This window comes from Pongo pygmaeus, chromosome 12, assembly GCF_028885625.2.
Source record: "Pongo pygmaeus isolate AG05252 chromosome 12, NHGRI_mPonPyg2-v2.0_pri, whole genome shotgun sequence".
NCBI classification, from domain to species: domain Eukaryota; kingdom Metazoa; phylum Chordata; class Mammalia; order Primates; family Hominidae; genus Pongo; species Pongo pygmaeus.
This window is the reverse complement of record NC_072385.2, coordinates 64,955,005-65,099,183: the sequence shown is the minus strand read 5'-3', so window position 1 is coordinate 65,099,183 and position 144,179 is coordinate 64,955,005. Positions and strand designations below refer to the sequence as shown.

At 36.6% G+C, this 144,179-nt stretch overlaps 3 protein-coding genes and 1 pseudogene across 10 annotated transcripts; 2 read left to right on the top strand and 2 right to left on the bottom strand.

Annotated features, from left to right (window-relative positions):
* Nucleotides 1–10,161: 10,161 nt before the first annotated feature.
* On the bottom strand, nt 10,162–11,398 carry LOC129030710 (tRNA (guanine-N(7)-)-methyltransferase non-catalytic subunit WDR4-like; annotated as a pseudogene).
* A 13,131-nt stretch (nt 11,399–24,529) lies between these two features.
* On the bottom strand, nt 24,530–28,021 carry FBXO48 (F-box protein 48). 6 transcript variants are annotated; one of them, XM_054475534.2, is made up of 4 exons: nt 27,804–28,020; nt 26,733–27,068; nt 25,421–25,759; nt 24,530–24,948 (listed from the first exon to the last, which is right to left on the bottom strand). In XM_054475534.2, the coding sequence occupies exons 3-4, from the start codon at nt 25,724–25,726 to the stop codon at nt 24,787–24,789; spliced, it is 468 nt and encodes a 155-aa protein (XP_054331509.1). In that variant the 5' UTR covers nt 25,727–25,759; nt 26,733–27,068; nt 27,804–28,020; the 3' UTR covers nt 24,530–24,786. The 6 variants fall into 6 exon arrangements, with proteins under 6 accessions (XP_054331509.1, XP_054331510.1, XP_054331508.1 ...); XM_054475535.2 differs by having other exon boundaries at nt 26,733–27,065; XM_054475533.2 differs by having other exon boundaries at nt 27,808–28,020.
* Nucleotides 28,022–28,167: 146 nt separating this feature from the next.
* Nucleotides 28,168–137,912, top strand: APLF (aprataxin and PNKP like factor). 3 transcript variants are annotated; one of them, XM_054475525.2, is made up of 10 exons: nt 28,168–28,427; nt 50,641–50,712; nt 63,151–63,323; nt 73,487–73,634; nt 73,955–74,087; nt 87,573–87,754; nt 95,667–96,022; nt 103,139–103,264; nt 125,281–125,327; nt 135,759–137,912. In XM_054475525.2, exons 1-10 carry the CDS (start codon nt 28,332–28,334, stop codon nt 135,959–135,961), a joined length of 1,536 nt encoding a protein of 511 aa, XP_054331500.1. In that variant the 5' UTR covers nt 28,168–28,331; the 3' UTR covers nt 135,962–137,912. The 3 variants fall into 3 exon arrangements, with proteins under 3 accessions (XP_054331500.1, XP_063504719.1, XP_054331505.1); XM_063648649.1 differs by having other exon boundaries at nt 28,195–28,427; nt 103,119–103,264; nt 135,759–135,858; XM_054475530.2 differs by lacking the exon at nt 125,281–125,327 and having other exon boundaries at nt 28,195–28,427; nt 135,759–135,915.
* Nucleotides 82,731–83,150, top strand: LOC129030322 (small ribosomal subunit protein eS27). Its single transcript, XM_054475538.2, has one exon. It carries the CDS (start codon nt 82,784–82,786, stop codon nt 83,036–83,038), a length of 255 nt encoding a protein of 84 aa, XP_054331513.1. The 5' UTR covers nt 82,731–82,783; the 3' UTR covers nt 83,039–83,150.
* Nucleotides 137,913–144,179: the final 6,267 nt, after the last annotated feature.

Genomic DNA, 144,179 nt, shown 5'->3' with positions numbered 1-144,179 from the left:
TTCGGATCTGTTACAGAAGGCACGTGAGAGTGAGAGGAAGATAATATTCCAACTCTGACATTCTTTAAGCTTGACAGCAAGGCTTACAATCAAGTCACTGGTGGGAGGGAAAGGGTTTCTTGTTTTCAGACCTGGAAATTCAGATGGTGGAGCTCATGTTAAGAAGATGCTCCAGCTGGGATGCCAGCTGATGAGGCCAGAAGAGGGTGGTGGTGACAGAAACCTGCCCCTCCTTGTTCTGGTGCTGTGGGAAAATCAGGGAGAGAGAATCAGGAGGGACAGAAAAAACCTTAGGCCAATCCAATAACAATGTGTCGTGCTCCAGCCTCTGAGCCATGCTGTGGAGAGTGGCAGGCTCGAAAACTTGGAGGCAGAGTGGCTTTCCCTGCTTACAGTTTGAGATTCTGGAGGAGATGAGGCTCCATGTCAATGTAGGGTGAACCAGCCCAGCCAAGACAGCTGCTGGGTGTGACGAGGAAGAGAGTAGCTCTGATTTAAACTCCAAGCCTCTTTGTTTCAGATTGAAAGGCAGAGGGTTTATCATTGCCCCTGCCATTGGGAGGAGTGGGTTGCCCCACAGCAGACATTGGAGGGAGACCGACTGGCTCTGTGGGACTACATGGACTTGGAAGAGATTTGGGTCAATAGCCAGGCAATAGCTAAGGGTAGGCCTGATTAGCATGAGATGCCAGTCCCTCCCATGCCCTGTCCCCCTCCCCCAACACTTATTGTTTTGGAGAGAAGAGGCCATGCGTGCATCACCTGTAAGGCAGGAGTAGATGCCAGCAGAAAGCCCAGGGACACCATCAGCCAATTATACTCCAGCAGACGTAACACCAGATACTGTGCTGCTTGGGATAGCAATGATGGAAAAAAAGATGTTACATGACTTCTCCTGGCACAAAATCACATGAGCATTTTCCTCAAAAATCTGATATTTAATCATTGTTATTGGATTGGCCTAAGGTTTGAAATGGATTGAATATTAAATATTTTTCCCCTGCTGAAACCCAAAGGTTGAGGTCTTGGGGGGAACACCTGCTCTCTTATATCAGTTGTAAAAAGAAACGACACTTTTCTGTATGTATACATGTTGTGTCAAAAAATAATCTCTTGGCTGGGTGTGGTGGCTCACATCTGTAATCCCAGCACTTTGGGGGGCCGAGGTGGGCAGATCACCTGAGGTCAGAAGTTCGAGACCAGCCTGACCAACGTGGTGAAATCCTGTCTCTACTAAAAAAAAAAAAAAAAAAGAAAAAAAAAATTAGCAGGGCATGGTGGTGCATGACTGTAATCCCAGCTACTTGGGAGGTTGCAGCAGGAGAATCAATCACTTGAACCCAGGAGATGGAGGTTGCAGTGAGCCGAGATCACGCCATTGCACTCCAGCCTGGGCAACAAGAGCAAAACTGTGTCAAAACAAACAAAACAAAAAAACCACGACCTCTCTCAGCATTCAGGATAACTAAATATTTAATTTTTCAATCTGTGTTCCATTTCGTTGGCAAAATAAAATTTGCTATGTTATATAAATGTGTGTGAGATTATGTGCTTGTGCCATAGTTCCATAAAAATAAGGCAAGTCTGGTTATGCCTTTTGTCAGGTGATTTTTCTTTCATCGAGCCTGTTTTATTCCTGTATGTCACTGCCTTGGCCTCTGGAGGCATTTGGGGTTTATGCATTTCTGCATTTAAGGAAAGCAAATACCTCATCAGGAACTCCTTGACATTGTGAAGGGAATAAGCAGGGAGGAGAGCAAAGAAAATTCACACACAAAACTCACCCAACAAAATGATTGTTAGTAATTTCAAAGAAAATGGACATGAATCCAGTAAAAAAAAAAAAATGCATAGAAGTAGGCTTGTAAAGAATGGGTCTGCCACATTCTGTGGCAGTTTGTAGGACAGAAAAACACCATATAGTTCCTCATAAAAGTAAGCCTGAGCTACATTAGGGGGGCTTCTTTATCTTTCCTTTCTCTTATTTTCCATCCTTGCTTCCTTCAATAAATGTGTGCCGGGTTCAGTGCTAGACACTGGGATCTCACAAGGAATGAGACAGGTGTGATGGCACCTCACAGTATTTAGTCACTAGGGAAGGAGAAAGAGAGAAAAGCCAGTAAAGACATACATAAAGTAAAATAATTTCAAAGTGCACTAAGTCCTCCCTACAAGGGAAACAGGATGTTGAAATGAGACATAACGGGAGCTTGGGAGGGCAGTCAGGGGAGGAGTCTGCTTTGGATATAGCAGGCAAGGAAAGTCTTGCTGAGGAACTGATATAGGAGCTGAGACTTGAATGTAGGTGATCAACTTGCCCAGTTTGATCAGGACTTTCTTGGTTTTAAAACGAAAAGTCCTGCATCCCCGGAGTCCCTTTAATCCCAGGCAAACCAGGATGGTTGGTCACCCTACTTGAAAGATGAGAAAGAACCAACATTACACAGAGTAGGGGAGCAAGTACCCCAGAAAGAGGGACTCTTATGTACAAAGGTTTAGGGGTGAGAGACAGCTTGGCATGGCCAAGGAACCAAAGGATTGGTGTAAGGGAGGAGGCTAAAGGAACATGCTGAGGCGGAAGAGACAGGTGGGGACCATGCCACATGTGGAGGCTCCAGTAAATATCTCTGGTTTTATTTGAGGTGCATTGAGAAACCATTGACAAGTTTCATGTAGGGAGTGACATGATCACATTGGATACTATTTGGAGAATAGATAGAAGGAATCAAGATTAGAAGCAATGTTGGGATGATATGGTAGTAGCCCAGGTGAGAAGTGAAATTGATGAGGTAGAATGCACAGAACTTGCGTGGATGTCTCACGGGTTTCTGGTTCAAGCAGCAGAATTCCTGGTTTGAAGCAATGGAGAAAATTGGAGGAAGAAGAGGTAGTTTCTGCCCAATCTCCACCCCTTCTATAGATGAGTTATACATCAGAGACCACAGGTTTTTAGAAGATGTAATTGTTTACAAAGAGACATTCATTCTAGTATTTCACATTGCTGCCTGCATAAGTAGGAAGCTTCAGGTCCTGGGAAGGGGTTGTCATTCCTCAGTCTCTGACATAGCCCAGTCACTTATTTTTGGAGAAAAACACTGAATATGATGAATGATTTGCTAAGCAGTCAGAAAGATAAATGCAGAGATGGCTAGAAGGAAAAAAGTATCCAATGTTCCATGTGTATACATTCACCACAGCTGTGTTACTTCTAGATCATAAACTCTGCCCAGCACTATAGCTTGAGAGTTAAAAAAAAGAATAAAATATTTTTTAAAGTACTCTGGGCAAAAGAGAACACATTTAAAAAGAAAAACGTGTGAATAAAAATTTAAGTTAAAAGAATAAAGTTAAAAGAATAAGTTAAAAGAATAAAAAAGGTAAAAGTAATAGATTTGGTTAAAAATAAAAAAAGACCAAAAGAGCTATAACTAAAAAGTTAAAGTAACAGATTAAGGTAGAAAATTATGGTAAAATTTAAAAAAAGATTAAAAGGATAAAATATACATTGTAAAGTCGAGAATAGACTGCATGAAAAATAAAAATGCTAGACCCATAAGATTTAGAAAGGTAAAATCACGACAAAGCTAAAATAAGCTGAAGGATAAACAGAGAGAACAAAAATAGAGAGGTGACAAAAGACTAAAGGAGGAATTGCATACAATCAAAATGTTAAAACTTGCTAAAATTTAACTCTAAATCCCCAAGCATTTATGGAATAAAGGTCTGGAAAAATAAGCTCCCGTTACTTAAGAAGAAATAAAGCTGACAAGCCACATGACTTACTAAGAGCAGCCTCTGAGCTTATGCAACCCTCATGGGTTGGGGGCTCCAGTCGGGTTTCTTGAGGGCAGTGCAGGGGGGCCTGAATTGCCAAGGTATGTGTATTAGTCTGTTCTCATGCTGCTGATAAAGACATACCTGAGACTGGGTAATTTATACAGGAAAATGCATGTAATGGACTTATAGTTCCACATGGTTGGGGAGGCCTCACAAACCTGGCGGAAGGCAAGGAGGAGCAAGTCACATCTTATGTGGATGGCGGCAGGTAAAAAGAGATCTTGTGCAGGGCAACTCCCATTTTTGAAACTATCAGCTCTCGTATGACCCATTCACTATCATGAGAACAGCATGGGAAAGACCTGCCCCGATAATTCAATCATCTGTCACTGGGTCCCTCCGACAACATGTGGGAATTATGGGAGCTATAAGATGAGATTTGGGTAGGGATACAGAGCCAAACCAGATCAGCGCGTGACCTCTCAAGTATCCCTTTAATGCCAACAGCAAGCCTGCTGGTCAACAGCAAGCAGAGCTCATATCTGCTATATCAACAGCAATTCCAAGGAAGGGAATTCCTCCAAAGGTTGTTGGCAGGATAGCTTCTGCATAGTAAGCACTCAGCTATTATTGTTATCTATGGACATTAATCTTCAGTATTGACTTTTGAATCAAAAATACATTGTACTTTGGGCAGGGTCAGGAAACTAGAATCCAAAAGTAAGTCATATTGAGGCAAAATTATACACCATACTTGGGCACATTTTACTTTCCATTTTGAGGTGCGGATACTGTGTGTGTGTGTGTGTGTGTGTGTGTGTGTGTACTAAAGCACATAATCCAGGAGATGAATTTCAAAATTTCCATGTGATAGGTTTATTTTTAAATGAAATGGAATTTTGGATGTGAATTTTGGTTACTTTGCCCAACTCCCCAAGGCCTCTGGCTCATTCTTTCTGCCTATGCGAGTTTTCAGAGGGAAAGAATAAAAACATAATCTTAGAAATGCTCTCATCCCCAGGTGAACTCCTTTTATAGTCTTTTCACACAAGAGACTAGAATTTATTCACAATGTTAGTAAAAGGGTGAGAAATTTCTTTACACCTAACCCAACCTCAGAGCTCATATCTGCTATGTCAACAGAATATACTCACACCCACAGCTTGGTTTCACAGAGCTACATAGTCAGTGGAAATGCCAGGCTGAAGCTTTGGAGAACAAATCCATATGAAATAATATCCCTGTGGCAAAACACAGACACAGAATAATGACTTGGGCCTTTGTGGATAAAATATGCAAAAGCTGAATTTAAGTGTTCTTAACTGGATCTTTGGAGGTTAAGATAGAAACCTAGGGGGTGGCCTGTTGGCCAGGCCATGTCTGGAGTGGGAAGAGAAGTCTCTTCATTGGAGTATTATGTTCCCTGATATCTTATATTTCTAGCAGAAGAGGCTTTTTGTCATTTTGGGGCTATACTCTATGTTCTCTTTGGGGAAACACCCTACTCCATTTTCAGTCTAACCCTCCCACCTGGTTTGGGCAGGACTAGTTTTAGTTCTGTCATTTGCAACTAAAAGGGTACAGACAAATTCTGACTTTTGAGGTTTTGCAATCAGCAAACAGGGCTACAATGGGGAACTAACTGCTTCCACTCAAGCGCTTTAATTGGGCTTTAATAGAAATATTGCGCCCTCTGCTGGCAGAGGATTAGCATTGACCAGATCTCAAGGACGGTGTGACAGAAAGCATTTTAGAGCCAGTCCTGGAGTCAAGGTCTTTCTCCTCCATATGCAAGCTGTTTTGCTTTGCTTAAGTAATGTTACTTCCATAAGTCTGCATTTTTGTATCTTAAAAATATTAATGTTAGAAACTACCTTTCAAGACTCTTTGATGAGTACGTAAATGGTCATGTGAAAGGTACTTAATCGTTGAAAGATACTATTATAAGACAGTTTTGGCAAAGAAAGCCAGCCTGTTTATCAAGTTTTTTCATGGTTCTAAAATATGATATTCAATGTTATTGGTTCTCTGGAGCTGAGAAAACATACCTACATTGTATCAACTTAAGAAACTTGTTATAGAATGTAGAGTACTAATATTAGTAAAGTTCTTAGAAGTTTTCAGGTGAGAAATGTATAACAAATCACATATGCCTAAAATTCCCTTATAAAATTTAATATACATTTCCAGCAGGAGTGTTAGATAAAATAGACCTTAATGGGTTTTCCTTTAACATGATTTTCTATATGTATGAGAGACAGAGAGACAGGAGAGAAGGAGGGAGAGAGAGAGAGAGACAGAGAGAGAGAGAGAGAGAGAATATTATAATGCAGTAATACTAGAATACTAGAAACATTCCCACTAAGGGAAGAAACAAGGTAAAAATGTCTGCCATCTCCATTTCTATTTAATATCATATTGGAGACATTAGTCAGTATACTAATTAAAAAATTGTGGCATAAGACTTGGAAAAGTAGTAAAACTCTCTCCATTTGCAGCTGATATGGCAGTATATCTGGAAAACCCAATAGAATAAATGATGACACTAAATGAACAAAAGACCTGAGTAAGTTAGCAGGCTACAAAATGAGTGTACAAAAATCGTGTGTGTGTGATTGTAAATTTGTGTGTATGTAAATAATAACTAGTTAGAAGATAAAAGAAGAAAAAATTCAATTTGCAATAACAACAAAAATATAAAATACTTGGAAATAAACTTAAGAGGTAATGTGTAAAATCCATATGAGGAAAAATTTAAAACATTCCTAAAAGACAAATGGAAATATTTCTTGGTCTTGGATAAGGTAACTTGACATCATAATGATATAAATTATCCCTAATTTAACACCACCCTAATAAAATTGCAATATGTAGTTTTCCTGGGACTACAGAAATTGATTCCAAAGTTCAAGTGGATAAATAAACATATATGCATAAATAGGAAAACCAGAAAAAAAGATCAATGAAGAGAGAGAACCTTATTAAATATCAATGCACAATAAATCTTTTATATAATTAAAAGTGTTGTATGAATGGATAGACAGATCTGGAACATAATGGGAAGTTCAGAAATAGAACCAACTGAAAAGAAAATTTTCATATAAATAAGGTGGCATCTCAAATTACAGACAGACTTATTAATAAATGGTGTTAGGGCAACTGAACAGTCATTTGAAAACAGATAGCTTTGGATCCTTAACATACATTATACTCCAGGAAAAACTCATATGGAAAGAATGAGCCATATAAGTACTTGAAGAAAACATAAGTGAATTTGTTTATAATCTTGTGGTGGGAAAAATTTTAAACCATGTGCATCATCCAGATATAATAGCAGAAAAAAAGCAATAATTTTGACATCAATAAAAAGGACTGGTCAAGCGTGGTTCCAGTACGTTGGGAGGCTGAGACAGGAGGATCTCTTGAGCCCAGAAGTTTGAGACCAGTCTGGGCAACATGGGGAGGCTGTCTACACACACACACACACACACACACACACACACACACAATTATTTGGGTATGGTGGTGCATCTCTGTAGTCCCAGTGACCTGGAAAGCTGAGGTGGGAGGATCACTTGAGCCTAGGAGGTCAAAGCTGCAAGGAGCCATGATTGTACCACTGCACTTCAGTCTGAGCAACAGAGCAAGACCCCAACTCTAAAAATATAAATAAAATAAAATGTAAAGAACCTTTGTAAAAAAAAAAAAAAGCACCACAAGCAAAGTCAAAAGACAAGTGACAAACTGGGAGAAATATAATTGCAACACATGTCATAGATAAAGAACTAAACTCCTCAATTTACAAAACACTCAAAAATTGAGAAACACAAAGATTCATACACACCAAAACCCACAAGTGCCCTTAAACATATAAACCTCATGTTTATGGCAGAGAAATTCGAATTAAATTTACAATGAGGAAGTTCTCCCAACTTTAGTGTATGTTTGGAAAAGCTCATAATAAATTACTGAGAAAAAATTAATATATTTCTCATTTTCAGATTGGCACACATTCAGAAGCTTGAAAACACATTTTTCTGTGATCAGCTGAGGGAAATTTCAATCTGAGCTGGGTATTAGATGATATGATTATTGGATGAAAGTTAAATTTCTTGGGTGTGATTATGGTTATGCAGGCACGTGTGCATTTCCTTAAGAAATACATGCTATGGCAGGGCGCGGTGGCTCACACCTGTAATCAAAGCATTTTGGGAGGCTGAGGCAGGCGGATTACGAAGTCAGGATATTGAGACCATCCTGGCCAATATGGTGAAACCCCGTCTTTACTAAAAATATAAAAATTAGCTGGGCGTGGTGGCATGTGCCTTAATCCCAGCTACTTGGGAGGCTGAGGCTGGAGAATCACTTTAATCATGGAGTCGGAGGATCGCGCCATTGCACTCCAGCCTGGTGACACAGCGAGACTCCATCTCAAAAGAAAAAAAAAAAGAAAGAAAGAAATACGTGCTATGTCATTTTGGGACAAAATGTCATGAAGTACGCAAACCTACTTTCAAATACATCAGCTCAACAAAAGTGTGTGTGTGGTTTTTTATTTATCTCTTTTCTTTCTTTTTTTTTTTTTTTACTGTGTCAATAAAAGTTTATTCACAGACATTGAAATTTGAATTTCATGATTTTCATGTCACGAAACATATTTTTAATTTGTTTTCAACGATTTTTAAAATGTAAAAACCATTCACAGGCCATATATCAGGCAGTGGGCAGGATTCAGCCCACAGGCCAGTTTGCCAACTCTATCTTAAGTGAAGATACCGACAAGTCTAATCTTCATTTCTCCTAAAACCAAGATTTTCAAAGCATATTATTAACAAGAGCATGCCCCGCTCCAGATGCCCCAGAATTGTGAAGGAGGTGAGGCTGCTGGTACAGGAGGACAATGGTCTGGCATGGCCCCTCTGTTCTGAAACCCCTGGTCCCCAGTACAGGGGAGTGGGCCTCAGCTTTGCAGACAGCACTGTTTCCAGATCACTGTTAAAAGGAAAACAAAGCACTTATGAAAAATGTGAAGCATTCCAGCTTTTAATACACAAAAGGATTCTAAGTTCCCAGCGAAAACCCACACCAAAATCATCACCAGAGGGCACATCTGTTCCCTTGTTGAGATTTAATCACTGAAGAGCAGGTGGAAGCCGTCCTGAACGAATTACCCGATGTACCTAGAAGCCTCTTCCCAAATCGAGCAGTGAGCACCTCACTCATAAACACTGCACGCACCCAAACGTTTTGCTTGATATATTTTGAGATTAGTTTCACATGTTGCTGCTAAACGTTTCCAGGGAGTTGCAAAAGTTAATCCTTATGGATCGGTGATTGAAATACAGTGATATCCCTGCTGCTCTGCAGTGTGCGCAGAGGTCAAATCAAAATAACAAACACACACGACGTCTTCGATCACCTTCCTGTAAAATCGGGTTTCTAGCCGGACCCATGTCTTCACAGTTCCTGAATCAAGTTCACCGTCTGTGCAAGCGCCGCCTGACAGAGCTCCCTGCGACACTGAGACGCGTTTGGGCACTTCCCACGTGGGAACCACTCGCCAAGGGCAGCTCCTGAGTACAAGGTTAGGTGCTGGGGCTGGGGCAGGCTGAAGCGTTCGTTCTAAGTTTCAACAGCCTCGTATGGCGAGCAGCTACTGCGGGGCAGCGCATCACCTGGACGGTGAGATGGTGGGAACAACAGGAAAGCGTCCACAGCGTCGGCGATAGATCCTCCTAGAGTAAGCGCGCCAGGCTCTAGAATAGCAGAAAACCGACAGCTACCACCGCTGCAGGTTCACACGCTGCCCTCAACGTGAAGGTAAAGTGCTTCCACTCCACCCATCTGGCTTCCCTTCAACCAGAAAGGAGCACAGGCACCAGGCAAGAGCCTGTGCCCAGCGACACAGAATGTTCTAGAGCCCAGGAGACAGTCCCGTTCTCTGAGCTGAGCTGGTCGCACCTGACGTCACCTTTTCCTTTTTTTTTTTTTTTTTTTTTTTTGAGACGGAGTCTGGCTCTGTCGCCCAGGCTGGAGTGCAGTGGCGCGATCTTGGCTCACTGCAAGCTCCGCCTCCCGGGTTCATGCCATTCTCCTGCCTCAGTCTCCCGAGCAGCTGGGACTACAGGCGCCTGCCACCACGCCTGGCTAATTTTTTGTATTTTTTTTAGTGGAGACAGGGTTTAACCGTGTTAGCCAGGATGGTCTCAATGTCCTGACCTCGTGATCTGCCCGCCTCGGCCTCCCAAAGTGCTGGGATTACAGGCGTGAGCCAAAACGCCCGGCCACCTTTTCCTTTTTGAAGGCAGATGCCAGGATGCAGGGGGAACAAGTGAAAACTACTTTTCCTGTTTCGAGGGTGTGGGGCACCACCGACAGCCAAGATCAGCAACCCCAGGCTGATTCCCCCGGCCTTATCTTCTTGGCCTGCCCATTGGCCCAGGTGGGGGACTCAACTGCGCTGCTGCTTCTTCAGCTGCTCCTGCAGTCTCTCCTCTTTCTTCTTCAGGTAGAAGGTTATGTTGTCAAAGGTGGCCTTGTAGAGACTGCTAAAGCTGGGGTTCACGCAGGCAGAGCCTTCCAGCATGGCCCAGTTCCCACAAAGAACACTGGAGACTTTCTTTAACATGGCACTTTCAGGAACAGACTGCCACTGGCCACCCACAGGCCTGCAGAGCACCAGGGGAGGGGGGCTTCCAGGCAGTCCTGGAACACCCACAGCCCCTGGGTTTCCTCAAAAGCTACATCCCACAATCGATGCTGGTATGACAGCTGCTGCCTGTACACCAACTTCTGTCTACGGGCGTGAAACTGGAAGATGTATCCCACAGCAATGCAGGAGCTCAGAAGCACCACCCGGTTCTCCTGGCACCAGAAGGCAATCCTGGACGCGGCAAACCTCTGGGGGACCTGGAGGTCCGCGGGCTCTTGGAGACTGTGGAGGTGACAGCAGTGCAGTTGGCGGCCGCTTCTGTACTCCCAGAGCCTCAGGGTGCAGTCCCCGGAGTAGGATGGAAGCAGCTCAGGCTGAGTGGGCAACAAGGAGATGTAGTTCACAAACTCTGTGTACCCGAGGCAGGAGGACTTAATGCTGCGGGGCATGGAGGCCCTGCTGACCTGGATCTTCTCGTCCCGGTCCGCAGTGAGGACGAAGTGGTCATCAGGATGCACAGCCATGTCTAATGGCATGGACAGAAAGGTGCCGCAGCTCCAGTCGGCCGCATCCGTGTGGCTCCAGCACCTAATAGGAGACGTCTCCAGACTTGTCAGCCACCAAGACCTTCTCTTTGGAGGCTATGAAGGTCAGATCCGTACACCTCCTTGTCATGGTCCTGACACTCAGATATTGCCAACGTTTTGTACAGAAAAGAATCAGACACTTACTGTCATCGGTTAAAGCAAAACAGCTACCAGACTTGGAGAAGGTGGACTGAGAATTGCACCGCTCCCCTGAACCAAGGGCGGCTCGTCCTCCTCTTTATTTTCTTGTGACTTGTTTTCAAGCACTGCAGTCATAGATGAAGAGGCTGTCATCGTCACTGCTTGCAGTGGAGGTGGTCTGGAACCGCCCCTGCACCACCAGCTTCTGCCCGCACAACACCAGCCCCGCAGAGTCTGCCATGTGCCTACCCGCCTCGCTGCCATGCATATTTCCCCACCCAGCACATTTTTAACTTATTTCAATAGTTTTGGAGGAACACGTGGGCTTTGTTACATGGATAAGTTCTTTAGTGGTAATTACTGAGATTTTGGAGCACCCAATCATCTGAGCAGTGTATGGTGAACCCAATGTGTAGCCTTTTATCCCTTGCCCCCACTTTCCCATTCCCCTCGGGTCCCCAAAGTCCATTATATTATTCTTTGAGTCTTCATAGCTTAGCTCCCCCTCATAAGAGAGAACATACAATGTTTGGTTTTCCATTCTTGAGTTATTTCACCTAGAATAATGGTCTCCAACTCTATCCAGGATCCAGGATGCTCTGAATGCCATTATTTTGTTCCTTTGTATGGCTGAGTAGTATTCCATTGTGTGGATATATATATATCATGTAATATATATATACCATGTAATATATATATACCCCAGTTTTTTATATATATTATATTCTATAGAATATATTTTATAATATATATTATTTATACATTTTATAATATATATTTATATATTTTTATATATTTATATTATTTATATATTTATATAATTCATATATAAACATATATAATATATTTCATAATATATAATATATGATATATAATATCATATTATATATCATATATTATATATATATCATATTATATATTATATATTATATATAATATATTATATATATTATATATTATATATATAATATATTATATATATTATATATAATTATATATATAATATAATATAATATATATCATATAATATAATATTATATTATATATAACATATAATATATAATATAATATATAATATATAATATATTATATATTATATTATATAATATATAATATATTATATATTATATTATATAATATATAATATAGAATATAATATAGAATATAATATATAATATATATTATATTATGATACATTATATATAATATATTCTATATTATATATAATATATACAATATATAGTATATTATATATTCTATATTATATATAATATATACAATATATAATATAATATAGAATATATATTCTATATTATATATAATATATACAATATATAATATAATATAGAATATATATTCTATATTATATATAATATCTAATATATATTCTATATTATATATAATATCTAATATACATTCTGTATTATATATAATATCTAATATACATTCTGTATTATATATAATATCTAATATACATTCTATATTATATATAATATCTAATATACATTCTATATTATATATTATATATAATATACATTCTATATTATATATTATATATTCTATATAATATACATTCTATATTATATATATTCTATATAATATACATTCTATATTATATAGAATATATATAGAATTCTATATAATATAGAATATATATTCTGTATTATATATCTCATATATAATCTATATTATATATCTCATATATAATATATAAATTATATATAAAATATATAATATACAATATCTGATATATTATATATCTTATATATAAGATATATAATATATAAAATATATATTATGTATAAAGATACATTATATTATATATAATATATAATATATATAAAATATATATATAAAATATATATTATATATAAATATATATATATAATCGATACATATTCTTTATCCACTCTTCTTGGTTGATGGACATTTAGGTTGTTTTTTTAAAATGTAGTATAAACCAGTAGTTCCTAACAAGAGGGACTTTCCCCCAGGAGACATTTGGCAATGTCTGGAGACATTTTTGGTTGCCAGTAGTTGGGAAGTGGTGCTACTGGCATCTAATGAATAGAGGCCAGGGATGCTGCTAAACATTCTACAATGTATACGACAGCACCCCTGCCCCTCCCCCAAACAAAGAATTATCCAGCCCAGAATGTTAATAGTGATAAAGTTTAGGGACCTGGTATAGACAGAGATAAAGCAAACATGGTTAAAGTTAACAATTGGCTAATCTAGGTGATGATGCCATATTCTATTCTTTGAAATTTTCTGTAAGAGTGAAAACTTTCAAAATAAAACATTTAGGGAGAAAGCACGTTTAAAAATATATAATAAAAGTCTAAGAGAGAAAAAAAAAGGTGAACTGATGAAAAAAGTAGGCCATACACGGGAAAACAATGGTAAAAGCAGTCCTTTTTATTTTCTTCACTAACCAATGAGAATAAAGACAGAAAATTGTGCTCAATCTACTTGTTAGGCAACAAAAAACACAACCACAGCAATAAGTGGGGAGATTTTCACATGTGATTTTTAGAAAGCTTCTTTTATGGTTTTACGTATTTTCTATCAGGCTTTCATTGTGTGACAAATGGACTGTATAATTTTGTCATATTAAAAGTAAGTCAAAATGAGCAAACTGGGAAACCAGCAGCTGAGTTTTTTTCCCCTACAAGGCACAGAAGACCTATAGCAGAAAACTAGGCCTCAGAAAATGATTATTAAAAATTTCTTTTGGGCCAGAACAGTGGTTCATGCTTGTAATCCCAGCACTTTGGGAGGTTGAGGTGAGAGGATTGCTTGAGCTCAGGAGTTCGAGGCCAGCCTGGGCAACATAGTGAGACCCAGTCTCTAAAAATAAATAACTAAATTAATTAATTAATTAAGAAAATTTTTTTTTCTTGACCAGTTAATGTTTATGATAATACAGTATGACTGGTGTGGTTTGTAAAACTGCAGTTTTATCTTGTTTTATTTCCATCCGGCCCTGACTGGGTAAGGACAAGGAGGTATTGGAAAATGCAAATGGGTTCATGAAAAAAGTCAGTTTTACTTGTGGTAGAACTCAATATAAGGATGTCAAGCTTTTATTAGAAACCCAACCCGCATGCCTTGTTTGTTTTATTACCTTCTTCTGTCTCAACTGTTCTTTATAGTTTTTACTCTTTCTTCCTTTTCCAGCATTATTTTATTGTGTAGAGTAATACTAGAATGGGTTGATTTTTTTTTTGTAATACATTCCACTGTATTTTCCATGCCCAGTAATTCTTATTCCTCTGCAGCTCTCTACCTGGAAAGACAGGCATCCAGTGCTTTGTGGGTCTGGTAGGTACAGCCGAGAATAAAGAAGTCAGAACTCAGTGTTGAATTTCAAAAGACTTTTTTCAAGCATAGAAGACTCAGAAGTCTTAACTGCTAGGCTTTCAACTGAGAAATGAAAATAAAATCCAAAGGTCCCCCCTGCAACTGACTAAAAGGACTCCCCTCTTGGCTAAGGAGATCCTAGAGAAATCTTAAAAGCTGAATTCCCAGCCATGATGGGTTGGGAGGTCAGACATGCCCTGTTATACTCCCTCCCTTGCTACTTGCCATTATGCTTCCATTCCTAAGTGTTAAACAGAAACAGGCCCTTTCCGAAGACTTGCCGGACTCCTCTTCCTTTTTGCAGTTTGACACAACAACTGACCATCATTCCTTCCTGATAAGAGGCCGCTAACCGTGGACTGGTTCTGGCCGGTTTACAGAAGCTGCACACAGGATGCTTCTGTGTCCTCTGTTTCAGCTTTTGACGTATACAGCCTAATTTTAATACATTTAAATGTTAAGTTTCCACCCTAAAGTGAACATAGGATGTAGGTAACATACATGTTAGCTTACTATGCATGAGTGCACTCCCCTTTTGTGAATATTCATAGCTCCTCCTATAGCCTCTTAAATGTATATACTTAGCTGACCCTTTCAGCCTAAATTCCTGTCTTACCCTTCCCTCCCTAGAAGTACCTGCTTCTGGTTTCTGCCAGAAGCTATCCTTCCCAGGCTGTGGGATGGCCAGCCTGCAGGCTGCAACCCTTTATAAGAAATAAAGCTCTCCTTTCCACATTCATGAACCTCGTGATTCTTCAGTTGGCACAACAAAATGATAGAGGCACTTGAGAAAGAAAAAGGTCTCTTTAATTCCAAATTATTCCCTTTAGAGAGTCTAGAACAGTGTTTATTAAATGAACTACCAGATATAGGAAGGAAGAAAAAGATAGGATATGAATGAAGTGCAGTACAGCATTCCCACCCCAAAAGGGATTGAGAAGTTTGCCAGTTGGCGTGAAGAAGAGAATCCAAGAAGAGTAAAGGAGGGTTACATGAGGCATCTCCAAGAGGTCCTACCTCCACCTTCCTCCAGTGTTGAAAGCCACAAACACGTTTGATGATTTCATGACAGAACGGACTTCTGCTGTATGTTCCACCTGGAAACGGTGGGACAAATAGGACATGCTATTTGTTTTAGGTATGTGCCAATCACAGTAGAGTGGAAATGGGGTGTGCAACAGAGTGTTTAGGCAGAGTGGGCCTGAGAGGAGATTGAGTTACCCTACAATATCACCACTTGGTCAACTCCTATTTTCTGTTTCGTGAGCAGTGTGGAATTGGGAGGGGAATGAGACACACTGTAAAATTTAATCTTGCCCATTAAAAGTACAGTCATCCCTTGGTATCTGTTGAAATTTGCAGATGCTCAAGTCCCTTGTATAAAATTGTGCAATATTAGCACACAACCTGTGCACATCTTTCCATATACTTTAAATCATTTCTAAATTACTTATAATACTAATGCAATGTAAATGCTATGTAGTTATTATATTGTATTGCTTTTTATATTATTTTTTATTGTTGTATTTCCATTTGTTTTTATTTTTCCTAATATTTTTGACCCGCGGTTGCATCTATGGATGCAGAACAGATGGGTTCAGAGGGGCAACCATACTCCAGTCATTTCCACGTTAACTCAGGCTCAGCACGTTACTCAGTCTTTCAGGGTTAGAGCTGCCAGAGAAAATACAAGACGCTCAGTTAAATTTAAATTTCAGATAAAAATGAATTTGTTTTAGTGTAAGTGTGTTCTTTGCAAACATTGGGGACATATACCAAAAAACAATTTGCTATTTATCTGAAACTCATGCATTTTATTTGCTAAATCTGGCAGCTCTACTTGGAGTTGCTCCCTCTTTTTTCCCTTCTTCCTTTTTCCTGACATCCATGCAGAAAGGCAGCTGAAGTAACAGCAAGGTATTGGGGCAAGACCCCAGGCCTGCATGCTTCCTTCCATTCCTAACAACCTTCCACTTTCCACTAATCCTCTACTCTCACTGCACTCTTGGTTATTGTAATTTGCAGTCAGTTTTCTTAGCACAATCAGGGATTGAGGTATAGGAGTCTTCCTTCAGCTGACTCTAGCCCACCTCAATTTGCACTGTGGCTACTGTTACTCTAAAGACTCTGCAGCAACCTCTATTTGGCTCCTGGTTTAGGCTCTCAATCCCACGGCTTCTGCTTTGCGGCTCCTTTGGTGTGTTCTCAGCTACTTCTACAGCTATCTCATGGGGTGGGGGAAACTCACTCAGATATCCCATGTCCCACTAAGCGGAGGGAAATTTAAGAGCTACCTTTCTCTCTCCGTCCCTTTTGGACATCCCATATGAACATATTGAACCTTTGTATTCTGTTTCAATCTCTAAATCCTTTTTTGTTTTTTTCTTTATGTGCTTCAATGTTGGCATTGTTCTATTGTTCTATTTTCCAGTACATAAATGCTTTTTCAGTGTTATAATCTGCTATTAAGCCTATGCATAAATTTCTGTTGTTGTATTTTTCAATTCTAGAATTTCCATTTAGTTCTCTAGTTTTCTGGTAAACATCTTCATATTAATCTGTTTTCTTCATCTTTTCATCCATCTGCCTGGATTTTAAAATCATAGCTATTTAAAAATTCTTGCCTGCAAACTCCAGTAACTAAATCCCTGTGACTTTGCTTCTATGTTCTTCCACCCCACCCAACCCGTGACTTCCAATCATTTAGTTCTGTCTTTTAGGATGCTTGATAATGTTGTAAGTGCAGACATTGTATATGAAAAACTGTAGAGGCTCCAGATGATGTCATCTTCCTCTAGAGTGAATTCACCTTATCCTCCATTAGGCAGTGAGGTTTGCTCACCTTAATCAAATCGGAGATTTACCTGAATTGAGGCTGGAGCCCGTTGTACAGAGCCCACCAAAGATTTCAACTGAGAACCTGAGTTGTTTACCTTCCCTTTACTGGGTCCTCAACTGTAATCATTGTGTCCTCAGTAGTGTGAGACTGGGCAAAAACTCCTTTGCTTCTAAGAGGCTCTCTGCTTAGCTTCTTAGCTTACAGTCCCTCAGAGCTTCAGAATTTGGTAAATGTCTTGAGGAGAAAACTAGCCATATGTCAGATAATGTCTATAAAGCACTTAGCATAGAGTCGGCCATAGAGGAGTACTCTAGAAATGGGTTGTTAAAAAAACAAACATTGGCTATATGGAAAAATGGGTCTTTTGGTGAAGAGACTTGGTGATTACCACCTCAACCAAATGGTCAGACTTAACCATCTTGTATAGTAGAACAATCAGACATTATGTGCTTCTTATGTGATGCAATGAGAAGTATATTTCATCACTTGCAGTATAATTACTATGTAGTATAATTGCCAAATATGTTTTACTGAATCTTTTTTTTTTTTTTTTTTTTGAGACAGGGTCTCACTCTGTCTTGCAGGCTAGAGTGCAGTGTTGCAATCACAGCTCACTGCAGCCTTTGCCTCCTGGGCTCAAGCAATCCTCCCACCTCAGCCTCTCAGGTAGCTGGTACTACAGGCGCCCACCACCATGCCCAGTCAATTTATTTTTAAAAATTTTTGTAGAAATGGCATCTTGCTACATTGCCTGGGCTGGTCTTAAACTCCTGGGCTCAAGTGATCCTCCCACCTTGGCCTCCAAAGTACTGGGATTATAGGTGTGAGTCACCATGCCTGCCCTCTGAATCAAATTATGAAGACAGAATCAGATAAATCAACTACAGAATATTCTATAAGATAACCAGTCTCAAGCCTGTAATCCCAGCACTTTGGGAGGCCGAGGTGGGCAGATTGTGAGGTCAGGAGTTTGAGACCAGCCTGGCCAACATGGTGAAACCCCGTCTCTACTAAAAATACAAAAATTAGTCAGGTGTGGTGGCGCGTGCCTGTAGTCCCAGCTACTTGGAAGGCTAAGGCAGGAGAATTGCTTGAACCTGGGAGGCGGAGGTTGCAGTGAGCTGAGATTGCACTACTGCACTCAAGCCTGGGTGACAGAACGAGACTCTGTCTCAAAAGAAAAAAAAATAGTCAATATCCTAAAAAATAAAACCAAAGCCAGGGGACACCTCTGGTTAAAACGGATTAAAGAGACAAAAAACTCAGATGCATGTATAAATATTTTCTTGCAGCCTAAATTGAAAAAAAAGAATCTATAAAAGATATTTTGGGGGCCACTGAGGAATCTAAATATGGATTGTAAACTACATGATATTATTGAATTAATGTAACAATTTTTAGATGTGATAATGATATTGCATGCAGGAGTGTATTCTTAGGAGATACATGCTGAAGTATTTAGGGGTGAAGTATCATCACGTCTGCAACTTCTTTTCAATGTTTCAGCAAAGATGAATAAATAAATAAAACAAACATAGAAACATGTTAACAACTTGTATTTCTAGGTGGATGGTGTACAAAATAGTGATTTGTCATATATTTTTACTTTTCTGTGGGTTTGAAATTTTTCAAATGAAAAACTTGGAGGGACATTCTTGGCTCTTTCATCTAAGTTATTCATTCTAAGTTTCTGAAGTCATTTGATAAACATTTATTGAGTACCTACTATGTATGACATATTCTTGTTAGTGCTGGGAAGTGGTGATGTAATAGATCGAAAAGATCATTCTCTTTCAGTTTCCTCATCCATAAAATGGATATAGAGTAAACATACACCGTGTAAGCACAATGCTTGGTACAAGAAGGCATTCAATTAATGTCGGCTGTTATAATTAATCAGCTTCGTCCATTGTTGATCTGATTTCATCAATTTGATGTTTTTGGTCTTAAACTCTAAATAAAAATGTGTGATCTTCCATCTTATGTATTCTTCCCAACCCATTTCCTTAAGTTGCTACTCATCTTACTTTCTTTAATATTACTAGGGCATTTGAAGTCTTGGAGAGAAGACACGATATAAAGTCAAAGCAAAGATGAAGTTAAAGTGGGCAGGGGTATGTTACATTTTTCTTTTCTTTTGACACAGGGCCTCACTCTGTCACCCAGGCTGGAGTACAGTGGTGCGATCACGACTCACTGCAGCCTCAGTCTCCCAAGCTCAAGCAATTCTCATACCTTAGCCTCCTGAGTAGCTTGGACTACAGGTATGCGCCACCACACCTGGCTGATTTTTAAAATTTTTAATACAGACAAGGTCTCACTATGTTGCCCAGGCTGGTCTCAAACTCCTGAGCTAAAGCAATCTGTCTGCCTCAGCCTCCCAAAGTGTTAGGATTACAGGTGTGAGCCATCGCACCCAGCCATAGTTTTAAAATTAGGTTTGTACATATGCAAGTATCCTCAGGTCGAAAGTTTATATTCACAGAGATTTTATTGATGATTATGTTCTGGTCTAAGATTGGGTTATAAACCAGAAGAAACTAAAAAAAAAGGTTTCTAAATTTATTTTTCTAAATACTAGATCTTAAACTGATTAAAAACACTCAAAATTCCTTAATACTCTTCCCCAAGAATCTTGCTTCTTGTACACAGGGTGCACACTTAACATGTTATTTTATCTATGAGTAAGAACATTCCTTCCTTCCATGCTGCTCCACCCACTCATGTTTTCAGATGCTAATGGCTTGGCCTGATAAATGCATGGTTCATTCTAAGCCCATACCATACATTTATCACTGAGTTCCAAAGGTTTCCTTTCAGTGTAGACCATGATCACAGCACATAATTTGTTAAATAAAGAATTATTTTAGTGCAATAGCACTAAAAAAATCGAAGCTAATATTCATTCACATAATTTGCAAAGCTAATACTTAAAACTGATGGGAGTGATTCAATAATTCAAAATAATAAGTGATATTTTTGAGGTTAAGTTTATTTTCAAGAGTTCAAAAAAATAAAACAAAACATTTGTATTTTCCTATTTCCCTCTTACAGGTTTGGAGAAGACTGGAACAATTATTCATATATTTGTATTACTATCAAGCATCCCACATACCTTAAGGATTGTATACTGCATTTTGATACAATCTTCTTCACTAACAATATAGTAAATTATTTTTATACATTCTGTGTAGGATTAAAATAAATAACTATAGAAATAATTTAACGAATCTTTACAGAGCACCTAGTGTGTGCCAGGTTTTGAAGACACAGAAATAAATAAAAAATGGTCCCTGCCATTAAGAAGTTCACAGTTTAAAGGGGCAAACACACAAATAAAATAGACAATTTAATGTCATACGACAGCTTTGAGAGAGGTCTATACAAAGAACTATAAGAACATTTAAAAAGTCACTTAATCCAGAACAATAGTAGTTATGGATTGTTTCTAGGCCAAGATGATAAGTTTTACAATAGATTTTTGCCAAGAAAAGAATCAATGGTGGGGATTACTCTGGGTATATCAAACAGCCTGTACAAACGCAGAGAGGCGAGACAATTTTTATGAAATAGTTTTGTAAGACTGAACAGAAAGATATAGGGTGGGACAGTGGTGAGAGAAGAGGCTGGGGAGGCAGGCCAGACCACATCATTAAAGGCCCTATGGGCTTTAGTGGGGAATTCTGATTTCTACCTGTATGCAGTCAAGAGTTTAAGTTAGGGGTGATGTGCTAAATCTGGGGTTTAGCAAAGATTATACTGCTAACAGTAAAAGGAAGGAACTGGAGGCACGAACACCAGTAACAGGTTATTTTAGAAATCCCAACTTCAAATAAGGACAAGAATTAAGTAATGAGGCAGAGATAAAGATGGAGAAGAGGTGAATTACTTAGATATTTGGATGATAAAATCAAGTAAGAATTGACTCGACTGGACTTGGAGAATGATGGAGAAAAGTAAAATATGGTGATTTTCTAACAGGACATGCCATTCACTGAGATAGGAACTGGAGGAAGAACTACTTTTATGAGATGGTAAGTTTTGATTCAGGTGTTTATACATAAACTATCTTTGGATATATCAAATATTATATATATATATATACTTATACTATCTTTGGATAAAAATCCAAAAGATAATAGCATATGTATTTCTGGAGCATCTCACGGAGATCTGATGTTGGGACACGGACATGGACGGCATTAGCACCAACAATGGTAGCTGACACAGGAGTCGTAGATGGGATCACCAAGGATGTTAGAGTACAGAGGCGAGATGACAACAGGTGGAACCTTGGGGGAACACTAACATGTAATAAGTAGATGAAGGAAAGTGAGTCTTTGGAGGAAACTGAGAAGACGGGTTAGAGTAGGGAAAGAAAAGTCCAAGAGACTATAGTTCCAACCCATGGAGGAGAGAGTTTTAAGAAGTACTTACGTGTGTCAGTGTGAGTGTTTATGTGTATCAAATATATTAACAAGTAGAACACATCCAATGGATTTAGACATTAAGTCACTTGTAATCTGGATATCAACAGTTTCAACCATATGGAGTGATGGCCATATTATAGCAGATTAAGACCGACTGGTGAGGAAGTCAGAGTGAAATCTAAGATGCTAATGCAAGCCACAAATAATACATATTTGAAAAATGGGCAAAGAAACCACATCAGGTGGGGGTCCCAGTATGACGGTGAAACTCAATTTGAATTAATTTAGGTAAGCAGATAAGGAATGGCTGGGACCAGGGTCTGGAATATAATCAGGCCTCTTTCCCTGCAATTGCTCTTTCCCCTGGTGGCTCCACATTCTCTTACTTAAGATCCGTTTTCTTTGTGTGGCAGGGAACAGTTTCATCAGCAAAGAGGAAACGGCTTCTTCCTTCCAACTTATGAAAAGGGGGGATTGGGTCACGTTTCCATCCTTGGACTAAACACGGAGGCTGGAAAAAACAGGATAATATAAAAAAAAAACAAAAAACCCAGCTGGGCGCGGTGGCTCATGCCTATAATCCCAGCACTTTGGGAGGCTGAGGTGGGTAGATCACAAGGTCAGGAGGCCAAGATGGTGAAACCCCGTTTCTACTAAAAATACAAAAATTAGCTGGGCATGGTGGTGGGCGCCCATAATCCCGGCTTCTCGGGAGGCTGAGACGGCTGAGATGGAGAGTTGCTTGAACCTGGGAGGTGGAGGTTGCAGTGGGCCAAGATCATGCCACTGCACTCCAGCCTGGGAGACAGAGTGAGACTTCATCTCAAAAAACAAAACAAAAACAAAAACAAAACCGCCCCCCACTCCAGCCAAAAAAAACCACACACGTGGTTGGAAGCAAGAAGGGTGAGTCTCCCTAATTAGGATAACTTCTATTAACAGATGATGATGATAGACTGCAAGGGGGCTGGACAAAAATAACCAACATCCATTACAAAAAAACAGCTAAAAATATATGTGTACATATACTATTGTACACAGACGCTATTCAGCAAAATGCTTATAGCTTTAATTTTTCCCATACTTGAAAATTTCCAAGTGCTTTCTTATCTTTTATGAAATAAAATTAGTAGGATACCTTTCTTTCTTCTTTTTTTTTTTTTGAGATGAAGTTTCACTCTTGTTGCCCAGGCTGGAGTGCAATGGCGTGATCTCGGCTCACTGCAACCTCTGCCTCCCAGGTTCAAGCGATTCTCCTGCCTCAGCCTCCCAATAGCTGGGATTACAGGCACCCGCCACCACGCCTGGCTAATTTTTGTATATTTAGTAGAGACAGAGTTTCACCATGTTGACCAGGCTGGTCTTGAACTTCTGACCTGAGGTGATCCACCCACCTTGGCCTCCCAAAGTGCTGGGATTACAGGTGTGAGCCATGGTGTACAGCCCCTTTCTTTTGTTAAGAGTAAATGGGCAGAAGAGAATGTTGTTGGGTCTAGAAATCATACTCTATGATCATCAGTGGAATTGGAGAGAAGACCTAGAAAGAGACAGGCTAGCAGTCTTCAAATGTCTGGCAATCATAGAGAGGAAGGACTGAATCAGCCTGGTTCTAGAGGGTGGAAGTGGGGCTAGAAGGCAAATGTTACAGAGAGGTGGTCTTCAGTTCAAGCCTAGACTACAACTGGACTGTTTTGTGACATGACAGAGATGCTATTAGTAGAAGTACAGGATTTGAACTTGGGCTGGCTGACTGACAGTGTTCCTATTGAGAAAATTACTGAATAGTCCTGGAGACTTGACTGCCTGATTTTCAAGGACTCTTCCAACTCTAAGAAGATAGTAGGAGACAATTAATTATCTACTGCTTGATTCAACATACGGAATTTGCATATAGTGGGGCATCTTTCTAATATTTGCCTATTTGTTAAATATTGGTTTCCTGGATTCTTATGTTTAATGCTATAGAGAACAGTTTTTAAGAAGAAAACCCCACACTAACTAAAGCAGTTTGTAGACACTTTTTTACTATGGTGGTAACCACAGATTCAGAAAAAACAATTTGTTACAGTGAGTAGTATATCATCTGTTTTTATGAAAAAAGAGAAACAAAAGTTTTTAAAAGTTAAAATAAAGGTTCCTTAAAAGTTATAAACTTTAACAAAGACAAATGTTAAGGATTCTTTAGAATAATAGTTTTCTTTTTAATATGGAGAAAACAAAAAGTAGCTGAAAGTCCTTTGTCTTGGTATCTAAGAATAGCACACTAGATGGTGCTATAAGGCTGTCAGAAAGAGAGTTTTACCAGGCTAGTGCGGCATTCTGATGGTAAAGCGTACTGGAAACTTTCCACTTACTTTCAGCTCCTGAGAGCCGTTCCAGGTTTATATAAAAGTAGTGGGAATCTCAATTGGACAAGCTTTAGCCCTGAGATGACATTAACTTAAAACTAAACCACAGGCTTAACACATTAAAAATAGTTTCACTATTTGACATTTCAATCTGATTCCACTGAAATAGAAATGTTAAAGTCATTAAAACGTCAATGTATTAATTTAAATGTATTGCTATTAATTTCACTTAGTCTTCCCATGAGCCTAGTTATAACTACCACTTAATGAATCTTTAAGTCAGTTTAAAGTGGCTTCCTGAAATTTTGAATTATCACTAAGCTGAGCATACAAATCACTCTTTCATTTAGTATTACGAATATATTAACACAAATACATGAAACATTGTATTTGGAAATCACTCTATCAGTATATTATTTCTTATAAAAATAACATTTCATGATTTTTCCACATTACAATAAAACCAGAAAAATTTTACTAAAGTGCAAAACAAAAATAAAGCTTTACTTTTATAATATTTCCATTTCACTTTCTTTTAAAAAGGTGAACAACAAAATGAATGAATAAAGATATTGCTTTTGCAACCTAGGAGTCATTTAAATTTTAAACTTTCAAAGACCTGAGATTTGTTTGTGATTTGTTTTTCCCATTATCTTTCCAGTTCTGCTTCTAGAATTTCCCCCCATGTATCTGCATCCATTGGGTACATGATTTTTTCTGGTAGGCTAATGGGAGAACAAATGTTGCTGTATCTGCCACTTAGCCATTCGTGTTTCACTTTACTCTTCTGGTAATTCCTCAGCAGTATTACCTGAAAGAGGTAAATCACCGTTAAAAAAGACTGTAGTAGGTGGTTGGCTAGTGAATATGTTTAAAGCAAGAGAAGCAGATTGACAGGGCTGATAAAAGAGTAAGTATTTACATTGATATATACATATATTAATAAATTTATGTGTCTGTGTATGTGTGTGTATGTATATGTGTATTTACACGGAGTGGGATAAGGTGAAGTGAAAAGAAGGAGCTAATTCCCTTCTGGTTAACACAGGAAAATTCCTGAATTTAGAATTTAAAAAATGCAAAAGGATAAATGAAAGATAGGGTGGAAACAGTGTGGTTAGCAGGAAAAGACTAATAACTTTAACTCACTTCCAAAAGTCAACACACTGTCTGTGTTATTTTGCATATGTAATTCTGTCTCCTCCAAGCAGAAGTTAGAATTGGCGCAAACCTGCTATCATAACACTGTCAATAACACTGCAGATTGCAAAGATTAAACTTACCCTCCAGGAATAACCACTTTCTAGATCGTCATCTATTTCTCTTCGGCACACAGCTCTTACAGTCATGCAGTGAGGTTTCCATAAAGAGTCACTGTTTCTTATTCTGTCATTCCAGCTCCTGCATGTCAATGAAGCCCTGCACAGACTCCGAATGTCCAGCTGACTGAAAATTTTAAAAGTGATTTCTGTAGGCAGCAGTTCAACAAAGTTGTTTTGACTCTCATTTTTTTCCTTCTCAGCATCCACAGAGTTCACTTCTGTGTGAGAAACTCTTGAATTATTGTTTCTCTTGGAGTTTTTATGCATAGCTTAATGTTTTAAGTTATCCTCATATGTAACCTAAAAGGCAAAATTTAAACATGCTCAGTCTCCAAATAGGAGTATAAATCCTACTTTAAGTCAGATGCTTTTTGGGTATAATTTAAGAACTCTTTCTTGACTTTAGCTTCTCAATCTGTAAAATGGGCCAATGCTGCCGCTCTCCTGAAAGTTCTTTCAAGGATTAATAGTGATAGTGCGTAAAACATCTAGTCTTACTACATCTGAATTGCACATGGGAGGCACCCAACATGTTAGTTTCACTCTCACCCAGGCTGGAGTGCAGCTGTGTCATAATAGCTCACTGCAGCCTCAAACTCCAGCCTCCAGCGATTCTCTTGACTCAGCATACCCCGCCCCCCTCTTTTTAAAAAAAAAGACAAAAAAAAAAAACAAAAACAAAAACAGAAAACCAAAAACTGTTTTATGGAGAAATGGTTCTTGCTATGTTGTCCAGGCTGGTCTTGAACTCTTGTCCTCAAGCAATCCTTCTGCCTCAGCCTCCCAGAGTGCTGGGATGACAGGTATGAGCCACCATACCTGGTACTTTTGTACCTTTGAAAATGTGTATGAGTCAATCCTATTAAACTCCTGAATACTTGTTGTACATGGGAACTGATGCCTCATCATTAATTTGCAATTTGTGACTTAATCATAAACTTGCTGGACTTCTAGTTGTTTATATAAGAATTTTATCTACTTGTATCTAATAGGTAGGTAGGTGCTTACATTTGACACAACTACTGTCTGAAATGGACAAGAAGATGAGATCTGGATTATGAAACAAAGTCTCAAATATTCAACTCAGTCATAAGAGTAGTGTTTTAGAAATGGCCCCTTGAAGCTATCCTACATGCATAATTACGAGCTAAGGATAATAGTCACTGAAGACATCAAGCAACAGTGACAACTGTAAACAATGTTTAGAACTCAGCTAGGTACAGTATGTGACTATTTGAAGTCCAGATTTAAAGCTCAGTTTCAGCTAATTTACCTAAGGTGAATGGTGTAGGCTTCCCAAATCAGTTGAAAGCATGACTGGGTACATCACCATCCTTGAGTTACTTTTGTATATAAAGACAGCTTGTATTCACTTAAAATCAGTTTATTCCATTTTGCACTTCCTTTTATAATGGGGGTTGGTTGTGCAAGAGGAGAGGTTTGAGATACAGCTAAATACTTCTTTCAACTCAGCTGAACACAAATCTCTTTTCTAGATGAGCTACTCAGCTATGTTTCCGGACTTGCCAAGACCACGGTGGCTCCAGTTCATGATCCAGATTAGCTGTGGTGGCTGGAACTGTAGTCTGTGTTCAACAGAGGTCTTCTTCTTGAGGGTTTGGGGAAGTAAGAAAGCAAACTGGTAAAAACGGGTGAGTCAAGAGCAAGTTTTTGCCATGCACATTGGCCCCTCCCACCACCAATACAAACCAAAGCCAAACCACAACGTTCTTGAAAAGAATCTCACATTAGGAAAACGTTACAGTGTATTTAAACGTTACAGTGTGTTTATCCACTTCTCCCAGGATCTTACTGGGAGAATAAAATGCTTCCCCTTGTGGAATTCCTGTAACGGGAATGAAGGCTTTTGAATTTCACAGCAGGGGATGCCTTGGCGAGGTTCTAAAATCCCCCTAGGAATCTTTCTTCTACGTCCAGGTTCGCCTGGATGCCTGGAAACGACCCCTCTTCTGCCCTTTCTCCTTTATGAACCGAGCTTTCCTGAATTCTCTCTCAAGTGAAGTAAAAGCTCGTCCCCCTTTCAACTATCACTCGGAGGGATAGATCGGCGGCAGCGCAGTCGGAGGGGCGGGGAACCCCACTCCGTCCAGATCCCGCGGGTCAGGGCTAATCACCCCACGTCCCTTCTGAGCCACCCTCCTTGTGTCCCGCGCGGGTTGCAGCTGCTGGAACCCAAGAACACGGGGCACTGACAAGTGACAACAACCGTCAGCGCTGACTGTCACTGCGGCTCCAGGCCGCGGAGGGAAGGCTGAGCTTGCGTCCGGGCCGCGTCCCCGGGAGCGTAGACACCTAAGCCAACGGGAACATAAGCCCCTTCTACCTACTAGGCCGCGGTGGCTTCTCCTCCCGCGATTTAAATCCTCCGGAATTCGAATCCTTCCCCATAGCTCTTCGCATCCCGCCCACCTGAGTCCCGCCCTGCTGCCTCGGAACTCGCGCAGGCGCCGAGGGGGGCGCGCAGTGCCTTTGGGGATTGGTAGTTTTTTCCAGGGCGTCTCAGCTCGGAAAAGGAAGTGAAGAAAGGCACCAGGACTACAAGGCCCGGCGTCCTCCAAGATGGGACGGAGGTGAAAAGGGTGGTGGGGAATAAGCCGGGGTTTTTAAACAATAGTTTTGAGGCGGCGTGACTGGGGAATCCCCGGTTGCGTCATTAGTAGGCGTGGAGGGGCGGGACTCGGGAAGCTGCGGCGGGGCGGGGCTCTGAGAGGACCGGCGCAGCCGCGGGGAGCCTTTGCGGCCCTCCCCCGGTGTTTTTCCCAAGGCTTGGGCTTGCCCCGCGCGTGTCTGTGGAAGGCGGAAACAGTGGAGGGGCCAGTCTCCCGGCGAAGGGGCCTAATCCTTGCCCGCCATGTCTGGGGGCTTCGAGCTGCAGCCGCAGGACGGCGGTCCCCGGGTGGCCCTGGCGCCCGGGGAGACGGTGATCGGCCGCGGGCCGCTGCTGGGAGTAAGTGTGGGTGGGGGGCTCAGCGGACCCCGAAAGCCGTGGAGGTCCGCGCCGGCTCCTGAAGACCGGCCCTAGTCCTGGCCGGTTTCCCCACCGCCCTGGTCCGCCGGTCCGGATTTTAGAAGTTTGGGGCCGCACGTTTTTCAGTTACCTTTAAGCAATTCACAAACATTTCTTTATGTTGCTTTTAAAACACTGACTGTATTACCATTATTATCTTATCCAGGAATTGGCAAACTAGAGTCTGGGGGCCAAATCCAGCCTATGTTTGTATGGCCCCATGAACTAAAAATGATTCTTAAATTCTAAAATGTAAAATGTAAACAAAAAACCTACTGATTTTTCAGGGGGAATAGTTGCTCCAAGGGTTGAGGGTATTGCGGCTTGTCTTGTAAAGCCGGAAATATTTACAGTAGTGTCTGATCCTTTACAGAAAAGTTTGCCAAACTGTGATATTACGCCTTCTAGGCTAATTTAAGTTTTGGTGTCTTTTGCAGAGCTGTGTGGACCTCATTTATTTATTTATATTATTTATTATTTCCAGTAAAATGAGTAGCTAACCCTTCATAAGTAATGTGTATAGCGTTCGTGTCATTGGTCTAAGGAGACATTACCTATACCAACATCTTTAACTGTCTCAAGACCTTATCAGTTAGGTATTTTTATTATCCTCATTGTTCAGATGAGAAAATTGAGCCATACATACATTATTTAAAGTCCGTACATAAGCTTTTGGACACATAATGCCACAAAGCTAAATATTCTGTACTTTCTTTGGTAGGTTTAGGAATGAGAACATTTGCATATTGCATTCCGGAATTCTATAGCTCTCTTAAATACATCTAGTTTTTAATTTTTTTCTTTAACATTCAACATTTCTTGTTTGGTGCTCACTGTGTAGAATATTTTGCAGATTCTAGCACTGTGTGGCATACAAAGATGAATGGAACATGGGTCCCTACCCTCTAGGAGTTTTCTCTTGGGACTGGGGAGACAGCTGTGTCAGTGAGCTAACACCAAGGAGTAAGGAGTGTGTACTCTTATCCTGGTTAACTTCCAGAGTCTAAATGGAACCATTGGTACTTGCCTTAGGTACCTTCTGGGAGCAGGGAAAGGAGTGGTAAAGATTGTATTATGGAAGCTGGTCCTAAAGGGGTGTGTGTGTGTGTGTGTGTGTTGTGTGTTGTGTACATGCACATGTGCATGTGGTAAGGTTATTGAGGAAGTAGATATTCAATTGCTGTTCATTTTTTTACTGGACAAGTGATTACTTAAATGTTTAACATCATTTCTATTTTTTTCATCGTTTATTGGCCTATGCAAACGCTGGAAGGAACTGTCTGGAGGCTTTATTTTTCTTTTAAATTCATAGGTTAGAAACTTAAGAGTATGTGCTTAATCTAGTAATCATATGTCTGGTGACTAACGAGTTTTGACTTGCTTAAGAAATTGTCACCAGTAGAGTCCTGTGGGTCTGGTTAAAAGATGAGTGAATTTTAGGGCCGTGGTTTAGAAACATGGCAACAGATTGCAGACCCTTTCATTATTTGTAGCTTGTTCTTTGTGTTGTCGACTTGCTAATGTGAGATGAGCCTATTTGGTATCTGTTTTTAAAAATGGTAAGGAGTGAAAGCTGGGCAATTACCTGGTCAAGATTTTGCTTTTCCTTTTGAAATAACATTCAGGGATGAGATTCTCTTGCCAAGGTTGGCATGTGTCGGAAGTGGTTATGAATGACATCCTAAGTGTGTTAAAGGAAAAATTTGGGGAACAAACAAATCGCCTTATAGTTTTTTCGATTTTGGAGCTGACAGATGCACTCGATTCTTCTCTGCAGTGGTTAAAACACAACATAAGGGCTCCTGTTTCCAACAACAGCAATTCCAGTGAGATTTATTTTTGTATTGTGAGAGAGCGAATACTGAGTTCTAAGTGGAAAACTCAGTAAGTTCATTGTAAATTGGTATCGGAAACGATTAATATAAATAAGGATGATTTTGAACTTTCTTAATTGGGCATGTTTTTCTGAGACAAGCTTCACAAACCTTGATGGCCACACAAACATAAAAGTTTATAATCTCACTGTGTAAAATAGTCTTGGTAGTAAAACAGTTTGACAATAAGAATGTTTTTGTATTTTTATGGTGGTAGGAAAACACAACAGAGAAACCTGTCACAGAGAACAAAGGACAATGAAATTTAATCTTTCCTGTTCCCTTTGCTTTCATGTGAGTCATCAGAGAACCCTAGGTCTTTGTTTACTAGATTTTGATTCTGCTCCATGATTGGCATCAGTTAGAAGGTTTTACAGCAGGATTAATCTTCAGAGAACTTGAGTTAAAACAGCCAATCCAAAAGATTACATATTGTGTGATTCCATTTATATAACATCATTGAAATTGCGAAATTGCAAAATTTCAAAAATGGAGAACAGATTAGTGGTTGCCAAAGGTTAAAAAATTAGGCAGGAGGGCAGAAGGGAATGGATATGGCTATAAAATAGCAACATGAGGGATATTTGTGGTGATAGAAATGTGCTTTGTCTGGACTGTGTCAGTATCAATATCTTAGGTTGATACATTGTACTATAGTTTTGTAAGATGTTACCATTGGGGGAAACTGGATAAATGGTACAAGAGATATTTCTATATTTTATCTTTCAACTACATGTGAATCTACCATTATCTTAAGAAATTTAATTTAAAAGGGTTTTACAGTACGACATGTCAAGCACTGTTAGGCCCAAGTATTTGCTTTATGGGTTTTAATTAAAGCTGTTACACTCTTAAATGAAATCTACTATTTCTGATTTCAGATTTTTCTTATTTTGTTTTGACAGCAGGGATTATATGACATATTTCTTTATGATCTATTTTCCTCCTAGGAAACAAGATAGCAAAAGATATCTAGTGATATTTTCTCAATGTAGATGTAATTAAATTGACTGCTTTGATTCAAAGGAGAAGGGTCCTCAGTTGGGGGAACAGGGAAGGTCATAGGCTTCAGTATAGACTCTTCAGGTGGCATCAGTTCACCACTTCTAAGAATGTTGTAAATGTTCTACAAAGTTTACACAAAGTAACCATCCCCTGACCTGGCAGCTCTATACTTTAACTGCTTGTTGCAGAATCCTGGCTGTCCTGGAATGCTGTTCCTACCTGCTCCAACATAGGTTTCTTCCCTTTCGTTTCTTTTATTTCTAGATTTGCCCTTCCCTCATTTTATTATTTAGCCTACAACCAGTGCTTAGCACATAGTAGGCCTTTAACACATGATTTCTTCCTTCCATTTCTGCATCTCAGCCTCTCATTCACTCTACCCTCAAAAAGAGCCTAATTGTGACTTAGATATGAAAAAGGGTTATCATTGAGTTTTGAAGTGAATTTAAATATAGTAAAGATGCAGTCCTACCAACTGCTAAATCTTAAGGAGTAGCATTCATAATGAATTAAGTTTTAACATTTTTCCTGTTTTGTTGATTGATAATTGGCTAAATTCAGGAAATAGTTGATAAATATATACTATGGTTGGATGAGAGGGAGTATAGGAGAAATAAAGGTGAATGAGAAACAAGTCTTTGCTCTCAAGAAACTTATAGTTTTGTAGGTTTGAGAGACAAATAAACAAGTATTAGTAACTAAACAAGGCTACAACCTCACGTGGGGACTGGAGCCAGGCTGACACTTGGAGTGAGCGAAGTGGGAGGGAAGAAGAAAAACAACACAGGGACAGTGATAAATGACAACAGTTCTGCCTCAGTGTTGGGAAGGCCACAAGGAGAGAGTCTGTATGCAATCCCTGCTACTTTCCCCTATTCCCACTTGGTAACAGTGTCATATTGTTTTTTTAAGAATAGTAAGAAATTTGAATTTTTAGATATAATTCCTGATTTTTAAAAGGTCACATTTTTATTAAAAGTTTTGGTTAAATACCATGAGTCTGTTGATGAAGAGTTAAATTCTATAAAATATTTCAAGAGATTTATTCTGAGCCAAATATGAGTGACCATGGCCCGTGACACAGCCCTCAGGAGGTCCTGAGAACATGTTCCCAAGGTGGTCAGAGTACAGCTTGGTTTTTATATATTTTAGGGAGGCATGAGACATCAATCAAATACATTTAAGAAATACATTGGTTTGGTTCAGAAAGGCAGGACAACCCAAAGCAGGGGCTTCCAGGCTATAGGTAAATGTAAACATTTTCTGGTTGACAATTGGTTGAGTTTATCTCAAGACCTGAGATCAAAGGAAATGTTCAGGTTAAGATAAAGGATTGTGGAGACCAAGTTTTATTTTGCAGAGCTCTCAGATAGCTGACTTCAGAGATAGCAGGTTGTAAAATGTTTCTTATCAGACCTGAAAGGGTGCCTGGCTCTTAATTGATTATCTCCTGGATCTGGAAAGGAAGGAAGGAAAACAAAGGGGAAAGGGAATTCTCTATAGAATGTGGGTTTTTCCCACAAGAGACTTTGCAGGACAATTCCAAGGTATGGCAAAGAAATATATTTTAAGGTAAAACATTTTGATTTTCTTCCTTGTTATGCCTGAGTCAGACTGGAAAGTAAGTCACGTTATACAGGGCTAAATAAAACTCATCTGATGAGAATTTATGGTTTGTAGGGCATGACTCCCCAGACCCCTTAGGAATTTGGGCAAGATAAAAAAAAAATAATAATCAGAGCTTAGTCCTCAAGCTAGACAGAATGATGTCACAGGGTACAGAGAGGTATAAGAAGGAACCTGAAGTTAAGAGGTGGGATCAGGGAAAGAAAGCTTCATGAACTTGGTAGCATGTTGAGTTTGACTGTGGTGTGTTGGGACAGTTAGAATTTTGGTAGGTGAAGAGTGGGTGGTATAAGGAAGGGCTTGTGTGGTTTAAGGCTCTAAGATATGGTGTGTTGGTTAATTGGGTAAGTGTTGACCAGGCTTGTGGGATGATCACATTATGTCAATGATCCCGTTTAACTTTTACAAACATTGTTTTTTAATATATTAGTTTTTAAAGTAGACTTTATTTTATGGAGTAGTTGTAGGTTCACAGCAAAACTGAGTGGAAAGTACAGAGAGTTCCCATATACTCTCTGCCCTCTTACATGTACAGCTTCCCCGACTATCAACATTCTACACAGTATGGTATGTTTGTTGCAATTGGTGAATCCACATTGACATGTCATTATCACCCAAAGTTCATAGTTTACATTGGGGTTAACTCTTGGTGTTGTACATCCGATGGGTTTTGACAAATGTATAATGACATGTAACTACCATTGCAGTATAACACAGAATTGTTCCACTGCCCTAAAATTTTCTGTGCTCTGCGTATTCATCCCCCAGAGGCTCCCCGGGACCCCTGGCAACTACTGGACTCTTTTACTTTCTCCATAGTTTTGCCTTTTTCAGAATGTCATAGAGTTGGAGTCATACAGTACATAACCTTTTCAGGTTTCACTTAGTAATATGTATTTAAGGTTCCTCCAAGTCTTTTCATGGCTTGATAGCTCATTTCTTTTTAGTGATGAATAATATTCCATTGTCGGCTTATCCATTCACCTACTAAAGGTCATCTTGGTTGCTTTCAAGTTTTAGTGATCGTGGATAATACAACTACAAACATTTGGGTGCAGATTTTTGTGTGAACATAGGTCTTCAACTCATTTAGGTAGATACTAAGGAGCACAGTTGCTGGATTGGATAGTAAAGTTGTATAGTAATGGTATGTTTAGTGTTGTAAGAAACTGCCAAACTGTCTTCCAGAGTGGCTGTACTATTTGCATTCCCACCAGCAATGAATGACAGTTCTTGTCAATGGACATCCTTATCAACATTTGGTGTTATCAGTGTTTTAAATTTTGATCATTCTAATGTGAGGTAAATCACTTTTCATATGTATGTTTTGAGTGGACAAAAATACAACAGTCAACACAGAAGACTCCTGTGATTGAATATGTGGTTATTTCTCCCTACCAACAAGCAAGCGGTCACTTTTGAAGCAGACATCAACTGCGTGTCCTCTAATTCAGTTTAATTCTGACACCATCTATCTGGAGATAGCATCAGCTCCCACAGGTTGAGGGCTCAGTTCCCAAGATTTCCCCCCACTTCTGATGGCAATTGCAAGCCCCAAGTTGTTTTACCTGTGCTTCTGAACCACTGGCTGTAAACTGGGGATCCCATGGCCCTTTCCTTGGGCTCTATTAATTTTCTAGAGCAGCTCCTAGAACTGGTTTGTTATAAGGGATATGACAAAGGATACAGATGAGGAGATGCATAGGGTAAGCTATGGGAAGGGATACTGGGCTTCCATGCTCTCACCAAGTGTACCACCCTCCAGAAACCTCTACATGTTCACCTGTTTGGAAGCTTTCCTAACCCTGTCCCCTTTGGGTTTTTATGGAGTCATCATTATTTAGTTATGATTGATTAAACCATTGGCCATTAGTGATCAGCTAACCTTTAGCGCCTCTCCTCTCCCTAGAGGAGGCTGGGGCTTGGGGCTGAAAGTCCCAATTCGCTAATTATACCTTGGTCTTTCCAGTGACTAGCTCCCACCCTGAAGCTATCTAAGGGCTGCTAGATGTCACTTAACTCATTAGCATACAAAAAGACATCACTTGGGAGATTCTGAGGATTTTAGTGGTTATGCCAGGCAACAGGAACAAAGATTATATTTTACAGTTATATATATCTTCCCCTGAATTAATGCCTTCATATTTTCATCCCCCATTTACTACTTACCATGAATATGCTATCTTCTCACATGTCTTCATACTTTTGTATGAGTTCCTTTCTTTGGTAATTTGATTTTGTAGGTAGTGTCTGGGTACCTGTATTTTTTTGAGGTGGAGTTTTGTTCTTCTTGCCCAGGCTGGAGTTCAATGGTGAGATCTTGGCTCACCACAACCTCCGCCTTCTGGGTTCAAGAGATTCTCCTGCCTCGGCCTCCTGAGTAGCTGGGATTATAGGCATGTGCCACCACAACCGGCTAATTTTGTATTTTTAGTAGAGACAGGGTTTCTCTATGTTGATCAGACTGGTCTCGAACTCCTGACCTTAGGTGATCTGCCTGCCTCAGCCTCCCAAAGTGTTAAGATTACAGGCGTGAGCCTCCGCGCCTGGGTGGTACCTGTGTTTTTAAAAGCTCTGAAGATGATTGTATTGCAAAGCCAGAGTTAAAAACTACTTCTAGACACACTAAGTAGAGTACTTGGCACAGAATAGGTCTTTAAGAAATGTCTGCTGAACCGAACTGAATAAGCAAAATAACTACTTAGACACATTAATTTTCCAAAGTCCCAAGTGGTGCTCTAAACCCACTTTTGTCTTCTTAAGCTCTCATGTCTTTATTTACTATGTTGCCTCTGTCATCATATATTAATGATGAGGATGATGTTCTCACACTTGTGCAGCATTCATTTTGTAAGCAGCATTGCAAGCCAAACAGGTTGGATGAGTTGAAATTTCAGTGACATCATGATAGTCAGCACAATTTCATCATATTGGCTAACAATTCACCAGCCTTGAATTAGAGCTCAAAAAGCATTGGATTGCTTTTTAAAATCTAAAGTGATGCATATTAATCAGTATTGTGAATTAGGTGTTTGTGAGGTTGCCTGATAACCTACCATTTACACCATTATTCTTATGGGAAAGCATATTCACAAGTTCCAAAGAACATTTCACATCAAATATATTAACACTTTAAAGAGAACTTGATTTCTGAATTGAAGTGTTTATGGAGAGTCTCTGGGCAAAATCAAGTCTATTTCTTCATAATTGCCCCTTCTTAACATCAGAAGTTGGACTTTGTACATTCCAAATACGATAATGTTAAACATCTTATATCAACTACTTTTGCTCTGTTGAGGAATAAGACCGACCTCTTATCAAATATTATGGCAGAGTCTCAGCATAGATGACTGAGCTCTGGAATGCATGCTGGACTTGGCACTGGGAAGATCTCTAGATAAGAAAATTTTATGATTTGTAGACTTCTTTATAGTAACCAGTCTGGATTCAGTTTGAGTCTTTTATATATATATATATATTTTACTTACCCTCTGCTCCACAAAAGTAGAAGGAAATAATCTAATGAAATTATGTCTAAAATAGATCCCATGCTTTTTTTTTTAGGTTTATGCATTTCACCATAATACTGGCTCAAATCCTATACTAGATGACTTTCTGTTTTTCTCTACCATGAAAATTTGAATTTGTCTATTTTTGTCTGTTGTTGATACAGCAAACTAGATAATCTTTTGGGAAAGCACTGTAAATTGTGAAGTATTGTGTAAAGTAATGTTTTTTGTATGTATTATGCTCTTTCCCAATTTTGCAAGATTATATACTCAATGTAGAAAATGTAGGACTTTTGCCTGTAATCCCAGCACTTTGGGAAGCCGAGGTAGGCGGATCACCTGAGGTCGGGAGTTCGAGACCAGCCTGATCAACATGGTGAAACCCTGTCTCTACCAAAAATACAAAAATTAGCCGGCTGTGGTGGTGCATGCCTGTAATCCCAGCTACTTGGGAGGTGGAGGCAGGAAAATCGTTTGAACCTGGGAGGCAGAGATTGCAGTGAGCTGAGATTGTGCCATTGCACTCCAGCCTGGGCAACAGAGTGAGACTCAAAAAAAAAAAAAAAAAAGTAGGAATTTCACCAAAATCAAGTAAGCAGGAAGACAAAATAAGCACTTCGAAGTCAATTACCAAGAGATAAGCACTGTAAACATTCAATGTAGTTCTTTCATGTATTTAATCTGTGTACATAGGAATATATTTTATTCAGTGTGTGTATTGTGCAATAGTTACCACTGATTTTTAATTAATATTATACTATAAATTTTGTTATTAATATTCTAAATAGTATTTTCAGTGCAACCTTCCAGTGGCTTACTGTCACACTTAAAACCCAAAGTCCTAATGGGTATGAGGTTTCCTTTTGGAGTGATGAATACGTCCTGGAAATAGAACTGATGGTTGCACAATTTTGTGAATACAGTTAACCCTGAACAACATGGGTTTTGAACTGCATAGGTCCACTTCTATGCAGATTCAACAAGTATATTGGAAAAGTTTTTGGGAGATTTGCGACAATTTGAAAAAACTCACAAACTCTGTATTTAAAAAACATTGAAAAATTAAAAAGATATGTCATGAATAAATAAAATATATGTAGATAGTAGTCTATTTTATCATTTACTACCATAAAATATACTCAAATCTATTATAAAAAGGTAAAATTTATCAAAACGTACACACACAAACACAGAGTGTACATAGTGCCATTTGCAGTTGAGAGATATGTAGACAAATGTAAAGCATAAAATTCACTGTAATACGTACTGTACTTCTGTAATAATTTCTAGCCACTTCTTGTTGCTGTTTTGGTGAGCTTTACTGTTGCAGGTATCTGCTTACGACAACATGTGATGTGAATCATCTCAGCATGAGCAGTTCAACTCTCCAGTAAATTGTATATCATAATAAAAACAGATCTCAGCTGGGTGTGGTAGCCCATGCCTGTAATCCTAGCACTTTGGGAGGCTGAGGTGGGAGGACTGCTTGAGCCTGAAGTTCAAGATCAGCCTGGACAACATAATGGGACTCCATCTCTACAAAAAGTAAATTAAAAAAAATTAGCTAGGCATGGTGGTACATGCCTGTAATCCCAGCTACTCAGAGGCTGAGGTGGGAACCTCACTTGAGCCTGGGAGATTGAGGCAGCAGTGAGCCATGACTGCACCATTATACTCCAGCCTGAGTGACAGAGTGAGACCCTGTCTGTATTAGTCTGTTCTGACACTGCTAATAAAAACATAACCAAAACTGGGTAATTTATGAAGGAAAGAGGCTTAATTGACTCACAGTTCCACATGGCTGGGGAGGCCTCATAATCATGGTGGAAGACGAATGAGAAGCAAAGTCAAACGTCTTACGTGGCATCAGGCAAGAGAGCTTGTGCAGGGGAACTCCCATTTATAAAACCATCAGATCTCGTGAGACTTATTTACTACCCTGAGAACAGTATGAGAGAAACCACCCCATGATTCAGTTATCTCCACCTGGTCCCACCCTTGACATGTGGGATTGTTACAATACAAGGTGAGATTTGAGAGGGGACACAGCCAAACTATACTATATCACTCTTTAAAAAAAAAAAGTGATCTCTCACGAGTCTTGTATTTTTTTATTGTGTTTAGTGCAATACCGTAAATCTTGATTAACACACCATGGGACCATGGGACCGATGTGAAATACCACTAGTGATGCTGGAAGTTCTCCCAAAAAGCAGAGAAAAATAATGGCAGAAAAAAAAAGAAAAGAAAAATTACAAGAAAAAGTTGAATTCCTTGATATATACAGTAGATTAAGGTCTGCAGCTGTGTTGCCTGCCATTTCAAAATAAATGAATACAGCATATGGACGATTGTAAAAAAAAGGAAAAGGAAATTCCTGAAGCTTTCACTGCAGCTATGCCAGCAGGTGGGAAAACCTTGTGCTTTTTGTAAAACGCCTTTTTATCTTGTATTAAAAATGCCATTTTTATGTGGATACAGGCTTGCTATAAGAAAAACATACCTATAGACTAATATGATTCAAGAAAAAGCAAAGCCATTATGTGACAACTTAAAGCAAAAGGAGGGTAAAAGATCTAAAGCTGGAGAATTTAATGCCAACAAAGAATGGTTTAATAATTTTAAAAAGATGTTTGGCTTTTAAAATGTCAAGGTAACAGAAAATGCAGTTTCTGCTGCCCAAGCAGCAGCAGATGAATTCCCAGATGTCATTAAGATAATCATTGAGGAGAAAGGATGTCTGTCTGAACAGGTTTTTTAATGTAGATCAAAGTGCCCTACTCTGGAAAAAAAATGCCACAAAGGACAGTTATTAATAAGGAAGAGAAGTGAGCACTGGGATTTAAGGCAGGAAAGGATAGGTGGTTCTACTGTTTTGTGCAAATGCAGTTGGGTTTATGATTAGTACTGCCCTTATCTACAAAGGTGCTAACCCCTGAGCCTTGGAGGGAAAAGATAACCACCAGCTGCCATTCTTTTGGTTGTACAAAGAGAAGGTCTAGACATGAAAATCCTTTTTCTGAATTGGTTCTATCAATGCTTTGTCCCTGAAGTCAGGAAGTAACTTGCCAGTAGGAGACTGCCTTTTAGAATTCTTTTGAACAATGCCTCTGGCCACCCGGAGCCCCATGAGTTCAGTAACAAAGGTGCTGAAGTAGTCTACTTTCCCCCAAACACAGCATCTCTGATTCAGCCACTAGATGAGGGGATCATAAGGACTTTTAAGGCTCATTATACACAGTACTCTATGGAAAAGATTGTCGGTGTTATGGAAAAGAACCTCCCTAGAGAGAACATCACAAGTCCCGAAGGATTACACCATTGAAGACACCATTGTTGTTACAGAAAAAGTCATGAAAGCCATCAAGCCTGAAGCAGTAAATTCCTGCTGAAGAAAACTGTCCAGATGATGTGCATGACTTCACAGGGTTTACGACAAAGCCAATCAAATAAATTATGAAAGAGATGTGGATATGGCCAAAAAGTCAGGAGTGAAGGATTTCAAGGTATAGATATTGGAGAAATTCAAGAGCTAATAAACACTAATTAACACAAGACAACTTGATGGAGATGAATGCTTCTGAACCAGTGCCAGCAATGAGGAAGACATGTAGAAGCAGCAGTGCCAGTTACCAAACCGACACTGAACACTCTGGCAGAAGGGTTACGTTTATTCAAGACTGCTTTTCTTTTACAACATGGACCTTTCTATGATACAGACCCTGAAACTAAACAAATGGTAGAATAGGATTGGAACTGTATAAAAACTTTTTTTTTAAAGAAATGGAAAGCAAAAAAGTTAGGCAAGTTATCATGTATTTTCATGAAGTTACACCAAGTATGTCTGCCTTTCTTGCCTTCCCTTCTACCTCCTTTACCTTTTACACCTTTGCAACCCTGAGATAGCATGAGCAGCTCCTCCTATTCCTCCTCCTCCTCCTCCTCAGCCTACTCAAGGTGAAGACAATGAAGATGAAGACCTATATGATGATCTACTTCCACTTAATGAATAGTACATATATTTTCTCTTCCTTATGATTTTCTTAATAACATTCTCTTTTCTCTAGCTTATTTTATTATAAGAATATACTGTAAAATACATATAACATGCAAAATATGTGTTAATCAATCATTTATAATTGATTAAGGCTTCCAGTCAACAGTAGGCTATTGGTTGTTAAGTTTTGGGGGAGTCAAGGTTGGTTCCCCTAACCCCCATATTGTTTAAGTTAAAGTATCCTGTAAGTTTATTGAATTTGTTTATCAGTTTTAAGTGTTCTTTTGGTGGAGTCTTTAGGTTTTTCTAGATGTAAGATCACATTATCTACAAGCAGGGATGATTCAACTTCCTCCTTTCCATTTAGATGCGGTTTCTTTTTGTTTCCTTTTTTTTTTTTTTTTTTGAGACGGAGTTTCACTCTGCCACCCAGGCTGGAGTGCGGTGGCATGATCTCGGCTCACTGCAACCTCCGTCTCCCGGGTTCAAGCAATTCTCTGCCTCAGCCTCCCAAGTAGCTGGGATTACAGGCGCCCACCACCACGCCCAGCTAATTTTTGTATTTTTCATGGAGATGAGGTTTCACCATCTTGGCGAGGCTGGTCTTGAACTCCTGACCTTGTGATCCACCCGCCTCGGCCTCCCAAAGTGCTGGGATTACAGGTGTGAGCTACCATGCCTGGCTGATTTTTTTTTTTCTTACTTTATTGCTCTGGCTAGGACTAATAGTACTATTTAATAAGAGTGGTAATAGTGGGGCATCCTTAGCTTGTTCCAATTCTTAGAAGAAAAGGTTTCATCTTTTCCCCTTTCTGTATGATGTTAGCTGTGGGTTTGTCATATATGCCCTTTATTGTGTTGAGGTATGTTTCTTCTATACCTGATTTGTTGAGTGTTTATCATGAAGGGATGCTGAATTATATCAAATATTTTTTCTGAATCTCTTGAGATCATATGGTTTTTGTCCTTAATTCTGTTGATGTGATATATCACATTTATTGATTTGTGTATGTTTGAACCATTGTTGCATCGCTGGGATAAATTTCCCTTGATCATGGTGTATAATCTTTTTAATGTGTTCTTGGATTCAGTTTGCTAGTATTTTTTTTGAGGATTTTTGAATCTATATGTTCATCAGGGATGTTGACTTGTAATTTTCTTTTTGTTTGTGTGTCCTTGTCTGGTTTTGGTTTCAGAGTAATACTGGCTTCATGTAATGAACTTGTAATAGTTCCTTTCCCTTTAATTTTTTGGAATAGGTTGAGGAGAATTGGTATTAGTCTTTTTTAAAAGTTTGGTAGAATTCAGCAGTGAAGCCTTTTAGTAATTCCTTTAAGTATTTATTGTAGGGCTTGTTGAGTGGTGATGGAATTCCCTTAGTTTTTGATTGTTTGGGAAAACTTCATTTCTAAGGGATAGCTTTACTGGGTATCATCCAGGCTGGCAGTTTTTGGTTTTTGTTTTGTTTTGTTTTTTCCTTTCAGCACTAAACATATCATGCCATTTTCTCAGCCTGTAAGGTTTCTGTTGAGAAATCTGCTGTTAGTCTAATGGGCATTCCCTTTTATGTGACTTGATGATTTTTTCTTGTTGTTTGTAGAATTTTTTCATTGTCTTTGACTTTTGAAAATTTGACTATAAGTGCCTTGGAGAGGAACTTTTTGGGCTGAATTTATTTGAGAACTTTTGCACTTCCTGCATCTGGATATCCTTCTGTCTCTCAAGGCTTGGGAGGTTTTCAGCTATTATTTCATTAAATAGGTTTTCTATGCCTTTTCCATATTTTCTTTTCCTGGAATTCTCAGAATGTGAATATTTGTTCGCTTAATGTTGTCCCATAAATGGAATTGGTTTTCTTCATTCTTTTAAATACTTTTTTCTTTTCTTTGGGTTATTTCAGAAGACTTGTCTTTAAGTTCGGAAATTCTTCTGCTTGATATAGTCTGGTGAAGGCTTCATTTTATTTTTTATTTTATTCTCTGAATTCCTCAGCTGTAAGATTTCTGTTTGGTTATTTTTTTATGATGTTTCTCTCTGTTGAATTTCTCATTTAGATAATGAATTATTTTTCTGATTTTGGTAAATTGGGTTATCTGCATTCTCTTCTATCTTGTTGACTTAAAGTTATTTTGAATTCTTTTTCTGGCATTTTATAAATTTCTTTTTTTTGTGGATCTGCTGTTGGAGAATTAATGTGTTCCTTTGGGGGTGTTATGTTTTTTTCATGTTTTTTATGTCCCTATATTGATATCTGCTCATCTAGTGGAATAGTTGCGTCTTCTAATTTTATGGAGTAGCTTTCACAGGGAAAGACCTATTCCTTTAGATGGGTCTTATGGTGTCTGACGGGTAGAGTACATTGGCTTAGGTTCTGAGTGAGCACAGTGGTATGGTCTCTGTGCAGTTTCCTTAGCTGTAACCCATATTAGTGATGTTTGCAAGTGCCTCAGTGGCCTAGGCTGTGGAAGTGTGTGGTGGTGGTGGTGGTGGTGTGACTTTGCCAGAGATGGGCTCGCCAGGCTGGTTGTTGGGCCAGGGGTATGCATGTACACATAGTGAGTCAGCTGGCTTGGAGCCTGGGTCACTGAGGGCAGGGCTGCTAGGCTGCTTCTCAGGCTGAGGGTACTGGTGTGCAGAGAGCTCAGGGACTGGCTCTCTGGACTGTTTATCAGACTTAGGGTGCAGACATGTTGTGGTTTGGCTGCTCAGGGTCTGGCTTACTGAGGAAAGAGCCACCAGGCTGTTTATCCAGCTAGGAGTGCAGGTGTGGGACAGTTTGGCTGGCTTGTGGAGTATGTCCGCCTAGGGTGGTTCCACCAGACTGTTTCCTCAGTTGGGGGTATGGACACACAATGATTAGGCCAGTTTGGTGGCATGCCCACTGGGGGTGGTCTGCTGTTTCTCTGGCTGGGGTGTGAGCTCACAATGGTTTGGCTAGCTTGGGGAAGTTCGTACCAGGGGTGGGCTGCTATGTTGTTTCTGCAGCTGGGGGTGCAGGCATGTGGTGGTTTGGCCAGCCTGGGGTTGACTTCCCCATTATGCAGTACCAGAGTCATGACTGTCCCTGGGCCCAGGCTCTCAGTAACTGGAGTCATTGCATTACAGTCCTTCATGTGGTCTTTATGGAATGATGGTAGAGCCTCAAAGCTAGAGAGACACAGTGGTACTGGCCCCCAGAGCAGGACACCCTCCAGCAGTGGCTCTGGTTTCAAGAAGGTGCTATGCTGTAGCAGCTTAGGTCATGCAAGGGTGGGGAGTGCATAACACGAGCTCCTACTGTGGAGTAATGTAGCTTTGTAAATTCCAGGTAGCTCTCCAAACGGCTCAAGGCTTGTAAGGACTGTGGGATTCTCCTGTAGTAAGGACTGCAAGTTTCTGTGGTTGGGGCCCTGTGCTTACCATTACCCCATAAGAAGTCCCTCCTGGCTCCCAGCCAGTCTCATTGGGGAGATGGGACAGCAGAGGCAGGGTGCCTTGTACCTCTTTTCATCCTGCTTTTGTGCTCCACAGGGATCTTGCCACTCTCTTGCTGCACTTCAGTGCTCTCCTTCAGACAATCCAGTTGAATTGTAGTTGTTGATTCTGTGTTTGGGTCCCTCTTTGGGGGACAAGGGCATGCATTGGGCACCTCTAGTCAGCCATCTTTCTGAGTTTATTCATACAAGATAATTTTTATAAAATTAAAGTATAAAGTATTATATAATTATCTTAACCTTTCCTGTGTAATATAGTTTATACTGAAAAACAAATTGTATTATAATATACATCCTGTGTACTATATTTGTACTATAATAATGTCCTGTGTAATACAGTTTATACCAAAAAACAATTTGTAATATAGTTTATACTGAAAAACGAACTATTTTCTGTTCTTATATGTACAGGAACCAAGTTACATGAGAACATTGAATTAATGCGATATATTATACCTGTCTATGATGTTCAGAAACTTCTCTAGAAAAGCATTTTACAAAAAATTAACTTGTGTTGTCTATATTATATGTAGACAAAAAATGAAATGAAAGGTACCACCCTATTCTATTTCAAGATCCAGTAGCTTTTCTGCTTTTACTTTATTCAGGGTTGTTTCTTTCGTTTTTAGAATTTTGAGAATTGCAGTCAAACAAACAGATCACAGACTTTGATACAAAATATCTAAGTATTTCTGCTCATCACATAAGAAAATCTCCATTTTGTTTGACTTCAATAAATACCGAAAATAAGTATTTGGTAACAAACAGATCATAAACAGTTCTTTTATGTTTTCATGTGTTTATCTTTTCTTCTGGTATAATCTTCATATCTTAAAACTAGAGAAGGGACCTGTATGTATATTATAGTAGATGAAGTATTCTATTAATATTTAAAACCAGAAAGTCAAATATAAGGGATCCACATGGTATCACTACAAAAGTGGTATAAGAATAGAGAGACCTGTTCACATTCAAGAAACAATATTAAGAATTCAGTTTAGGGCTGGGCATGGTGGCTCACACCTGTAAGCCCAGCACTTTGGGAGGCCGAGGTGGGTGGATCATTCAAGGTGAGGAATTCGAGACCAGCCTGACCAACACGTTGAAACCCTGTCTCTACTAAATGTAAAAAAAAATTAGCCGGGCATGGTGGCACATGCCTGTAATCCTAGCTACTCGGGAGGCTGAGGCAGGAGAATAGCTTGAACCTGGGAGGCAGAGTTTACAGTGAGCCTTGATTGTGCCATTGCACTGCAGCCTGGGCAACAGAGTGAAGCTTAGTCTGAAAAAAAAAAAAAAAAGCAGTTTAAGGCCAGGCACAGTGACTCATGCCTGTAATCCCAGCACCTTGGGAGGCCCAGGTGGGCAGATCACTTGGAGCCAGGAGTTTGAAACCACCCTGGCCAAAATGGCAAAATCCCGTCTCTAAAAAGAAATAAATATAACAATTGTTAGAGGAATGTGTATTAATCACAGTTGCTTTTGACTACAAGTAACAGAAATTTGACAAACAGCAATTTAATCAAATAAGGCATTGATTTTTCTTCTGTAATATGCCTGTGTGTGTGTGCGCGCGCACATTTTTTTCTTTCTCCTGAACACAGTTGAAAGTACATGCATGCATTATGGCAGTTCATCACTAAATATGTCAACATGTGTCACCTAAGAACAAGGACATTTCTATATAGCTATATTCTGTTATTATATTCTAGAAATGTGTAACTGTGCCATAAATTTTAATATCCCATACTCAGTTTTGTACATCATTTTCAATAATGTACTTTTTGCATTTTTTTTTTAAATCAGGATCCAGTTAAATTTTTTTAAATTTAATCTAGAATAGTTTTCTTGCCTTTTGTCTTTAATGATATCAGTGCTTCTGTGCGTCCAGGCCAGTTATTCCTAGAGTGTCCCACAATTTTTGTTTGTCTGATTGTTTGCACATAATTTGATTCACATTAAACATTTTTGGTGAAAATATTAAGTAGGTGATGTTTATTCAGAGTACCACATTAGGAAGCACATCTATCAGTTTGTCCTGCTGTGGTGATGTGGTAAGTGTAATCACCTTGGTAAGGTGGTATCTGCCAGATTTCGCAGTTAATCTACCATTTCCTTTGTCAGTAATCTGTGGAGTGATACTGAGACTTCATGAGTATTTATTCCCAACAGACGTTTTTCTTGTTGGGAAATAAACATCCTCTTATCTGTTCCTAACTTAATTTTTACATTGATAGTTAGAAAATAGTGATTTTTCTGGTTCTACCATTTTTTCTGCTTTAGCTGGCATTCTTTTATAAAGAAATACATCTCTCTCAGCCTTACCCTGTGATAATACTGGAATATAGAACATTGAATCACAAAATAATCCATGATTCATATGGAATCTTTTTTATTATCTCTTTTTTTTTTTTTTTTTTTTGAGACAGGGTCTTACCCTGTCGCCCAGGCTGGAGTGCAGTGGCGCGATCATGGCTTACTGCAACCTTGACCTCCTGGGCTCAAGCAATCTTCCTACCTCAGCCTCCCAAGTATTAATATTTGGGACTATAGGCACATGCCACCCTGTCCAACTAATTTTTTACTTTATGTAGATTTGTATGGAATCATGGATTATTTTGGGATTCAATTTGCTGTATTCCAGTATTATCACTATTTTGATGCTCGAATTGTTCTAAGTTTGGTCAGTGAGAGTTTTTTTGCACTGGTTTCTCTGTCCTTCTGATGTGCACCCATCAATTTTTGAGCTTTTCTTTGTCCTCTGGCACAAGAAGATATCCTAGGTCCACATTATACTTTTTGTGCTTCAGACCTGGAACATGACATTTCTCAAAAGAGCTCTGGTTTCTTTTAGTGGGGAATGGTATTTTGAAGCCAAAATCTATACTATTGGGTTTATTTTTTTCTTCCAAGTGTCCTTCTCCCTGAGAAGTGGTGCCTTTTCTGAGTTTGCTATACCTGGTTCCACATATTTTTATGCCGTCTTTTGGATTCTCTATTAGCTTGGCCTCTGCGATGTTGGATCTGAAATGTGTTTTTAGTATTTCCCACTAAAAGTGTGACTTAATTTTTTTGGGAGTGATATCTATGCTTCAGCACTCCTAGATTCCCACTCCCTCTCTCCTCTTTTTCTGTCATTTGCCACCTGATTTTCTCTGCTCCAGCATAGGTTCTGGGGCTTGATCTTCTGAAATTGGCATTTCTCATCTCTCTTACATGTAAGTTAAAGTTTTTAGTAATCTCCATCTCCTAGTTTTGCATTAGATATGGGATGGGATATGGGTAGTTTTATTTGCTCTATTTGTTGATTTCTTTGAAGAATGTGTGCTGTGATTAGAATTTAGGTGACTATAATTATTCTATAAAAATTGGAATTCTTCGATTTAACTATTTTTATGGCTTTCTAAGATGTGAAATATCTGACTTTCAGTTGAAGTTTTAATTTAAACTTGGTGACTCTTGGTAATCAGTAAGTAAACTTGGGCAAGCCTTCAGTATATTTTGAAGTAATTTATGCCATTTGTCCTACCCTAAATGGCCTCTAACCAGTGTATTCTTTTTGAGTCCTTGGGTTTCTTTGCTTTTTAGTAGCCTTTCTCTTTCCACTTGCAGACCAACATCAGTCATTTTCTCCTATTGTCAGTGTGCTGTCTACTAAATCCTATCCACTTTATGAATAGAGAATTAAGAATTTGGATGACATATCTTGTTAGACTTAGGTATGCCATTAGATAAGCAGGACCAAATGAAAGCCTGAGGGCCTGTTGGAGCTTAATTTAGGATCTGAATCTCCTCTGAATGTCTGTTTGGTTATTAAATAGCCATTTCTGCCTTATTTCCAGTTCTTTACTATGTTCTAGTTTGACAGTTAAACTGGGTAAATCATCTTAAAAACTGAGGTTTTGCTTTAGGTTTCATGTAATGATATTGAGGGATGCAATACAACGTTAAGAGCATGAATGGTTCTGGAATCTGATTCCGTAGGTTCAGATCCTGGCCCTACTACTTATTGGTTGTGTAACTGAGTAGTTGCTTAAACTCTCTGTACTTCCATTTTCTCATCTATGAAGTGAAGTATAATAATAGTATCTTCTTCACAGATTTTGTGAAGACTGAAAAAGATGATACATGACAAGTCTAGAATGGTGCTTTGGTGTTGATAATTGATTGTTATTACAGTTGATATATTAATTAATAAATAATAAAAATGTGTTGGATATTCACTCTGTATAAGGAGCAGTGATAGGCTGTTAAATAAAGCAGATCATCAGATCTTTAGGATAATCTGTTTGTCACTTGCTCCCCACACCTCTCCGTATATCAATCCTGAAATTAAAATGTTTTAATGATAATTTATTAAACCTTTACGCTTCCCATTGAGAAAGTGCAAATGGTTATTTTATCGTGTATTCACTATTTAGGGGTTTACTTTAAAAGGAACACTATAAATGTCTGAGTGATGTTAATTTCAAAGGTTGTTTATAGCATTCTTTTTGTATTCTATGAAGACACATAGCTTGTAATGAAATTACACTGTTGTGGAGTTGTGTGTCCACTAGAGGTCACATTATACTTTTATATTACTTAAAATGTCTTTTATCTTCGTAGTGTCAGTGAAGCCTACTTCAAAGAAAGACAGAGATAGGAAAAGTTCATTTATTGCTTCCTGAAAAACTACAGTTTAAAAAAGGAAAGAAGGAAATTTAAGATGGACTGTTAAAGGAACCATCTTTATATGCCATAGTTTTATATTTAATAGCTTATTACTCTGTTGGTTAGAAAATTGGTTTGTAGTATGGAAGTAACAATGAGATTTTGGTACCCAAGTCAGAAATAGGAACTGCTTACTCTCAGCCACAGAATAATGTGCGTTTTTTGAAATTACTTTTGAATGATTACATGTAGGTATAGTCATGTATAAATGTGTTCTACATTTATTATCTTTTTTTTTTTTTTTGAGGCAGGGTCTCACTGTGTCCCCCAGGCTGGCATGCAGTGGCATGATCATGGCTCACTGCAACCTTGACCTCCTGGGTTCAAGCAATCTTCCTACCTCAGCCTCCCAAGTATTAATATTTGGGACTATAGGCACATGCCACTCTGTCCAGCTAATTTTTTACTTTATGTAGAGATGGGGGTCTCACTGTGTTACCCAGGCTAGTCTTGAATTCCTGGGCTCAAGCAGTCTTCCCACTTCAGCCTCCCAAAGTGCTGGGATTGCAGCCACCGCACCCTGCCTATTACCTATTTTTATTAAAAGGAGTGTGGATTTGGAGTGCTGCCTACTTGGAGAGTGACCTACCCAAGTTACCTAAATTCTCTGGACTTTCAATTTCTATGTAAAGTGTTAATAATAGCTATGGCAATGTTATGTTGAATCACAGCATTTAAGCGAAAGTTCTGTGTAAATTATGCAATGAGTCATCAGATAACTGCTGTTGTTTTTAGCCTACTAAGGTACAATCTGGGAAAAAGAAAGGAATCTTTAAATTTTTAGCCTCTTTTTTTCTGAAACAATAGATTATTAGTTTGTACTTACTTCTTGGATAGCCATTGTGGCTAACAATAGATTGTGAAAAATTCATTCATGTGATACTCATTCCGATGCTTGATATTACTGTCTATATGTCACAGCCTTAAGTGTGGAACAGCTATCTGGTTAAAAAAATGAGTACTGACTCCTGGCAGTTTTACATTTTTTGTGGAACTAATAGGTTTAATTGAGTTTATGTGTTGGTATGGTCTATTTTTTACTGATAATTTTGGTCCTTATGCGGATAATGCCAACATTCAAGTGCTAAATATCCAGGTTACCAAGAGATGGGTCAGGTAGTTACCGTGTTAGTGAAGTTGGTGCTTAACATGTTTTCATTATCTATCAATCAACCACAAATAACAAAGGCAATCTTAACTATTGTGTTTACAGTGAAAAGAGAAAGCTTTGATTGGCACTGTCAGCATTTAAAATGCAAACAATTTTTGAACTTTGGTATGTGGAGATGATTGTGAGCATAAGTAGAACACTGTTGGCTCAAAACAGGAAGCAAATAGATATTTTTTAAAAATGCTAATTTCTTTCTCACTGAAAATGTTTGGTGTTCACTATTCCCCTTCTTGCCTTCCTGAACTCTTAACTGCTGCTGATGGCCCCAGAGTTTGCGTGCAGTTCTGCCTGATCTGGGTCTCTTTGACCCCAAAGCCGATAGTCAGACCCTTTTACACTTACCAGATCCTTGAGCATGGGATCTCTTCCTTGTAAAGCGTTTATCATCATGACATACTATATGTTTCTTGTATTTGAAATGTTTTCTGGTAAGTACATTTTATATAGAGACTTTTCCTATTTTATGAATTTTCATGGTAAGAATCCCCAGTAGATGTCTGTCATGAATGGAAACTATCATGCAAGGTTTTAGGATCCGTTAGATTCTAGGCTTGAGGCTCTGTTGTTGACTCTTCCATGACTTTGGGCAGGTTTTTTTAATCTCTGAGTTTCATTATTTGTTAAATGAGGACAATCATTTCAATATACAGTTGTCGAATGAATGATATATTTCATATCTAGTCTACTGATTTCAGAAACATCACCAAGGGTTTCGTTTGCCTTTTTGTTTTGTTGCTTTTTAAGGAGGTGGCTATTCTTAATCTTTTAATTTTTTTACTGTATAGATAACAGACAAGAGAGTATCCAGAAGACACGCCGTTCTTGAGGTGGCAGGTGGTCAGCTGCGAATCAAACCGGTAAATATGTTATTAATGATTCATTTTAACTTTTATCTCTTACCCTTTCAGTTCCCAAGCAGAGGTGCCTATTTTCTAAGGTTATGGGAATAGGGAATTAATGTCAGAATATATCCTTCTCATTGTCAGAAAATAATTAGGAGATAAAGATCTAAACTATGAGGAAAACTACATATTTTCTCGTAGGACAATGCCACATTTACATAATTAGAATTTCAATGAAAGATGACTGCCAGTTCATGTATATATTATGATTTGGTTTAAAATTGAATACTCCAAATAATATCTAATAAGAAAGCCCATAACTATTAATGGTTGGTTTTTTGAGCTGGGGTAGTGACCAAAGTAACTTAAATGTTATAGGGTTATATTTTAACCCATTCTGTATCACTCTGTGTAGAGTTGAATATTTCTAAAACTCAGACTTTGTTCAACTTCGAGGTTTGAAAAATAATTTTAATTTGAAAGTTTTTGTTGAGGGCTCGAATTTTAATTGCTTGCTTTATAGTTTACTGCTGCGAAATCACTGATGATATGCAGGGACAGCCAGTTTCTAAGAATATACAATGTGATTATTCCTTTTCATTTGCAGAGTCTATTGTGTAAGAGAATGAAATATGTACATGAGGGTCCATTTATTTTAGATTAGATCGTATGGTGGTAAAATTTCATGGAATTCATTAATTTATAACTTTTTAAAACCAATTTGTATTTTCATATTTTATATACAACTGCCTGTTAAATCATTAGTTCTTTCTTTTACACAGATAGTACTTGCTTTTATTATCCTATGTTTAACTGTTTCCAAATTTGGAAAGCATCTTTTTAATTTTAGTATCTGAAAATTTTTTGAATAAAAAATTGTTCAATGTAGTCACCTTATCTCAACCTTGAATAAATAATCTTTAAAAGAGTTTTCGTCTCATCTTCATTCTGCATTATCTTAGTGTCTTGAAAAAGTGTTAATATCTGGAGTCAACACTCCTTTAGGAGCCACTTTATTTACCATTAGGTATTCATCTCTGTATCTTCTCCAGCTATCTTATTCTTCTGAGATGACATACTGGATCATAAGGTCCTTGAGTATAGGAACTCTGACTAATCTTTGTATCCCTAGTGTTTAGCATAGTGCCTAAGACATAGTAGGTATTTAATTAATATTTGTTGAATGCATGGGTAAATGCTGTGGTGAGAACTATCTATGGCATATCTAGGAGTGGGAACATGATAGATTTTTACAAAAGTATGTTATTCTCTAGTGCCCAATTTCTAACACCCTGCCAATGAACTACCGTGGCCTAAAATAAGTTTTTTTGTTGTTACTAAAGCACATTAAAGGAAAGAATAGAGGGATCTTGAAATATAGAAATGATTATTTTTTATTTATATAGATTTAGGGAGTACAGTGCAGTTTTGTTACATGGTTATATTGTGAAATGGTGAAGTCTGGGCTTTTAGTGTAACCATCACCTGAATAGTGTACATCGTACCCATTAGGTAATTTCTCAACCCTGTCCCACCTCTCACACTACCACCCTTCTGAGTCTCCAGTATCTGCTATGCCACTGTGTCCATGTCAGCACATTTATTTTGTGAGCAAATTAACCAGTGGAATTGTGGACAACTCAATAGATACCAGGTTTTCTCTTTACACTCTTTATTTACTCAATGATAAGAAGAAACCCTTCTTATAACAAAATTGACATGGTATTAAATTTTTTTATATCAAAAATAGGTGATTAGAAAACCGTCATATTTACTAATGCATGAATATTTTAAACATTTACATTTTTTCTCAGTGTTAATCAAGGACATTTATATTTTAAAATGTTTTATAAATTGGCTTTAATAAAGGTGCTTAGTTGGAGTTGTGTCTATACTTGGCTGAAAATTATTCAGATATATTTTGTACTTTTGTGGCTATTCAAAAGAGTACTAATAAGGTCGGGCACGGTGGCTCACGCCTGTAATCCCAGCACTTTGGGAGGCTGGGATGGGTGGATCACGAGGTCAGGAGATCGAGACCATCCTGGCTAACACGGTGAAACCCCGTCTCTACTAAAAATACAAAAAATTAGCCGGGCACGGTGGCGTGCGCCTGTAGTCCCAGCTACTCTGGAGGCTGAGGCAGGAGAATGGCGTGAACCCGGGAGGCGGAGCTTGCAGTGAGCCGAGATTGCGCCACTGTACTCCAGCCTGGGCGACAGAACGAGACTCCGCCTCAAAAAACAGAAAAACAAAAGAGTACTAATAATGTAAAATAAATATGCCCAAATTAAAGGTGATTTTATTAGTTGAAAATCTTACCTTGAGTTAAATTTTATCCAGTATGTAGTGAGCCAAATTTCTATGTGGGATTTTAGCAGTGTTCAGTTATAAAAAGGCTCCTTTTTAAAATACTCTTCACTTTTACTGGGTCTTTAATTAGATGGTACGCAGATCATAAAACCACTATGTATGACATTAACAGGTGTCTTTTGAGCACAAAACTATAGTAGAAATAATACTAGAAGCTAGAGCAAAAATTCCTCATGACCACTAGATATAAAACTAAAATTTGGAATGATTTATTTAAGTTATATCTCTGTTTATGATCTTTTAAATATTATTTAGTGTAATTTTGTAGACATTCCCATAAATGTGATGTTTAGACATGGGAGGAAGGTAGATCTTTTTTATCCTTTTTCGCGTACCTTTTTGACAACTTAGAATGTCACAGCCTTCTGGAGAACGTCTGATCTTAAATACTCAGCAAATTCTAGAATGGGAATGAGAGCCCAGGTTCTTTGAACTCTGTAGCATTTTGTTGTTGTTGTTATGTTTCTGAAGTCAGGATTCTCTTGGCATTGGGTGTCTTTTCTTTAAAAAAATTTCTTCAAGTTACAACTAATTGATGATCTATCTTAACAAGAAGTTTTAGTGCCTTCAGTTGAATAATATTTTAGAACTGAAAGCAACCTTAGATTTGGACTTATGTATGTGGAAATTTGACTGGGTCAGGGCTAGCATTGCGTATCAGTGGGGAAGAGGAGTTTTTATCAGTAAATGGTACTGGGACAGTTATCTGTTTGGAAAAAAAAAATTAGATCCCTACTGCAGACCCAAAAATCTACTCCAGGTAGATTAAATGTGAGAGTCAAACTATAAAACTCTTAGAATATAATATAGGGAAAAACCCTTATGACTTTAGAGTAGGGAAGGGTTTTTAAACAGGATATAAAAAGCATGAACCATAAAAACAGTTGGTAAAAGCCAATGAAATTAAAATAAGAAACTTCATTTATCAAAAGACACTATAATGAAAATGATAACTACAACAGGGAGAAGATATTTGAAACACATGTAATTGGCACATGTAATTAGGCCATTCATGCATTGACATAAAGAAATACCTGAGACTGGGTAATTTATAAAGAAAAGAGATTTAGGCTGTGTGCAGTGGCTCACACCTGTAATCCCAACAATTTGGGAGGTGAAGGCGGGCAGATCACTTAAGGTCAGAAGTTCAAGACCAGCCTGGCCAACATGGTGAAACCCTGTCTCTACTTAAAATACAAAAATTAGCCAGGTGTGGCCAGGCACAGTGGCTCACGCCTGTAATCCCAGCACTTTGGGAGGCTGAGGTGGGTGGATCACGAGGTCAGGAGATCGAGACCATCCTGGCTAACATGGTGAAACCCCGTCTCTACTAAAAATACAAAAAATTAGCCGGGCGTGGTGGCGGGTGCCTGTAGTCCCAGCTACTCAGGAGGCTGACACAGGAGAATGGCATGAACCCGGGAGGTGGAGCTTGCAGTGAGCTGAGACCACGCCACTGCACTCTAGCCTGGGTGACAGAGCGAGACTCCGTCCCAAAAAAAAAAAAAAAATTAGCCAGGCATGGTGGTAGGTGCCTGTAATCTCAGTTACTTGGGAGGCCGAGGCAGGAGAATTGCTTGAACCCCAGGGGGACAGAGATAGCAGTGAGCTGAGTTCGCATCAATGTACTCCAGCCTAGGAGACAGAGTGAGACCCCGTCTCAAAAAAAAAAAAAAAAAAAAAAAGAAAAGAAAAAAGATTTAGTTGGCTCATGGGCAGGCTTTACAGGAAGCATGGTGCCATCATCTGCTAGGTTTTTGATGAAGCCTTAGGGAACTTTCAATCATGGCAGAAGGCAAAGGGGAAATAGGCACATCACATGTTGAAAGCAGGAGCAAGGGAGAGGGAGTGAGGGGAAGGTGCCACACACTTTTTTTTTCTTCAACTTTTAAGTTCAGGGATACACGTACACGGTGTGCAGGTTTATTACCTAGGTAAATGTGTGCCATGGTGGTTTATTGCACAGATCATTCCATTTTTCAGCTATTAAGCCCAGCATCCATTAGCTATTCTTCCTGATGTTCTCCGTCCTCCCACCCTCTACTCTTTAGTAGGCCCCGTTGTGTGTTATTTCCCACCCTGTATCCATGTGTTCTCATCATTCACCTCCCACTTATAAGTGAGAACATGCAGTGTTTGGTTTTCTGTTCCTGCATTAGTTTGCTGAGGATAATGGCTTCCAACTCCATCCATGTCCCTTCAAAGGACATGATCTTGTTCCTTTTTATGGCTGCAGAGTATTCCATGGTATATATATACCACATTTTCTTTTTCCAGTCTATCATTGATGGGCATTTAGGTTGACTCCATGTCTTTGCTAAGCCACACACTTTTAAATTACTAAGTCTCGCGAGAACTCATGCACTATTCGGAAAATAGCACCAAGCCATGAGGTATCCCCACCCCCATGATTAAAATACTTCCCACCAGGCCCCACCTCCAGCATTTGTGAATTACTATTCAACATGAGTTTCAGGTGGGGACAAATACCCAAACTATATCATTCTTCCCCTGACCTCTCCCAAATCTCATGTCCTTTTCACATTGCAAGATACAATCATGCCTTCCCAATAGTTCTCCAAAGTCTTAACTCATTCCAGCATTACCTGAGAAGTCCAAAGTCTCACCTGAGACAAGACAAGTCTCTTCTATTTATGAGCCTGTAAAATCAAAAGTTATTTACTTCTAAGAAACAATGGGGGTATAGGCATTGGGTAGACATCCGTGTTTCAAAACAAAGGGTCTGTAGGCCCAACACAAGTTCAAAACCCATCAGGGCAGTCAGTAAGTCTCAAAGCTCCAAAGTAATCTTTGACTCTGTGTCCATATCCTGGGCACACTGATGCAAAGGGTGGGCTCCCAAGACCTTTGGCAGCTCCACCCCTCTGGCTTTGGAGGGTACATCCTCTGAGGCTGCTTTCACAGGCTGGAGTTGGTAGATCTTGGTGGCCCTCTTCTCACAGCTCTACTAGTCAGTGTCCCAAGTGGGGACTCTGTGTGGGACCTCCCACCCCACATTTATTCTCTGCACTGCCCTAGTAGAAGTTCTCTTGTAAGGGATTTGCTGCTGCAGCAGGCTTCTGCCTGGATACCCAGGCTTTTCCATGCATCCTCTGAAATCTAGGTGGAGGCTGCCAAGAATCCACCACTCTTGCACTCTGTACACCCACAGGCTTAACACCGTGTGAGAGCTGTCAAGGCTTATGGCTTGTGTCCTCCAAAATGGCAGCTCAAGCTGTATGTGGGGTCCTTTGAGCCATGGCCAGAGCCAGAGCAGTGGGAATGTGGATAGCATTGTCCCAAGGCCATGCAGGGCAGCAGGGCTCTGGGACTATCCCATGAGATCATTCTTCTTTCTTAGGCCTCTGGGCCTGTGATAAGAGGGGCTGCCACGAAGGTCTCTGAAATGCATTTGAGGCCTTTTCTCCATTGTCTTGGATATTAGAACTTGTTTTTTTTTTTGTTTTTTGAGATGGAGTCTTGCTCTGTCACCCAAGCTGGAGTGTAGTGGCGTGATTTCAACTCACTGCAACCTCCACCTCCTGGGTTCAAGCAGTTCTCCTGCGTCAGCCTCCCAAGTAGCTGGGATTACAGGCGCGTGCCACCACGCCCAGCTAATTTTTTTTGTATTTTTAGTGGAGATGGGGTTTTGCCATGTTAGCCAGCCTGGTCTCAAGCTCCTGACCTCAAGTGATCCACCTGCCTCAGCCTCCCAAAGTCCTGGGATTACAGGTGTGAGCCACCGTACCCAGCCTGACTTTTTTTTTAGTTGTGCACATATCTCTCTAGCAAGTGGTTGCTTCACAGCCTGCTTGAATCCTTCTCCTGAAAAAGCTTTTTATTTCTCTGCCACATGGCTAGGCTACAAATTTATCAAGCTTTTGCACTCTGCTTCCTATTTGAATATGTGTTGCAACTTTAAGTCATTTCTTCACTTATGCATTTGAGTGCAGGTTGTTAGAAGCAGCCAGGCCACTTCTTGAACACCGCTGCTTAGAGGTTTCCTCTACCAGATTCCCTAAATCATCATTCTTTAGGTCAGACTTCCATAGATCCCTAGGATGTGAACCAAATGCAGCCAGGCTGTCTGCTAAGGCATAACATACTTGACCTTTGCTCTAGTTCCCAGTAAGTTCCTCATTTCCATCTGAGACCTCCTTAGCCTGGACGTCATTGTCCATATCACTATCAGCATTTTGGTCACAAATTTGCTGATCATTTGGTCATTTAACCAATCTCTAAGAAATTCCAAACTTTCTCTCATCTTCCTGTCTTCTTCTCAGCCTTCCAAACTTTTCTAACTGCTGCCTGTTAGGCAGTTCTGAAGTCACTTCCACACTTTTAGATATCTTCATAGCAATGTCCCAATTCCAGTACCGATTTTCTGTATTAGGCCATTCTTGTGTTGCTATAAAGAAATATCTGAGACTGGGTAATTTATAAAAAGAGGTTTAATTGGCTCACAGTTTTGCAGGCTTTACATGAAGCATGGTGCCCGCATCTGCTTGGTTTCTGGAGAGGCCTCAGGAAGCTTACAATCATGGAAAAAGGCAAAAGGGAAACCAGCACATCACATGTTGAAAGCAGGAGCAAGTGAGAGAGAATGGGAGGGTGATATGGTTTGGATTTGTGTCCCTGCCCAAATCTTGTGTTGAATTGTAATCTCAAGTGTTGGAGGCGTGGCCTGGTAGGAGGTGATTGGATCATGGTGATATTGGATTTCCCCCTTGCTGTTCTCATGATAGTGAGTTCTCATGACATCTGGTTGTTTAAAAGTTTGTAGCACCTCCCCCTTCTCTCTCTTTCTCCTGCTCCAGCAATATAGGATTTGCCTGCTTCCCCTTTGCCTTCCACCATGATTGAAAGTTTCCTGAGGCCTCCCCAGCCATGCTGTCTGTACAGGCTACAGAACTGTGGGTCAATTAAACCTTTTTTTTTTTTTTAATAAATTACCCAGTCTTAGGTGAAAACAGACTAATACAGTGTGGGAGGTGCCCACTCTGTATTAGTTAAATGACCAGATCTCATGAGAACTCATTATCTTTAAGATGGCCCCAAGCCATGAGGCATCTGCCCCTATGATCCAAGCACCTCCTGCCAGGCCCCAGTTCCAGCATTGTGGATTGCAATTCACCATGAGATTTGGGCAGTGACAAATATCCTAGCTATATCAGGAGTGCTATCTAAAACATATGACAGATGCCTTTAATCAACGAGAAAAAAATGAAAAATCCAGTAGAAAAATGGACCAAAGACTTCAGTTGCACGTTAGAAACCTGACTAGCTAATACCATGTTTATATTAATATAGTTTCAATGAAATGCCCATTATCTTGAAATAGATTGATGTATTTATTCAGCAGCTTATTGTAGCTGCAGTGTCTACAAGGTGCAATTTAAAGACATTTAGAGAATTTCTAACACTGATTTTAATTGTTAATGGAAGTTTAAAGATCTTGAAAATCAGAATGAGATGGACAAGTGACTTCTAGTTCATTGATTTTATCTTAATGTTTGTTAAATATCACTTATTCTCTGTTCCCTAATCAGTCACAAATTCTTGATCTACTAAAGCAAGTTATCTATACAAGTGTAATAAAATGTCAAGAGGGAAATTTTAGTTAAAAATCTTTGTAAAATTACGTAAATGAATACAGCAAATGTTTTGTTATGATGATCCCTTCTGTATACTGCATGCCCCAAATTATATTTAAGTGATTAAATGTTTTTCTGCTTTTCTTTAACTTGGAAATCCAAACTTACCACCATATAAAAAAATAGCTTTGACAAGGAGAGTTGAATGCAATTAGGGCAATTACTAATTTGTACTTTTAAATTGGATGACTTTCTGCCTTTTTTTCCCTCTAATATTTCTCCTACAAAAAATGCTGTAGCTCTCCAGCAGTTCTAGGAAATAGTGCATGAGGAGATGATGCTAGCTCATGAGGAGATGATGTTAGCTTTTTTATATTTCATTTAAATTTAATCTACAGCCTAGTATCAGCAGGGAGAAAAGACATTACAAAGGCAAACTGATGATGATGTTCTTTGTAAATGACTGTATCACCAGTGATTGGTTATGCCCTCAGGGTGAATTCATAGCTGTCAGTGCTTTTATTTTATTTTAATAAAATCTTACTCACTTGGGGTCTTGGATGATTGAGGCAGTAGCTCTATAAGTTGCAGTTTTTCTTTTTTGCCTTTTATTATTGACCCTCAAAATATACGTCTTTGGGTGGTTGTGTTTTTTTTATTGCAGAAAGTTCCCGAATTGAGATTGTTTTTCTTCTCATGAAGTTAAAATTGTACTTGTGAAATATCTGGAAAATCCTATAATAATAGCCTTTCCTCAACTTATTTTGTTAAAAAAAAAAAAGCTTTCCAAATTAAACAACAACAACAACAAAAAAAAAACACTGAAAATAAGGTGCTTTTTGGGGGTATACATCTACCATTCTTTAATATTTAATGATAACTCTAAGAGAAAGCTATAGGAAATTGATTTGTATTTTAGTTCCATTTTTTGCAGGGATAATGCATCCTTTGCACCACTTCTAAAGTTATAGCATGATCTATTGAAGTTTTAATTTATAATGTCATGAATTTGTTAAAAGGCACACACCAACAATGTCTCTCATGTAGGTAGTTGTATCTTTTAATCACGGTGAGGTTGGGTTTGCCAATATTTTGTCTGCCCTTGTTTGCTTTTAGAAGCAAAGTTAAACTTGTCTCATTGAAGCAGTTGGGAATCCTTAACCCTTTTGTGATATCAAGAAAAGTTTGAATATTCAGAAAAATCTTTAAATCCACTGGGGTCTGGTTTTGGGAGGGATTGAAAATATTTTTAATTATTGATTGTACTTTTGAAATATTACAGGTCCAATTCAATCTTCTTTCTCTAATAATTAAATACTCTCAAGCCAAGTACAATGGCTCACACTTGTAATCCCAGCACTTTGGGAAGCCAAGGCAGGTGGATCACTTGAGGCCAGGAGTTTGAGACTAGCCTGGCCAATGTGGTGAAACCCCATCTCTACTAAAAATACAAAAATTAGCCAGTTGTGATGGCGGGCGCCTGTAGTCCCAGCTACTCAGGGGGCTGTGACACGAGAATTGCTTGAACATGGAGGCAGAGGTTGTAGTGAGTAGAGATCATGCCACTGCACTCCAGCCTGGGTAACAGAGCAAGACTCTGTCTCAAAAAAAGAAAAAAAAATTGAATACTTTCAAACAGGCTGCACGTACATACACATAAACATACTTTAAAAAAATCTATTTGGTGTTTTTAGGTAATTGTCTCTTTTGGCCATATTTACAAATGTATTGCTATAAAGTATTTACAGTATTCTGTTATTTTTCAAAACTTTTATTTTTTATGTAATTATGCCATTGTTTTCATTCCTAATTTTTTGGTGTGTAGTCTTCCTTTTTGTTTATTAATATTATTAGGTTTTTGTATACTTTGTAACTTTTTAAAAGCTACTTTTTGGACTTCATGTACTTGTAGCATTTTAGTTGGAGTATATGTAATTTGACATTGATTTTTTAACTTATTCAGTGAGTAATATGAATTTAGGTTTACGTTAGAGGATCAAACATTAGACTTTAGTGTCATTTTTACTCCTCATTTTGAAATCTCCCGTATGAACAGTTTTAGGAAAAGGAAAAGATGATCATGGACCATACTCATGGGTTCACTTTCTTTGTGGCTGGATTTGCTGACTGCCAATATTTAACCAACTATAATTTAAATATTAAGTGCTTTCCACGGAAAACATACTCAAACAGAATATTGCGTTATCTTTGGGTTTGTGATGCTTTTGTAAAGAAATGTAGTTTCCTTAAGTATTTTACCTTTTCCACTCTTACAGTGTTATGCCTTTGTATTTAACATCCTAGCCTTTGTAAGTTTGGGACCATGTCAGTATTTAACGTTTAGAGACTCATCTGAAGTTTTAAAATGCTCATGAATAAGAACATAGTCTTAGCCTATAATCAGAAGCAAGCCTCACTTAAAGAATATTCAGAATTCAGACCAAAGCTATGTGGATTCCTGTTCTGACTCTTGCTTCTCCTGTTAGTTCAACATTCCTGACTCTGATGACCATGACATACTCAAGGAAAGGGAGCCTTTGCCCAAAATGATGAGGAATACAGGGCACGATTCCCAAGTTCAGCAGTGGACACAAGCTCAGAGCCTGTCGATTTGTCATGTGCTTGTTGCACTCAAAAGCTCAACCTGCCAAGAGCCAGAGGACAGCTTTGAGAGAGAGAAATTAGGAGTGGCTGTTAGCATGGTGAAAGATTTCTAAACATGTTTAAATTGTAACTTGAATTTAAAAATCAAACATTCACTACTCTTTTTAGGAATACAATATTGCATAAATCACACTGCATCTCCATTCTTATGCAATCTTGTATATAGTTTGACTAATAAAATAATGGCCGACCAAATTTGTGTCATCTCTGTTTTAAATTTCTACCTCTGCTCTTTATCTCCAAGTTTTATTTTACTGCTTTCTTGTAACACAGATTTAAAGGATAGAAATATGATGTATGGCCAGATTCTTTTGAAATTGAATGGTCAGAACTAGGTGGATTATATTCATTCTAGCTTCAAAGATCTGTCTTTGTTGTTGTTGTTATTGCTCAGCATATGTCCATTCCCAGGGTGGTAATTACTTTGCTGTGATGTCTCCAGAAAAAGTCTCATTTAAACTGATGAAATAGTTAGAAGGAAGGGTAATAGAGATAGGTGCTCTCTATAAGATTGTACTTAAAAAAAAAAAAAAAACCAAAGATCTGCATTATCTCGATTGCTTTGTCATATCCTAAAGCTTATTTATTTTAAAAACCCAGTGATATTATGACAAAAAGCCTATTTGACTTACGGAAATGGCCAATTTTAGCTTGAATCTAGTTAGAATTTTTAAGGCACCTCATAATAGGTCCTTTTTGTTTTTTGAAGCAACTCTTGTTATCTTTGCTAACATGGAAATAGTGGCAAACGTAATATAAAATAGTGGATATTGTAATAGTTCTAACTTTGAGATCTGTTTACTACTTTGATTTGAATGTGGATGATCTTCATAGTGGGAGTTTCATTTAAACAAATAAGACGGTTCCTCTTTCAGGAGGTAGAAAGAAAGCTGTGTTGTTTGCTTGAGAGATTTGATTAGAATCTTCCTTCCCATATGTCTTGGTTCATTTTGTGCTGCAATAACAGAATACCTGAGGCTGGGTAATTTATAATGAACAGACATTTATTTGGCTCACCGTTCTGGAAGCTGGGAAGTCTAAAATGCCGGAGCCGCATCTGGTGAGAGCCTTTTTGCTGCATCATAACGTGGTGGAAGGCATTACATGGAGAGAGAGCATGCATGAGAGAGTGAGCAAGAGAGGGCCAAACTTGCATTTATGACAGACCCACTCTCAGGATAGCAAAGTTGCTCCCGAGATAGTGAATCCACTCTTGTGATAATCTCATTAATCCATTCATGAGGACATTTCCCTTATGACCTACATGTTAAAGGTCCTACTTGTCAACACTGTTGCATTAGGGTTGGAGTTTCCAACACATGGACTTTGGGGGACACATTCAAACCATAGCATTGTAGTTTCTTATTTTTTAATTGTAATAAGAAAGTAGGAGAAAATAAATGGTAAAGAAACTAGCCATTGTCAAGAAATTAGTGCATTTTGGATATGGAAGTTGGGGGACTCACTATTTCCATACTAAGAATTATTTTTCATATTTCTTTTTGTGATGTCCAGTTGTCTCTATTAAGCAAAATAGAAGACTCTTTTAACCAGTTAGTTGATAACTTTGCTTTTTTCCTTTGAGTCCTGGAGAAATGGGAGGTATACCATAGTTTCTTTTCTCTTTTATATATGAATTATAATTATGGTACTTATAAGAGTTAGATTTACTAAACTTTTAAGTCTAAGTTTATGCTTAAATTGTTTTGATACCAAAATTGTGAATTCATATTTAATTGTATTTTTGTTGTAATTCTGAGTTACAACATTATTATATTGTATTATATTCTTTTTTAAATTATATTCTTTTTTAATTTGTTAGATACACACAAATCCGTGTTTTTATCAGTCTTCAGAGAAGAGTCAGCTCTTACCACTGAAGACAAATCTATGGTGCTATTTGAATCCTGGAGATAGTTTTTCTTTGTCAGCTGACAAACACATTTTCCGCGTTCTCTCTATACCCTCTGAAGTGGAAATGGAATGTACCTTAAGGTAAGTGCTTGATGAAATGAGAGTAAGAATGTTATTTTTAATCTAATTCCTCAACCATCACAAATCCTTCGGTAGGAACCAGTAGAAACCATTAAACTGGAGATAGAGTAGGTGTGTAATATGTGTGTACACGTGTGTGTGTGCATGCCTTTTCATGTGTGTGTGTTTTGTGCACATGCACATGTGTATCTGTTTCTAGAAAACATTTGACTTTGGAAACTTACTATGTGTTGATAGCAGTTGCTCCCATAGGTGCTGTCTTTTACCATTGTATTCAGAATGTATTTTCCATCTAACAGTATTCAATATAGTTAATTCGAAATTGACTACCTTTTCCTCATTTTTTTAGCTTTTTGAATTTTGTTAAGGTATTAACTTCTGACTTACACTTGTCTAACTCCTCTTTCTTATAAAAATAGCAGAAAATATAGAACAGAGAAACTGAGGAAATGAGGTATTAGAATAAATATACTGATGTCTGGCTTACAGTTAAAATTCATACACTAGTTTTTTTAGTCAGAAGATTATTTGGCTTCATTTCAGCTTTTAAATTATAGAATGGATAAACTAGACTTATAGAAGTAGATGGACAGAATTATGCGGAGTGTGTTCTCTGATAGCAATGGTATTAAGTCAGAAATCATTAACAATAAAATAGCTACACAAATATACAAATATTTTGAAATTAAATAACACATTTCTAAATTACCCTTGGGTCAAAGAGAAGTCATAGGGAAATTGGAAAACATTTTGAACAGAGTGATACTGAAAACAGCATAAAAATTTGTGAGATGCAGCTAAATTAGCCCTTAGTGGGAAGTTTATAGTCGAATGCCTGTATTAGAAGAGAAGAAATCTATAAAACCAGTGATCTGTGCTTCTACTTTAGGAGGATAGACAAAAAGCAAATTAATCCCAAAGAAAATAGAAAAAAAGAAAGTAAGAACTAGAAGTCAGTGAAATAGAAAATGGTCAAAATAAAATCAGTAAAGCTATGGGCTGGTTTGGTGAAAAGATTAATAAAATTGGTGAAACTGTAGTAAGACTTACTGAGAAAAAAGTGAGAAAACACAAATTATCAATATCAACAGTAGAAGAGGGGATATCATTACTGATACTACAGACCTTAGAAGAATAATGAGGAAATATTATGTAAAACTTTATGCCAATAAATTTGGCAGTTGAAATGAATGGGTACATTTCTTAAAAAACAAAACTGATGCAAGAAAAATAGAAATCTGATGAATTCTATATTCATTTTAAAAATTGAATTCATAATTTAAGTATATAAGGATCTTCACTAATGAATTCTATTAAACTTACAAGGAAGGAATAATGCCAATATTATTCTTTTTTCTCAAAAAATAGAAGAGGATATACTTCCCAACTCATTTTATGAAGCTGCTATAATTTAGAAACTAAAATCAGACAAGATTTTACAAAAAACCCTCAAAACTACAGACCAATATTCCTCATAATAAAGTATTTACAAATCAAATCCAGCAATATGTAAACAGGATAATACTCTATTACCAAGTGGGGCTTGTCCAAGGGATACAAGGTTAGTTTATCGTATAAAAATCAAAGCAATTCACCATAACAGACTAAAGAACTATCATTTTAATAGATGCTCAAAAATAATTTTGACAAAATTCAACACCTCTTCATGATTTTTAAAATTTTTGAGAAAACAAGGAAAAGAAGGAAACTTTTTTCCTACAAAAAACCTGTTAGTGAAATGTTGAAAGTTCTTCCCCTAAGATTGGGAATTCGACAAAGATAAAATATATCAGATTTGAAAGGAAGAAGTAAAACTGTGTTTATTTGCAGATGACATGATTTGTATTTAGAAAATCCTGAGGAATCTACCAAAAAGAAAAGCAAGTCACAAAACAGTGTCTGTTATATGATTACATTTATATTAAATTCTGTAATAAGTAAACTAATCTGTTAAATAGAAATGTAATCAATGGTTGTTTCCAAGGGGATTGACTAGTAAGAAGCTATAAAGGAGCTTTTTGTTTGGCTTTGTTTCAGCTTTTAAACAAATATGGACATATTCTGTGTCTTGTTAAGGGTGCAGATTATGTGGGTGTACGCATTTGTCAAAACTAATCAAATTTCACACTTCAGATATGTGCATTTCATATATAAATTATATCTAAAAATGCTTAAACGTAAGTGGAAAAAAATGTCAGGAAGTTGCTTTTTAGTTAAATGAAATTCATTAACCATTGCTTACTACTTTAAAGTACATGTCTTTTTCTCTTATCATACATATATGAAGCATGCTATTTTAAACTAGCTGTTGAAATGAGACATGTAAAGAACTGATTTTTTTGTTACAATAAACTTTCATAATAGAATTACATACTTTTTTCAAAAATTAGGAAAATGTGCATCCTCATGAAACACAATATGGTCATTGCCTGATAACTTATTTAAACTAGTATATGTCTAATTAAATTTCATTTATATTGATTCAAATTAGCTTATTCCCTTAGTGTGAAAGACCAGTGTCTTTAAGGCCAGCGTCACACTTTAAATATATCAGGTTATGGGATTAGTGAATTTTGAATTTTTTCGTATTGATGAAACTGAAAATAAACCCACTTTCACAGCACTGTACTTTTCTCAGGCTATTTAAACCTTGGGTTCTGTCATTTGCTAGAAGGGCTCACAGAACTCAGGAACAGTTTACTTACTAGATTACGGATTTATTACAAGTGCTGTATTATGGGATACAAATTAACAGCCAGATGAGGAGATACATAGGGTGAGGTCTGGAAGGGTCCTCAGCACAGGAGCTTCTGTTCCAGTGGAGTGTTGGGGTACACCACTCTCCCAGCACATGGACACGTTCTTGTTCACCAACCTGGAAGTCCTCTGAACTTTGTCTTTTGGGGTTTTTATGGAGGCTTCATTACAAAGGCATGATGGAGTAATCATTGGCCAATGTGATTAAGTCAATCTCCAGCCCCTCTTCCCTCCCTGGTGGTGAGGCTGGGAGTTCCTACCCTCTAATCATGATTGGTTTTCCTAACAACCAGCCCTTCATCTTTAGAGGCTTTCCAAAAGTCACCTCATTAACATACATTCAGGTGTGGTTGAAAGGGGCGTATTGTGAATAACAAAAGATGCTCCTTTCACCTGTTTCGGAGCTCTAGCCAAGAACAAGAAGTGAAGACCAAAATATGTATTTCTTACTATATCACACCATCACAGGCACATTCTTGTAGTTTCTGCCATTAGCTAGGTCTTGTAGCTTCTTAGTGAATATTTAGCTTCCTATTGAAGCAAGGACAGTACTTCTGTAGTCAGGTAATGATGAGTTAACCCTGGTTATTAGACTAGAAGCCATGAGGGGAGGTGGGGGCAGATCTTGAATTCGAGTATCATCATGAGCGATGTCTACCCAGGGGAGGCAGCTGCCTGATTTCCAGAGAGGGAGAGTCCACTGTCTGCTAGCAAGGGGAAGTGGACTATGTATTAGATAGGAAGCATTGAAATACACTTCTAGACGTTTCTTGATATCGTTGGGGTTTTCCCGTTTTTGAACTAGCTCTGTTGTGCAGGGTCAACCACATAAAAACACTGCTTACTGTTGTACAAGCTTTACATGTATGAACTTTTTATTCTCCATAATAATCTCTATGAGGACTAGGTATTGTTCATATCCCTATATGACAGATGAAGAAACTGGGACACAGAAGGTTTAAGACTTGCCCAAGGTCACAGCTTAATACATGGCAGAGGTGGGATCCTAACTCAAGCCAGCTGTTTCCAGAGTTGATGCTCTTACTAACTACCCCCTGCTGTATAAGAATGTTTACTATAGCACTCATTTGAATTGTGAAAACACCTGCAGAAAGGCTAAGTAAATTTGGTTTAGTCCTATAATTATATGAAAGAGAATGAACTAAGAGAGAGCTCAGGTTAAAACATGGATAAATCTCCCCACCATAATGTTGAGGGAAAAAACCCAAAAAGGTTATAAACATATAAAACATACATAATTTCTATAAAATAATGGATGCATACATACAAATAATAAAAGTATAAAGACATGCATGGGAATAATAGACATCAAATTCAGGCTAATGTTTATTTTTGGAGAAGGAATGGGAGGGAAAGGAGCAAGATTGAGGCTGGGCATGGAGAGGGCTTGAATTGTATTTGTAATTAATCTGGAGCAAATATGAGAAAATGTTTCTATCGGGGTGGTAGATACACAAGTATTTATATTCATAGATATGTAGATAGACTACATATATTCTCTGTATATTTTTGCACGTTGAAATATTTAAGACATTAAAAAAGAATAGAAAAAAGCTTATATGCTTTGTAGAAGTTGTTAGGACTCCTTTGCCATAATTCTTTTCTTCCAACCAGTGTGAATTTAAGAAAGGGATCTGAACCACAAACCAGCCATAGAAAAGCTTGTCATTTCTTTAGGTTCCTTTTACTCACATTAAGATGTTTTTTATATAGTATTTAGATTCTGTATAATTAGTCCTACTCATTACCTACTTTGAAGGAACATTTAAGTCTATACATGTCAGTTCTAGTTTGTTCATTTTTCACTTTTCTCTACATATGTATCTATGAAATTATTCTGCCAGGAGTACCAAAACTCATGCCTTTTTGAGAAGTCAAAGAGAAAACCAAATAAGAAAAAGAATACTTGGTTTTATATTTTAGTAAATTAAATTATAGCACATTTCACTTAGAAGCACTAATATTAATTCTTTCTCCCCAATAGTGGGTGCCTAGTAAGTGTTGGTTTTTTGAATGCATTAATGAAATATCTGAGGATATTAAATTGAGTGATAATGTGATAAGTATAACATTTTGTTTTCATAGCTGAATTTCATTGCTGATGAGGAAGTATGACATTTTCACTGTAGGGAGATTATTTATTTTAAGACACTTATGAGGAAAGTAAAGTAAATCCTTTGTTATACTGCATTACTTTTTTTTCAAATTGGTGAAAATCTAAGTACGTAGATTCCATATAAATAACTACTAATTTTAATCACTAATATTGAAGAAACAATAAAATGGTGATGAAAATGTCATGATAGTATGATAATATGCAAGTTTCAAATTCATTTATAATTATTTAAAATGTGTTTTTAGATCTAGCTCATTCATAATAGTAGCATATTTTATGTTAAAGATATGAAAATACATAACATATTTAAGCAAAATTTGGAATATATTTGAAAGACTTAAGAATAACTTAATTGCCAAAACAATCTTAGAAAAGAAGAAAAGAGTTGAAGGGTTCACACTTCTTGATTTCAAAACCTACTATGAAGCTACAGTAATCAGGACAGTCCTGGTGTAAAGAAAGACATATAGATCAAGGAAATAGAATTGAGGGTCCAGAAGTAAACCCCTACATTTAGGGTCAGTTGGTTTTTGACAAAGGTGTCAAGACAATTAAATGGGGGAAAGAATAGTCTTTTCAACAAATGATGCTCAGAAAATTGAATATCCACATGAAAAAGAATGAAGTTAGTCTCTTGCTGTACACCATAAAAAATTAACTTAAAATGGATCAGAGGTCTAAATATAAGCACTAAAACTATAAAACTCTTAGAAAAAAACAGGTATAAATCTTTGTGACCTTGCATTAGGCAATGGTTATAACACCAGAAACACAAGCAAACAAAGAAAAAGTAGATAAATTGGACTTCATTACACTTAAAAGTTCTGTGCTTCTAAGGACACAGTTAAGAAAGTGAAAAGCTTCAGTGCCATCCCCATCAAGCTACCAATGACTTTCTTCACAGAATTGGAAAAAACTACTTTAAAGTTCATATGGAACCAAAAAAGAGCCCATATTGTCAAGACAATACTAAACCAAAAGAACAAAGCTGGAGGCATCACGCTACATGACTTCAAACTATACTACAAGGCTACGGTAACCAAAACAGCATGGTACTGGTACCAAAACAGACATATAGACCAATGGAACAGAACAGAGCCCTCAGAAATAACACCACACATCTACAACCATCTGATCTTTGACAAACCTGAGAAAAACAAGCAATGGGGAAAGGATTCCCTATTTAATAAATGGTGCTGGGAAAACTGGCTAGCCATATGTAGAAAGCTGAAACTGGATCCCTTCCTTACACCTTATACAAAAATTAATTCGAGATGGATTAAAGACTTAAATGTTAGACCTAAAACCATAAAAACCCTAGAAGAAAACCTAGGCAATACCATTCAGGACATAGGCATAGGCAAGGACTTCATGTCTAAAATACCAAAAGCAATGGCAACAAAAGCCAAAATTGACAAATGGGATCTAATTAAACTAAAGAGCTTCTGCACAGCAAAAGAAACTACCATCAGAGTGAACAGGCAACCTACAGAATGGGAGAAAATTTTTGCAATCTGCTCATCTGACAAAGGGCTAATATCCAGAATCTACAAAGAACTCAATCAAATTTATTAGAAAAAAACAACCCCATCAACAAGTGGGTGAAAGATATGAACAGACACTTCTCAAAAGAAGACATTTATGCAGCCAACAGATGCATGAAAAAATGCTCATCATCACTGGTCATCAGAGAAATGCAAATCAAAACCGCAATGAGATACCATCTCACACCAGTTAGAATGGCGATCATTAAAAAGTCAGGAAACAACAGGTGCTAGAGAGGGTGTAGAGAAACAGGAACACTTTTATGCTGTTGGTGGGACTGTAAACTTGTTCAACCATTGTGGGAGATAGTGTGGCGATTCCTCAAGGATCTAGAACTAGAAATACCATTTGACCCAGCCATCCCATTACTAGGTATATACCCAAAGGAATATAACTCGTGCTGCTATAAACACACATGCACACGTATGTTTACTGCAGCACTATTCACAATAGGAAAGACTTGGAACCAACCCAAATGTCCATCAATGATAGACTGGATTAAGAAAATGTGGCACATATACACCATAGAATACTATGCAGCCATAAAAAATGATAAGTTCATGTCCTACGTAGGGACATGGATAGAGCTGGAAACCATCATTCTCAGCAAACTATCGCAAGGACAAAAAACCAAACACGGCATGTTCTCACTCATAGGTGGGAATTGAACAATGAGGACACTTGGACACAGGAAGGGGAACATCACACACCGGGGCCTGTTGTGGGATGGGGGGAGAGGGGAGGGATAGCATTAGGAGATACATCTAATGTAAATGACGAGTTAATGGGTGCAGCACACCAACATGGCACATGTATACATATGTAACAAACCAGCATGTTGTGCACATGTACCCTAGAACTTAAAGTATAATAAAAAAAAAAATACAAAAAAAAAGAAAGTGAAAAGACAACCACAGAATGAGAAAATATTTGTAAATCACATATAACAGACTTATATTCAGAATATCTCAAGAATTCTCAACAATGCAAAGGCAAACAACCCAATTTTAAAATGCATAACTGAGTTGAATAGACATTTTTCCGAAGAAGGTATACAGGTGGTCAGTAGAACATGAAAAAATGTTCAACATCACTAGTCACAGGGAAATGCAAATTAAAACCGCAATGAGATACCACTCTACCTCTACTAGGAAAGCTATCATCAAAAATATAGTAAGTGTTGGTGAGGTTGTAAAGAAACTGAACTATTGTACATTGTGGTGGGATTATAAAATGGTATAGCCTCTTTGGAACATATTCTGGCAGTTCCTCAAAAGTTTAAACATGGAATTACTATGTGGCTCAGCATTTCCACTCCTATGTATATACCCAAAAGAATTGAAAACCTATGTCCACATGAAAACTTGTACATAGATGTTCACAGCAGCATTATTCATAATAGCCAAAAAGTGGGAATAACTCAGCTGTCCAGCAACTGTTGAATAGATAAACAAGTATTGTATAGTCATACAGTAGAATATTATTTGGCCATAAAGAGGAATGAAATATTTACATATGCTACAACACAGATGAATCTTGAAACATTATGCTAAGTGAAAAAGCTAGACATGAAAGACCACATACTGTATTTCATTTATATGAAATATGTAGAAAATGTGATCTATGGAGACAGAAGGTAGATTAATGGTTGCCAGGAGCAGGAGGAAGAGGCAATAGGAAGAGACTGCTAATGCATATGGAATTTCTTTTTGAGGTGTTGAATATGTTCTAAAATTAGATATTGGTGATAGTTGCACAACTCTGTTAACATACTAATAACCACTGGATAATACACTTTAACAGGATGAATCTTATGGCTATATGGATTATTTTTCAATAAAGCGATTATAAAAAAGAATAACTCAATTACCTTTACTAGACTACATTTAACTTTCCCAGTTTTAATTTTTTATTTAAAATATTCTGTAATGATGCTTTATAAATCCTGTGATAGTTGATTACTCATAGACGTATTTGAAGATAAAATAAAAATATCACAGTGACAGTGTTTGATATTTAAATAAATGTGTAATAGAATAATTTGTACTTGTACTTTTTTGAATGAAATGTTAAATAGAATTTTGTTCTGAGATTTTTTTTGTTATTACATTTATTGTGGGTAACTATTAATAAAAATTACATATGGACTATAGAGTGTATATGAATTCATCTCAGACTTATGCCACAATAGAAAATAAACTAGAAATGGAATTGTTACTTAATTCCTAATACTATAAATTGTGAAAAACCATCACACTACTCTTGAATGTTTCTTAATATTTTTCGTGTTAAATATTAAGAAAACTTGAAAAAAATTATAATTTGGAAGTATATCTGTAACCTATGAGTAAAACAGGTCTGGGTATTGTAGTGGAGTGAACTTTCATAGCTAGGACAATCAGACATTTCCAAGATATGTCTCCAGCACCTGGCACAGTGTCTGACACACAGTAGAAGTTTTAAAAATATTGATTGAATGAACAAAAAATGTGATGCTGCATAGTAACTTACTCTAAGTAAATTTTCTCTTTTGGCTGATTCTTGCCATTGACATTGAAGGCTGCCTTTGAAGGAGATTATTCCCTGTATAAGAAATACTAAAACGAACAAATAAAACAAGCAGTTAATTAGACTTTTCTCAGCTAGACACACTTCTAAAATCTTATATCTTTAGTTTTTAAAAATTCACGTTTAATGAGGACAATTTACATACAGTAGAATTCATCCCTTTTAAATGTGCAATTCAATGCACTAAAAATGATAATATAGTCATTTAACATACTGCTAGAGTGAGATATAGAACATTTCCATTTCCCCACATGTTCTCTCCTGGCTCTTTGTAGTCTGTCCCTTCACTCCACCCCCAATCCTTGGCAACCATTAATATGATTTCTGTCCCTGTAACTTTACCTTTCAGGATGTCATATAAATGGAGTAATACAATATGCCTTTTGTGTCTGGCTTCTTTCACTTAGCAAAATGCCTTTGGGATTCATCTATATTCTTGCACACATCAGTAGTTCAGTCCTTGTTATTTCTGAGTAGTATTTCATCTATAGTTTCAAATTTTCAAAAAGACAAATTTGTTGGATCATGTCTATGCATACGTAAGTATTAATAACCCAACAACTTTGGATGACCTTACTGTATATTGCAGGAATATGAGGTAATTGGTTCTGCTGGCATGTCCCACATGTGACCATGGGTGTTCCTGTTCCAGAACATTTAGCTTGCAGCTATACTACAAGTTTGGGGATATTTCATAAGTAGTTATTTAATACTTCCCTGAACTTCAGTAGCAGTTATGTGTCAACTTAAACTCAGGATTTTATTTATTTTTTCTCCAAATGTCTAACTAGCTTAGCTGATGCCCTTGCAGTTTACATTATCTCTCTAGCGGCTGGGTGGTGATCTTAACTTTTGTGGACCATCTGGACAAATATTAAATAAAGAGCTCTTAAGCCTTGAGAGAGATGGCTGCCACACATCTCAAAAATAACTGTGGTTTCTAGGCCCATGATTTGGAAAGATTGATGTATTTTATGGCAATACAGCAGGTGGGAAATAACATATTCTAGTCTATATATTTTATTCTAGTATACTATAATCTGCTTTTTTTGTTTTTGCTAAGTCTGAGAAAAAGGACATAACTTAGATGTAGTTCTAAGGCAGCAGAAGTGTGTTAAATTTAAGATTAAAGACAAGTTTCTATTTTATCTTATAGAAACAGTCAAATGCTTGATGAAGATAATAAATTGAATGAAACACCAAAATCCCCCGTGATTAATTTACCTCATGAGACTACTGGTGCCTCACTACTGGAAGGAAGCACAGAAATAGCCAAGACCCGGATGACTCCCACAAATAGTGTGGTGAGGAATTTGATATCTCATCCATTTATAACATGTTCTTCAAATTATTATGAAGGCAGAAAAGACAACTGAAATTAGGCCTATTGTGACAATATTGCCAGCATTTATCTACTTTTGCTGATTTTAAGTTAAGCTCTAGAGAATATGGCAGTAATCCAACAGTTAAACTAGTAGGAATAATTTCTTTGTTCAAGAAATTTTATGAACTCAGTCTACAGTTGCATATGGGTATTTTAATGGTAGTATTCTGCAAAGCAAATATTTTGCAAATTCATTCAAGATGTGTGATTATTTTTAGTAATTTATAGGTGTCTTTTTAGTCTTTCCTAGGTGAAAATAGAGACTGCAGTAAGCAGCAGCCAATCCTTGCCGAGAGGAAAAGAATCCTTCCAGCTTGGATGTTAGCAGAACATTTAAGTGATCAAAACCTTTCAGTACCAGCAATCAGTGGAGGTAGGTTTTTGTTTCTACTAATGCTGACTTTCAAGAAAACATTAAACAATTTGAAAGTTTTTCTGAAGAAAAACTATAAACTAGTTCTATAGAGATAGAGTAGAGGTTGTGTAAGTGTATAGCTTAGCCTAGTTTTTTTTTAGTTGTGAACATGAAGTTTAATTTAAAACATAGGCTATTACTTTATGCCATTTATCAAATACCACCCTAATTTTTTTTCATTTAACAAGTGCTATTATGTGCTAAAATTATATTAATAAAGACTTCCAAACAAACCTCTTGGTGCTATGTCTAGGATAAAAGGCCAGCACAATAAGAGTGTTTAATTTGATTTTTATTTTTATTTTATTTTTTTTCTTTTTCTATTCTCTGCAAATGTATATATTTTTATTATTATTATTATACTTTAAGTTTTAGGGTACATGTGCACAACGTGCAGGTTTGTTACATATGTATACATGTGCCATGCTGGTGTGCCACACCCATTAACTCATCATTTAGCATTAGGTATATCTCCTAATGCTATCCCTCCCTGCTCCCCCCACCCCAGAACAGTCCCCAGAGTGTGATGTTCCCCTTCCTGTGTCCATGTGTTCTCATTGTTCAATTCCCATCTATGAGTGAGAACATGCGGTGTTTGGTTTTTTGTCCTTGCGATAGTTTACTGAGAATGATGATTTCCAATTTCATCCATGTCCCTACAAAGGACATGAACTCATCATTTTTTATGGCTGCATAGTATTCTATGGTGTGTATGTGCCACATTTTCTTAATCCAGTCTATCATTGCTGGACATTTGGGTTGGTTCCAAGTCTTTGCTATTGTGAATAGTGCCGCAGTTAACATACGTGTGCATGTGTCTTTATAGCAGCATGATTTATAGTCCTTTGGGTATATACCCAGTAATGGGATGGCTGGGTCAAATGGTATTTCTAGTTCTAGATCCCTGAGGAATCGCCACACTGACTTCCACAATGGTTGAACTAGTTTACAGTCCCACCAACAGTGTAAAAGTGTTCCTATTTCTCCACATCCTCTCCAGCACCTGTTGTTTCCTGACTTTTTAATGATTGCCATTCTAACTGGTGTGAGATGGTATCTCATTGTGGTTTTGATTTGCATTTCTCTGATGGCCAGTGATGATGAGCATTTTTTCATGCATCTGTTGGCTGCATAAATGTCTTATTTTGAGAAGTGTCTGTTCATATCCTTTGCCCACTTTTTGATGGGGTTGTTTGTTTTTTTCTTGTAAATTTGTTTGAGTTCATTGTAGATTCTGGATATTACCCTTTGTCAGATGAGTAGGTTGCGACAATTTTCTCCCATTTTGTAGGTTGCCTGTTCACTCTGGTGGTAGTTTCTTTTGCTGTGCAGAAGCTCTTTAGTTTAATTAGATCCCATTTGTCAATTTTGGCTTTTGTTGCCATTGCTTTTGGTGTTTTAGACATGAAGTCCTTGCCTATGCCTATGTCCTGAATGGTATTGCCTAGGTTTTCTTCTAGGGTTTTTATGGTTTTAGGTCTAACATTTCAGTCTTTAATCCATCTCGAATTAATTTTTGTATAAGGTGTAAGGAAGGGATCCAGTTTCAGCTTTCTACATATGGCTAGCCAGTTTTCCCAGCACCATTTATTAAATAGGGAATCCTTTCCCCATTTCTTGTTTTTCTCAGGTTTGTCAAAGATCAGATGGTTGTAGATATGCAGCGTTATTTCTGAGGGCTCTGTTCTGTTCCATTGGTCTATATGTCTGTTTTGGTACCAGTACCATGCTGTTTTGGTTACTGTAGCCTTGTAGTATAGTTTGAAGTCATGTAGCGTGATGCCTCCAGCTTTGTTCTTTTTGCTTAGGATTGACTTGGCAATGCAGGCTCTTTTTTGGTTCCATATGAACTTTAAAGTAGTTTTTTCCAATTCTGTGAAGAAAGTCATTGGTAGCTTGATGGGGATGGCATTGAATCTATAAATTACCTTGGGCAGTATGGCCATTTTCACGATATTGATTCTTCCTACCCATGAGCATAGAATGTTCTTCCATTTGTTTGTATCCTCTTTTATTTCATTGAGCAGTGGTTTGTAGTTCTCCTTGAAGAGGTCCTTCACGTCCCTTGTAAGTTGGATTCCTAAGTATTTTATTTTCTTTGAGGCAATTGTGAATGGGAGTTCACTCATGATTTGGCTCTCTGTCTGTTATCGGTGTATAAGAATGCTTGTGATTTTTGTACATTGATTTTGTATCCTGGGACTTTGCTGAAGTTGCTTATCAGCTTAAGGAGATTTTGGGCTGAGATGATGGGGTTTTCTAGATATGCAATCATGTCATCTGCAAACAGGGACAATTTGACTTCCTCTTTTCCTAATTGAATGCTCTTTATTTCCTTCTCCTGCCTAATTGCCCTGGCCAGAACTTCCAACACTATGTTGAATAGGAGTGGTGAGAGAGGGAATCCCTGTCTTGTGCCAGTTTTCAAAGGGAATGCTTCCAGTTTTTGCCCATTCAGTATGATATTGGCTGTGGGTTTGTCGTAGATAGCTCTTATTATTTTGAGATACGTCCCATCAATACCTAATTTATTGAGAGTTTTTAGCATGAAGTGTTGTTGAATTTTGTCAAAGGCCTTTTCTGCATCTGTTGAGATAATCATGTGGTTTTTGTCTTTGGTTCTGTTTATATGCTGGATTACATTTATTGATTTGCGTATATTGAACCAGCCTTGCATCCCAGGGATGAAGCCCACTTGATCATGGTGGATAAGCTTTTTGATGTGCTGCTGGATTCGGTTTGCCAGTATTTTATTGAGGATTTTTGCATCAATGTTCATCAAGGATATTGGTCTAAAATTCTCTTTTTTGGTTGTGTCTCTGCCCGGCTTTGGTATCAGGATGATGCTGGCGTTATAAAATGAGTTAGGGAGATTCCCTCTTTTTCTATTGATTGGAATAGTTTCAGAAGGAATGGTACCAATTCCTCCTTGTACCTCTGGTAGAATTCGGCTGTGAATCCATCTGGTCCTGGACTCTTTTTGGTTGGTAAGCTATTGATTATTGCCACAATTTCAGATCCTGTGATTGGTCTATTCAGAGATTCAACTTCTTCCTGGTTTAGTCTTGGGAGAGTGTATGTGTCAAGGAATTTATCCATTTCTTCTGGATTTTCTAGTTTATTTGCGTAGAGGTGTTTATAGTATTCTCTGATGGTAGTTTGTATTTCTGTGGGATCGGTGGTGATATCCCCTTTATCATTTTTTATTGCATCTATTTGATTCTTCTCTCTTTTTTTCTTTATTAGTCTTGGTAGCAGTCTATCAATGATTTTTAAAAATGCCAGATGAATTGATATACTTTCAAGTTTACTGATTCTTTTTTCTTCCATCTCTAATTTGCTGTTAAGTCTATCTAGTGAATTATTCATTTTAGTTATTGTACTTTTCAGTTTTGGAATTCCTCTTTGGTTCTTTTTTGTATAGTTTATGTTTCTCCGATGAGATTCCCCATTTATTCAATCATTTTGTGTATTTTTCTATAAGTCTTTGATCATATTTATAATAGCTGTGTTAAAGTCTGCATCTACATACAACTTTGCCATTTCAGACTTAGTTTTTATTGACTGCTTGTTTTCTTTTATGGGGTCACATTTTCCTGTGTATTCTGTGCCTAGTGATCTTCTATTGATATTGGATATTATGGATGATACATTGTAGAGGCTCTTGATTTTGTTATGTTCCTCTGAAGAAGTATTTTTGTTCTGATAGCAATTAATTTGGCTGGATTCAGAGTCTACCCTGTTTCCCCTGTTATGTATGGCAGCTGCAGTCTCTAGGTAGTTCTTTCACTTTCCAGCTGCTGCGTTTTTCTCTGGGTCCTTGGGCCCCATACAAATGTAGTTTAGGAGTCAGCCAAGAATTTGGGTCAAGTTTTTATGTAGGTTTTTGCTCTTACCCCTTCTGTGACTGCCTTCCCTCCAGGATTTTATCACTCACCTCTGCCTGTTCTCTTAGCCTCAAACTCTCTGCTCTGACCATTTAAACCAGTAAGGTTGCAGCTTTTTTCCACGTGTGACTTGGAGAAGGCCCTCAGGAAAAAAGTCACAAGTTCGCAAACTTTATAGGTTATAGTTAATTTTCAACCTTGACACTTCTCCAACTCTGCCTCTTTGTTCAATCTCCAGTACCTACAGATAGTTTAAAAAATATTTTTTCCTGAATTTACAATGATTTTATTGGCAGTAATTAGTTTAGTTATGCTATTTTGCCATTTTACCTTGAACATTGTTTTTAAAAAATTAACAGCACAAATGAATACACATTTTAGTTGGAAAATTACTACTCTTAGTGCTTTGTGTATTCTGCACAGTGGTCATAGAAGTCTTCTAAAGTTTTGGATCAAATATATTATGTACAGAATGTATCTTATTTAATGCTGGTTTGGATTATACTAGGATCAAAGTGTTCTCATGGGAAAAGTGCACTATACGTTATGTGTTAAGGGGCATGTGGTTTAATCTGGAGAATTTTCCAATCTAAGCCTAAGAATTTTGCAGTAAGTTATTCTACTACAGTTGTTTTCAGTTCTTCCCACCCCCACAATTACTTCATGTGTAATATATATATATATTTTTTTTGGGAATAACATCTCTGTATGTGTTGATCCTCAATTTGTAGGAAGGAAATGGGGAATCATAGTGGGGAGGGGCAGACACTTTCCCTCGGTAGAATAATTTCTCTGATAAAAGAAAGACTTAACTTGACCAAAAATTGGACCAATGTGAACTTGTCCCTGCAAACAACTCCTTTTATTTCAGAATTGTTTGGTACTGCAACTGCTTCTGTGCTACTGCTTATAATAATAGTTCAACATGTATTTCATTTCAAATATGTTTTCTTTCCCTTGGTAGATGTCCTATGTAAAATATGAAGCACATTTTTGGGCACTTCACTTTGAAAATACGAATGAGAGTAATTTGACATTGGTCTGGAATATCGCATGTTTACAATGTACTTAAAATGCTAAAGCTTCAAAATAAGATAGAAAAGTCTTTGGATTCAGGTAATCTTTTTATAAACTAAGACTGTGGGAGAAGTACTTTATAAGAACAAGATTAAGTTACTTAATTCCTTTAAAGACAGTTTAGTACTTTAAAACAGTTTAGTACCTGAATCCTGCTAATTAAAAGTTAAAACAATTAGACTTATTCTGTGGTGCTGTTTTTTTTTTAATTGTTTTGTTTGTTTAAGTAATAAATGATGGGGATCAATAGGCCAATATGAGAGACTTTTAAAAATTAATTCGCAGGATCCATTTTGGTATTCAGACATGGGTAACTTTCATATGTCTTTTGCAGCTTTAGGACCATAACTGTGGTTATTGGTCTTTATGTAGATTATCTGAAACTAACTTGATATTTTGGAACCTTTGGAATCATTAGGAACAGGACAAATAACATTAATTCACGTTATTTGACTTATCCAAGATCGTATAATAAATGCCAGAGCTGTAACTGAGACCTAGCTCTGACTAACTTTAGAGCCCATGTACTAAGGCATATCACTGTACAGCCGCCTAAATTTACTCTTTATATGTTTGGTTTTTGTTTGCCTTTTTTGATCTGCCCTTGCAATCTCTCCTGGATCATCTCTCAGTTTAAGTCTTTGTTTAATCCTTTATATGTAGGGGAATTTTTGCTTTTGTCAGGCTATCTTTTTCATTTTTCAGCCAATACAGTTTTTTATTATTATCATCATCATTATTTTATTTGTTTTTTTTTATTTCAACAGGTTTTTGTGAAACAGGTGGTATTTGGTTACATGGATAAGTTCTTTAGTGATGATTTCTGAGATTTTGGTGCACCCATTACCCGAGCAGTGTACACTGTACCCAGTGTGTAATCTTTTATCCCTCACTCCCTGACCCTTCCTCCCAAGCCCTCAAAGTCTGTGGCATCATTCTCATGCCTTTGCATCCTTATAGCTTAGCCCCCACTTGTAAATGAGAACATACAATGTTGGTTTTTCATTCCTGAGTTACTTTACTTAGAATAATGGTCTCCAATTCCATCCAGGTTGCTGCAAGTGCCATTATTTCATTCCTTTTTATGGCTGAGTAGTATTCCATGGTGTATGTATATATAGAGAGAGAACAAATCTGGAGGCATCACATTTTATATATATAATATATAAAATTGTATATATAATATATATAATATGTAATAATATTATATATAATAATATATAATATATAATATATATAATATAATAAAATATATAATAATATAATGATATATAATATATAAAACAATATATATAATTTGACATTTTATATATATATGTGTATATATATATATATAAAAAATGTCATATTACTCTCATTTGTATTTTCAAAGTGAAGTGCCCAAAAACATGCTTCATATTTTATGTGGGACATCTACCAAGTGAAAGAAAATGTATTTGAAATGAAATACATGTTGAACTATTATAAGCAGTAGCACAGAAGCAGTTGCAGTACAAAACGATTCTGAAAGAAAAGGAGTTGTTTGCAGGGACAAGTTCACATTGGTCCAATTTTTGGTCTTTCTTTTATCAGAGAAATTATTCTACTGAGGGAAAGTGTCTGCCCCTCCCCACTACGATTCCCTATTTCCTTCCTACAAATTGAGGATCAACACATACAGAGATGTTATTGACAAAAAAAAATTACACATGAAGTAATATATATAAATATATATATGTATCAGTTTCTTTATCCACTCATTGACTGATGGGCATTTGGGCTGGTTCCATGTTTTTGCAATTGCGAATTGTATTGCTATAAACGTGTGTGTAGGTGTCTTTTTCATGTAATGACTTCTTTTCTTCTGGGTAGACAACCCAGTAGTGGGTTGCTAGATCAAATGGTAGATCTACTTTTAGTTGTTTAAGGAATCTCCACACTGTTTTCCATAGTGGTTGTTCTATTTTACATTCCCACCAGCAGTGTAAAAGTGTTCCCTTTTCACCACATCCACACCAACATCTATTATGTTTTTGATTTTTAAATTATGGCCATTCTTGCAAGAGTCAGGTGATAATGCACTGTGATTTTGATTTACATTTCCCTAATAATTAGTGATGTTGATCATTTTTTCATATGTTTTTTGTCCATTTGTATATCTTCTTGTGAGAATTGTTTATTCATGTCCTTAGCCCACTTTTTGATGGAATTATTTGCTTTTTTCTTGCTGATTTGTTTTTTCTTATAGATTCTGGATATTAGTCCTTTGTCAGATGCATAGTTTGCGAAGATTTTCTCCCACTCTGTGAGTTGTCTGTTTGCTGATTATTTCTTTTGCGTGCAGAAGCTTTTTAGTTTAATTAAGTCCCATCTATTTATCTTTGTTTTTATTGCATTTGCTTTTGGGTTCTTGGTCATGAAGTCTTTTCCTAAGCCAATGTCTAGAAGGGTTTTTCTGATGTTATCTTCTAGAATTTTTATGGTTTCAGGTCTTAGATTTAAGTCTTTAATCCATATTGAGTTGATTTTTGTATAAGGTGAGAGATGAGGATCCAGTTTCATTCTTTTACATGTGGCTTGCAAATTATCCCAGCACCATTTGTTGAATAGGGTGTCCTTTCCCTACTTTATATTTCTGTTTGCTGTGTCAAAGATTAGTTGGCTGTAATTATTTGGCTTTATTTCTGGGTTCTCTATTCTGTTCCATTGGTCTATGTGCCTGTTTTTATACCAGTACCATGCTATTTTGCTGGCTGTAGCCTTGTAGTACAGTTTGAAGTCGGGTAATGTGATGCCTCCAGATTTGTTTCTTTTGCTTATTATTGCTTTGGCTAGACTTGTTTTGGGCTGTCTTTTGGTTTCATATGAATTTTGGGATTGTTTTTTCTAGTCCTGTGAAGAATGATGGTGGTATTTTGATGAGAATTTCATTGAATTTGTAGATTACTTTTGGCAGTATGGTCATTTTCACAATATTGATTCTACCCATCCATAAGCATGTGATATGTTTCCATTTGTTTGTGTCATCTGTGATTTCTTTCAACAGTGTTTTGTAGTTTTCCTTGTAGAGGTCTTTTACCTCCTTGGTTAGGTATATTCCTGTTTTGTTTTTTGTTTTTGTTTTGTTTGTTTTTTTGCAGCTATTGTAAAAGGGGTTGAGTTCTTGATTTGATTCTCAGCTTGGTAACTGTTAGTGTATAGCAGTACTACAGATTTGTGTACACTGGTTTTGTATCCTGAAACTTTGCTGAATTCATTTATCAGTTCTAGGAGTTGTTTGGATGCGTCTCTTGGGTTTTCTAGGTATATAATTATATCATCGGCAAACGGTGACAGTTTGACTCAGTGACAGTTTGACTCATTGACTCTTTACTGATTTGGATGCCCTTTATTTTTTCTCTTGTCTGATTACTCTGGCTAGGACTTCCAGTGCTATGATGAATAGAAGTGTTGAAAGTGGACAGCCAATATAGTTCTAATTTATTTTATTTTTTATGTCTCAGGTACTAGCTCTTGGATGTTGTCATGAGTTTCTTAGGCCTGGGCTAAATTTTTTTAAATGTCCATTAGTGATGGAGAAGTAAATATATTTAGGCAAAGGCTTTCAGAGTCTCCACTTTCTTGATCTCCAGTTATCTCTGTTCCTTCAGCCTTCCAGGCCACAAGACTAATCATGCCTTTCCGGCGGTGACGACCTACCCACACGAGAACATGCCTCTCGCAAAGGATCTCCTTCATCCCTCTCCAGAAGAGGAGAAGAGGAAACACAAGAAGAAACGCCTGGTGCAGAGCCCCAATTCCTACTTCATGGATGTGAAATGCCCAGGATGCTATAAAATCACCACGGTCTTTAGCCATGCACAAACGGTAGTTTTGTGTGTTGGCTGCTCCACTGTCCTCTGCCAGCCTACAGGAGGAAAAGCAAGGCTTACAGAAGGATGTTCCTTCAGGAGGAAGCAGCACTAAAAGCACTCTGAATCAAGATGAGTGGGAAACCATCTCAATAAACACATTTTGGATAAAAAAAAAAAAAAAAAAAAAAAAAAAAAAAAAAAAAAAAAAAAAAAAAAAAGACTAATCATAACTCTTAGGTTAGGATACTCCTGGTAGATTGAAAAAGGAGCTTTTGTATTTTCACTGGTATCATACTATTCTATAGAGCTCTTCTTCCTGCATCTTCTAAGCTACCAACATGAAGTTGTAAAAAATGGCACATGCTGATGAAGATTGAACTAGTCCCCATACTGTTTGGTTTGCATTTAATTTTGTACTGTGAATATTTTCACCATGGCAATTTGATGCAGATTATAAATATTGAGCATTTATACATTATTTTAATTGGACTACAGTTCAAAATGTACTACTTACATTTATGTAAAGTGCTAGTTATTCTGTTTACTTTGTTTCCAGCAACTTTGCCAAGTTATTTAATTTTAGTAGTTTTTGAACCTTATATTTTCTAGCTGTAGAATCATGTTATCTATAGAATTAGGATAATTTTGGCTCTTCTGATCTATCTACTGCTTTCTTTTCTTGTCTTATTAGCTGAACCCTATAAATTTTAAATAAAAATGGTTAAAATTGGTCTGTTCTTATTCCTGATTTTAATAGAAATTCTCTTAATATTTTAGTATTTTAAGGTTGGTATTAGATTCTGATAAATAGTCATATCATGTTTAGTATGGTTCATTTTATTTTTACTATTTTTTCAGGAATAACTTGAATTATTTAAAAATGTTTTAGTATAGAAATGGTTTTGCATTTTCATGTGTTAATGTAAGTAATGGTATTGGTAGATATCCTAATGTAATATACTATGCTTGTGTTCCTGGAATAAGTTCAATCTTATGATACCTTTTTATTTTTATACTCTGTTAGATTAAATTTGCTAATATTTGGTTTAGGACATCTCTTATCTATATTATGGTTAGTCCGTATTTTTCTTTATGTATGCCTTCTATGTGAGATTTTAATCTTAGAGCACTGAATTATTTCCATATATGGTCAGGGACAATTTGAATAATTGAAAAATTATGTTTCTTTGTGGAACTCTCCTGATCTGGGTGTGATGCCTGCTTTTAGTAGTTGATAATTCTGGCAGAGGAATAGGCAAGTTAGACCAGGAAAAAAAAAGAAGAATGAAACACCCAGAAACAGATAAAAAAATACATTTAATTTATAAACACATATCAGTTCAAACTGATGGGGAAAGGATATATTATTCAATAAATGATGTTGAGAAAATTGGCTCTCCATTTTGAAGAAAATAATGGTAAAGTACTACTTGATACCATATTCAGAAACAAATTTCTATTGAATTAATAGTCAATATAAAAATTAAAACAAGGCATTTGAAGAAAGTATGGGAAAAATATTTTGATTATGCCTGTACACTTTCTTAAGATGATAGGGAACCTGGAATCCTAAGGGAAAAACTGGTAGATTTACCTAAATAAAAAGGAAAAATACTTCTATGCAAAAGACACTGTAAATAAAGTCAGAGGCAAATAATAGCTTGCCAAACAATATACTGAGATATATTATCTACCACACTTATAAAAGTACGTTTTTAAAAAATTGTCTACTTAGTAACAAAAAAGATAAAACTCAGTAGAATTTTGGGCATTATGTGTGACATACTACAGAATAATAAATACACATAGTAACTATTACGACTTTACTATCAGGTAGGAAAATGTAAATTGAAAACAACTAGTTACCATTTTTTGTTCATTAACTTATCAACATTTAAGCAATTGATAATATCCACTGTTGGCAGAAAGGAGTATTATTGAACATTACGTGTGGAGGTATAAATTAGTATAGCCTTTCAAAGTCACTTGTAGTGTCTCTTAAATTTTTAAATATACAATACACTTTGATCCAGAAATTGCAATCCTAGGTATTTAAACCACAGAAATAATATTTGTACTTTTAGTCCTGTATATGTTTATGCATATGTATTTGTAGATATATTTGCTTAACCACAGGAAAAATTGAGAAATATACGCATGCAATAGTTAATATAGCTGTTTGGGAGTAGTTCCTGTAGAAGGTAAGATTGGATGGATGTATTTTTAATGATACATATTATATATATATAATTGAGCTATAGTTCATGTAGTATTAGTATAACTGCTCATATAAGTGCCATTGGTAATAGTTAAAATCAAGCTGTTTTGTATTAATAGTTAATTTCTTTTGTATTTCTATCATTTAACTGTACCTATTTTGGATTTCAGAAGAATATTTGCCATACCAGATATAAAGACTGTTGTCAGCCATTTTAAGCTATTCGTTTTTTATATACTCTTTGTGAAGAGCATCTTAATAATATCAAAATGGCTTCTCATGCAGAAAAAAAAAAGTTAGCTCTAGTCCCTAGAGGTGGTTTATAGTAAAGAATTTGGAGTTTTGAAAAACTGAGTATTTTAAATATATATACTTTTTAATTTTAGAATTTTGGGTACATGTGTGACACTTGGAATATATAAACTACCATTTGTGTAGAAGCTGTTTCTTGTTTAATTTACTATAGTTCTTAGCACAATCAGCAATACCACTAGTTCAGTATGTCACTTGGTTTAATTCATAACTGTTACAACATTTGGTCATTTGTTGTACTAAGCTACTTAGTCCTATTAAGTCCTGTTTATGACAGTTTCCAAAAATGATATGAACTATTTTCTAATTCAGATTCATGATGAATATTTAAATAATTTAGTTAAAATTTAGTTATTAGAATAGTTTATGCCTAAGTTTGATAATATGGACAGTATTCCGTTGACATTTCTTTCCTGAACTTAATGAGGGAATGTTATTTCAGGCTACTTGAATGTCCTTTAGAACTGGACTAAGCAAACTACAGCCCATGGGCCAAATTAGGCCCACTGCCTGTTTTTGTAAATAAAGTTTTATTGGAACATGGCCATGGTCAGCCATATATGCATTGTCTGTGACTGCTTTCATGTTACAAAGGCAGAGTTGGGTAGTAGTGACAGACACTGTATGGCCCACAGAGTTTAATCTGTTTACTCTCTGGCTTTTTACAGAAAAAGTTTGCTAATCCCTGCTTTAGAACATGGAATAATGACTACAGATTGCTTTATATACCTATATCCTGGCTCTTAAGGGAATCTTTGGATAAATTGTTTATGTTCAAACTTCATTTAGTCAGAAATATTTATTGAGCATCAGTTTTGTGCTGGGCACAGTTGAAGGTACTGGAGACAAGGGAGGAACAATGAACAAGGCATGTAAAGTTTCTGCCTTCATGAAGACATCACTCTCAAGTAGAGGAGAAGGACAATTTACCATGGACGATTATGAATTTGTTAACAAAATACGATAGCATCTTAGGTTTGCCAACTGCATTAAACTTTGGGTATTTTATAGGATACAATGTCCATTGTTATTGAGATTTATTGACTTCATCAGCAAAGTGTGTAGAAGTCACTCTCCTGTTTGGGTTATTTTGGGTTTGCCTGTAATCCCAGCACTTTGGGAGACCGAGACAGGCGGATCACCTGAGGTGAGGAGTTCGAGACCAGCCTTGCCAACATGGTGAAACCCTGTCTCTACTGAAAATACAAAATTTAACCAGGCAGGGGACAGTGCACACGTGTAATACCAGCTACTTGGGAGGCTGAGGCAGGAGAACTGCTTGAACCGGGGAGGCAAAGGTTGCAGTGAGCCGAGATCATGCCACTGCACTCCAGCCTGGGTGACAGAGCAAGACTCTGTCTCGTTAAAAAAAAAAAAAATTAGCTTAAGTTTAGTTCCTCACTGTGGATGTTAGGGTTTAATAAGTAGTATATGTAAAGTTCATTGGATAGCTATAAGTCAGATTTTCTGTTAGAGAAATTCAATTCTACAATTAAAAAAATAACATGTATCAGGTACTCTGCTAGATGGTTTACATATCTTACTTCATTTACTTCTCCTAATAATTCCATGAATTATAATTCCCATTATCCAGATGATGAAACCAAAGTTTAGAAAGCTGTGATGAAATAAGGGATGGAGCCTCCATTGGCATTTCAGCCTGGTAGAATGCAGGGCTGGAGCTCTTGGCCATCTTGCTGCTTAATGCTTTCTGAGATTTGCACATAAGTGTTTCCAAGTTAGCATTACTGTAAATGGACCTTAATCTTACTTGCCCTTTTATCCTTTTTATTTTTTTCTTTTCTTTTTTTTTTTTTTTTTTTAAGACAGAGGCTTGCTCTGTCACCCAGACTGGAGTGCAGTGGTGTGATCTCAGCTCACTGCAACCTCCACCTCCTGGGTTCAAGTGATTCTCATGCCTCTGCTTCCTAAGTAGCTGGGACTATAGGTGCACGCCACCACACCTGCCTATCTTTTGTATTTTCAGTAGAGACCGGGTTTCACCATGTTGGCCAGGCTGGTCTCGAATCCTTTTTCTTTTTTCTTTTTTTGGTATGGATTATTGACATTTGAAGATACAGAAGATAATTTTCTTCTTTTTCTTTATGTGTTTAAGGTAATGTAATCCAGGGAAGTGGAAAAGAAGAAATCTGCAAAGATAAAACCCAGCTAAACACAACCCAGCAAGGAAGAAGGCAATTAATTTCATCAGAAAGTTCAGAAAATACATCAGCAGAACAATTCACAGGAGAAAAGCGCAAAAATACTGATCAGGAAGAGTCTATCATTTCATCCAAGGTGATTTTAAAAAATTCATTATTTGATTGTTTTTTTGTTAGGTGTTTTAGATAGAAATTAATCATATGCTATATAAGGAGAAATCAAAACTGCCTTTTATTGTTGAGTTTATGAAGACAAAAACTAGCCCAATTTTTTCAGACTTACTGAAAGTAATCTTTAATATAGTATTTGTGGAAAGTTAGAAATTTTCAGACTGGAAAAAAAAAGGAAGACCACTTGACTCTGGTCGTAGTTTGGCATCTCCATTCTGAAAACCTGGCTTCTCTTATTCCATTGGTTGTTCTCAGATTGCATTTAACCACCATTTTCTTGCTAAGTGTGATGAGAAAAACTAATTGATGGGATAGTTCTTAAGAACCTGTTGTAGGATCACTTCTGGGCTGACAGTATTTCTAGACCTTCTTTTCTCTTTCAGTTTTTGCTAACTCACTAGGATGGTTTGGCTGAAATACGCATTCTGTAACACTGGGTACTTAAAGAAAATGAGGACTATTTATTGGAAGTACTTAAAAAGAGAGAGAAAGATAGATAGAGATGGCCCCAGGACAGAAAGTTCAGGCATGCTTCCTCTCTAGCGAGAGATAGCTTATGATGACAGTTTTCATGATCCTTGTAGTCCCATGGCTGAGCTCTGTGGATCCCTGTCTTAGTCTCAGGGAAAAACCAAAGGAAGAGGATTGGTCATGGAAGACTGTGCACCAAAATGATTGAAATGCCAACATCTACGTTAGAAGTTAGTCTTCGAATATATTCTCCTCACTCCTACCCTCTCTGCCAGAGAGAGGAACCAGCTTCTCACTGGAGCCTGTCTTCCAGCTACAGAAGTGGGGCCTGGTCACTATACACTCAATTCCTTTGCTTTTTTTTTTTTTTTTTTTTTTTCTTTTTTCTTTTTTTAATTATTATTATACTTTAAGTTTTAGGGTCCATGTGCACAACGTGCAGGTTAGTTACATATGTATACATGTGCCATGCTGGTGTGCTGCACCCATTAACTCGCCATTTAGCATTAGGTATATCTCATAATGCTATCCCTCCCCCCTCCCCCCACCCCACAACAGTCCCCAGAGTGTGATGTTCCCCTTCCTGTGTCCATGTGTTCTCATTGTTCAATTCCCATCTATGAGTGAGAACATGCGGTGTTTGGTTTTTTGTCCTTGCGATAGTTTGCTGAGAATGATGATTCCAATTTCATCCATGTCCCTACAAAGACATGAACTCATCATTTTTTATGGCTGCATAGTATTCTATGGTGTATATGTGCCACACTTTCTTAATCCAGTCTATCATTGTTGGACATTTGGGTTGGTTCCAAGTCTTTGCTATTGCGAATAGTGCCGCCATAAACATACGCGTGTGGAGGCAAGCTTAAGAAATGAAAACAAAATGTTTTCTGGCTCACATATATTTTCCATACAACTTATTAAAACAAAATTTGTTTTGTATAAACTTTGAGCCCTCATATACTGTATTCTCTGAACTCTGAACATGTCAATTGATGTTGCCTTTTTTCAAGAGAAATTACTGTGTTCAGAAGAAAATCTGTAGTATACATGTTTTCCTCTGTTTATCCCAACCCATAAGGTTTGATAATCACAAGAAAAGCTTTGAGAAACATCTTAATTGATAGATTAGATAGATTAGAGAGGATTAAAGATAGATTAGAGAGGATTAAAGATAGATTAGAGAGGATTAAAGATAGATTAGAGAGGATTAAAGATAGATTAGAGAGGATTAAAGATAGATTAGAGAGGAGCAGATCCAAGATATTCCAGCTATTTGTGAGGTTTTGATGACATCAAGGGATAGATTAGAGAGGATTAAAGATAGATTAGAGAGGATTAAAGATAGATTAGAGAGGATTAAAGATAGATTAGAGAGGAGCAGATCCAAGATATTCCAGCTATTTGTGAGGTTTTGATGACATCAAGGGAGTATTACAACCAGGTCCGAGGAATGCCCAAGTTCTATTTGGCCAGTTGCTTTTCCTTCCCTTCCTTGTGAGGAAAATTTACCTCTTCTAGCACAGGAAAAATAAGGCTTGAATTTTCATGATCCTTTATGCAGGGCTCTCTGGTAAAGCTGAGCCAGAGAATATGACTTAGATTGAAAATCCCAGCAGAGCCTTTCCAAACCCCACCCTTCATCCCTGCCCAGTTTGAGTCTGAACACTGAACCTTTAGAACAGCTAGTCCTAAAGGGATAGCTATAGTGCAGAGCAGGTGAGAGAGAAAACAAGAGGCTAGGCTCACCTATCTAGTCTAATGGCAGGAGGTTGCCAGCTACAAAAAACTAACAACAGTTTGGCCAGGCCTACATTTGGATCAATGTACTTGGAAAGAATTACATTCTCTTAGGGAAAAGTAGGAGAAGCAGTGGAGAGAAGGGACAAAAATCACTTTTGCCCAACTAGACCTTGTTTCTGAGATTCTGATTCATTTGGTGTGTGGAGCCTGTGCATCAGTGGTATCTTAAACTCTCCCAATTTTAGTGTCCCTTCAAAATTAAGAGCTACCGTTGTATCATCATTGAACACCTCAGAGGAAACTGAGGCCCAAGGTCACATTGTTAGGAACCTTGGCTTCAAGTGTAGGTATTTTCATTTTGGGTATAATGAATTTTTCTACCATACGTATTAGACTATGTAAAGAGTTTTGTGACTCTAGTAACTTCTCTTCATAAGACAGTTGTCAGAAATAGTCTATATTTTTCATCAGTTCTTGTATGTCTTTCTACAACTCCTTCCCAGTTATGTGACTTTCTAATTTAGATGTGAAAATGAGGGTACTTGAATTGATTAACTTTAGTGAAAAGGATGGTTGCCATGGTTTGAGTGTTTTTATCTCCTCTAAAGATTTATGTTGAAACTTAATCCTCAGAGCAACAGTATTGGGAGGTGGGCCTAATGGGAGGCTGTTTAGGTTATGAGGGCCCTGTGCTCATGAGTGGATAATGCTGCTATAAAAAGGGCTTGTGAAGCTGGATGTGGTGACATGCACCTGTAGTCCCAGCTACTTGGGAGGCTGAAGCAGGAGGATTGCTTAAGCCCAGGAGTTTAAGGCCAGCCTGGGTGACATAAGGAGACCTCATCTCTAAAAAAAAGGTTGGGGGCTTGGCTTGTAGAAGTGGGTTTACACTCTTTCACTCTTCTGCCATATAAGGGCACAGCATTCATCCTCTCATGCCCTTCCACCTTCCCTCATGTAAGAATGCAGTAAGGAGCCTCACACCAGATGCTGGTGCCTTGATCTTGGACTTCCCAGACCCCATAACTGTGAGATAATAAATTTCTGTTCTTTATAAATTTCCAAGTTTGTGATATTCTGTTATCACAGCTACAAAACAGACTAAGACAATGTATTTCCTTTATAATCTATATTATATTATAATCTAATGAAAACTCTTGTAAATGACAGAAGGAAGCCTAACTGAAACAACATAAGTGAAAATAGTATGGTAAAGTGTTTTAACTGTCTATTGCTGTGAAACAAGCTACCCCAACTCTTAGTGGCTTAACACAACATGATTATGTCAGTGATTATGATTATATTCTGTCTTATAATTGTGTGGGTTGGCTGGGGTCAGCTGGGCAATTCTTTTATGACATGTTTTTGGCATCAGCTGGGCTTCATTCAGCTGAGAGCTCAGCTGAAGATGAAGCATCTGTGATAGCTTTACTCATGTGAATGGTGCCTCAGCAAAGGTTGATGGAATGGCTGGGGGCTGGCTGGGCTCACCTCCCTCCCTGTACCATAAAGTAGCCTAGACTGAGCATCTTCACCTGACAGCTGGGCCCCAAGAGAGTGATGTCAAAGCTGTTAGACCTTTTAAGGCCTAGAACTGGAATTGTAATTTTTGCTGAATTCTTTTGGTCAGAGCAAGTTACCAGGTCTCATAGGGTGAATGAAGACAGCAGTGCGACCAGTTCATAGAGAGGGGCCCTTGAAATGTTTTCAATCACAGAGGTAATCCTGGCAGCTCACTAGAGGAGAGATTGGAAAAGAACAAGATAAAAGACTTGGAGGTAAGGGAAGAGATTGTGGCATTAACACAGTGAAGAAATAGAGAATCTAAACTAGGGCAGTGACTTTAAGGATGGTAAGAAGTATTGGATTATAAAAGTATTCAGGAATAAAATTGTAGGACTTCCTGCTTGGATCTGGGGAGAGAGGGCAAGAAGGAGTAAAAAGCTTCTAAATTTCTGGCTAGCTGAATAGATGAAATATGCTGGCAGAAACTATGGCAGAGAACACAGAGGCAGAATGTCAGTTTTGACATTTAGAGTTTGAGGAGCACAGAACATTGAGAAAGAAATGTCTGGCTATATGAGTTTGAAGCTCAGGAGTGAAGTTGGGGCTAGAGGTTAGGAGTTTTTAGTCTTTAGCGTTAGTCAGTGTTAATGGGATTGAGACAGGACTTTTAAGGTAATTTGTCACCACAGACATTCTTGCCAGGAGCAGTTTGGAAACAGCAATAAATTACTTGATTGAAATTGTTCTAGATGGAAGTTCTTTATCTTGTCCCTTCTAGTAGATTAACACTCAGATGGTTGAGGGGCAGGGGAAGGGCTTGTTTGAGAAGTTAACCGGCTATTTTAATAGCCTTAATAATACATTCCCACCACCTCCAAACACCCAGGTCACCCTCTACCAGCTCCATGCTCTTCTGTCCCTCAGGTCTCTAACATGTATATTTACATTGTAGGGGATTTGGCCACTCTATCCTGAGTCGCCAGCCTTCCACATTTAATCCTGCCCATTTTCATCTAATTTAAGAAATAAGCAATGTGGGATGCTTAGGAAATATAGAGCTCTCTGCCTTTCTCCTACTTCTTCAAAGTACAGAGCAACTTCCATCTTTCCTGTTCCCTTACTCGTCAGTTCAGTGACTTACTCTATCTCCTGAGCTTTGTAATTGGCACAGTGCAAATTTATGTCTCAGCAAACTTACAAATTACTGCATGTAATGGATTTTGGGGTCATTTATAAATAATTTAAACCATGAATATTAAATTCTTGAATGCCAAGGGTGTACTATAAATCAATATTTCATGGAGTTCCATAAAGAGCATTATGATTTCCAGCTTTTGTGCCTCTTAAAATATATTTGAGAACCCCTGATCCATAGTATTGATATTTGGGACTTTAACATTTCTTTCTCTTTTAGAATAAATTAACATGTTAAACCTACTCCTTGTGAGGATTTAAAAATAAAACAAACTCTTCTCTAATTCATGGAAGTAGATGGAGTTGAAATATGATACTATGGATTATATTTCTTATATTTCATTTTCGTTGGTTTATTTTTTATTTTTAAATGGCAACATAATAGATGCTTATTGTCAAAAATGGAAGTATCAGAAGCATTTGAAGTAAATAATGAAAACCTCCATTTGCCTCATCCTTCGATCTCATTGCCTTACTAATTTTTTGGTAAGTATCCTTCTAACTCTTTTCATCTGGATTTACACAAATGAATGCACACATAGATATATAAGGAATTTTTTAAAAAGCTAAATGGCACCAAGTATGGATATTGTTTTTCAGTTAAAAAACATCTTTAGGTGTGTCATTATTATTTTAATGTCTGCATAGTATTTCATAGTAAGCATATAATTTATTTAACCACTTCCCTACCTGTGCTCTTTTTTTTTTTTTTTAATGTGATAAGATATTGAGTGGGATTGTTTCCTTGTCCCGGAACTGCTGCTAAGGCTCAAAGCTGGGAATAGAAGTACTAATAAAGTATCCCATGTTAAGGGGCCCTCAGCAGTAAGAACCAGCCCTTTCCCTTTATGGTTTATTGAAAGGTACGAAAAGCGATTCCCATCCCAACCCCCTAGGCTTGATACAAAGGGAATTGAGAGGCCGAAAGGTTTTAAGGTTAAGGACAGTGCAGTGTTTATGGGGGAAATTATTTCTTCCTTTTCTAAAATCAAGAGAAGAGGGGCATTCTAAGATAATTACTTGTGGAGCTTGGAAATGCCAGCAGGAACAAGAGATACATTTTATTGAACACCTGTTAGCCAGTGGATTTGCTGATCTACTCCACTGCTACCTGAACAAGGAGAAAGAAAACTGGGGAGAACTGACCCGGGGGGACTGCCAAGTAGGGAGGTGGGTTAGGATTGCCCAATTCTCACTAGGGTGTTCCAGTTGTTGGTACAGGCCAGTTCGTCCTGGAGTTAGGGGGTTGAGATTGGGGTGTACTTGTGCAGCCTGGGAGCAAAGAGCGTATGTTTTAGAGAGACATGACATGAATGTTGCCAGTGTAGCCAAAGGATTGCTTTCCCCATAGGTTATCTGTTACTATACAAGAACCATGATAAGATCTAGGTTCCTTTTTTCAAGGCAGTTAGTCAGTTTGGGTAGCATTTTAATGTACTGTTTCTTAAAAAATGAAATATCTTCTTAAGAAATTTAAGCTATTGAATATTAGGTCATGTAAAACCAGCTTTTTTTCAGATGGCATCCAGCATAAATGAGCCTTTAGTTATAAGTGGAAGCAAACATTGATGTGTATCTAGTATGTTGTTATCACATCCTAGAAATGGTTACCAGGAGAACTGGGGTATATCTGAGCATTGTTTCTACTCCACAGGAAGTATAAGTAATTAAGAGGTCATTTTTAACAGAATAAGACGAGGCTTATTGTTTGTGCTGGTGGTAAGTACAAATTACAAAGGTTCTGCAGTGCTAGTGAGAGTATTTATTTGGTTCAAAGCACCTTCAGTTTGGTTAAACTCAAAACTTTATTAAGACAAATTTAAAGGAATCCTATCTTTTTCCAAGTTGGTCAGAACATAGCTTTATGCAAAATTTTCCATGGGGGCAAAACAGTTTTGTCATTCAGCTATGGTAAAATCGTGATTACATTTAGAGGGCAGAAATAAAGTATTGCAGTAGCTTATAAGAAATTATAAGGGGCTAGGCACGGTGTCTCATGCCTGTAATCCCAACACTTTGAGAAGCCAGGGCAGGCAGATCACCTGAGGTCAGGAGTTCGAGACCAGCTTGGCCAACAGTGAAACCCCGTCTCTACTAAAAATACAAAAATTAGCTGGGCATGGTAGCGTGTGCCTGTAATCCCAGCTACTCGGGAGGCTGAGGTGGGAGAATCACTTGAACCTGGGAGGCGGAGGTTGCAGTGAGCAGAGATCGTGCCACCGCACTCCAGGTTGGGGGACAGAGCAAGACTCCATCTCAAAAAAAAAAGAGAAATTATAAGGACCGTGCATGTTAAGAACATGACACATTGTTGAACAGTGACATTTAAGAGAAGTTAAAGATTCAAATGAAAGCAAGTGTCTTCTCTTATATTTTATTTGTATTTTCTGGTTATTTTTCACTGAATGTTTGACGTGATTGTAAAGGTTTGATACAACTGTAAATTTCTTTTCTTTCCTTTTTTTTTTCTTTCTTTGAGATGGAGTCTTGTTCTTGTTGCCCAGGCTGGAATACAATGGTACAATCTCAGCTCACTGCAACCACTGCCTCTCAGGTTCAAGCGATTCTCCTGCCTCAGCCTCCCAAATAGCTGGGATTACAGGCACCCACCACCATGCTCAACTAATTTTTTGTATTTTTTAGTAAAGACGGGGTTTCACCATGTTGGCCAGGCTGGTCTGAAACTCCTGACCTCAGGTGATCCACCCGCCTCAGCCTTCCAAAGTGTTGGGATTACAGGCATGAGCCACCGTGCCTGGCCAAATTTCTTTTCTAATAACTAAAAATGTTTTAAGTTATTAAACTAAGCACATAGAAAATAGTGGCATTTAATAACTTTAAAATGTGAATCTTGAAGTTTTAAGTTTACATTTTGCGTGGATCTTGTAGTTTTGTGCTGTTATGCTCATATCTTTTAAAAAATGTTTCATTTATTTCTGATGTTTTTCGTATTTGTTTTACAGGAAATGCCACAATCATTTTCTGCAATCACATTAAGTAACACAGAGATGAATAATATTAAGACTAATGCACAGAGAAACAAACTTCCAATAGAGGAACTTGGTAAAGTTTCTAAACATAAAATGGCCACTAAAAGAACACCACATAAAGAAGATGAGGCAATGAGCTGTTCTGAAAATTGTTCGGGTGCCCAGGGCGAGTCATTTCAGGATGAGTCTCAAGGGCCTCATTCTGAGTCCAGCTCTAATCCCTCCAATCCTGAAACTTTGCATGCAAAGGCAACTGATTCAGTTCTACAAGGTTCTGAAGGAAACAAGGTCAAGAGGACATCCTGCATGTATGGGGCAAACTGCTATAGGTAAAATGAAATTACAGTAACATTTAATTCCATTATTTTGATAGCGTGTAGCTATGTAGATACATGCTACAGTATATTAAAAACCTAATAAAACCCACTGGCCTAAAGGTTAGGGGCTTTATCGTGTTTCTACTATTTGTACTTCCTCAGTATATTTTCTAGAAAATCCTTTTAAGGCTTTTAAGATACAGTGGGAGAATGAAATGTTTTATATATAGACATGCTGACTAATGTGAGGATCTGAATACTGGGGAATCCAGACATGAAAACTGAATCCCCCAGATCTAAATACCTGTTATTTAGTCTTTTCTTAAATATTAGAGAGATGGCTTCCTAAATAGTTGTTGTCTACAATATAACTATAATTTTAGGTTGTATTTAGGTGTCTTTTCTTTATATTTTTCTAATGGTGCTTTGAATCATCATGGTACCCTGTAAAACAACTGAATATAATAATCCTGGATTGATGGGTTGCTCCTATACTTGCTTCATTTATTTACACTGCCCTATATACTCTAATTTCTTATTTTGAGAATTCAAATTATAATCTCTTAGTTTTAGGCTATACTTTCATCCATAGTGTTTATAGTAACGTGTTTATAATTACATAACCCTGTTTCAGAAAGACTTCTTGCCATTCCAACTTGCCAAACCAAATATCCTAGCAATCCTTTCCAATAGTTTGTCTTCTGTGTCAATAAGACACTAGTCAGCATGTATACATATAAAACATTCAGTTCCCCCCACTGTATCTTAAAAGCCTATAGCAGGATTTTCTAAAAGATAGATATCTTTATTGTAATAGTATATTTTAACATATTCTGTTAATTTCACATTCATTTTCACTTTAAAATGTATTGCTATTTTAGCACTTGAATAACTCATATTTTTAAATTTGAATAGTTCTGATTTATGCTTTTTGAAACATTTTTGTATATATGCAATGGCTTTAGTTCCACATCTGGACCATAATGTAAAAACTTGCAAAATAGAAGTATATATACCTTCTGTTACCTGGGATTGTATTAGTTTGCCAGGGCTGCCATAACAAAATACCAGATTGGGTGCTTAAACAACAGAAATGTATTTTCCCACAGTTCTGGAGGCTGGAAGCCCTAGACCATGGTGTCAGCAAGTTTGTTTTCTCCTGAGACCTCTTTTCTTGGCTTGCAGACTGCCACTTTCTCACTGTGTCCTCACATAGCCTGTTCTCTGTACATGTAACTTCCTGGTCTCTTTTCCACATCTTGTAAGGACACCAGTTATATTAGGTTGGGCCCCACCCTTATGACCTCATTTAACCTTAATCATCTTTTTAAAGCCCCTATCTCCAAATTAGTCACACTGGAAATTAGGGCTTCAACATATGAATTTTGGGAGGTGGGGAACAATTCACTTCATAACACAATTTAAAAGAGAAAATTCATAATGGTCATATCAATAGAGAAAAGTCATTTGATAAAATTCAACATCCCATTTATGAAAAAAATTCTTAATTATATAAGAATAGAAAAGACTTCTTCAGTTTAATCAAGAATATCTACAGAAACCAACAGCTAACTTCATACTTAATGGTGAAAGATTAGAGTTTCTCCCATGATGTTGGGAACTAACCAGTATGTCTGCTATCACCACTGCTATTCAACATTGCAGTAGAGATCATAGCCAGTACACTAAGGCAAAAAAAAAGAAATATGTAGAGTAGAAAGGAAAAAATAAAACTGTAATTATTTACAGGTGACATGATTGTATAATTTTGAAAATTCAGAATCTTTTTCTTATTATACTCTGAGTTCTGGGATACATGTGCAGAATGTGCAGGTTTGTTATATAGGTATACATGTGCCATGGTTTTCTGCACCCATCAACCCATCATCTAGGTTTTAAGCCCCACATGCATTAGGTATTTCTCCTAATGCTATCCATCCCCTTGCCCCCACCCCCCAACAGGCACCAGTATATGATGTTCCTCTCCCTGTGTCCATGTGTTCTCATTGTTCAACTCCCACTTATGAATGAGAACATGCAGTGTTTGGTTTCCTGTTCCTGTGTTAGTTGGCTGAGAATGATGGTTTCTAGCTTCATCCATGTCCCTGCAAAGGACATGAACTCTTTGTTTTTTATGGCTGCATAGTATTCCATGGTGTATATGTGCCACATTTTCTTTATCCAGTGTATCATTGATGGGCATTTGGGTTGGTTCCAAGTCTTTGCTATTGTGAATAGTGCTGCCATAAACATACATTAGCATGTGTCTTTATAGTAGAATGATTTATAATCCTTTAGGTATATACCCAGTAATGGGATTGCTGGGTCAAAAGATATTTCTGGTTCTAGATCCTTGTGGAATTGCCACACTATCTTCCACAATGGTTGAACTAATTTACATTCCCACCAACAGTGTAAAGGTGTTCCTATTTTTCCACATCCTCTCTAGCACCTGTTGCAAGAATCAATATTGTAAAGATATACATTTCCTTAAAATCGCTCTGTAAGTTTAAAGCAGTCTTTATCAAAATCCCAATAGGGTGTATGTGCATGCGTGTGTGTGTGTGTGTGTGTGTGTGTGTGTGTGTGTATGTGTGTAAGTTGACAAGCTGACTTTATAGAGGAATAGCAAAGGACCTAGAACTCTGAATACAATCTTCAAGTGCAAACTTGAAAGACTTACACGACCAGATAGAAAGCCTTATTATAAAGCTACCATATATAATGCAGTAATATTACTGCAAGGATAGATAAACAGTAATCAGTGCAAGAGATTAAAGAGTTCAAAACCAAACCTACATGTCTGTGTTTATGACAGAGGTACCACTGAAGATCTGTGGGTTAAGCATGAACTTTCAATGAGTGGTGTTTGGCAATTGGATATTCATATGAAAAGATAATGAATCTTAACTCCTGCCTTATACCTATCACAAAATAAATCTCAGATAGATTTTTGTAAAACATATAAAGTACAGGTAGCAGAGGATAACAGAATATATTCATGACATTGGGCAAAGATTTCTTAAGCATGTTATAAAATGAAGTAATCATAATCATGTTATCCAGTTGATCAGTTGGACAAAATTAAAATTAAAATTACCCTTTATGTTATATTTAAATATAATATTAGAAGGGTGAAAAGGCAAGGCACAAAGTAGATGAGGATATTTGTTATACATATTTCAAAGAACTTGTATCAAAAATAAATAGCAACCAATAAGAAAATGACAACTCAGTTAAGAAAAGAAAATGAGCAAAAGGCACTGCACAAAAGAGAACAGTGAAATGGCCAATAAGCATACAAGAAAGGTTTGATGCTTGTTAGTCATGTAGGGAAACACATTTTAAAAGATAATACTACAGATCAGTGGTTGTCAAACTTTTAAAAGTGCCGGACAGTAAATATTTTTGGCTTCTTGGGCCGTACAGTCTTTGTTGCCACTGCTTAATTATGCTGTCATAGTGTGCAAGCAGCCATAGACAGCAGAGGCAGCGAAGATGTTAATACTATTCAAGGTGATCTACAGAATTAATGCAATCGCTATCAAAATCCTAATGGTTTTTTTTTTGCAGAAATAGAAAAAATTATTCCAAAATCATGTAGAATCTCAGGGGATCTCAAGTAGCCAAAACAATCTTGAAGATGATCCAAGTTGGAGGTCTCACACTTCCTGATTTTAAAATGTATTACAAAGCCACAGTAATCCAAACAGTGTGGTACTGGCATAAAGATAGACATATAGACAAATGGAATAGACTAGAGAGCCTATAAATAAATCCTCATATATATGGTTAAATAATTTTCAACAGTGGTCTCAAGACAAATCAAAGAGGAAAGGACAGATTTTTTTTCAACAAATAGTGCTCAGAAAACTGCATATTCACATTCAAAAGAGTGAAGTTGGATGCTTGCCTTACACCTGTTTTCAAAATATAACTTAAAATGGATCAATAATCTGAACATATAAAACTATAAACATCTAAAACTATAAGACTCTTAGAAGAAAATGGGGGAGAAGCTTCATGACATTGGATTTGACAAAGATTTCTTGGATATGACACCAAAGCACAGACAAAAGCAAAAATAGAAAAATTGGACTTTTTAAAGTTAAGAACTTCTGTACATGAAAGAACGAAATTAACACAGAGTGAAATGACAACCTATGGAATGGGATAAAATATTTGCAAATTATATATCTGGTAAGGATTAATGTCTAGAATACATAAAGAACTATAACTAAACAACCAAAAAACAAATTACCCAATTTGAAATTGGGGAAATAACTTAAATAGGTATTTCTCTAAAGATAATGTACAAATGACCAACAAGCATATTAAAAGATGCTCAACATCACTAAACATTAGGGAAATGCAGACCATAACCACATTGAGATATCACCTCACACCTATTAGGGTGGCTACTTTCAAAAACAAAATGAAAAACAAGTAACAATTGTTGATGGGGATGTGGAAAAATTGGAACCTTTGTGCATTGTTGGTGGGAATGTAAATTGGTGTAGCCACTGTAGAAAACAGTATGGTAGTTCCTCAAAAAAATTAAAGATAGAATTACCATATTATATAGCAATTCCACTTCTGGGTATATATCCATAAGAATTGAAAGCAGAATCTCAAAGAGTTCATAGCAGCACTATATTCACAATACCCAGGAGGTAGAAGGAACCCACATGTCCATCAATTATTGAAGGAATAAAGAAAATTTGGTATATACATACGATGGAATATTATTCAGCCTTAAAAGGAAGGGAAATTCTGACACATGCTCCTATATGTATGAACCTTGAGGACATTATGCTAAGTGAAATAAACCAGTCACAAAAAGATAAATACTTCATAATTCTACTTGTAGGAGGTATCTAGAGTAGTTCGATTCATAAAAACAGAAATTAGAATGGCAGTTACCAGTGGCTGTGGGGAGAAACAGAAATCAGAATGGTGGATTCCAGGGGAGGAGAGGAGGAACTGGGAAGTTGTTGTTTAATGGGTATAGAGTTTTCAGTTTCGCAAGATGAAAAAATTCTAGGGATTGGTTGCACAACAATGTGAATATACTTAACATTACTGAACTGTGCACGTAGAAATTGTTAAGATGGTAAATTTTATGTTGCTTATATATTCTTTTTTTTTCTTTTTATTATTATTATTATTATTATTATTATTATACTTTAGGCTCTATGGTACATGTGCGCAATGTGCAGGTAAGTTACATATGTATACATGTGCCATGCTGGTGCGCTGCACCCACCAACTTGTCATCTAGCACAGTTTAAAAAAAGCAGTAGGCCAGATTTGGCCTGCTGTTCATAGTTTGCCACTCTCTGCTATAAATACTGCCACGTGAAAAAACAAAAAAGAAACCTAACAGTGCTAAATGTTGGTGAGGTTGTTGAAAAACTGGAACTCTAATAACCTTCTACTGGGAGTGAAAATTAATACAGTCATTTTGGAAATTTGGCAATGTTTATCAAACCTGAGCATATACATACCCTGTGACCATTCTTAACTATATCCCCAGGAAAATGCATGTAGATGTGCATCAGAAGGCTTATACTAGAATGCTCATTGCAGTATTACTTATAGAAGTCAATACCTGAAATGAATCCAAAAGTTTATCAGTAGTAAAATGGATAAATTATAATACCATCATCAAATGGATGATGCTGTTACTACATGGTATTGAAAACGTACTTACTGCTACATGTAACAACATGAATTAATCATATAAATATAAAAAGGCTGGTTCAAAGAAGTACATACTAGTATATATTTTCATTTAAGTTCAAAGGCAGACAATACTGATCTGTTGTTTTATAATATCACTTCTTAAAGTATGATCCAGAGATCCCTGGATGTCCCCAGAACACGTTTAAGAAATCTGTTAAGTCAATTGTATTTTCTTTTTTTTTTTTTTTTTTTTTTGAGATGGAGTTTTGCTCTGTCACCCAGGCTGGAGTGCAGTGGCACAATCTTGGCTCACTGCAACCTCCGCCTCCTGGGTTCAAGCAGTTCTCCTGCCTCAGCCTTCTGAGTAGCTGGGATTACAGATGTGTGCCACCAAGCCCGGCTAGTTGTATTTTTAGTAGAGATGGGGTTTCAACATGTTGGCCAGGCTGGTCTTGAACTCCTAACTTCAAGTGATCTGCCCTCCTCGGCCTCCCAAAGTGCTAGGATTACAGGTGTGAGCCACCACACCCGACCCAAAAGTATTTTCATAATAATATTGTGACTTTTTGTGAATGCCTTTTTTTACTGTCATTCACTCTCTCACAAGTGTACAGTGGAGTTTCCCAGAGGCCACAAGTTATGTGTTGTTAATGATTGAATGCAGAAGCAGGCATGAGAAGCCAAATGCCTTCTCTAAAGTAGAGACTAAAGAAATTTCCATAGTATAAAACAATAATTTTTTCTTGGAAGTTAATAATTATTTATGTTAAGACATGTTATTATGATAGTATGTAAAAGGTTTATTATTGTTCTATTTAAGTCAATAAATGCACTTTTTCAGTTTCTCATTTATAATTTCTAATAGAGTAAATATCCTATATAAACAAAAGCTCTCTGGAGTTTTAATCTTTTTTTTTAGTGTAAGAGTCTTGAGACCGAAACGTTTGAAAAACACTTTTAGAAGTTAGGATAGTTACCTTTGTGCAGTAAATGGATTTAGTGATTGAAGAGAGCACATGGGACCTTTCTAGGATGTTGGAAATGTTCTGTTTTTTATCTTAGCAGAGGGTACAATATATGTGCTCATTTTATTAAAAGTTTTGCAAAGCTATATATGTTTATGATATTTATGTTACATGCTTACATACATATGTGTCATATATATAGTAATGTTTGCAAGTTGTCTATTGATATTCATGGCTTATCACATGACACCAGAAATGTATTATGTTACCGTGAGAGTCCTGTACTGAGTTGATGTCATCAACTTTATGTCATCAATTTAGCATGTTGATGTAATCTGTGCTTATGTCATCAATGTAGCATGTTGGTTTATGTTCAGGGATAGCCAGATGTGGATTGTCTGGTTTCCTGCTATATCCACTAAAAATCTAGAATATCCTATTTTTTTTTTTTCTGACAGTATATTTGTCGCCCTCCTAGGAAGAATCCTGTTCATTTTCAACATTTTAGCCATCCTGGTGATAGTGATTATGAAGGTGTACAAATCGTGGGCCAAGATGGGACTGATGACCGGCCTGAATGTCCCTATGGACCATCCTGTTATAGGTATAGAAACTGAAATGTTTGGCTGTACTCCTTTTCTTTCTTATCTCTGTTACTTATCTAGGAGAAACTGACAGCAGCTTGTTATCTCAAGCCTTTTAATTTTCATTTTTAAACTTCTGTAGATTACAGGTTTTCATATTGGTAATAGGTAATATTAGCTAATTCTGAATTACTGAAGTTACACATCTACGAGTGCCTGAAATTTTTCCTTATTTCCAACTTTCTGTAATGCAAATTAGATCACTTAAAAGCTGTTGATGCTACCCCAACATACACTTAATTCACTCTATATGTCCTAGGTGTGACATATAAATCCATCTGGGATGTTATCTCTGCATCCCTCTGATTCCTTAACTTTTACTACTCCACTATTCTTGCCAACATAGAAAGTCTAATCCTAAAGGAAGAGTAAGACTACTTCTCCTCTCAGTTTTCATGGCATCTTGTCCTTGTCTGTATCATGCACAGAGTAGGATTTATCTCATGAGATTATGTTTGTTTCTTTATCAGAACATCTCTTCCTACAGGCAGCAAGTATCTTGACAGCAAGGACTCTCATCTTTGTATCTTTCAACTTTGCTTAATAAATGAATGAACTTGAAACAAATTACCAAAGAAAGAAGTAGTGATTTCAGCTTTAGAGAGCTTTAATTCCAGACAGCCATCTTTCTTAGATAATTTTAAATACAGATTGCTGAACCTACTGGGCTATTTGAAGTTGTTTCTGTTTCTGTGATTGTGGTTTTCAATGAGAAGGCAAAGTAAGTTTCTGGGACCAGAAAGGAGAATGACTTATACTTTTTTTGAAAGGTAAGTGTTCATTATAATCAACTTTACCAATAAACTTGAAAATTTTTGGAGAAATTAACAAATTCCTAGAAAAATACAACCTTAAGAAACAGATAGAATCAAAAATTGAGTTAATATAAGAGAAATTGAATACATAATTTAAAGCTTTCCACCAAAGAAATGATAGATCTGTTTGGTTTTAATGGCAGGTTCTAACAAACATTTAAAGAAGAAGCACTTCATTTTTACACAAACTACTCCAAAGAAAGTAAAAGAGGGTGTATTTCCCAGTTCATGATGTGAGACCAGCACAAGTTTGATACCAAAACCCAGCAAGAATAATACAAGAATGAAAAATTATAGGATAAGCTTACTTTTGAACATAGTTGTAAATATCCTGAGGGGAGAAAAGTTATGAGAATCAAGTGATAAATAAAAAGGAAAATATAATATGACCAAATGGGGTCTATCTAAGGAATGCATGTTTTAATATTAAAAAATAAATTCATTTACCATGTCATCAGAATAAGTAGAAAAGCCATCTCCATAGATGATTGGAAAGAAAAAACCTGACAAACCAAAATCAACATTCATTTATGAAAAAAACTTGTAATAAAGTAAGAATAGAAGGGAGCTTCTTTAATATTAAAAAGAATATCTACAAAAAATTATAGCAAATATTATACTTAAAATATTAAAAATTTCGTTTCTGAAATCAGAAATAGACAAGAATGCCTGTTATTACCACTTCAGTTCATCATTATGTGGCGATTCAAGACAGTATACTAAGACAAGAAAAGGAAAATGGATAAGGATTGCAAAGGAAGAAATAAAACTTTGTGTTAACAGATGGTATTATTGTATATGCAGTAAATACAAAGTGGCCCACTGATGAGTTATAAATTTAGTAAGTGCTTAGGATGCTTACTGGATACAAAAATCAATATACAAAACCAATTGTATTTCTATATTCCAGCATTAACCGGTAAGAAAATAAAATTTTTTAAAGATTATAACATCAAAAAGTAAAGAGTCCTTAGGAATAAATATAAAAGGCATAGAAACCTCTATGAAGAAAACTATAAAACTTTAAATGTAAAAATGAGAAAGTGTTTTTCAGAAAGACCTAAATAATTATGAAGATCAAAATGTTCATGATTGAATTATTCAGTAGTGTCAGAATACCAGTTTTCCTCAAATGGATTTGTATACAAACTGATTCAAAATCATATTAGCTTTTATAAAGAAATTTACAATGTGATTCTAAAATGTGTATGGATTACAAAGGATAAAAGTAGCCATGACAATCGTACATAATGAAGAATAGGTGGGAGGATGTGTTATACTTTATAGTTACTAAAGCAGTGTGGTATGGGCACAAAGATAAAGTAACATGACCAGAACAGAATGGTACTTCAAAATAGGCTTATACATGTAAGGTGACATATTTATGAAAAGGGACATTGCAGGTATTGAGAAAAATGAATTTTTTCAATTAATTATAAGAGGAGAAGTAGATATTCATCTGAAGAAAAAATAAAATTTGACCCTTATATCACACCATAGTCAAAAACTGAATTTCAGATGACTCATAGTACTAAATGTAAAAAACAAAATAATATAGCTTTATTTTTTTTGTTTGTAAATTACCCAGTCTCAGGTATGTCTTTATTAGCAATGTGAGAACAAACTAATATGCCATCTAAATTTATTGTAATTACTTATTTTACAACTATAAATGAAGTCAGGATTCAGGAATTACACTTACTTATTTACAGTTAAATCTCCAATATCTAACAGACTGCTGACTTACATTAGATAGATGTTCAAGAAATCTTTGTTGAATAAAAAATGGATCCAGAGACTAAAATGGAATCAACTGTGCCTTTTGTTCCACTTTACTGTTTAAGAAGGAAGGTAAGTTTAGATAACTCAAAACATTACTGACAAAACTCTGCAGTCATCTGAACAAATAATTTCCAGATGAATTGGTGACTTCTCTAACGTAATTAAAAATAATATAGCTTTAAAAATAAATATAAGGGAATTGTTTCCTGATCTCAGAGCAGGGATTATTTTCTAAAACAAGAAACAAAAAATAATTAAAATGGAAAACATTTAATTATTTGACTACATTAAAAATAAGGTGTTTTTAATCCATCAGTACACAACATTAAGAGAATAAAAACAAAGCACAGAGTAAGAAAAAATATATTTGCAACCCACATAATTGACAGTAGCATATATCTAGAACACATGAAAAAATATTTTAAATTGCTATTGCTTTTTGCTTGGTAACATACATAGCCTTTTTGCCCAAAAGGAAATCCAAATATTAAACACATATGAAAAAGTACTCAGTGTCATTAGTAATCAGGGGCATTACACACACATGCACACACACATAAACATATAACCTTGAAGTAACTGTTTTCTCCTATTTATTCATTCAACAAATTCTTTTCCAAAGAATCATCAAATGCCAAGTGTTGATGAAACAGTGTTGAGATGTACTTGTAGAACAAACGTATATATTTATTTATAATTTTGGAACAAAGCCACCTTTCATAGCTCATGTTGTATATAATTCATGGCACTGTGGTGATGTGCCTTTTCATTTGTTAAAAAAAACATTTTGTAATGGAGAATTTTATCCATAAACACAAGTGGAGAGAATGTAGAATAAGTTCTAGTGAAATCCACCACCTAGTTTGTGCAGTTATCGACTCATGATCAATATTGTTTCATCAACCCCCAAACCACTTGCTACCCCATCCCTGTATTATTTTGAAGCAAATGCCTAACCCCATATCTTTTCATCCCATTTTATCTATGAGTATCTTAGGGTGTATCTCTAAAAATAAGCTCTAAAAACCTACCACAACACTGTTATTAAATAAATCTTTAATATTATTCAATATCCTGTCAAGTATCTACATTTCCCTATAGTGTCATTTTTTTAACAGTTTATCTGAATCAGGATCTGCTTAAGTTCTATATGGCAAAAGATGGCCATGTCTCTTAATTTATTTAATCAATAGGTTTCTCTTCATTTTTTCCTTGCTGTATATTTGTTGGAGAAAGCTAATCATTTGTTCTGAAGAGGATTCCATCATTTGCATTTTGTTGATTGTATTTTCCGGATGTCATTAATCACATTCTCCTGTATTTCCTAATAATTTATAGTTTGAACTAGAGGGTTGATCAGATATCAGTTCTAAAAATTGTGAAAGTTGCCTGGTCCTTTGAATATTATTTCCCTCTTAGTCTCTAAAATGTTTTTACCTAAAAGTCTACTTTGATATTTATAAATGTTTGAGAATTGCTCTAATATCTATTATAATTATCATTATTGATTTATAATTTAATTCCATGTGGTTATATAGCACACACTTTGGAAATTAAATCTTTGGAAATTTATTGAGATTTGTTTTGGCCCAGCATATGGGTGACTTTTATTGAACATATGGTGTGCACTTACATGTGTATTATCTAGTTGCTGGAAGTAAGGTTTTATAAATGTCGATTTGATCGAATGGTTATAGTGTTGTTCAGTTTTTTTATATATTTGCTAGTTGATTTTTTTCCTGTGGTGGTTCTACTAGTTACTGAGAGAGGAATATTAAAACCTTCACTATGATTATAGGTTTGTTTATTTCTCTGCTTAATTCTGTTAGTTTTTCTTAGTACTCCAGCTGTAAATTTGTCCTCAGTGAAAAAGCCATAAAAGTGGGAAATTTACTCAGAACTGTATCTTTCTTCCTACATGTTGACTCTCCAGTTTCTGTTTGCTTTTGGTAGCTATCCACTACCTTCCGATTATTGTTTTTAATATTTTTTCCAGAGTGTAATTGTTACCTGTCGGAGTGTTGGTCCGATATAATCTACTCTGTCATTATTGAAAGTGGAATCCTTGTTTTGTCTAACATAATATAACTACCCAAGGTTATGTGGTTAGTGTTTGTGTAATATCTTTTTTAATCCTTTTAGTTTCAACTGTGTTCTTATATTTAAAACATGTCTTTTATAAAGAGCATATAGTTGCTTCATTGGTTTTTATTTTTAATCCAGTCTGATAGTATCTGCGTTTTAGGTGGAATACTTAGTCCATTTACATTTTTTTTGAAATGGAGTTTTACTCTCTTGTCTAGACTGGAGTGCAGTGGCGTAATCTCGGCTCTCTTCAATCTCCGCCTTCCAGGTTCAGGCAATTCTCCTGCCTCAGCCTCCTGAGTAGCTGGGATTATAGGCACCCACCACTACGCCCGGCTAATTTTTGTATTTTTAGTAGAGACGAGGTTTCACTGTGTTGGCCAGGCTGGTCTCGAACTTCTGATCTCAAGTAATCTGCCCACCTCAGCCTCCCAAAGTGCTGGGATTACATGCATGAGCCACTACACCAACCCCATTTACATTTAATACTATTAGTGATATATTTTAATTTTTACTTTTTTGTATTTGTTTTCTATTTATCCTACATATTCTTTGTTTTTTATTCTCCTCTTTTTGACTTATTTTGGATTAAGTGTTTTTCATTCTATTTTTTTCTCCTCTGTTAACTTTTCAATAGCCACACTTTATTTCCATAGGCATCTGTGACTTATTACAATCTACCTTACTGTTGGTGCTTTTACCATTTCCCAAACAGTGCAAGAACCTTACATCACTTTAATTTCATTTACTTCTTTTGTCTTTTTAAACCATTGTTATCATATAGTTATACCTCTGTACATTAACTCACTAGACATTGTAATTGTTGTTTAAAAATTGTTTTAAGCATCAACATTCCCTTTATTTACATATTTATTGTTTTGAGTGCCCTTTATTTCTTCCTAAACGTCTATCCTTTCATCTGGGATCCTTTTCTTTTAGTTTTAAAAACTTCTTTGGGTTTTTCTTATAGTGAAGATCTACTAAAAAGAAATTCTTTACATTTTTGTGTGTCTGAAAGTGTTCTTATTTTAAATTTTTAAAGGCTATTTTCACTAGGTATGTAATTCTAGCTTAGCATACTTTTTCTTTTATCATTTATGTCATGCCATGGACTCTTGCATCCATAGTTTCTCTTGAAACTCAGTTGTCTATATTATTATTGCCATTATATTTTTAAATCAATATGCCTCTTCTTTCACTACGCTTAAGATTTTTATCTTTGCCTTTAGTTTTTAACAGTTTAACTAACATGTGCCTAGGTATATTTTTCTTTGTATTCCATCCTATTTGGGGGTTCACTGAGCTTTTTTGCAAGTTAATGCCTTTTATTAGTTTGAGGAGACTGCTTGGCTCTTATCAGATACTGTGTCTACTCTATTTTATCTTTTCTCTCTTTCTTGTACTCCAACTAAACATATATTAAACCCTTTGACCATGTCCCACATGTTTCTTCTAGTCTGCTGTTAAGCCCATTCAAAGAGTTCCTAATTTCAGATACTGTATTTTCCAGTTCTAGGATGTTTATTTAATTCTTCTTCTTTTTTTTTTTTTTTTGGCCAATTCTAATTTTGGTGAAACTATCCATTTTTAATTCATTTTCCCCAATTTTCTACTCTTTTTAAAAAAACATATTAATCTTAGTTATTTTAATGTTCTTATTTATGAACAAAAATTTCTGGTTCTGCTTCTTTTTTTTTTTTCTTGATTGTTGGGTCATATTTTTCTGCCTCTTTGTGTCTAGCAACCCTTTATTGCAATTCTAACATATTTTAATGAAAAGAACTATAGGTACCCTAGATATTGTCTTACATCAGTAAGGATACCACCTCTACTTGGCAGGTAGGGGCTAGTCATCTCTGTCCAGTCAGAAATTTAGACAGATAGTAGCTAGTTTGGAGTTTTATTAAAACTCAGTACACTTTTGTTTTATTTCTGCTTGTTTGGCATGGCTTTTCCTGACTTTTATGTGAGAGGCAAGTCTGTATTCTTAGCTATAAAACTTTCCTTTGGCAATTTTGAGCTTAGCCTATTAGCCTACTACCCATGCATCTTAAATTTTGGTTCATTTCTTGAGGGGAGGCTAGTTATGTTTGTTGCAGATACCTTCCCTCCAGTGGGACTTTGTCTCTGAAACACGACTTGAGCTGGATATTTCACGTTGCCTTTTTTGAAATTTCAGACCCAGACCCTCAGCCTCTCACACCTCTCAGGGAAGTCAACAAATATTTCTTGGGAAAAATCAGCTTTGTGTTTGGGGCTCCATTTGTTTCCAGATGGTCATGACAACTCTATGAGAGCTCTTTCTTTGAATAGTTTCTCCACTTGGTTTAAATCTTATCCTTAACCAATACCAAGAATTGACAAATGTCTTCAGGGAAGAAGGCAGCCTGTGATTGTCACCTTACAAAGGAAGAACTGTCATTATTAAATCTCTGGAATTTTAGATAATCTAAAATTTTCATTGCTCTCACAATTCTGTCATAAAAGTGATTTTTACAGCCTATCAGGCTTTTTTTCCTAGTTGTTAAAAAGAGTATTCTCCTACCATGAGAAGCAAAATAAAATTCTTTTCAGAAGCAAAGTAAAAATTTTCTTTTCTGAAGCAAAATAAAAATAATGCCTATTCTTCAGAAGAATAAAAACAAAATACAAAGCCTTGCTTAGGATAGTAATGTCAAAAATTGCTGTCTTCTTGTCATCAGTCTTTTTAAAATAGGTCAGAGAAGGGGCTAGTCAAGAGAAACAACTCCAAAACCAATTAGCTTACATGTGCTAATAAAAACTTTCATGTCTGTAGATATGTGTAGATGTATACGTATAGATATGGTACTTTCTTCATCTACTGAACTGCTTTGTGTCCTGATTCTGGTTGCAGATAAAAACTTACATTTTTTTCTCTTGTTAATTTTAATTACAGTTCAGAGAGACTTTTAGAGAATGTTAGATATGATTGATTACTCTGCCTACTGCTTTAAAAATAAGGGGATGTAAACTAAGAAAGATTAAATGAGTTGTGTAAGACCCCAAAGCTGGTGAGATAAAACCAAATCTCTTCCCTCCTCGAGACCAGAATTTCTCCATGGCATTGCCTGACTCCACGACTGTTAGTCATGGCTTTCTAAAGTATCACTGGGGGGTTGTCTTTTCAGCCAAATGTCAAAATAATATTTTGGAGTTTTCAAAATAATATTTGGAGTTTTCAAAGTACCTCTAGATAAGGAACTTTGAAGAAATCATAAATTTTCCAGGTCAGCAAAATAATAGAAATCCTTACAAACTGTCTGTTTTCGCATGATCATTATTGAAAACATACCTAATAGATTTATTTTGTTTCATTGCTGAAACTAAACCAATGTTTAGTTTAGTTATATTATAATCAGTTTACTCTTTAAAAAATATTGATTTGTGAGAGTATATTATTTTTGAGAGTATGTTTGTGAAGTATATTATTTTTATTAGCTATATACTGTTTAGTGCTAGAAAATATGCCCAGTGTATCAGAATTATAAAATGTACTAATTTAGTTTGCTTAAAAGTGAGTTTTCATGCATATGCATGCTAGATTTTTCCTGTAGCCACAGGAAAAAATATTGAAGTTCCACAGATCATAAAATAAGCCATCAAAATGAGCAATAAATTATTATATTTAGAAAAATGGAAAGATATGTATTCCAAAAGTAGAGTTGTGATAAGCCTGTTTTCCATGACAGATGACATATTTGGAAGAGAGATGAAATTCATGAGCTACAACATGTTTACTTGCTTTTTTATCTTTAAAAATTTGCCTTCACAAAACAGTGTGAGAATTATTCTGAAGTAAAAACAATTATTCTCTTAAGTGTAATGCTAGGTTGATTTCTTATTTTGTTATTATTATTATTTTGCTTCCCAGTCCTACCTTTTAATCACTGGAATGTGTGCAAGTCAGTTTCCTTTTTTATACACCTAGGTGATCTCAGATGTTGTATGCCATGTTAGATAATCTTACTATTATACTACATATCAATGCCTACATTTATATGGTAGTATATTGTATTTCCAAGTATTGTCTTATAGGGTCAAAGTTTTATCACTGTATCAAGTATGTAAACATAAAAACTGTATATATATGGGTATATATTTCATTTGTAGCCATTCCATCCCATGAGTAAAATGAGAAAAAAATAAGATATGGATCATATATGTAAATGTATAACATAGTAAAAATAAAGATTTCCACAGCCCTGCTAATATAGCAGGTTGGTCTTTAGAAAAGGATCTGTAATTATTAAATTTTACTTGTACTACTTATACTACAGGCATTATTAACATTTTCTATGACTTGTTATACTTTTTAAATCTAACAAAATTAAATTCAACATGAAAAAATGATAATTTGAAGGAACTAATTGGTGTTTTCATTTGAAGTATCTTGCCTGATGGGAATTGAGTTGAATTTGTGGATTACTTTGACAGTGTGATCATTTTTACAATATTGATTCTACCTATCCATGAACATGGGATGTGTTTCCATTTGTTTGTGTCATCTATGATTTCTTTCAGCAGTGTTTTGTAGTTTTCCTTGTAGAGGAAACCACCTCCTTGGTTAGGTATATTCCTAAGTTTCTTGTTTTTGTTTTTTTTGTTTTTTGTTTTTGGCAGCTATTATAATAGGGGTTGAGTTCTTGATTTTATTCTCAGCTTGATTGCTATTGGTGTATAGAAGAGCTACTGATTTGTGTACACTGATTTTGTATCCGGAAACTTTGGTGAATTCTTTTATCAGTTCTAAGAGCTTTCTGGAGGAATCTTTAGGGTTTTAGAAAAAAAAAATCCAAAAATTCATATGGAACCAAAACAAGACTAAGCAAAAAGAGCAAATCTGGAGGCATCACATTACCTGATTTCAAACTATGAGATAAGGCCGTAGTCACCAAAACAGCATGGTACTGGCATAAAGATAAGCACATAGACCAGTGGAACAGAATAGAGAGCCCAGAAAAAACCCCTAATACTTACAGCCAATTGATCTTCAACAAAGATATTTATGTTTATAAAGTGCGGAAAGGATACCCTATTCAACAAATGGTGCATGAATAATTGGCAAGCCACATGTAGGAAAATGAAACTGAACCCTCATCTCTCACCTTATACAAAAATCAACTCAAGATGGATCAAGGACTTAAATCTAAGACCAGAAACTATAAAAATTATAGAAGACAACACTGGAAAAACCCTTCTAGACATTGGCTTAGGCAAGGATTTCATAACCAAGAACCTAAAAGCAAGTGCATTAATAACAAAGATAAATAGCTGGGACTTAATTAAATTAAAGAGCTTTTACACAGCAAAAGCAACAGTCAGCAGAGTAAACAGACAACCCACAGAGTGGGTGAAAATCTTCTCAATTTGTACATCTGACAAAGGACTAATATCCAGAATCTACAATGAATTCAAACAAATTAGCAAGAAAAAACAAACAATCCTATCAAAAAGTAGGCTTAAGGACATGAATAGACAATTTTCAAAAGAGGATATATAAATGGCCAACAAACATATGAAAAAATGCTCAATATCACTAGTGATCAGGGAAATGCTAATTAAAATGCTAATGATCAGGGAAATGCTAATCAAAATCCTAATCAAAACCACAATGCAGTACCACCCTACGCCTGCAAGAATGGCCATAATCAAAAAATGAAAAAATAATAGATGTTGGTGTGGATGTGGTGAACAGGGAACACTTCTACACTGCTGGTGGGAATGTAAACTAGTACAACCACTATGGAAAACAGTGTGGAAATTCCTTAAACAACTAATAGTAGAACTATCATTTGATCCAGCAATCCCACTACTGGGTATCTACCCAGAGGAAATGAAGTCGTCATATGAAAAAGATACTTGCACACGCACATTTATAGCAGCACAATTTGCAATGGCAAAAACATGGAACCAACCCAAATGCGCATCAATAGAGTGGATAAAGAGTGCAAAGAAAGTATGATGGAATACTACTCAACTATAAGAAGGAATGAATTAATGGCACTCACAGTGACCTGGATGAGATTGGAGACTATTATTCTAAGTGAAGTATCTCAGGAATGGAAAACCAAACATGGTATGTTCTCACTCATATGTGGGAACAAAGCTGTGAGGATGCAAAGGCATAAGAAAGAAAGACACAATGGGCTTTGGGAACTCAGGGAGAAAGTGGGAAGGGTGTGAGGGATAAAAGACCACAAATTGGGTGCAGTGTATACTGCTTGGGTGATGGGTGCACCAAAATCTCACAAATCACCACTAAAGAACCTACTCATGTAACCAAATACCACCTGTTCCCCAATAACCTATGGAAATAAAAAAAATTAATAAAAAAGAAGTATCTTGCCTGTCAACGAATTTATTCTTTTTGTGCTGTCCACTGCTGTTTATCAGAAGACTCACTCAGTTTAATGGATTTCATTAGTTGAAGGCACTTGTCTGAATTAGAACATTGGATACTTAATGTCCACTGATTGCTGTTCCTCCCTCTGACTCATTCAGTTCCTCTGATGAATAATAGGATTTTATGCAGTGTGTATTCCTGTTCTTAGTTGTTGAGGTAAGCACTTATCTTAGAATATAAACACACTGATATGAATGGAGTCTATTTTCAACCAACTTGGTGTAAGAACGTAAAGTCACACTCATGTACCTTGCCTTGGATTACAAAACCTTAGGCTGCCATGTGTCATGCAGATGAAAATGTTGGTGTCTTGATGTCTTTCAGAAGCTAGTGTCCTATTTTTTTAAATTATAATGTCTTCTGAGAGGGAAGGCCTTAGGAGGTGTGTCAGTTATCAACTTTAAGTGCTCTCAGTGTAATATTGAATCTGCAACATGGCCTGTGTAGTGTGAAAGAACACAATGTTTTACCACAAGCACAATTCCATTTTCTCAAGACATATATGTGATGGTGAGTAAATCAATAATTTTTTATTTGCTGATCCTGATATGATCTAAAATTTTTTGCTAGTTCCTCTTTTATTTTTGAAAAGTGTTCCAAGTTGTCGTAATGTTATCTTAATTGACAGAAAGTACCATCTGTCCTTGGTATCTGCAGGGGACTGGTTCCAGGACCCCAGGGCATACCAAAATCTGAGGATGCTCAAGTCCCTTATGTACAATAGTATAGTATTTGCATATATCCTACACACATCCTTCCATGCACTTTAAATCATCTCTAGATTCCTTAAAATACCTAATAAAATGTAAATACTATGTAAATTGTTATTGTACTGTACTGTTTAGGGAACTATGACAAGAAACAAAAGTCTGTACATGTTCAGTAAGGATGCAATCATTGTAGGCCTAACTACATTTTCAATCTGCAGTTGGTTGAATCTGCAGATGCTGAATCCAGCTATGAGGGCCGACTATATCTGCAGATGTACACTTCAAGCTGCAAGATAATGATTTTTAGAAACCACTTAACAAAAAATAAGAATATGTGTTGTTTAGTATAAATCCAGATTATATTTCATGAAGCAAAAATAGATCTTCATAAGGAGACCTCTAGTTATCAGGTAGTTAAGATTTTCAGAATCAGTCATGTGATGCTATCAATCTATTTGTAGTTAAGAATAGTCAAAGTTGGCTGGACGTGGTGGCTCACACCTGTAATCCCAGCACTGTGGGAGGCCGAGGTGGGCGGATCACCTGAGGTCAGGAGTTCAAGACCAGCCTGTCCAACATGGTGAAACTCCATCTCTACTAAAAACACAAAAATTAATTGGTGTGGTGATGCACACCTGTAGTCCCAGCTACTAGGGAGGCTGAGGCAGGAGAATCACTTGAACCCGGGAGGCGGAGGTTACAGGGAGCTGAGATCGCACCACTGCACTCCAGCCTGGGTGACAGAATGAGACTCCATCTGAAAAAAAAAAAATAGTCAAAGTTGATAGCACCTTAATCCATTTTTATAGGTTCTGCATATATAGAAAGTAACTTATCATCATTTGCCATGCTTACAGTTCTTTAATTGTACATAAGAATATGATCTTGGAAAAAAAACTATCTTAAATATTAATCACTTGCTACACAGTTTTACATAAGACTTCGCTATAATTTTTTTAAACTTCATTCAGAAATTACAGTAACAACATCAATTATATTCATGTAGCCTTGACAAAATTTACTGGAATGTCTTCCGTGGTTTTGTTTTTCTTTTTCATTTAATGTGCATTAATTTTCATAATAATAAATTTGTTCTTCTTTGTTATATTTACTGTTAATTACACATATATAAAAATTTTCAGAGTTATATTGGCATACATAGTAAATTGTAGTAATTATCAGGTAACAAAGTGAGTACTTTTTACGATTTTATGCTAGTTTACTTGTTTTTTATTTAATAAAGACCATATTTAAACATTTTCCTTTTTCTTCTAAATTTTGAAACCTAGATATTTGATAATATGGGATTTATGGTTTTGCTTCAGGTTTTAAAATACATACTGAATTTCAAAAATGCAAGATAAACTATTTTGTTTTGATAGGACAAAAATATAGTATGTTCATTTCTCCACTGGGTAAATATTGAGCATCTAAAATGTTCTAGTCACTGATCTAGGAGCTTATGTAAAACAGTTCTGTTTTTTTTCTCTTCAGCTTTTATTTTGATTTCTGGGGTACATGTGCAGGATGTGCAGGTTTGTTACATAGGTAAACATTTGCCATGATGGTTTGCTGCACAGATCAACCCGTCACCTAGGTATTAAGCCCAGCATCCATTAGCTATTCTTCCTGATGCTCTCACTCTGCCTACACCCCCACCACCCACCACCGACAGGACCCAGTGTGTGTTGTTCCCCTCAGTGTGTCCATGTGTTCTCATTGTTCAGCTCCCACTTGTGAGTGAGAACATATGGTGTTTGGTTTTCAAACAGTTCTTCAGGTTCATTTACAATCATGGTGTTAAGTTAGTAAATCTTTGGAAGTAAATAAAACTAAAAACTATTATTCTGTTGTTGCTACCACTGTCTAGTTAATCTTTAGGTACTTCTTTATGACAAAGTGATAAAGTGTTTTTAAATTAGCAGACTTAGGTTCTAGTTATGGTTATGCTAATTCTGTAGCATGACTTTGCATCAGCTAGTTGATTTTCCTGGGTTTCAGTTTCTTGTGAAAACATGAAAAATACAGAGGTGGATTGCTTGTGCTCTGGGGGGTCTCGATTCACTATGGAGAGATCTAGAGCAGAGAGCAGTGTCTTCATATTCATAAAGTCAGCTCAGTTATGTGCCAGCTACCCTTCCTTAGCCTTCTTTTCTGTCTCCTCTTTTTCTTCCCTACTTGTAAATATTACAGAGCCACAGGGCTCAGTTCTCAGATCTCTTCCTTTCTGTTCTTATTTCTTAGGTGAGCTAATTCAATTTAATGGTTCAGATTCATATGTTTAAATGCCTCCACTTTGTGTAATAGGTGGATCAAACTTACCACCTCTAAGTCAGAACTCTTGATTTTTATCATGAAAACAACTCTTTTCCAAGTGTTCTTTACCTCTGTAAATGACTCCACCATTCACATAGTATTCAGGTGCTTCACCAAGAAGCACCTTTGACTCTTCTCTTTCCTTCACATCACTCATTCAGTCTATCAGCAGTCCGTGCCATTTCAACCTTTAAAATATATTAGGAACCTGCTCATTTCTTAGGTCCTCTACCTTTGCCCTCTACCACCCCAGTCATAACCACCATCCTCTCTTGCCTGGAATACTGCAGTAGTTTCCCGATATCCCTGTTTTCTCTTTTGTCCTCATGTAGTTCATTCTCTTCGTAGCAACTGGAGCAATTCTTTAAAGATAAGTCATTTCATGTTATCTTCTTACTCATAACTTTCCAGTGGCTTCCTATAACAAACTATCATGGCTTACAAGTTCTCTGACTTCATTTCCTACTATTTTCGTTTTTACTCATACCCCTTGAAGTGTATCAGTCTTCATTATGTTTTTGTGTTTTACCCAATATCCTAGCTTGTTTTCACATCAGGGCCTCAGCAAATATAAAGACATTTGCTATTTCCTCTTCCTGAAGTGTTCTTCCTTCAGATATGTGTGTGATATACCTCCTCAGAAATGCCGTCTCTGACCTCTCTACCTATATTTTCAGTCACTCTCTATATCCTTCTCTTTAATTTTCTTCATGGCAATCACTTCCTAAAACTATAAATATATATTTGTTTCCTGTCTTATCCACCAGCATATAAACCCCATGAAAGCAGAAACTCTCTGCTTGTTTGCTACTGACTGAGTCTCTGGAACCTAGAACAGTGCTTGGCATATAGTAGGTATTCAGTGAATTTTTATTGATAGACAGTTTGAGTGAAATGGATGGCAATAGGACTGTTTTATTTATTTCTATTTAAACATCGTTTGTAGGAGCATCATCAGGAAATATTAGAAAGGGTCAAATTTTCCATTGGTTTATTATAATTACAAAGATTTATAACTTTGTCATAATGGAAAAATTTATAAACTACTATGTTCCTTACAGTATTTAAATGAGCTATTACCTAAACTTTTTGTTACTTATGCACCTACATCATTAAAATCAGAATAATGTTTTTCAAAATACATATTTTAAAATATAACAGCTCACAAAAATCTGATGTGGTTATGGTTATATAGCTTTATGTTTAGATCTCAAACTGTTAATAATTAACAATGAAAAAAACAAAAAGGACTTTGAGACCGGCTGAGTTACAGAAAATGCCATTTGAGAAAAAGGTTGATGTAAATCTTTTATGAATGAGCTCTGATTAAGTAATCCTCTTCATTGTTAGGAAAAAGATCTGGTGGAATTTGGCATTGCCCTTGAAAGTTATTTCAAATGCTCATATTCCCCCAAAGAGTTGTACAGAGTTGCCATTTAGCTTTGACTTAGGGTTACATGCAAAAGGTATTTTGCCTTGTTACGAAATAACTGACTTTTGAAAATGGAATATGCATAGACAGATGTTAGAAAATATTATATAAATGTGTGAGATATGACAGGGAAAAGGTTCAGCAGGAATTTTATATATTATTGAAGGAAAAATTCAGCTATTTGATATTAATTGACAGTGACTTTTACCAGCACATAGGATTTCTAGCCATTGTTGGATATCCTAAAGTAAAATTGATTTTTGTGTCTGTCTGAATAACTGATATCTCTAAAATGCTTAATAGCATGCAGATTTTTATACACACTACTTTAATCCTTGGAACAATCTTGTATGAGGTAGACAGTGTTATCCCTCCTTTTCAGATGAGGAAAGAGAGTTGGTTCAAAGGAGTTGCCCTAACTTGTACAACCAATAAACAGTGGAGTTTGAATTAGGCTCAGCTCTCCTGATCTTGAAATCTGAGCCCCTTTCACAACATAATGCTAGTGATCCAAAGTTTAAATTGCCAGATGAGAACAGGCCCAAGACACTGTGGCATCTACATCTTCAGCATTTGTGGAGGACTCTTGGTGTTTCTGGTTGAACTGAGTGATTGATTGACTAGAGCTAAGTGTCTTACAATGCTGAGCAGTCTGTATCTCAGGAATCTGATTGCAATAGAGTCTGATTAATATGAGTGTCATATATTCATTGTTTCCTGAGGAAGTAATATGCGTTGTTAATGGCAGGAAATTCTGACATATTTTAGTCTTGGGTTTGTGTAAGAAGATTTAATAAGTACTTTGATTATTAACTTTACAGGTGTGAGTGCAGAGCAATTTCAGCACATTGACAGTATCTTTAACCTGATGAGAATAGCCATTCTCTGGAATATATCCCACAGAAAAACTGTTTTTCAAAGGGTAGATTTCTGAAAATCATTGGAATCTATAGATTAGGGTTTACTAAAAATAAAAAATTGTAAGTGTTAGCATTAACTCGAGAAAGTTTTAGTCCAGAAATTATTAGAGACTGTTTTTTGTACTTCAACCAATGAGAATTTTAAACTTCTGGTTTGTGTTGCAAATGATGGAATCCATGTAAGTGTCCATCAGTGGATGAAGGGGTAAAGAAAATGTGGTATATATACACAATGGAATACAATTCAGCCTTTAAAAAGATGGAAATGATATCGTTTGTCATAAGGTAGATGAACCTAGAGAACATTATGTTAAGTGAAATATGCCAGGCACAGAAAGGCAGATACCACATAGTATCACTTATATGTGGAATCTAAGAACTTCCCACTTATAGAAGCAGAATAGTAGTTACTAGAGGCTGGAAGGAGGGGTGGGTTGGAGAGGTATTGGTCAAAGGATACAAAACTCATTTTGAAAACTTTTGTGTAAGCTTAATTTAAAACATGTTTTTGAAGGAAAAAGGTTGATTATATTCTAGTAGATGGATTGATCTGTGAAAAATATAATTGAAAACCAGCTGGAGAGAGATACTTTTGTAGGTGCTATGAAAGACACTAAAAAGTTTAAGAAAAATCTCATGCCCTCCAGCCGCTCATTTGACAGATGATAGAGATAATGCATACATGTGCAAGTGTGTGTTTGTATGTGTACTGAAAATTTAGATGACAGGACAAGAAATGACATGGTAGGTACCAAGTGGCAAATATAGACAATATATTCTGGAGCTATTGCCCAGTGATTATCAAAGTTACTTTCATGAAAGCGATATGATTTGAACTTAGGTAGTAGTATAGAGTTAGAAGAATATACTTGGCAAAAAAGCTATGAACATGTTCATAAAAATGGGGAAGAATCACAAAGTACTCCCCTAGAGTAGAAACAAAAGATTGAGCTGCTAATAATTGGCACTGAGATTATGAAGGACCTTGAAGGAAAAGATAATTTAAGAATGTAACTTTTGAAGACTCAATTTAGCATTTAAATTTTTATGTAAACCAAACATATCTAAAATTTGTTTTTGAGTGTGTGATTTTGTGTGTGATAAACTATCTTTTCTGTTTGGGCTCATTTTCTTGTTAAAGTCCATCTATTCTGTGAGTTCTGTTTACCATCAAAGAGAATAAATACCCCAACAGCAAATTTTTGAGCCTGTCATAGATATTCTTTTCCTTCATTTTCAGTGAAATAGCTGGCAAAGTTTTATTGATATTATTTCTTTTGCTTTAGGTTGGAAGTTCAGTGTCCAGTTGACCAACTCAGCTAGTTTCTTCTGGTCTGCATTACAGTATTTTACTGTCTTTTTATGAAAAGAGCAAGTTCTAGGAAAGGATGGAAGATTCTCAAAGAAACAACTTTCCCCTTCTAAGGCAGATGCAAACCTGTACATGTACCTAACATTTTTTCCCCTTTTTAAAATATAAAATTTCACATTACATTTTCTGCTCTTCCTTTTTGGAATAATTAAATGTAACACTTCTTTCATAGTTATTTGCTCATTTATTCTGAAATGACTTGCCTTTTCCTAAGTAGGATGTGAGGTTGGTGGATGCAGATGGTGCATGCGAGTGCAACTGGGAATGTTTTCCAAGATAATAGAGAATGAGGAACTACCTTCTGAAACTTTAAGTTGAACCCCACTCCCCCACTTTGTGATACTCTGTCTTCACTTTCTCTTCTTAAAAAGTTACTCTCCTTTTTAATCTTTCTAGCCTGACAACTGATGTCGCAGTTGTTTAATCGGTATTTGGTGCTTAAACCATACTTGAGTCTCTAACTCCTTAGGTTTCATTACTATACTTTATTTAAAAAGCCTGACATTTAGTTACTTGAGCATTTCTAAAGCTGCTTTTGAAGTAGCCAACAATTAAGATCATATTTCACTTTTCAATGATCCTACTTAACTGTTAAGGGCAAAGCAGGAAAAGAGAACTGCTTGGTACCTGAAGCAAACATATATTAAAAGAAGGAGGAAAAGCCTTAATCTCAAATGATTATAGATAGATAATAACAGTAAGACACCCATGTAGAATGTTAACACTTGAAAAATCTTGATGAAGGTATATGGAATTTCAGTGTACTAGTCTTGCCTGCTTTTTAAAGTAGGTATGAAATTTTTTCAAAATAAAATTTACTGAAAATCTCAAATGACTAGTAACCATTTTTTCTAAAGTAAAGATGAAAAATATCTTTGGTATTAATGTTCCCCATTTTTATCTTTCTCCATTCCTGATGCCCAGCATTAATTATACTTTAATAAAGACTGAATTTAATTAAGTCAGTGACCTGCACCAGCATGGTCAGTAGGAAAGATCTTCCCACAAATCATCACCATATCTTTGCTCATTTGCAGCTGTCTTCATCACAGCTAAGTTGTACAGCTTATTTTTTTTTCAAGTTTAAATTTCTTTTTCATCAGAAGGTCAAATTTGGGTTAAGTATGCTAAACACAAAATCTTGTATAGAATCTTTTTTCCAGTTTTCAAAGCTGTTGAATTAGGACCTTAATTAACTGTGGAGTTACACTTTTGCACTGTGTTTAATGCTCGCATTGTAGGAAAAGTTACCAGAAAGAAGAGAGATTAGAGATGAGTGTCACACTGACACAAGGCCTGGCATGTAATAAGTATTCTGTGACTGTTTCTTGAGCTAATAATGAAGGGATCAAAGGCTAACATTATTTATTTACCACCTACCAAGCCCTTAGATTAAAGACTTATTGTGCATTATCTCATGAATCCTCACAACAGCTTCTTGTGAGTATGGGTTCTGTTGTTATCCCCCTTTTACACATGGGAAAACTGAAGCTCAGACAGCGTGCAGGGAGGTGGCTGAGTTAGGATTCTAATGGGGTCTTTCTGACTATAGTCACTAACCTCATACGTTCAACCATAGCATTTCTACCTATAGAATGTTTACCTCGTTTGAGAGTCACTTCATAAGAAAGAGGGTGTTTGGTTGTTGGTTTGAGGAGGATTAATTGTAATTAATCTTGGCTGAGGAGAGAGGATCGCTCTTTTCTTGCTTTTTGAATTAAAACTGTTGTCCAATATGTTAGCCACTAGCCACATGTGGCTGTTTACATTTAAATATGAATTAACTAAATACAATTTAAAATTCATTTTCTCAGCTTTGTTACCCATATTTCAAGTGCTCAACAGTCACATACAGTTAGTGGCTTTGTTGGACAACACAGAGCAAATTTCCCTCATCACAAAACGTTCTGTTGGATACCATTACAAAGATTCCAGGGTTATCAGTTGAAACTCTTGAAAGTAACACTAGTTAAAACCTATCTCAGAAAATAGATTTCATGATTATCACAGCTCTCAAAAGCAATAACACTCTATTTTTCTTGGTTTTATCAAGTAATTTAAATTTATGTATTTATAATTACTTCCTATTGCCCAACAAATTATGATGGAGGGACAGGAAATTGGGATGGGCTCAATGACCCCATACCTGCAGTCCTAGCTGTACTCAAGAGGCTGAGGTGGGAGGATCACCTGAGCTCAGGAGTTTGAGGCTGCAGTGAGCTATGATTGTGCCCGGCACTCTAGCCTGGATAACAGAGTGAGACCTGTCTCCAAGATAGATGGATTGATGGATGGATGGATAGATAGATAGATAGATAGATAGATAGATAGATAGATAGATAAAGGAAGTTAATATTTGGAACAAATATAGTAGGCAGTGCTGGAAACAAGAAAACAAATATTTTTCAAGCAGATGGTTTTATGTTGTTAGAAATTATTTATTTTACTTTGTTTACTAATATCACAATAGTATCGAAGGCACAGAGGAAAAAATACAATATTTTTAAAGTATAATTTTTATTATGAAATATTTTAAACACACTATACTTTTTTAAATGGTGAAAAAGCAGTTGGATACTTTTTTTACAATAGACTCATAAAGGAATTCATAAGTGGAACATTTAATCACCTGATTATTTCAGAGATATTTTAAGAATGTAGTCCATAATTTTGCCTGGACGTCTATCTTAATATGTTCGTTACCCAAGTTGGAAAGCACAAACCCTGGGTGTGAACTTCATCTCCTTAGGCTCACATTGCTCATCTGTCACCTGGAGGAGGCAAGTGTCTGCTGTGAGATCATTCCTAGTACATATTTACATCCTATGACTCATAGACTAGGTTCGGGGCTAGAGATGCACTTCCTGAGACTGGCCATTTTTCTCCATTGCAGTAGATGTGGAATTAGAAAGTTGAATGGGAGGATTTATAGAAAAATTTAAAGTCATATTTTACCTGTTATATAATTTTTTAATTGCATTATTTGCCCTATTTAAAAGAAAGAAAATGAAGAACAAATGTTGTTTAGCCTGAGAAAGAGAAGATTTAAGGCTTGACTTAGTTCCTTTGCCCTAAAAGATATATTATAAGGAGTATTTCCTATCTTCACAGAAGATGTTATTTTTTAGTGAAGAAAATGCTTCTTTAATGTCTACCTTGCTCCTGCCCCGGACTCTGTCTCCTTAGGGGCAAGAATGTGTATCTGGTTAAATATTTTATCCTCAGTGCCTGCTTAGAGCCGGAATATAGTAAAACATTCAGCCAATACTTGCTGAATGAACAAATGAACATTTGTCATGTAAAATAATCACTTCTGACACAGGTATATTCGAAAGTTGTCACCTCAGCACATATCTGTTGTTAGTGTACCCCAGCTGTGCTTTGTCAGTTCCCTAAGAAAAGGGTACCAGTCAATTTGGTCATGATGAATCTGTTGCCTTGGATTTTACTGCTGGGACATTTGGAGAATGTCTTGTACATATAGGGTACCCAAACATTTGTTTAACTAACAAAATAATAGAAGGGATCGTAAGTACGTATAATCAAAAATAGATCTTCAAACACTTTTTGTTTGATTCCAGAATATGTTTCTTTTTGTTTGACTTCAAAATATGTTATCTGAATTTATCAACAAAATTAACTTTTGTGTTTTTTCATAACAAGTGATTGGTGTTCTTTTGAAAGAATACTATTTTCTTTAGATTCAAGAAGAGCCTTAGAATTTTTTAATACTGTAGGCACATACATACTTAATACATACTTGATATTTGTGTCATGAGTTTTGGATTCTATTTTATATTTGTATATATGTGATACATGACGGTTTAAAAATATGATATATTTTGGAAATATATATTTTGTCTTTTCCATCTTTCTAGAGTATAAGTTCTTGAGGTAAGAACTTTGTCTTCTTCATCACTCTACCTTTGCATCTAGAAATGTGCCTGGCATGGAGTAGGCACACAGGAAATATTGTAATTAAACAACAAATGCTTTTTCATAAGAGGCCTATTGGGTCCTAAGTTTATTTGTAAGTTAGTCAGTGTTCTAGTTTAGTGTAAATAGTCATCAACTTTTAGTAATTGGAAGACTAGCTCTTATTTTTGCATTCTTCTTTCAGGAAGAATCCCCAGCACAAGATAGAATATAGACATAGTACACTTCCAGGTAAGTAATTTTACTTCAGAAAATTCAAAATGAAACCTTTAAATGATTTTCCTATTAAACCTAGTTTCCAGTTATTATGAAAATATTTTAAAATCTCTGCTTCTGTGAATTTGTTGAATTGCTGATTTTAATGATTTTTCTTATATTAAAAAAAAAAACACAACTGTGACCCTTTTATATAGCAAATGCTTTCCCCATTGTCCACAATATATATTTGCCTTGTATCTCTTAGGATTCTTTTGTTTGCAAGTACCTGAAAACAAAATCTCAAACTGGCCTAAATGATAATTGACTTCTATAACTAAAACGTCCAGAGCTAGGGCTGGATTTAGATAAGCTATATTGCTTTGGCTCATTAATAATGTCAATAGTGTCCCCAAAGACCCAATTTTTTCCTTCATTCTGTCTTTAGAGGGGTCATTATCATCCTAAGGCTGACTCCTCTTCCAATGAGGGACTTTATGTGTCCTTATTCAGCTGGGATGATAATCACCCGTAAAGAGCACAAACAACTTTGACCCTCATGATTCCTAGGAAAAATCAGAAAATTCACTTTTTATTACTGGATTAGATCACAGTCTTAACCTTGATCCAATCACCATGGCCACTGATTAGTTTGTACCGCTCCTGAAACCAGAATGGAGTCACCTTCATCAGAACCACAGCCATCTCCAATAAAAGCTAGAGCTTTGAGGAAGGGAGGAGGGGGAGAGACACCAGAGAAACAACCATCAAATGTCCTTCTGTCCTACTTACCTCAATCTGTTTTGCCTTCTGTTTGTTATGCTTCTAAACTGTATTTTTCTTCTTTAATAAAATCTGGCTTTTTCATATCATTCATATAATACAGAGGCTGATTCAGCACATAATATTTCTGCTCACAGAGTGAGAAAATAAAATGCATACTATCAAGGCTGCGCTCACTTGCATTTATATGTGTATACAAACAGCTGACTTGTAATCAAGTAAGTGATGAAAGTAAATGATTTCACTATAAGGGAATTCCATTTGACATTTCTTATTGAAACACACTTTAGTGCTTTAGTACTCCAGACATAAAAATATTCCCTTTATCTGAGCTAACATAGTATGGAGGTTACATGTTATATATTATACTTTCTTTGCTGTGGTCATATCTCATGATGTGGCAGTTATGGTAGTTTAATAAAGTCTTCCTTTCTAGCAATAATGTAATTGTATTTGATTAAAAGTATATATTGTTGACAAATGGTAGCATTGTCCCATGCAAGAGCATTTGACACATTTATATAACTTCATAGAAATAGGAAATATTTATCTAAAAACTATGACTACACATCATATAGCATAGTTAAAAATATCTGAATTTTTGTTGAAAAATTTCTTGAAATTATTGAAGTATTTTTTGAATGAAGAACATATTTTAGGACAATTAACTTTTTAAAGGAAAACTTTATTGAAAAGATCATTTTTAATAGAAGTATAGATATTTTAAAGGAATAAGTTTAAGGCTATAGGTTTAGTCTTATATTTTTAATGTACTTTCGAAAGTTGCTATGTGGCAATATAATCAGAACATCTCTTACCCTACAAAATCTAAAAATTGGGGATTTTGAGTATTTCAAATATTAAATGTTGAGGTATCATTGTATTTTTCTGATTTAGAGATCTCTAATACAGAATTCTAACATACTTGTTTTTCTTGTATCCCAAATCATTAAAATTTAACAGTACCCCCAAATGTTAATCTCAGCTGTGTATTGATTCATTTACTCACACATTCATGTATTCCTTTGTTGAATGTCTTCCATGTGAGCAAAGCTACAGAGAGATGAGAGCCGGCTCGTAATTGTGGTTATGGGAACCAGCTCTGGGTCTCCCCACTTGCCGTGAGATGCTCTGAAATCTCCGGGGAAAGGGAGGGAGTACTTTCTGCTGGGGATTATCAGGTAGACTTGATATGAGAATTTTAAGTAAAAGTTGGCCCTTAAGATGGTAGGATTTCAATCACCTTTGTTTCTTTGCTGTGTGGGAGGTTGGTATAGGACATCACAGGCAAAGTGAGAAATAGATCAGTCAAAGACATCAAGGTAGAAGTGTTGTAGTTGGAGTTAGCAAGTGGATCATTTTAATTGATGTGGAAAGTCTCTGTGGCTACTGTGGATGATGCTAAAAGGGTGTAATGAAGCTAGATTATGGAAGCTCTCGACAGCCAGACCAAAGACATGGGCACTTTGGCAGATAATGATGAGCCAATATTTTACCAAAATCAAGCTGGTGATAAACAGTTTGAATTAGAGAAGGGGAAGCCTGGAGATTAGTTAGATAGAATAAAGAGTTAGAACTAGGGCTGCCATCATGAACATGGAGAGGTTGGATTGGATACAAGAGGGATTTTTGAAGGATGAATCAAGAGGATTTACCAACTAATCAGTTGGCTGTGATATGGGGATGAGGTAAATGAAGTCAGGATGACTCAGGATTATAGTACACATTATCAGGAGACTGGAGAAGACACATGATAGAGAATAGGGTGAACTAGGGAATTTTGTTGTTTTTGCTTTCATTTAAACATGTTGAATTTGAGGTGGGGGTATCATAAGAACATATATAACAAGATAATGCAATTATTAATATAGTGCCAACATTAAAATAACTACATTAAACTCTTACTCTTTAATTTTTGATTTGTAATACCCCTAAAACACTTTCATCTATAGGGTTCTTCTATACATGTAACAGTTTATATAGTGCATTCTGTTTCTTGTAGGTTGGACTCCTGTCATTTGTTATGTTTCTTGTATATATAATTGGCTTAAAATTTTATTTAAGTCTCCACACTTTTTCAGAGTGCTACAATTTTTGCACAAGTTATTGAATGCAAAAATAACCAGTACCAGGAAGATTTTGTTTTATTCTTTTTTTATTTTTTATTTTTTTAAATATATATATATTTTATTATACTTTAAGTTCTAGGGTACATGTGCACAGTGTGCAGGTTTGTTACATATGTATACATGTGCCATGTTGGTATGCTGCACCCATTAACTCGTCATTTACATTAGGTGTATCTCCTAATGCTATCCCTCCCCCCTCCCCCCACCCCACAACAGGCCCCGGTGTGTGATGTTCCCCTTCCTGTGTCCAAGTGTTCTCATTGTTCAATTCCCACCTATGAGTGAGAACATGTGGTGTTTGGTTTTTTGTCCTTGTGATAGTTTGCTGAGAATGTTGGTTTCCAGCTTCATCCATGTCCCTGCAAAGGACATGAACTCATCCTTTTTTATGGCTGCATAGTATTCCATGGTGTATATGTGCCACATTTTCTTAATCCAGTCTATCATTGTTGGACATTTGGGTTGGTTCCAAGTCTTTGCTATTGAGAGTAGTGCTGTAGTAAACATATACGTGTACATGTGTCTTTATAGCAGCATGATTTATATTCCTTTGGGTATATACCCAGTAATGGGATGGCTGGATCAAATGGTATTTCTAGTTCTAGATCCCTGAGGAATCGCCACACTGTCTTCCACAATGGTTGAACTAGTTTACATTCCCACCAACAGTGTAAAAGTGTTCCTCTTTCTCCATATCCTCTCCAGCACCTGTTGTTTCCTGACTTTTTAATGATTGCCATTCTAACTGGTGTGAGATGGTATCTCACTGTGGTTTTGATTTGCATTTCTCTGATGGCCAGTGATGATGAGCATTTTTTCATGCATCCGTTGGCTGCATAAATGTCTTCTTTTGAGAAGTGTCTGTTCATATCCTTCGCCCACTTTTTGATGGGGTTTTTTTTTCTTGTAAATTTGTTTGAGTTCTTTGTAGATTCTGGATATTAGCCCTTTGTCAGATGAGTAGATTGCAAAAATTTTTTCCAATTCTGTAGGTTGCCTGTTCACTCTGATGGTAGTTTCTTTTGCTTTGCAGAAGCTCTTTAGTTTAATTAGATCCCATTTGTCAATTTTGACTTTTGTTGTCATTGCTTTTGGTGTTTTAGACATGAAGTCCTTGCTTATGCCTATGTCCTGAATGGTATTGCCTAGGTGTTCTTCTAGGGTTTTTATGGTTTTAGGTCTAACATTTAAGTCTTTAATCCATCTTGAATTAATTTTTGTATAAGGTGTAAAGAAGGGATCCAGTTTCAGCTTTCTACATATGGCTAGCCAGTTTTCCCAGCACCATTTATTAAATAAGGAATCCTTTCCCCATTTCTTGTTTTTGTCAGATCTGTCAAAGATCAGATAGTTGTAGATGTGTGGTATTATTTCTGAGGGCTCTTCTGTTCCATTTGTCTATATCTCTGTTTTGGTACCAGTACCATGCTGTTTTTGTTACTGTAGCCTTGTAGTATAGTTTGAAGTCAGGTAGCATGATGCCTCCAGCTTTGTTCTTTTTGCTTAGGATTGACTTGGCAATGCAGGCTCTTTTTTGGTTCCATATGAACTTTAAAGTAGTTTTTTCCAATTCTGAAGAATTTTATTCTTTTTTAGCTGCCTCACCTGTTGACAACATTTAAAGGAAATTATCATCAATATTTTATCTAATTATTGGGTTCCTCCTTTCTGGCCTCTGTTATTGTGTGATATGTATTATTCTAGGTGATTGATACCATTTGTGAAAATGTAGAATGTTCCGCTGATAGCTACTTTAACGTTTCTCCATTTCTACAATTGTATACATGTATGTGCTTATATATACTTTTTTATTCAGAAGTTGAAACTAAAAGATCTAGAAAGAAAACTATTAAGGAGGCTTAGTGGGATTTACATGAAATTCTATAAATTGCTGCTTAATGTGTGGAAAGCTAAGAGAATATGGAATATGAAAAAGCCTGATGCAATGGAATTATAAAAAGAAATGAACTTTATATATAATAAAGTAGATCAGAAATATACAAAAGCTAAAATATGAATACCAACTAGTTGCTTAGTGCATTTTAAAAAATTAGTCTTTAATAGTAAAATAAAGCATTATTAAAAATGTTTGTTCTTGTGGATACAGTAAATTTTCATCTTTAGGAATATTGAGGCAAAATATTTATTTACTTAATAAAAATTAACATACTAATTAGTCCTAAGATTTAATAGAAAGTAAAAGAAAATAAAACGTGAAGAATTATCAATGTTAAGCTATTAATCTGCTGTGAAGCACCTGTCATCTTAGATCTAACACCAAAAAACTTTGGTAAAAATCTGCAGTTTGGCTGGGTGTAGTGGCTCATGCCTGTAATCCCAGCACTCCGGGAGGCCAAGGCAGGAGGATCGCTTGAGCCCAGGAGTTCATGACCAGCCTGGGCAATAGAGTGAGACCACATCTCTACAAAAAATAAAAACAATTAACCAGTTGTGGTGATGGGCACACCTGTGTTCCCAGCTACTTGGGAGACTGAGGTGGGAGTATCACTTGAGCCCAGGATGTCAAAAATGCAGTGAGCCATGATTGTGTCACTGCACTCTACCCTGGGCAACAGAGCAACACCCTGTCTCAACAAAACAAAACAAAACAGTGCAATTTGAAAAGATTTTTCTCCATGCAAAATCAACATTTCTTCTGGCATGTATGTCGCACAGTATACTCTACAGTAGTTTGAAGACTTAGTTCTTGGGATAAGAACTAATGGTGAAATTTTAAATTGTAAAAGAAATATCAGAAAAACATTTAGAATTGTCATTCTCATATTACAAATTCCTCTGCATATATAAAAAAAATCAGAAATTACCACATTCTAATCCCATATAGTAAATAATATGTTGTTTTAAACATGTTAAAGAGTTTATTATTTTTTCTAAAAGTTATTTTTCATCACTGTGGTAGTTCAGCATTACCCATCAGTGTTTACAAACCAGTGACAGCTTATTTCTCCAGTGCTGGCTTCAAGTAGTCAAGCTGTCAATCCCTGTCCACATTTCATTTTACTTCACTGATTTGTAGAGAAAATGAAGGTTCCTGTTGTGGCCTTAAAATTAGAACTCTGGAGTTAGAAATATCTTTGTGATCATTTAATGTTTGATGTGTAGTTTAAAAAGTAATTTCCGGCCAGGCGCAGTGGCTCACACCTGTAATCCTAGCACTTTAGGGGGCTGAGGTGGGTGGATCACCTGAGGTCAGGAGTTCAAGACCAGCCTGACCAAAATGGTGAAACCCCATCTCTACTAAAAATACAAAAATTAGCTGGGCATGGTGGCGGGGGCCTGTAATCCCAGCTACTCAGGAGGCTGAGGCAGGAGAATCATTTGAACCCGGGAGACAGAGGTTGCAGTGAGCTGAGATTGTGCCATTGCACTCCAGCCTGGGCAACAAAGCGAGACCTTGTCTCAAAAAAAAAAAAAAGGTAATTTCCATTAGGTTAAGTGACTTGTTCGTTGTCATGAGCTCATTTATAACACAGATAGTTGGACTTCTAACCCCTGGTCTAGTCCTCTTTCTCTTAAACTGTGCTATTTTAAAGAGTCTTTTTGTTGGGTAAAATGTGAATGCACATTATCACATAACATGTCCTAATGATATCTCAATAAGACAGTTTCCTTTCAGATTCAGAAATCACTTAACAGCTTTACAACAGATAAAAACAGATAAAAAGCCAGAACAACTTCAGGTTCTCAAAGACAATCAAATGAGAGCAGCAGTAACTAGCAGGAAGAAATTTATAAGCATTCTAGGCAAAAATAGAGAAAAGACTTATTTCTTTCAAGTTTACCTGGACTTAGAAGTGTTAACCCAAATTAAAAAAAAAAAAAAGAAGCTTCTAAGATAAATTTACTTGGGAATATTGTAATGAGAATATGTGTGTTATTGTAAAAATCAGTATTCAGAGTATTTTCCAGGTGAGTAAAGTTTAATTTTTTTTTGGCCCAGTTACACTGAAAGGCAGACTCTAAAAACACCTTCAGACTCTACTAGCAATTTTTTAAAAAGGAAAGTCATCTAGGTAGCATTTGTTTTATATAATATTTAAAGTTATTAATTGAATTTTCCACAGTATCATCTATTAAATAATTGGTCCCACAAAGATAATCACATGTCAGCATTTACAACCCTGTTATGAAGGATCTGTGTGACACCACTAACAAAGGACACAGAGCTGAATTCTAGAGCTGACTTTGTGCTCATGTCATGACTTGGCTTTTCAAGTGTTTTCACTTAAAGTATAAAGTACCTGTTCATGTGAGTTAAGGTGGATTAAATTTGGCTACTAGCCACGTTGAATTCTGTTACAGATGGTTTTGTTAGATTCTGGACTTCCTGTAAGAAGAACGTGAATGTGTAAAGGTAAACATAAAATGTAAGTGATGACAGATATAAACTTTTTTCTGAGTAAACAAACAAAATTCTTACGATTAATGTGGTCTTACTGCCTCAACAAATGAGGCTTCTTAATAAGTTGCTAAATATTTCCAGGGTTCACTGAGGCTTCATTTAGCAGAATTAAAGTCTTTTATGTAATTCATTATATTGACTGGCAGGCTAGTGATCAAAAGTGTAGGCTAAAATAAGGGTTTCTGTAAAACTAAAGATGTTCAGTAGTTGATTTGCAAATGGTTCATTTATTCATTCATTGATATATTCAACAAATATATTTATTAAGTGCTCCCACATGTTAAGCGCTGTTGTCTGAGCTAAGGACACAGTAGAAACAAAGCCCTGCTGTTGCAGAATTGTACACAGATTGGCAGTGCACACATAAGCAATTATTTGATGTCATGTGTTGATAACTAGAAGAAAAATAAGCTGTATAGGAGGACAGAACAGCAAGGGCGTGACATGGTATGGGGAATACCATGTCAGATAGGATGGTAAAAGAAGCACTCTGATAATTTGACATTGGAGCCAAAGCTTGGAGGAGGGAGCAAGCCAGGTGATTATCTAAGGAAGAATATGCCAGGCATTGGGAATCATGAATTTAAAATCCCTGGTGATGACCATGGTTGGACTGTTCTAGGAGTAGCAAAGAGCAAATAGAATTGGAACAGTGTAAGTAAACAGAATGGCATAGGGATGAGATCAGAAAACTACCAGTGGGCTAGTTGAGTAGAGTCTTCAATGCTGAGACCTGTAAATAAAGACTTTAGATTTTATTTAGAGTGAGATAGAAAGCTATTAGAAGGTTTTCTGACTTTTTTTTTGTGAAGAATAGACTAGAATGGAAGCAAGAGAGCCAGTTAGGAGGATATTGTATTCAGGAACAAAATGATAGTATTGGGGCCAGGGCATTAGAGTGGATGTGATGAGAAGTAGTGGATTTACTTTGCAGGTAAAGCTAACAGGATCTCTTGAGTTATTAGATGTTGGGTTCTCGGTAAGGGATATTAAAGGATGACTACAAGATTTGCTAAAACAACTAGATGGTTGGATGATTAGAGAAGTCATATATTCAAGACTGATAAATAGAATGACCAGATCTGGGTGAAGCAACTAAAGAGTTATGTTCTGGAAATGTTATATTCCAGGTGCCTGTAAGTCATCCAAGTACAGATAATGCTTAAGTATCCAGATAAATGAGTCTGGAATTCAGAGCAGTAGGTCAGGGCTTAAGATGTGAATTTGGGAATTTAGGACATAAGACTGGATGGAATCATCTAAGGAGTGAGTTAAAGAAGAGGTTCCGGCTCTAAAATTTAGAGATTAGGATGATGAGGAAAATCCAGCAAAGAAAACTGAGAAGGAGCAGCCAATGAAGTGAGCAGAGAACCTGGAGTTGTTTCACCTTTATATCTGTTTTTCTTGTAAAGCTGGTAAGCGATTTCTGAATCTGAAAGGAAACTGTTTATTGAGATATCATTAGGACATGTTATGTGATAATGTGCATTCACATCTTAGAAAAAAAAGTTATGTGTATAAGGTACTTCCAAGAGGAAAATAGACAAAAATAGAGATATTGATGTTCTTTCCTTCTCACTCCCTTTCCCGACTACAAACTGCCTTCCAATTTTTAAAAATGCATTTTGTTATTTTAAAAATATGGGTAACTGAGATTAGACATAAAACATGCCCTCAAGATGTTTACAGAAGCTGTATATACAGATATATGTAATGCAAGATTTTCCTTAAGGAACTGGTGAGCTTCCTACTATAATGAGAATTGGGCAAGTTATTATATTGCCTTTTTAGCCTTGGCTACCAAGAATCTTGGGGATAAATTTGATGCTCTATTTTTAATAATTGTGTTAAAAATTGAGGTTATCATATGTGTATTCTGCTTTTTATGTTTTTGGTTTCTACTTTTATTAGCATTTTATTATTATAAGCTGTCTCAAATCCTTTCTGGAATGAGTACTGATATTAAGAAAAATATAAATGTATTGGGCTATAAAGGTTAAAAGGACAGATACATTACTTCCTTTGTCATTTTTCTCATTTTTCCCAATTCATTGACTTTATTTTTAAAATTATAACTATATGTTGCATGTGAACATTTTAGAAAGATGTTAACCAAAGTATATACTAAAGTACAGACATTAATGTTTTTAACCTATACATTTGCTGTTCATAAGGGACTGTCCTCTGCCATTCAGATATCTAGATAAAATCTTCCTAATTGTTTCTTAAATGTTCCACACTGTCCTAGAGTCTTTCACTGCTTTATTTTAAAGCAACTCTGTAGCTCACTGTGGAAGGAGTAGGATCGGGGAAGAAATGAATTTGGAGACAGAAGAATTCTAGTATTATAATATTACTTAGAAATCTGTAAATTCTAATGTCTATTATTATGGCAATCCTAGTCTTATTGAAACATGAACTGTAAGAATATCTTAGACCTATAAAACTAAACTTTCCAAAGTACCTAAGCTCACGCCCTGATGTGTCAGTAAGCTTTTGCTAGGTTTGCTGTGATAACAAACATTTCTAAATTTCATTGCCTTATAACAATAAATACACTTATTTAAGTGTATTTCTCCTTATTGCAGCTGTGAATTGGCTGTGGCCCAGTGCCATGTGTATTCTCATCCTGGAATCCAGACTCAGGGATCAGCCTCTATCTGGGACATGCTATTCTTGTGGCAGAGGGGAAATGGCAATAGCAGAACCAGAGAAAGAGTCTTAAAGCATCCTTTTGGAAGTGACACACACTATTTCCACTCAAATTTCTTTGGGCAATCACTGAGAAGTGAGGAAGTATAATCATATCACAGGAAGGGGCGGTGAATAATTGGGGCAAAAATACATTCTACCACATGGGAAGATGGGATGTTGTGAATATGATTATGAGATTAAGGAACCATTATTATTAATCCCATGGGTCATTTTAGTTTCAGGAGCCTCATGGTAGGAAAAGTTAGAACAATAAATAACAAAGCATCATTTTAGTTCCGTTTCCAGAAATTTGTAGTGGTAAGCTATACATTAATAAAATTAATTCTCTGGATGCAGAAAGACATTTTATAGGTAGATGTCTGTCATCCCAGGTTGAGTGGTGATTGATGTGTTGTGTACCAATCTTCTGTTTTGCAGTGAGAAATGTTTTAGATGAAGATAACGATAATGTTGGGCAACCCAATGAATATGACCTGAACGACAGCTTTCTAGATGATGAGGAAGAAGACTATGAGCCAACAGATGAAGATTCTGACTGGGAACCAGGAAAGGAAGATGAAGGGAAGGAAGATGTGGAAGAGCTTTTGAAAGAAGCAAAAAGGTTTATGAAAAGAAAATAGTAACTAACTTCTGTAGTCATATCTGCCTTACATTTACTTTTTCTTTGTGGGAAAACATTTATGAACTAAGGAGGTACTTAAGTGACAGTTATTTTCCTTCTTTTGATAGTTAATGACTTTTACTACTGACTCTTTACAAATGAGACATTGAAACATCAGCCTTCAGTATAATAGATGGAATTTTTTGTTGCCTTGCCTTTTCTTTCCTACTTAAAGCACCTGGAAATAGGAAGACAGAGAAGGTAGAGTAAAAATGGATATTTTTTATGTACTTTGTATATTGGTAATAAAAAGTAAAAGCCATAGGTTGCATAAAACTTTGGTCTTTTTAAATTTTTTTTCTAAAGATTATGGAGTACTCTGCAAGTATAACCAGGCAAATTACATGAAAACATGCCTCTTTTCATTGTTACTGAAGTAATTCTGTAAGCAGAACCAGGCTTTAAAAAATGTAGCCATTACATAATGGTGGTTTTTTTCTAGTACCTTAGATGTGAGCTTTGTAATTTCACTTACTACTTTTATCCTTCAAAACTTGGGAAGATTGGTTCCAAATGGGTACTGAAAATAGATTCAACTAGGCTGTAGAAGAGAAATGTTCACCATGCAGGGAATGCTATTTTGTGTTCCACATCTGCAATTTACTGTATGTTTGAATTTAAAAGTAAAAAAACTCAAAAAACTTGACCTTTTTTTTCAAATTAAAGTCCTAGCTGATTATTTTAACTCTCAATGTGCTGTCTTTATATTAAGAATAGAGAAATGACATAACTTTCTCAAATGACATTAGTTTTGCCTTAGTTTTTTTGACCTCAGATGAAAGTAGCAAGTTGTTTGCCAGTTGAAAGTTCAAGATTCTGGCCTCCCAGATCAAGAAGAAACCACTTATTCTCCAGTTTTATGAAGTATCTTTCTGTATTTCTGTTCTAAAACTACTTTAAGCCCTATGATGCTCTTCATATTAAGTGACTTTGAATTGTTAAAATGTAGTTTAGAATCTTTAATAACAGTTGGGTTGTGTACACAGAGCAGGAGATATTTATTGAAATCATAAATCACTAAGCCAAAAGAATCTTTGTTAAATGCTATTATTTTCTACTCTAAAGGAACCTAAAAATTTATATCTTAAAAGATCAAAACATATTTATAATAATATTTTCTCATTGCTTTAAAATATATCTCCCAGTAATTATACAATATTTAAATATTTACTTAAACTGGAACAAGAATAAGGTAAACATTTCTCTAGACTATAACCTATTATTCTGATTTTTATCTCTTATTGTTATTTGGGAACTATTTTTCCCCTTATAATGTCCCTTTAGCCTTGGTAGTATAACAAATCTACAAATGTAATATTTAACTTATTCTCATCCCTGTCACTAACTTAATCCTTGAAGTGTTACTTAATCTACTCCTAGGTATATACCCAAAGGAACTGAAAACATTTCCACATAAAAACTGTACACAATGTCAATAGAAGCATTATTCTTAACAGCCAAAAAGTGTAAACACCCAAATGTGTATCAACTGATGAATGGATAAGCAAAACATGGTATATCTGTGCAATGGAATATTATTTGGTCATAAAAAGGAATAAAGTACTGATACATGCTACAACATAGATGAACCTCGAAGGCAAGTAAAAGAAGCCAGACACAAAAGGCCACATACTGTATGAACTCATTTATATGAAATTTCCAAAATAGGCAAATCCATAAAGACAGAAAGCAAATTTGTGGTTGCCAGGGACTTGGGGAGGAAGAATGGGGAGTGACTGCTAATGAGTATAGGATTTCCTTTTGAGTGATAAAAATGTTCTAAGATTAGATGGCAGTGATGGTTGCACAACTCTGTAAATATATTACAAGCAATGCATTGTACACTTTCAAAGGGTAGATTTCATTGCATGTGAACTATATATTTCAATAAATCTGTCACAAAAAAGTAATGCAAAGGGTAATACCAGTCTTTTAGAAGGAAAAAAAATTTAATATCAAAGGATATTCTTGGTAGTAATGTAATAGTTCATGGTAGCTGCTTTTTAGGATACAGTTTTAATGCAACTTTTGTAATCATCCTGAAGACACTTTTGAGTATAACTATTGTATAAATAAACATATAGGTTAATTGACTGAAGTGTAATGAAAATGAAAGTGTAATTGGACTGTGTTTAGATCTGTGTTTTCCAAAACAGAGGGAAAACCGGTAACATTAGGCTGTCAGTGGTCTCAAGAGCACCATTAACAAAGCTTGATTTTTTAAATTAATTGCTGTTCTATACAGTGGATAAGAGCCAATTCTCCCTGTCATGGTGTTCATGGAACTGAAACTCTATCCCAGCCTCGTTTGTCATGGTAAAAATTATCATATATACATTTCTCACCTATGTGCCTAATTTTAAAAGCAAATATTTTTTGGCTAAACTTTTGAGGGGGGATGGGTTTTCTAGTACCGTGGGAAACTGGAGACCTGAAGAGTTTTGGGGGACACTTGAACACTGACTTTGGTGTTTTCCCCCGGTTGAGGATGGCCCTATTGATACTGAGTTTCTAGAACTGGAGGATCCTAAACATTCGTTGTAATGAAAGCATATAGATTGTGAGCATAATTATTCCAGAATGTTGATGTAAAGCTGAGAGTAAATGGATAGTTTCTTACAACGAATCGTTCAGTGTCACCAGCACACCTCACTGAGGGGGAAACTGTCCACCAGCACGCTGCATCCAGCCCTGCTCTGAGACCACCTCATTTCCATTCAGTCTCTTTGTTGGCCAGGAGTCCATAATGGTGTATGCATGTGGGGGAGGGGGATCTTTTCCTGCCAATCTACAAACCTAGCCTACAAAGCTTCACCTCTACAATATGTACTGAAAGTAAAGTGATAAAGAATAATTATGATTGAGATTATTATTGGCCACCCTAATATAATGTACATAATAAACTTTATCATCATAAACAACCATAGTTATACTCTGTTGTGCCCAAGATACTGTCTTAGGTGTCAGCAATTCAAAGAATAACATATAGACTCCCTATTTTCAATGTGCTTACTCTCTATTCTGGACAACAGGATATTTATTCATTCAGTGACAGTGACTACTAAATACCATGAAAGATACAAAGAAGAAAAAGAAATGGTATCTACAGTAAAAGATTTTACAAAGGCAATGAGGCAAGCATTCAAATAACGTAGTGGACAGAATGGGACCAGTCAGAGAAGGAGAAGCTAGAGTGTAACTGAAATACCCCTCTGGCTGTATACTGAAGTATATACAGTCTCAGTCATGAGAAAATCGTGGTGTGATTGAGTTGCAGGATGAACTAACAGATTTTTTTATGGAACAAGATTTTTACTTGAAAGAATGACTGGCAGACATATTATGATTATTCAAACTTGAGTATTTGGCAGATGTTTTATCAAACATGAACTAAATGAGCCCTTTTTTCAAGGAAAACAACCAACAGTATTTGCTGTAATGCTGAAATTTGAGCTTTTAAGCAAAAATCAGAATTTTGGAAAAACTTGGATTCATCACCATTAGCTTGATAGCTTTTCAAAACTATAAAAACTATTCTGATGATATTGTAGGTGATATGATATAATAAAATGTATCAATATTTGGAAGATCTGCAAAACTTAGTGAGCCAACATTTTCCACATAACCAGTGTATGATGTTATAAAACCAGGCATGGGTAAGAGATCCAGTCAAAGTGTAAGATGAAGCAATGGACTTAATGTAACAGAGTCTGTTAAGTTCATTAATATGGTTTCAGATTCCATATTTCAACTAATCTTCCAGAAACTGCCATTTGTCTATTTTTGTGACATCAAGAAGAATATCCACCATTATCTGAAAAGCCTATTAAAATACTCCTTCCTTTTCAGCTACATATCTGTGTAGGGCCTGGTTTTCTCCATGTACTTCAAGCAAAACAACATAGGAGAGCAGATACAGGAATCTACCTGTCTTCTAGAGAAGACAGACATTAAAGAGATTTGCAAAAATGTAAAACAATGCCATTCATCTGACCAAATTCTTTAAAATATATAATTATTTTTTATAAAATACATGTGTCAGTGTGTAATGGGTTTACTCTTCTTTTTAAGTGAATTATTAAATATTTTAAAAATTTCTCAATTATAATCTCCAGTATGGTAACTGTCTACAAATATGACCCTCATAAACAAAAGCTTTTTGGGTTTATCGGTAATTTTTAAGAGTGAAAAGACTCCTGAGGCTGCAAATTTTGAGAACCACTCCAGTAGGTCACTGAGCCATTCAGTTAGACTAGTTATGCTAGGATAACCCCAAAATCTCAGTGTCTTAACACAAGGAACGTTTTCTTATGCCAAGATTTTCTGTGTTGGGTGACCCTCTAGGGCACTGTCTTCCATGTAGCAACTCAACATTCCAGCATTTTAGAGTCTCTGCCTTCTTGTAGTTGTATCATCTGGATCATGAGACCTTCTTAATCATGACTGCAAGGGAATACAGAAAGTAGAGGGTTATAGTGTAATTAAAGGCTTCAGGCTGAAGTGACATCACTCCTGTTTGCAGCTCATTGGCCAGAAGTAATTACATGGCTTTATCCACTAGAAGGGGCTTGGGAAATACAGTCTTATGGGTGTCCAGAAAAGATGAGAAACAGAGTGAACACTAGTAATGCCTACCACAGTCGCCAAAGGAGTAAGTGGTAAAAGAGAGTTGAGGACAAGATATTTAGTGTCATAATTTAAGGGATAGGAATATAAATAAAAAGATTCTTCAGAGGAATTAGAAGAAGAGGAATGTTAGGAACTTTCTGTGTCACGGGAGCTGAAAGTAGAATGAATAGTAAGAAGGAATAAGTAGTTAATATTGTCAGTTGCTATAGAATGGTTACACGCCTAAGAACTGAGATTAGATTTAGCTTCCTACTTCACTGAGATAATTGAAGCTATTCAATGAGAACTTTTACAGACTCTCACCTGCATCTACCCACCTACCAGCTATTCTCAAATTCTTTATCTTCTCTCCCGGTATTATAGATAAGTTGTTTATTATTTTATTTAAAATCATTTCCCTAGATCCAGGCATCTCTTATGTGCTTAAGGACATTACACTGGTAATTCCTCCCCATCTCCCATCTCATCAGTTTTTTCCTATGTACTCATTCATTCCCATCACCATGTAAACTTTCTTCCATCTTAAAGAGAAACAACAAGACTTTCCTTAATTCACTCCCCCCAACAGCTTTACTACCCTATTTATCTTCTCCCCTTAACAGGAAAATTCGTCAAAAGTGTTGTCTGTACTTGCTGTCACCAGTGCCTATCCTTTAAGTCCTTCAAATTGTAACAGAAAAACATCAAAAGAACTAACATAACTGATTCCATTTTCATTTAAGGGACCTTTACCCATTGCTACACATAGGCTAGGATAATTTCAGAGCACTGAGATTAAATGTGAAAACAGGAATCATGTAGTTTTTGAAACTAATTCTGTGATTATTGAGGAAGTATGTAAATAACTATGTTTTATTAAAGATTTATAGGTGCATTGTGACCTGACCAAGCACAAAGAAGTTCCCAACCCCCTTGGACCCTTACTGGTGCCCAGATATTTGTACTCATTGGTCACTTCTTGGTCCCAACCCCCTCCTCTTCCTTTTGCCCTTAACATAAAAGCAGCCTGAAATTTGTTCTGATTTAAGGTGGTACTTTAGGACGTTAGTCGGCCATCTTCTCGGTTTACTGGCTTTCCAAAATTAAGTTGCCTTCCTTGCTCCAACTCCTTGTCTCCCTACTTATTGGCTGTTGTGCGATGAGCAGGATGAGTCTGAACTTGGTTACGAAATCAAGCCTTTCCCACCACCTTTTCCATTGAAACTGCTTTTGTCAGGTGCATCAGTGATTTCCACTCTCCTGAATCGTATGGTCATTTCTCAGCCCTCATCCTTCTCAACCTTTCCTCAACATTTGAAACAAAAGGTCACTTCCACCTCCTTGGAACATTTCCTTCACTTGACTTCTAGGAAATTAGAATATCTTCAGTTTTCTACCCACCTTATTCCCAGTGTTCTTTGCTTGGTATTTCTTTTTTCCATGAACACTTAGAGTGTTCCAGGGCAGAGTCCTTGGTCCTAGGTTCCTTTTCCTCTCTACATTCATTTCCTTGGTGATTGTATGCAATCTTTTGGCTCTTTTCCATATGCTGAAAACTCCTAAATTTGTATCTCAAGCACAGACCTCTTCCCTAAGCTCCAGGCCTTTATATATCCAACTGCCTACCCAACATTTCCACTTGAGTGTAGGATAAACACCTCAAACTTCACATGTTTAATACTGAATTCTAATTATCCTTCTGAAACTTCTTTGCCCTTGCTCAGGCCACAAAACCTTAAGAATATTTATTCTTCAGTCCCATTTCCTTCAACAATCAGCAAAATCTTGTTGATTCTACTTTCAAAATATATCCAGAATCTGACTATATTTCTGCACTTCAACTGCTATCAACTTGGGCTCCCTGCTCCAACCTTTGGTCTCCTATAAGTTTATTCAGAGCACAGCAGTCAGAGTAATCCTATTACAGCTTAAGTCAAATCATATTACACCCTTGTCCCAAACCCTCCAGTGGTCTCCAGTCTCACTCAGACCAAAGCCAGAGTCTTTATTATGTCCTTTATTATCTCCCCAACCTCACCTACTACAATTTTTCACTTTCTCTGATCCAGCTGGATTAGCCTCCTTATTTTTTCTCACATATGTTCCTGACTTCAGGTCTACGGCCTGGCTGTTCATTCTGCCTCGAATGCTCTTTCCCAAGATAATCGCATGGATCAGACCATCGCCTCCTTCAAGAGTTGTTCCCCTTGAGGGAAATGTCTAAGGCCTTACTTGGTCACCCTATTTGACATTTCTGCTTCCTCCACTCCATCCCCACATATACACTTCTGATCTCTTATACCTAGCTCTATTTTTTTCATAATATGTATTTCTCAAAATACTGTTAATTTATCTCTGTTCGTTTTTCTTTCTCACTTTGCTAGAATGTAAACTTCATCAAGACAAGGGTATTTGTCCATTGTTTTCAGTGCCAAATTTCCAGTGTTAAGAACAGTGCCTAGAACATAACTGGTGCTCAATACATACTTGTTGAATGGATAAATGACTGTTTGGACATGAGTGATGATGACCAAAAGAGTAGCATGGGAGAAGCAAGATGTCAGGGTGTTCAGGAAGAAATGGTGGAGGAGAAATAAATATATTGATTGCAATCACTCTAGGGAAGTGTAGAGATGATAAAATCAGTAGAGGTTTGTTTTGTGTGGCATTGTTTTTACGGTGGGAACACAGATCATGTTTTATAGGCAGAAAGAAGGAATCTGCAGAGAGAGAGATTACAATGTTGTGAAAGTTAAGGAATGGATACTTGTACTTCTGTTAGCATTTTTGTATTAGTTAAATTTATTAATACAGTGATCCTTAACCTAGCTGTGCATCAGAATCCCCTGTGAATTTTTTAAAAAAACAATAGGTGCTGGGTTCCATGAGAGACCTACTGTGTCAGAATCTCTCAGATGGGGCACTAGTATTAGTATTAAAATACACATACACACACACACACACAACTTTCTGGTTCATGGATAAGATGCCGTTGAAGGACAGCTTTGGAAAGCAGGCAGTATAAGCCCACTTCTATATATCTCTAATGAGCAGTTCAGTCCAGGCCCAACAATGAAAAGCCAGCAGAGTTTGTGACACCTCAAAAGAAAATTAATCATTCTGAAGTTTGGGATTAATCTGTGCGACTTTCATTTTTCATGAAGCATAAAAGATGGAAAGTCAAGAATAGAAGTAGCCAATGTTCTTTGAAACCATAAAATTATACACACAGTAAGTCCATCAGTGACACACATTATTCTTGAGATTTTAACCGTCATTAGCTGTGAGTTTAGCGGCTCACATTGGTGCTAACTACGCGGTCAGGAAACTTCCTTGTTTGTGCCATGGGTGTCATTTTGTCTGTGGAGCCCACAGTGGAAACCTCTTATGGTGTAATGAAATTAGAAACTAACAACCAAAGGACAGGAAAAATAAATCTAATGGGTGTGATATTTTAATCCATCCTTCTGAGTAGATTAAAATCATATCTCTGGAAAAAAAGGCATCAAGTTGAACTTGTAAGCTGTTTAAAAATAAGCAACAATTAGAGTATTATGTTACTATTATGT

Excerpts from the sequence above, each read along its gene's own strand:
- LOC129030322 (XM_054475538.2), top strand. The coding sequence starts at position 82,784 with ATGCCTCTCGCAAAGGATCTCCTTCATCCCTCTCCAGAAGAGGAGAAG.
- FBXO48 (XM_063648650.1), bottom strand. The coding sequence starts at position 25,726 with ATGCATAAAAACTCCAAGAGAAACAATAATTCAAGAGTTTCTCACACA. Across the intron at positions 24,949-25,420 it reads AAAGTGGTTATTCCTGGAGG|GTAATACTGCTGAGGAATTA; the intron begins GTAAGTTTAATC and ends TACCTCTTTCAG.
- APLF (XM_054475525.2), top strand. The coding sequence starts at position 28,332 with ATGTCTGGGGGCTTCGAGCTGCAGCCGCAGGACGGCGGTCCCCGGGTG. Across the intron at positions 63,324-73,486 it reads GAAATGGAATGTACCTTAAG|AAACAGTCAAATGCTTGATG; the intron begins GTAAGTGCTTGA and ends TTTATCTTATAG. Across the intron at positions 73,635-73,954 it reads TGACTCCCACAAATAGTGTG|TCTTTCCTAGGTGAAAATAG; the intron begins GTGAGGAATTTG and ends GTGTCTTTTTAG.